Below are 144,179 nucleotides of genomic sequence, written 5' to 3'. Positions count from 1 at the left end.
TTTATACCCAACAGTTTAACCTTCTTAACCAACCTTCCATGAGGAACCTTGTCAAAGGCCTTACTAAAGTCCATATAGACAACATCCACTGCTTTACCCTCGTCAATTTCCCTAGTAACCTCTTCAAAAAATTCAAGAAGATTAGTCAAACATGACCTTCCAGGCACAAATCCATGTTGACTGTTCCTAATCAGACCCTGTTTATCCAGATGCTTAAATATATTATCTCTAAGTATCTTTTCCATTAATTTGCCCACCACTGAAGTCAAACTAACAGGTCTATAATTGCTAGGTTTACTCTTAGAACCCTTTTTAAACAATGGAACAACATGCGCAGTACGCCAATCCTCGGGGACTATTCCCGTTTCTAATGACATTTGAAATATTTCTGTCATAGCCCCGGCTATTTCTACACTAACTTCCCTCAATGTCCTAGGGAATATCCTGTCAGGACTTGGAGACTTATCCACTTTGATATTTTTCAAAAGTGTCAGTACTTCTTTTACTTTGAAACTCATAGTATCCATAACTACTCTACTCGTTTCCCTTACCTCACATAATTCAATATCCTTCTCCTTGGTGAATACCGAAGAAAAGAAATTGTTCAATATCTCCCCCATCTCTTTTGGCTCTGTAGATAGTTGCCCACTCTGTTTCTCCAATGGACCAATTTTATCCCTCGTTATCCTTTTGCTATTAATATAGCTGTAGAAACCCTTTGGATTTACTTTCACCTTACTTGCCAAAGCAACCTCATATCTGCCCCCTCTCTCTCTCCCTCGCTGTTACACCCCGCTGTCCCGCGACCTGGTACCCCCTGGTACACATAAATTATGACTAAAGTTAAGAATTTATAGTTAAAACAGCCAGCACTTCATTCACTTTTTCTTGATCGCGAATGACCTTTGACAAATCCAATGATTCTTTGCAATTTTCAGAATACCGAAGTAGTCGCTTGCCCTGTAACCTGATACTCTGACCTCATGCGAGCCAGGAATGCGACCTCTCATTCTACACTCCCCAGCCAGGGAAAAGATGCTCGCCACATTCCACCTGTGGATTGCTGTCAGAGTTTTGGAAGGTTCATTCATCCAGCACTGAAACAGGCCCTTTGGCCCAATTTTGCCCATGCCGAGCAAGATGCCCCATCTACACTAGTTCCCCACCCTTAACGAATGCCGGTAGAAGACCACTCGGCAAGGCCAGCAGCATAACCAAGGACCAGTCGCACCCCAGCCATTCCCTCGTCTCCCCCTTGGGCAAATGGTGTAGAAGTGTGTAAACGCACACCCCGTAGATTCGGGGACAGTTTCTTCCCAGCTGTTGTCAGGCCACTGAATCATCCTACCACAACTTGAGAGCAGACCCATCTACCTCATTGGTGACCCTTGGACTATTCTTGATCAGACTTTACTGGCTTTACCTTGCACAAATCATTATTCCCTTATCACGTGTCCACACAATGCAAGTGGCTCGACTGTAATCGTGTATTGTCTTTCCGCTGACTGGATAGCACGCAACAAAAATCTTTCACTGTAGCTGTGAAACAAGTGACAATAAACTAAACTAAAAGGTCTTCGAGCAATTGGCCTAAGTGTACACCCCCTAATTAGCTTCCCATCCAAAGGAGGGGGGAAGTCCTTCCCGCTCATCCAATCTAGGCTTCATTTAAATTCCTTCCCCATCTCCTGTTTCGAAGAAAACATCTCCTGTTATCCTCCGCTCCATAACTATAACTCAACAGGCCTGACAACCAGCCGTCAATCTCTTCTATCTGCTGTTTAGTCCGGATAATGTACATAGCAGAGAGTAATGCATGCTTGCTTGTGAGTTAGCTTTTGCCCACCATTAATTATTTCTCTTTCCTGCCTTAGAACTCTAAAGATTAAAAGGAAAAATGCTTACTGTTCTGTTTTCTCCCTCATTCTCCCCCCCCCCCCCTCCCCCCTCCCCCCTCCCCAGACCACGGTGTACAAACTGAAGCGTTTCATTCCTTTCCCATTGCCTCAGACAATAACACAGTCTATGCTCACACACAGTCACAGCTGAATATCACTCAGGCTTGGGATGATATGTAGCAGATGTGTCAGAGTTGAGACAGAAGCATAGAAGCAGAGAAAATAGGTGCAGGAGTAGGCCATTCAGCCCTTCGAGTCAGCACCACCATTCAATATGATCATGGCTGATCATCCAAAATCAGTACCCCGTTCCTGCTTTCTCCCCATATCCCTTAATTCCATTAGCCCCAAGAGCTCTATCTAACTCTCTCTTTAAAAACATCCAGTGAATCGGCCTCCACTGCCTTCTGTGGCAGAGAATTCCACAGATTCACAACTCTCTGGGTGAAAATGTTTTTCCTCATCTCAGTCCAAAATGGCCTACCCCTTATTCTTAAACTGTGACTCCTATTTCAGGACTCCCGCCAACATTGGGAACATTTTTCCTGCATCTAACCTACCCAATCCATTAAGATTTATTTTTTTTGCGAAACATTTTTGAGAAATGTCGAAAGCTTCAAGTTCTTAGAGATAGATATCACCAGCAATTTGCCCTGGACCAGCCACATTGAAGCTATGGCCAAGCAAGCAAGCAAGTTTATTTACATAGCACATTCATCAACAAGGCAATTCAAAGTGCTTTACAAAACATTAAAGAGCAATCAAAAGCAATTAAAAATGGTCATTAAAAATAGAAGATAAAAGCAAGCTAAAATAGAATAAGACAGGTATAAAATACAAGAATAAAAGTTACAGTGCAGTGTAGGAAATGAATAATTATTTAATTTAATTGAAGGCAGTGTCAAACAGGAAAGTCTTCAGCCCCGATTTAAAAGAAACATAGAAACATAGAAATTAGGTGCAGGAGTAGGCCATTCGGCCCTTCGAGCCTGCACCACCATTCAATATGATCATGGCTGATCATCCAACTCAGTATCCCGTACCTGCCTTCTCTCCATACCCTCTGATCCCCTTAGCCACAAGGGCCACATCTAACTCCCTCTTAAATATAGCCAATGAACTGGCCTCGACTACCCTCTGTGGCAGAGAGTTCCAGAGATTCACCACTCTCTGTGTGAAAAAAGTTTTTCTCATCTCGGTTTTAAAGGATTTCCCCCTTATCCTTAAGCTGTGACCCCTTGTCCTGGACTTCCCCAACATCGGGAGCAATCTTCCTGCATCTAGCCTGTCCAACCCCTTAAGAATTTTGTAAGTTTCTATAAGATCCCCTCTCAATCTCCTAAATTCTAGAGAGTATAAACCAAGTCTATCCAGTCTTTCTTCGTAAGACAGTCCTGACATCCCAGGAATCAGTCTGGTGAACCTTCTCTGCACTCCCTCTATGGCAATAATGTCCTTCCTCAGATTTGGAGACCAAAACTGTACGCAATACTCCAGGTGTGGTCTCACCAAGACCCTGTACAACTGCAGTAGAACCTCCCTGCTCCTATACTCAAATCCTTTTGCTATGAAAGCTAACATACCAACAGAGAGTTGGAGCGAACCTGCATTTTTCTGGAAGTTTGTTCCATATATGTAGTGCCTAAAAATTAATAACACACCATTGCCTCTGTGTGTAGGAAGGAACTGCAGATGCTGGTATATACCGAAGATAGACACAAAATACTTGAGGAACTCAGTGAGTCAGGCAGCATCTCCGGAGAATAAGAATAGACATTTCAGGTCATAATCCTTCTTCAGACATGAAGGGAGGCTAAAGAAGGGTTCCAACCCAAAACGTCACCTGTTCTTTTTCACCGGAAATGCTGGCTGACCTGCTGAGTTACTCGGGCATTTTGTGTCTAACAGCAATGCCTCGACTTCCTTGGCATGTCCCCTATAGCCCTCACCAACTTCTACAGATGGGCCATAGAAAGCATTTTATGGGGATACATCACAGCATCAAGAATGAAAGAAATTGCAGCAAATTGTGGACGCAGCCCAGACAATCACTCAAACCAACCTCCCCTCCCATTGACTCCATTTAGAAACATAGAAAACAGGTGCAGGAGGAGGCCATTCGGCCCTTCAAGCCAGCACCGCCATTCATTGTGATCATGGTTGATCGTCCCCAATCGATACCCCGTGCCTGCCTTCTCCCCATATCCCTTGACTCCACTAGCCCCTAGAGCTCTATCTAACTCTCTCTTAAATCCATCCAGTGACTTGGCCTCCACTGCCCTCTGTGGCAGGGAATTCCATAAATTCACAACTCTCTGGGTGAAACTTTTTTTTTCTCACCTCAGTCTTAAATGACCTCCCCTTTATTCTAAGACTGTGGCCCCTGGTTCTGGACTAGCCCAACATTGGGAACATTTTTCCTGCATCTAGCTTGTCCAGTCCTTTTATAATTTTATATGTTTCTATAAGATCCCCCCTCACCCTTCTAAACTCCAGTGAATACAAGCATAGTCTTTTCAATCTTTCCTCATATGACAGTCCCGCCATCCCAGGGATCAATATCGTGAACCTACGCTGCACTGCCTCAATCACAAGGATGTCCCTTGTCAAATTAGGAGGCCAAAACTGTACACAATACTCCAGATGTGGTCTCACCAGAGCCCTATACAACTGCAGAAGAAAGGCCACCAGCATATTCAAGGACCAGTCTCACCCTCTTCTCCTCTCACCCTTCAGGTAAGATGTACATAAGTTTGAAAACGCACGCCCCCAGATTCAGGGCCAGTTTCTTCCCAGCTGTTATCGGGCAACTGAACCATCCTCTCACCAGCTGGAGTGCTGTCCCGATCTCCCATCTACATTATTTGTTATACCCGTTGCCCTTTATCTGTACACTGTGGATGTCTTGATTGTAATCATGTATAGTCCTTGCTTTGACTGGATAGCAAGCAACAAGAGCTTTTCACTGTACTTTGGTACACGTGACAATAGTAAACTAAACAAATACAAACTAATATCTACACTCACCTCATCAAAGTTCAGTTATTTCCCCCAAATTGTCCACTAAAGCCCCTGTTCCATTCAGGAGACCTAAACAGCAACCTTTGGTGACCTTGCCCACCACCCAAGGTTTCCATGAGGTCACCGGAGGTCCCTAATGGTCGAAAGTAGTTTCCACGTGGTCGAGGCTTCATCTAAGTTGCTGCTATTTTTTCATCATGATTAAAACCGGCCTCGACTAAAAATAGGTTGCCGTTTTAAAAATCGACAATTTTTTTTGGTCGCAGGTCTAGTCGAAGCCGGGTTTCCTCATAGTCGAGAAAGGTTTTCAACATGTGCGTGGGAGGTGGTAGGAGGTTGCAGGTCACCTCGACCTTGAGGTTTTTTTGGGTGGCAGGCATGGTCACCAGAGGTTGCTGTTTAGGTCTCCTAAGTGGGGCAAGGGGCTTAATACTATACATGCCAAATCTCCTACCATCTTAGAACATAGAACAGTACATCACAGGAACAGGCCCTTCGGCCCACAATGTCCATGCTGAACAAAACGCCAAGTTCAACTGATCACAAATATGATCTATTCCCGAGATATCCATTGCCTATCCAAAATCTTATTATATGACATACATATCAGTTGGTTAATTGTGACTTGATCGGTTTCATGATGTAAATTTAAAAACATATTGATAAAGGAAGGATAAGATGATTATAAAGTTAGGAGAGAAAAGGCAATCGGACTGTCTAAAACGAGGGGAAATCACCCATTGTTTTAAGCTTCCTCCATCATCTCACCTGTACGCCCAGCACTCAGCCCGTGGTTCGGTTTAGTTTATTGCCACGTGTACAGAGGTATAATGCAAAGCTTTTGTTGCCTGCTAACCAGTCAGCGGAAGGACAACACATGACTTCAGTTGAGCCATCCACGGAGTGCAGATGATACATGGTAAGGGAATAACGTTTTGTGCAAGGTAAAGCCAGCAAAGTCCGATCAAAGACCGTCCAAGGGCCTCCAATGGTGTAGATAGTAGTTCAGCACTGCTCTCCAGTTGCAGTAGGATGATTCAGTTGCCTGATAACAGCTGGGAAGAAAATATCCCTTAACATTCAAGGGACACCCTCAATCTATGTCTACTATATCCTCTAGCCTGACATCTCTAATCCTTGCATCTCCATTTCCCTGCAAGTTCTTATTCAACTACCGTCATTGGAAAGTGTATATTCAACTTAGGGCGTCTTTAGTTTAGCTTAGAGATACAGCGTGGAAACAGGCCCTCCAGCCCACCGAGTCTGCACCGACCAATGGTCACCGGCAACACTAGTTCAATGCACTTGGGGAAAACCCAAACGGTCAACTTTGAAACACTGCAAAAAACAGTAAACATAGAAACATAGACAATAGGTGCAGGAGTAGGCCATTCGGCCCTTCGAGCCTGCAACGCCATTCAATATGATCATGGCTGATCATCCAACTCAGTATCCTGTACCTGCCTTCTCTCCATCCCCCCTGATCCCTTTAGCCACAAGGGCCACATCTAACTCCCTCTTAAATATAGCCAATGAACTGGCCTCAACTACTTTCTGTGGCAGAGAATTCCACAGATTCAAAATGTTTTTCTCATCTCAGTCCAAAAAGATTTCCCCCTTATCCTTAAACTGTGTGACCCCTTGTTCTGGACTTCCCCAACAACGGGAACAAGCTTCCTGCATCTAGCCTGTCCAACTCCGTAAGTACCCGTAGTCGGGATTGAACTGGTGTCTCTAGTGCTGTGAGGTAGCTGCGCCACAGTGCCGCTCCCAACTAGATACTAAGCTCGAGCAATTCCTCCCTAAGCATCTCACCCACTCCATGCCTGTGCAAACACAATGCTAGCGTCTATTTCAGAAGGCCAAGAATACTAAAACAGGGAGGAAATGCCGAGGCTCGAAAGGGCGCTGGTCAGGTTGCGTTTGGAGTATCGTGAGCCATTTTACACCCCATATCCCAGGAAGGATGTGCTGGCTCTGGATAGGGTCCAGGCGAGATCTACGAGAATGATCCCAGGAATGAGTGGGTTAACATATGATGAGCGTTTGTCTGCACTGGGCCTGTACTCGCTGGCGTTTAGAAAAATGAGGGGAGGGGGGAGGTCCTCATTGAAACATACAAAATAGTGAAAGGCCTGGATAGAGTGGATGTGGAGATGATGTTTCCACCAGTGGGAGAGTCTCAGAATAGTGGTCACAGCCTCAGAGTTAGAGGATGTTAGGAAGGAGATGAGGAGGAATTTCTTTATTCAGAGGGTGGTGAATGTGTGGAATTCTTTGCCACGGAAGGCTGTGGAGGCCAAGTCAGTGGATATTTTGAAGGTGGACATAGCTGTTCGCAGTCTCTCCCTCAGGTAGACGTTCCCAACTTTCACTGCGGTTCCACTCAGATGGCGGAGAGATGATGCGAAAGTCTTCATAAGTGATAAAGCAGAATTAGGCCATTCGGCCCATCGACTTTTCCACCATTTAATCATTGCTGATCTATCTTTCCTTCCTAACCACATTCCCCTGCCTTCTCCCCATAATCCCCGACACCCGTAAGAATCAAGGATCTATCCATCGCTGCCTATCAAATCTGTCTAACTCTGCCTTAAAAAAAATCCATTGACTTGGCATCCACAGCCATCTGTGGCAAAGAATTCCACAGATTCGCCACACTCCGATTAAAGAAAGTGGTGTCAGGGGGTAACGTTGCGGGCTTTCAAGAGCAACATGGCTTCAGAGCTACTTCCTGCCAGCGCCAGAGACATGGGTTCGATCCTGACTACGGGTGCTGTCTGAACGGAGTTTGTATGTTCTTGTCGTGACCTGCGTGGGTTTTCTCCGAGATGTTCGGTTTCCTCCCACACTCCAAAGATGTACAGGTTTGTCAGTATATTGGTTTGGTACAAAAACGTAAAATTGTCCCTCGTGTCTTTGTGTGTGCAGGAGTAGGCCATTCGGCCCTTCGAGCCTGCACCGCCATTCAATATGATCATGGCTGATCATCCAACTCAGTATCCTGTACCTGCCTTCTCTCCATACCCACTGATCCCTTTGGCCACAGGGGCCACATCTAACTCCCTCTTAAATATAGCCAATGAACTGGCCTCAACTACCTTCTGTGGCAGAGAATTCCAGAGATTCACCACTCTCTGTGTGAAAAATGTTTTTCTCATCTTTGTCCTAAAAGATTTCCCCTTTATCCTTAAACTGTGACCCCTTGTCCTGGACTTCCCCAACATCGGGAACAATCTTCCTGCATCTAGCCTGTCCAACCCCTTAAGAATTTTGAAAGTTTCTATAAGATCCCCCCTCAATCTTCTAAATCACTGGTCGGTGCAGACCAAAGGGCCTGTTTCCACGCTGCATCTCCAAGTTAAACCAAGAGAACCCACAAAGAGATTTGTGCCTTCTATGTCTGAACATGGCTGCCCGCCATTTAAGTGCGATGTGGTGCCAACGATACTCTATCAAACAGACGTCAAACCAAAATAGTACGGAAGCTTCAAATTTGGAATTTAAAATATGTTGAAAGTTCTTAGGAGGTCAGGCTGCATCTATGACAGGTGCAAACCAGTTAACATGACTGAAACCTGGTTGAGGGGGGGGCAGGACTGGCAGCTCAATGTTCCGAGGTACAGGAGCTTCAGGAGAGACAGGGGTGAGGGGAAAAAGAGGAGGGGGGGTTGCATTGTTGGTTAATGAGGATGTGTTCAGAGGTGGCATTACATACGGTTCATCTAGTGAGGCTCTATGGGTGGAGCTGAGGAACAAGAAAGGAATGATCACCTTGTTGGGGGTATACTACAGACCCCCGAATAGTCAACGGGAATTAGAAGACCAAATGTGCCGGGAGATTGCAGACAGCTACAGGTCAAACAAGATTGTTGTTGGAGGGGGTTTCAACTTTCCCAATGTAGACTGGGGAAATCATAGGGTGAAGGGTTTAGATGGGGTGCAATCCCTCAAGAGTGTTCAGGAGAGTTTTCCTAAACAGTGTGTGGAGGCCTCCACATGCGATAGGGCAACGCTGCATCTAGTATTGGGTCTCGATTACATGGAGCATAGGAGGATGAAGAGAGATCTTATAGAGGTGTACAAAATCATGAGAGGAATAGATCGGGTAGATGCACATAGACCAGAAGACATAGGTTCAAGGTGAAGGGGAAAAGATTTAATAGGAATCCGAGGGGTAATATTTCCACACAGTGGGTTTATGGAACAAGCTGCCAGAGGAGGTAGTTGAGGCTGGGACTATCCCATTGTTTAAGAGACAGTTGGACAGGTACATGGATAGGACATGTTTGGAGGGTTTGGGGCCAAGCGCAGGCTAGTGGGACTAGGGTAGCTGGGACATTGTTGGCTGGTGTGGGCGAGTTTGGTCAAAGAGCCCGTTCCCACACTGTATCACTCTATGACAACTGAATGACAGCTCATGATAGCACTGCTGATCTGTAGTGTAATCAAGGATGATTCGCAACCTGGCCACTCCCTCCTCCTCTCCTCCCCTCTGGCAAAATGTATAAAAGTGTGAAAATGGACACTGCAGATTCAGGTAGACAAAAATGCTGGAGAAACTCAATGGGTGAGGCAGCATCTATGGAGCGAAGGAAATGGTCAACGTTTCGGGCCAAAACCCTTCTTCAGTCTGATGTGAGGGATTCAGGAAGTTTCTTCCCAGCTATCAACAGGCAACTGAACCATCCTACCACAACCCGAGAGCAGCGTTGAACTACTATCTACCTCATTGGTGACCCTCGGACTATCTTTGATCGGACTTTGCTGGCTTTACCTTACGCTAAACGTTATTCCCTTATCATGAATCTGCAGGCGGTAAATGGCTCGATTGTAATCATGTATTGTCTTTCTGCTGACTGGATAGTGCACAACAAAAGCTTTTCACTAGAACCTCAGTACACGTGACAATAAACCAAACTAGTAAGGTCCTTCACCTGAAACAATAACTCAGTCCCCATCCCTGGCCTGACTAATTGAGTATTTCCAGTTGACCATTTACTGGTGGCAGTGCAGAAGTGCAAGGAGGAGGGGGGCGAGAAATGTAAATACTATATTTCCTCCCCTCTCCCCCCCCCCTCAAAACAAAAATAGCCCAAATCTAGAAAGCACCAAAGATTGACGGAAAATGCTGGAGCAACTCAGCGGGACAGGCAGCATCTCTGGATAGAAGGAATGGGTGATGTTTTGGGTCGAGACCCTTCTTCAGTCCGAGAGTCAGGGAGGGGAGAGGGAGACAGACATATGGAAGGGAAATAGCAGTATCACATTCTAACACCAATGTTTCCGCGCTGTATCTCTAAGCTAAAAGGTCGCACAAGTGTTGGAGTAACTCAGAATCTCTGGAGAACACGGATAGAATCTTAGAGTGATACAACATGGAGAAATGCTCATCAGTCCACACCAACCAACATGCCCCATCTACTCTAGTCCCACCTGTCTGTTTTTGGCCCATATCCCTCCAAACCTATCCTATCCATGTACCTGTCTAAATGTTTCCTCAATAGGTGACGACTCGGATTGTGACCTTTCTTCAGACTAAGGGCCAAACCATTACAACCTGAAACGACCCCGTTTGGTTGGGTAACTATAGTTGGGTGGAGATTATTCCATGCTTTAATTGTGCGGGGGAAGAACGAATTTCTGTAACACATCTGTCTTTGTAGCTGGGATCACAAATTGGATCGAATGCCCTCGTCTGCTCCTAATTGCTTTGGGTTTGGTGTAGGTCTTGTAATCTATGTCGACTTGTAAAAACAAGTCAAACGGTTGCTACTCGTTCCAACACCAGACAGAGCAAATAATTCAGGGGAGCTGGACATAAAAGTGTCCCAGCGGACAGTAGAACGTGTGGTGGTGGTTTGTCCAGAACAGGGGGAGGCTTTTTCGGTGCAGTCACCCCGTTCTTGGAGAGGGGTTGGGAGAGGAGTGGGAGTGGGAGAGGGGGTGGGAGAGGGGGGTGGGAGAGGAGTTGGATGGCCAGACCCTCTCTGACTCTGGGTGCCACCCCGCTAGGTGGGTGGGTGGGGGGAAGAGGGTCAGCTAGCGTTGGAAAGAGCCCACCAGCCAAGGAGCGAAATAGTCAGAGGTTCGGAGCTCGCTCAGTGCTCAGCGCTCGGGGGTTATTATCTATTGCCCTGCAAGCTTCAAGCTAGTTGCTTTAAAACATAAACCCCATTGTAGATAAATACTCACCCGACATGCTGGATAATCGCTCCCGCGTAGAAAGTTTCTTAGAGAGCGAGAGAAAGAGAGTGCAGGGACACACTGTGTGTCTGTTGTGCTCCAGACGAGGTGTCGCTATCTGCTGGGGCTTTAACCTGGGCATGAAACCTCCCCTCCTGCTTCACACAGCGACGCCCAATCAATGTACCGGGGCGGGACCGGCATCGGCGCCCTAACTCCCCGTCAAGGTGATTAAAGGGCAATGTCCAATCTCTGACCAAAACCCCAGCCTCTCCTCCCTCTCCCCCCCTCCCTCTACCTCTACCCCCCTCCCTCTACCCCTACCCCCCCCCCCTCTACCCCTACCCCCTCTCTCCCCCTCTATCCTCTCTCCCCCTCTATCCTCTCTCCCCCTCTATCCTCTCTCCCCCTCTATCCCTCCTCTCCCCCCGAACCTCTCCCACCCCCCCTCTCCCAAGAGGGAGAAAAAATGGAAAAGAGAGATAGAGAAAAAGATAGAGGAAAGGAGAGAGAGGGAGAGAGAGTCTTGCAAGATAAATGGGATGTAATCATTTCCATTGCAATTTTGCGCCACATTTCCGAAGGGCAAGGCTGATGGGTCAACTAAAGAGTTTCTGACCTGACATTAAAGAGGCATTTGTCCTTTCTGTAATTCTCCCCAAAAGTCACCTCCACTAAATAGCCCCCCCCCCCCCTCTCCCCCCCACTTTAACAGGGAGCTTTTATTACAGAATCACATTCACAAAGTAAGTTCATAAGTTCTAGGAGCAGAATTAGTCCATTCGGCCCATCAAGTCTACTCCGCCCATTCAATCATGGCTGATCTATCTTTCCCTCTTAACCCCATTCACCTGCCTGCTCCCTTCTCCCTGACACCCGTACTAATCAAGAATCTATCTTTAGCTGTCTTAAAAATATCCGTCGACTTGGCCTCCCCAGAGGTCATAGAAACATAGAAAATAGGTGCAGGAGTAGGCCATTCGGCCCTTCGAGCCTGCACCGCCATTCAATATGATCATGGCTGATCATCCAACTCAGTATCTGGTTTACTAAATAAATACACAAAGTGCTGGAGTAACTTACTGGGTCAGGCAGCATCTTTGTAGAACATAGAGAGGTGATGTTTCGGCATGGACTTGAAGGGCCGAGATGGCCTGTTTCCATGCTGTAATTGTTATATGGTTATATGGTTATAGTATCCTGTACCTGCCTTCTCTCCATACCCCCTGATCCCTTTAGCCACAAGGGCCACATCTAACTCCCTCTTAAATATAGTCAATGAATTGGCCTCAACTACCTCATAGCCTCAGAATTAAAGGATGTTCTTTTCAGAAAGAGATGAGGAGAAATGTATTTAATCAGAGGGTGGTGAATCTGTGGAATTCATTGCCACAGAAGGCTGTGGAGGCCACGTCAATGGTTTATTTTTAAGGCAGAGATAGATCGATTCTTGAGTAGTACGGATGTCAGAGGTTATGGGGAGAAGACAGTAAACTGGGGTGAGGAGGGAGAGACAGAACAGCTCCTGCAGTTACTCTCCGTCCATTCACTCATGGCTGATCTATCTCTCCCTCCAAACTCTATTCTCCTGCCTTCTCCCCATAACCTCTGACACCCGTCCTATTCACGAAACTATCTATCTCTGCCTTAATATCTATCTCTCCATTATAGGACGTTAGCCGACAGCTAACAATGGCCTGTTTCCTTTATCGTAGTTACTTTTATACATATCTCCCCATATCACCATCAATATCTCTCGTTTCCCTTTCCCCCCAACTCTCAATCTGAAGAAGGGTCTCGACCCGAAACGTCACCTATTGCTTTTCTCCAGCAATGCTGTCTAACCCGCTGAGTTACTCCAGTTTTTTGAGTCAGTCCAAGATTGAGTTTTAGTTTAGAGATACAGCACGGAAACAGGCTCTTGGGCCCACTCCGTCCGCACCGGCCAGCGATCCCCGCACATCAACACTATCCCGCACACGCAAGGGACAATTTACACCAGCACCAGGCCAATTAACCTACAAACCTGCACGGAGTGTGGGAGGAAACCCGAAGATCTCGGAGAAAACCCACGCAGGTCACGGGGAGAACGTACAAACTCCGTACAGACAGCGCCCGTAGTCGGGATCGAACCCGGGTCTCCGGCGCTGCATTCGCTGTAAGGCAGCAACTCTACCGCTGCGCCACCGCACAAGATGTCCTCTTTGGGTAACAGAGTTTGCCCACGGTTGCCGGAGATGGAACACTCGCCCATGTCTCCGCTGCGTCCCGTGGTTCTGCGCTTGTCCCCCTGAGCAAGGATTGAGATCTTAACTCTCACCCCCCCTCCCCACCCAACACACCTTTCACCAATAGCTCCACCACTTTCAACGTGATCCCACCACCGGTCCCATTTTCCCATCCCCAATGAGGCCTTGCTGAACATAAAGCAATAAAAACAATAAGCAGAAATTAATTAGGACAGCACAGTGGCGGTGTAGCTGTTAGAGCCGTTCCCTCACTGCACCAGAGACCCGGGTTCGATCCTGCCCTCGGTTGCTGTATGTGTGGATTTGCAAGTTCTCCCCGTGACCGCGTGGGTTTCTTTTGGGTGCTCCGGGTTCCTCCCACACCTCAAAGATACGGGCTTGCAGGTTAATTGACAATAGGCAACAGGTGCAGGAGCAGGCCATTTGTCCCTTCGAGCCAGCACCGCCATTCAATGTGATCATGGCTGATCATCCCCAATCAGTACCCCGTTCCTGCCTTCTCCCCGTATCCCCTGACTCCGCTATTTTTAAGAGCCCTATCTAGCTCTCTCTTGAAAGCATCCAGAGAACCTGCCTCCACCGCCCTCTGAGGCAGAGAATTCCACAGACTCACCACTCTCTGTGAGAAAAAGTGTTTCCTCGTCTCCGTTCTAAATGGCTTACTCCTTATTCTTAAACTGTGGCCCCTGGTTCTGGACTCCTCCAACATCGGGAACATGTTTCCTGCCTCTATTGTGTCCAAGCCCTTAACAATCTTATATGTTTCAATGAGATCTCCCCTCATCCTTTTAAACTCCAGAGTGTACAAGCCCAGCTGCTCCATTCTCTCAGCAATTGGTCCTCGGTAAATTGCCCCCAGCGTGTAAGGAGTGGACGAGGAAGTGGGATAGCGGGCGACTAGCGTGGAATGGGCGAACGCTGGTCGGCGTGGACTCGGCGGGCCATTTCCACGCCGTATCTCCAAACCAAACTAAAAGTGAAGGAGAGATTAAAATCAACTGAAGACAGACACAAAGTGCTGGAGTAACTCAGCGGGTCAGGCAGCATCTCTGGAGAAAAAGGATGGGTGATGTTTTGGGTCAGAACCCTTCTTCAGACTCTTCCGTCTGAAGAAGGGTCTCTACCCAAATCGTCACCTAGTCATAGAGTCATAGAGTGATACAGCATGGAAAAAGGCCCTTCGGCCCAACTTGCCCACACCGGCCAACAAATGTCCCAGCTACACTAGTCCCACCTGCCCACGTTTGCTCCATATCCCTCCAAACCTGTCCTATCCATGTACCTGTCTAAATGGTTCTTAAATGTTGGGATAGTCCCTGCCTCAACTACCTCCTCTGGCAGATTGTTCCATACACCCACCACCATTTGTGTGATTCATATTAAACCTTTTCCCCTTCACATTAAACCAATGCCTGGTCCTCAATTCGCTTACTCTGGGCAAAAGACTACCCAACCCATTCCTCTCCTGATTTTATACACCTCTATAAGTTCACCCCTCATCCTCTTGCGCTCCAAGGAATAGACTCCCAGCCTACTCAACCTCTCCCTATAGCTCAGACCCTCGAGTCCTGGCAACATAGAAACATAGAAAATAGGTGCAGGAGTAGGCCATTCGGCCCTTCGAGCCTGCACCGCCATTCAATATGATCATGGCTGATCATCCAACTCAGTATCCTGTACCTGCCTTCTCTCCATACCCCCTGATCCCTTTAGCCAACTCCCTCTTAAATATAGCCAATGAACTGGCCTCAACTACCTTCTGTGGCAGAGAGTTCCAGAGATTCACCACTCTCTGTGTGAAAAATGTTTTTCTCATCTCGGTCCTAAAGGATTTCCCCTTTATCCTTAAACTGTGACCCCTTGTCCTGGACTTCCCCAACATCGGGAACAATCTTCCTGCATCTAGCCTGTCCAACCCCTTAAGAATTTTGTAAGTTTCTATAAGATCCCCCCTCAATCTTCTAAATTCTAGCGAGTACAAGCCGAGTCTAACCAGTCTTTCTTCATATGAAAGTCCTGACATCCCAGGAATCAGTCTGGTGAACCTTCTCTGTACTCCCTCTATGGCAAGAACGTCTTTCCTCAGATTTGGCATCTCAGAACATAAATCCTCTCTGTACCTTTCCAGCTTGACCATATCTTTCCTGCAACACGGTGCCCAGAACTGGACACAATATTCTAAATGTGGCCTCACCAACGTCTCGTACAGCTGCAACGTGCCCTCCCAACTTTTATACTGCACCTATTCCTTTTCTCCAGAGATGCTGTCTGGCCCGTTGAGTTACTCCAGCTTTTGGTGTCTATTTTTGAAATAAGCAAAATTGTTCAAAAGAACAGTGGTGAATTTTTTTTAATGAATGTGTAATCTAGGAGCAATGATGGCCTTTGGATCAAGGCAGTGAAACAAAGAGTTGATTCCATACAAAGACTCAACGTAAAGGGTAAACATTTACCCCAGTCGTCTGTCAATAGAAGGCTGCTATTTGAAAGTCCTAACAGAGTAGTGAGGAAATACTTGCCAAATCTTCCCTGGAAGCAAAAAGATAAAATCTACCGCAAACACGGAGAAGCTCTTTGTGAAGATAAACTCGGAACTAGACATGAAATATAGACTGAGCCTTGAGGTAGTAACAGCATATAAGCAAGTGCGTTTAGTTTGGAGATAGTTTAGCGATACAGCATGGAAACAGGCCATTCGGCCCACCGGGTCGGCACCGATGCCCGCACATTGACACTCACTAGGGACTGTTTGCAATTCATACCAAGCCAATTAACCCACCAACCTGCACGTCTTTGGAGAGCGGGAGGAAACAGGAGATCCCGGGGGGGCAGCCCACGCAGGTCACGTGAAGAACGTATAAACTCCGTACAGACAAGCGCCCGACGTCAGGATCGAACTCGGGTCTGTGGCACAGTCCCGTTTATATCAACGGGTCAATGGTGGAGAGGGTCAAGAGCTTCAAATTCCTGGGCGTGCAAATCTCTGAAGATCTCTCCTGGTCCGAGAACACTGATGCAATTATAAAGAAAGCACATCAGCCCCTCTACTTCCTGAGAAGATTACGGAGAGTCGGTTTGTCAAGGAGGACTCTCTCTAACTTCAACAGGTGCACAGTAGAGAGCATGCTGACCGGTTGCATCGTGGCTTGGTTCGGCAATTTGAGCGCCCTGGAGAGGAAAAGACTACAAAAAGTAGTAAACACTGCCCAGTCCATCATCGGCTCTGACCTCCCTTCCATCGAGGAGATCTATCGCAGTCGCTGCCTCAAAAAGGCTGGCAGCATCATCAAGGACCCACACCATCCTGGCCACACACTCATCTCCCTGCTACCTTCAGGTAGAAGGTACAGGAGCCTGAAGACTGCAACATCCAGGTTCAGAAATAGCTACTTCCCCACAGCCATCAGGCTATTAAACTCAACTGAAACAAATCTCAACATTAATAGACCATTATATGTTTATTTGCACTTTATCTGTTTATTTATTGATGTGTGTATATATTTATATAATGGTATATGGCCACACTGATCTGTTCTGTATTCATGCCTTCTATATTCGGTTGTGCTGAAGCAAAGCAAGAATTTCATTGTCCTATCTGGGACACATGACAATAAAGTCTCTTGACATGACTTGACTTGTGAGGCAACAACTCTAAAGCTGCGTCACCTTGTTCATCAAAGGAAGATTACCTTACGGTATTGAGCGGTGGAGGATTCATAGTGTCAGGTTTACTGAAATGAACACTACAGTCTACCCTGTGGAGTGAGTTTCTCAATCCCCTGACTCTCAGTCTGAAGAAGGGCCTCAACCCGAAATGTCACCCATTCCTTTTCTCCAGGGATGCTGCCTGTCCCGCTGAGTTACTCCAGCATTTTGTGTCTACCTTCGATGTAAACCAGCATCTGCAGTCCCTTCTTAAACAGTCATGATAGATATTAAGTATGTTCTCACTAGGGCCGACTCTTTGTGTGCAGTCTCAGTGAAGTCAACTATTAAGGGCCTGTCCCACTTAGGAGACCTAAACAGCAACCTCTGGTGACCTTGCCCGCCACCCAGAAAACAATCAAGGTCGAGGTGACCTGCAACCTCCTACCACCTCCCACGCACACGTTGAAAACCTTCCTCGACTATGAAGAAAACCGGCTTCGACTAGACCTGCGACTAGAAAATGATCGATTTTTAAAACGGCAACCTATTTTTAGTCGAGGCCAGTTTTAATCACGATGAAAAAATAGCAGCAACCTCGATGAAGCCTCGACCACGCGGAAACCACTTTCGACCATTAGGGAGAGTGACCAAAACCTCCGGTGACCTCATGGAAACCTTGGGTGGCGGGCAAGGTCACCAGAGTTTGCTGTTTAGGTCTCCTGAGTGGGACAGGGGCTTAACACTACAAATCGTATGGGAAGAAGTCAGGCACGGGTTATTGATTGGGGACGATCAGCCATGATCACAATGAATGGTGGTGCTGGCTCGAGGGGCCGAATGGCCTCCTCCTGCACCTATTTCCTATGTTTCTATGGCTTGCCCTCCACAGCCACCCGTGGCAATAAATTCCACAGATTTGCCATCCTCTGAGTAAAGAAATTCCTATAACACTATATTTTGCATTCTCTTTTTGCAGCACTACCTGTTTAGAGTTACAGTGTGGAAACAGTCCCTTCGGCCCACCGAGTCCGTGCCGACCAGTGATCCCCGCATATTAACACTACCCTACACACACTAGGGGGCAGTTGTACATTCATACCCAAGCCGATTAACCTCCAAACCCGTACGCCTTTGGAGTGTGGGAGGAAATTCCTGGGCGTGCACATCTCTGAAGATCTTTCCTGGTCCGAGAACACTAACGCAATTATCAAAAAAGCTCATCAGCGCCTCTACTTCCTGAGAAGATTACGGAGAGTCGGTTTGTCAAGGAGGACTCTCTCTAACTTCTACAGGTGCACAGTCGAGAGCATGCTGACCGGTTGCATCGTGGCTTGGTTCGGAAATTTGAGCGCCCTGGAGAGGAAAAGACTACAAAAAGTAGTAAACACTGCCCAGTTCATCATCGGCTCTGACCTTCCTTCCATCGAGGGGATTTATCGCAGTCGCTGCCTCAAAAAGGCTGGCAGTATCATCAAAGTCCCACACCATCCTGGCCACACACTCATCTCCCCGCTACCTTCAGGTGGAAGGTACAGGAGCCTGAAGACTGCAACAACCAGGTTCAGGAATAGCTACTTCCCCTCAGCCATCAGGCTATTAAACCTGGCTCGGACAAAACTCTGATTATTAGCAACCACTTTCTGTTATTTGCACTACCAGTTTATTTATTCATGTGTGTATATATTTATATCATGGTATATGGACACATTTATCTGTTTTGTAGTAAATGCCTACTATTTTCTGTGTGCTTAAGCAAAGCAAGAATTTCATTGTCCTATACAGGGACACATGACAATAAACTCACTTGAACTTGAACCCGAAGATCTCGGAGAAAACCCACGCAGGTCACGGGGAGAACGTACAAACTCCGTGTAGACAAGCGCCCGTAGCCAAGATCGAACCCGGGTCTCCGGCGCTGTAAGGCAGTTGCTCTACCACTACACCACCCTGCCCGCTTGCTTGTTCTCAAGTATGTTTCGATTGTACTCAGGGATGCCATGAATTGCTTGGATACCATGCAAAGATTTCCATTGTATCTCAGTTCACATGACAACAATAGACTAATACCAATGCTACTTCATGCGTGGTCAATGTGATAGCTGTTTTATTTTGTGTGTTCCCCCATGTGAATTCTTTCCGATTACCACCAATTTGCCCTTCTTTAGTCGGCACGGACTAATTTCCCATCAAACAAGTTCTTTTAGCTCTCAGAGGAAAAAAAATCAATAAACATTTAGACCATCGTTGGTTTGATAAAGTGATTAAAAATGCCGACCAAGACGTCCCATCAACATTGGTCCCACCTCATAAGATCATAAGGCCATAAGGGATAGGAGTAGAATTCGGCTATTTGGCCCATCAAGTCTTCTCCGCCATTCATTCATGGCTGTTAAACTTGGCTTGGACAAATCTCTGAACATTAATAGCCCATTATCTGTTATTTGCACTTGATCAGTTTATTTATTCATGTGTGTATATATTTATATAATGGTATATGGACACACTGATCTGTTCTGTAGTCAATGCCTACTATGTTCTGTGTGCTGAAGCAAAGCAAGAATTTCATTGTCCTATCAGGGACACATGACAATAAACTCATTTGGACTTGAGCTTGATCAATCCCCCCACACTCCTGCCTTCTCCCCATAACCTCCAACACCTGTACTAATCAAGAATCTATCTATGTGTATGAAAGAACTGCAGATGCTGCTTTACATCGAAGGTAGACACCAAATGCTGGAGTAACTCAGCGGGACAGGCAGCATATCTGGAGAGAGGGAATTTATGACATTTTGGGTTGAGACCCTTCTTCATCTAGCTGTCTCTGCCTTAAAAATATCCACTGACGTGGCCTCCACAACCTTCTGTGGCAAAGTATTCCACAGATTCACCACCCTCTGACTAAAGAAATACCTGCTCAGCTCCTTCATAAAATAATGTCCTTTAATTCTGAGGCTGTGACCTCTCGACCTAAACTCTCCCACTAGTGGAAACAACCTCCCCACATCCAAGCATTTCACTATTCTGTACGTTTCAATGAGGCCCCCCCTCATTCTTCTAAACTCCAGCGAGTACAGGCCCAGTGTCGCCAAACGCTCATCATAGGCTAACCCACTCATTCCTGGGATTATTATTGTAAACCTCCTCTGGACCTTTCTCCAGAACCAGCACATCCTTCCTCCGATATGGTGCCCAAAATTGCTCACAATATTCCAAATGTGGCCTTATAGAGCCTCAGCATTACATCCCTGTTTTTGTATACAAGCCCTCTTGAAATAAATGCCAGCATTGAGTTTGCTTTCTTTACTACTGATTCGACCTGCAGATTAAAGGGCCTGTCCCGCTTTCCCGAGTTACTCACGAATTCTCCCGAGTTTTCCCCTTGATTCAAACTCGGAGATTCCAGCTGTAGGTACTCGGGGCTATATTTTTTACTCGTGGACATATTTCAACATGCTGAAGAAACGCCCCGACTTACCTGATGCCCCGAGTACCTACGGCTGGCATTACGAGCCGCTACGAAATATCTACGGACTCCTATGAACTTTCCCAGCTGCGCCACCGTGCCCGCCCACGACTGTAACTCCCCCACTAAACATCAACAACCCTGCCACTGTCCGCAGGGCGGTACTTACGCATCACGCAATCCTTTCAATTCGAAATGAAGTCCCCTCGGTCGCAGCCTTGCATCCCTTCAGCGCCCCTGGCCGACTGCTTGACATCATCGACAATTGTCCCGCCAGCCTTTGTTAAAATGGAAGCGTTCCCAGTCTCATGTGGATCTCATGGGACGCGTTAATGGGGCCCCCTCGAAGGCCCGAAAATAACGCGAGGCCTTTTTTGTTACCAAGCCGCCCGCAACAAACCTAGACTCATCTGGCCCACGATTACTGGGCTGGATTTTTCAAGTCCAATGTGTTTGTGAGTGGCACTGGGATTCCTGGCTACATCAAGCCCAGTGTGTGAGAATGCCACGTGTAGTTACTGTTTAAATCCAAGCAGCTGATGTCAGAGCATTCCATCACTATGGCAATCAGAGAAGAATTACATTCCAGGCAAGGGTTAAGGTCTTTAGCGTGAAGTTGGTATCATTGGCGGCTTTATAGGTTTGGAAGCAAAATGCTGAGGCAACGTGTCAACATTTTGATCTTCCCTGGTCCACGCCCTTGCTAAAAGGCACCCTCCCGCACATTCCATGCATGGCGGAGGACTATCGGTTGGATGGGATTTAAAATTAAACATGGCCATTGAACATGAGGTGAAGGAGATGATTGTGATGTCAGCTAACTCTTTCAGAATTATGATGTCACATAATTGACCAAGCAAGAAGACACACCTACTCCTCCGAAGGCTGCAATGGTGGCACAGCAGGTACAGTTGCCGATCTCAGAGAAAAAAAATCAACAGACCCGGGTTCGATCTTGACTACGGGTGCCATCTGTGCAGAGTTTGTGGCGCCGTTGAATATGGCAGCCTCGCCTGCAGCTGTTCATCCTTTCATCTTTTCTAATATAGTCATATAACAATTACAGCACGGAAACAGGCCAAACACTAACTCTCACCTAGTCCCATCTACCTGCACTCAGACCATAACCCTCCATTCCTTTCCCGTCCATATACCTATCCAATTTATTTTCAAATGATAAAATCGAACCTGCCTCCACCACTTCCACTGGAAGCTCATTCCACACAGCCACCACTCTCTGAGTAAAGAAGTTCCCCCTCATGTTACCCCTAAACTTTTGTCCCTTACTTCGCAAGTCATGTCCCCTTGTTTGAATCTTCCCTACTCTCAGTGGGAAAAGCTTATCCACATGAACTCTGTCTATCCCTCTCATCATTTTAAAGACCTCTATCAAGTCCCCACTTAACCTTCTGCGCTCCAAAGAATAAAGACCTAACTTATTCAACCTTTCTCTGTAACTTAGTTGCTGAAACCCAGGCAACATTCTAGTAAATCTCCTCTGTACTCTCTCAATTTTGTTGACATCTTTCCTGTAAATTGGCGACCAAAATTGTACACCATACTCCAGAATTGGCCTCACCAATTCCTTGTACAATTTTAACATTACATTCCAACTTCCATACTCAATGCTCTGATTTATAAAGGCCAGCATACCAAAAACTTTCTTTACCACCCTATCTACATGAGATTCCACATTCAGGGAACTATGCACAGTTATTCCTAGATCCCTCTGTTCAACTGCATTCCTCAATACGCTACCATTTACCATGTATTCTTTTAATTTTTAATCTGTCAAAGAGTTTTGTTTTGGAGGTCTTTTAGTCTTTTTATGTGGGGGGTGGGGAAGGGTGAAACTGTTTTACTTAGTCACTACCTGGTCGAGGGTGCGTCCTTCCTCCGAGCCGTATCTTCGCCCCCCCCTCCTCGCAGCCAACATCGGGATTGGCGCGGCCTTTCCTGCCGTAGACCGGCCAGAGCTTCAGCTTCAGCAGCGGCACAGAACTGAGGTACCATCGCGGAGCGGGCGATGCCTTACTGGGGTTGCCGTGTGGAGCTCCGGATGTGCTGGGACTGCCGATTTTAACACCATGCAGCTTTGGCCTGCGGGGCGTCCAGCCGCGGGCGGCACTGACTTTAACATCGCGGAGCCTGGGATCCCTTCGCCGAGGATCGCCATTGTTGAATCTCCGCCCAGCTCGGCCTGTGGACTTCGGGAACCGCGGCCTCCGATAAGAAGTGGCTGATTCGGAAACTCCAAGCCGCTGAGAATGTTCTTCCGTTCCGACGCCGGAATGTTCTTCCGTTTCGATCATCCCGGCGAGATGACCTGAACACCGGGCCGCCCGTAGCGGCGACTGCGGGGGGGTTCGAGGCCCCGACCACGGGTCAACAACGAGGAAGCTGACTGAACTTTGTTGCCTTCCCTTACAGTGGGAAACGTTGATTCCGCTGTGTGGGGATGTTCATGTGAAATGATATTGTGTGTTGTGTTCTTTTTATTCGTGTGGCTGTATGGTCACTCAAATCTCGCTGTACCAATTGGTGCATGTGACAATAAATGTGACTTGAACATTAACTTTATACGTTCTCCCCGTGACCTGCGTGGGGTTTTCTCCGGCTGCTCCGGTTTCCTCCCATATTCCAAAGACGTGCAGGTTTGTAGGTTAATTGGCTTCTGTAAATATTCCCTGGTGTGTCGGATAGTATGGGGGTGATCGCTGGCCCTAGCATAACCCTAACTCTAGCCCTATCCGGGCGTCACCTGCAGGACAGCATAGGTCAGTGTGTGACAGGGCGCACGACATGATGAGACACCCAGATGTCGCCCGAAGATTTAGGACATCCCAAAATCCTTGTCTCAACAGAGGCCCGGGAGCCGTGACAGAGGGAGGAGCGACCTTCGTGTGGTGAGATAAAAACCCATCGTGGGGCTTGTCTCAACAGAGGCCCGGGAGCCGTGACAGAGGGAGGAGCGACCTTCGTGTGGTGAGATAAAAACCCATCGTGGGGCTTGTCTCAACAGAGGCCCGGGAGCCGTGACAGAGGGAGGAGCGACCTTCGTGTGGTGAGATAAAAACCCATCACGGGGCTTGTCTCAACAGAGGCCCGGGAGCCGTTACAGAGGGAGGAGCGACCTCCGTGTGGTGAGTTAAAAACCCATCGCGGGGCTTGTCTCAACAGAGGCCCGGGAGCCGTTACAGAGGGAGGAGCGACCTCCGTGTGGTGAGTTAAAAACCCATCGCGGGGCTTGTCTCAACAGAGGCCCGGGAGCCGTGACAGAGGGAGGAGCGACCAAAATCTGCAACGTTCCATTCGCAGATCACACTTCCAGAGAAGGAGTCTGGTGGAAGCCTCTGATTGGTCAAACGGACTAGAGGAAGCAGCTGATTGGCTTGTATCCCGGGTAAGGCTTTATTGTATTGGGATAAGGGGTAGAATGAGGGCCAGGGCAGTTTACTGTTCTGGATGTCAGATGTGGGAGGTCATGGAGTCTGAGTGCCCTCCAGACGTCCACATCAGCGCCAGGTGCGTCGAGATGGGGCTCCTAAGGGACCGTGTTAGGAACCTGGAACAGCAACTTGATGACCTCTGTCTGCTCAGGGAGAGCGAGGAGGTCATAGAAAGGAGTTACAGGGAGGTGGTCACTCCAAGACCACGGGAGACAGAAAACTGGGTCACCGTTAGGAAGGGCAACGGGCAGAGGCAGGGACTGGTGAGTACCCCGGTGGCTGTACACCTTGAAAATAAGTACTCATGTTTGAGTAAAGGTGGGGGAGACAGCCTACCTGGGGGCAGCGACAGCGGCCGGACCTCTGGCACAAAGACCGGTCCTGTTGCTCAGAAGGGTAAGGAAAAGAAGAGGAGGGCAATTGTAATAGGGGACTCTATAGTCAGGGGGTCGGATAGGCGATTCGGTGGACGCAGACAGGAGACCCGGATGGTAGTTTGCCTCCCTGGTGCCAGGGTCAGGGATGTGTCTGAACGTGTCCAAGAAATCCTGAAATGGGAGGGAGAGGAGCCTGAGGTTGTGGTACATATAGGTACCAATGACATAGGTAAAAAAAGAGAAGAGGTCCTGAAAGAAGAATTTAGGGAGTTAGGTAGAGAGTTAAGGAGAAGGACTGCAAAGGTAACAATCTCAGGATTACTGCCTGTGCCACGCGACAGTGAGAGTAGGAATGGAGCGAGGTGGAGGATAAATGAGTGGATGAGGGACTGGTGCAGTGGGTATGGATTCAAGTTTCTGGATCATTGGGACCTCTTTTGGGGAAGGTGTGACCTGTACAGAAAGGACGGGTTGCACTTGAACTCGAGGGGGACCAATATCCTGGCGGGGAGATTTGCAAAGGCTACTGGGGAGACTTTAAACTAGTATGGTTGGGGGGAGGGACTCAAATTGGGAAAGCTAGCAGTCAGTGTGTGAGGCAGGAGGCAGAGAATGGTAGCACTCTGACCCAAAATGTAGGGGAGAGAGAAGAAAAAGACAATAAACAGAGAATAAGAGACGGGGGGTTTCTTAAATGTGTATATTTTAATGCTAGGAGCATTGTAAGAAAGGTGGATGAACTTAGAGTCTGGATAGACACCTGGAAGTATGATGTTGTGGCGATCAGTGAAACATGGTTGCAGGAGGGCTGTGACTGGAAACTAAATATTCCAGGATTTCGTTGCTTCAGGTGTGATAGAATTGGAGGGGCAAGAGGTGGAGCTGTTGCATTGCTTATCAGGGAAGATATTACAGCAGTGCTTTGGCAGGATAGATTAGAGGGCTCGTCTAGGGAGGCTATTTGGGTGGAACTGAGAAATGGGAAAGGGGTAGCAACACTTATAGGGGTGTATTATAGACCGCCAAATGGGGAGCGAGAATTGGAAGAGCAAATATGTAAGGAAATTGCAGATATTAGTAGTAAGCACAAGGTAGTGATTGTGGGAGATTTCAATTTTCCACACATAGACTGGGAAACACATTCTGTAAATGGGCTGGATGGTTTGGAGTTTGTAAAATGTGTGCAGGATAGTTTTTTGCAGCAATACATAGAAGTACCTACTAGAGAAGGAGCGGTGCTGGACCTCCTGTTAGGAAATGAGACGGGTCAGGTGGCAGAGGTATGCGTTGGGGAACAGTTCGGGACCAGTGATCACAATACCATTAGTTTCAATATAATTATGGAGAGGGTCAGAACTGGACCTAGGGTTGAGATTTTTGATTGGAGAAAGGCTAACTTTGAGGAGATGCGAAAGGATTTAAAAGGAGTAAATTGGGACATTTTGTTTTATGGGAAAGATGTGGAAGAGAAATGGAGGACATTTAAAGGAGAAATTTTAAGAGTACAGAATCTTTATGTCCCTGTTCGGTTGAAAGGAAATAGTAAAAATCGGAAAGAGCCATGGTTTTCAAGGGAAATTGGACACTTGGTTCGGAAAAAGAGGGAGATCTACAATAATTATAGGCAGCATGGAGTAAATGAGGTGCTTGAGGAGTATAAAGAATGTAAAAAGAATCTTAAGAAAGAAATTAGAAAAGCTAAAAGAAGATATGAGGTTGCTTTGGCAAGTAAGGTGAAAGTAAACCCAAAGGGTTTCTACAGCTATATTAATAGCAAAAGGATAACGAGGGATAAAATTGGTCCATTAGAGAGTCAGAGTGGACAGCTATCTGCAGAGCCAAAAGAGATGGGGGAGATATTGAACAATTTCTTTTCTTCGGTATTCACCAAGGAGAAGGATATTGAATTATGTGAGGTAAGGGAAACAAGCAGAGTAGCTATGGAAACTATGAGATTCAAAGAAGAGGAAGTACTGACACTTTTGAGAAATATAAAAGTGGATAAGTCGCCAGGTCCGGACAGGATATTCCCTAGGACATTGAGGGAAGTTAGTGTAGAAATAGCAGGGGCTATGACAGAAATATTTCAAATGTCATTAGAAACGGGAATAGTGCCGGAGGATTGGCGTGCTGCGCATGTTGTTCCATTGTTTAAAAAGGGGTCTAAGAGTAAACCTAGTAATTATAGACCTGTTAGTTTGACGTCAGTGGTGGGCAAATTAATGGAAAGGATACTTAGAGATAATATATATAAGCATCTGGATAAACAGGGTCTGATTAGGAACAGTCAACATGGATTTGTGCCTGGAAGGTCATGTTTGACTAATCTTCTTGAATTTTTTGAAGAGGTTACTCGGGAAATTGATGAGGGTAAAGCAGTGGATGTTGTATATAAGGACTTCAGTAAGGCCTTTGACAAGGTTCCTCATGGAAGGTTGGTTAAGAAGGTTCAATGGTTGGGTATTAATGGTGGAGTAGCAAGATGGATTCAACAGTGGCTGAATGGGAGATGCCAGAGAGTAATGGTGGATGATTGTTTGTCAGGTTGGAGGCCAGTGACTAGTGGGGTGCCACAGGGATCTGTGTTGGGTCCACTGTTGTTTGTCATGTACATCAATGATCTGGATGATGGTGTGGTAAATTGGATTAGTAAGTATGCAGATGATACTAAGATGGGTGGGGTTGTGGATAATGAAGTAGAGTTTCAAAGTCTACAGAGAGATTTATGCCAGTTGGAAGAGTGGACTGAAAGATGGCAGATGGAGTTTAATGCTGATAAGTGTGAGGTGCTACATCTTGGCAGGACAAATCAAAATAGGACGTACATGGTAAATGGTAGGGAATTGAAGAATGCAGGTGAACAGAGGGATCTGGGAATAACTGTGCACAGTTCCATGAAAGTGGAATCTCATGTAGATAGGGTGGTAAAGAAAGCTTTTGGTGTGCTGGCCTTTATAAATCAGAGCATTGAGTATAGAAGTTGGGATGTAATGTTAAAATGGTACAAGGCATTGGTGAGGCCAATTCTGGAGTATGGGGTACAATTTTGGTCGCCTAATTATAGGAAGGATGTCAACAAAATAGAGAGAGTACAGAGGAGATTTACTAGAATGTTGCCTGAGTTTCAGCAACTAAGTTACAGAGAAAGGTTGAACAAGTTAGGGCTTTATTCTTTGGAGCGCAGAAAGTTAAGGGGGGACTTGATAGAGGTCTTTAAAATGATGAGAGGGATAGACAGAGTTGACGTGGATAAGCTTTTCCCACTGAGAGTAGGGAAGATTCAAACAAGGGGACATGACTTGAGAATTAAGGGACTGAAGTTTAGGGGTAACATGAGGGGGAACTTCTTTACTCAGAGAGTGGTAGCTGTGTGGAATGAGCTTCCAGTGAAGGTGGTGGAGGCAGGTTCGTTTTTATCATTTAAAAATAAATTGGATAGTTATATGGACGGGAAAGGAATGGAGGGTTATGGTCTGAGCGCAGGTAGATGGGACTAGGGGAGAATACGTGTTCGGCGCGGACTAGAAGGGTCGAGATGGCCTGTTTCCGTGCTGTAATTGTTATATGGTTATAAAATCCAGGGGCGGCAGGGAGACACCGCGCGTCACGCCCGACCACGCCACGACAACCTCTTTTCAGGCTGTTACCGAAAATGTCGCCCAAGTGGGACAGGCCCTTCAGTTTCCACATTATAACCATATAACAATTACAGCACGGAAACAGGCCAACCCGGCTCTTCTAGTCCGTGTCGAACACGTATTCTCCCCTAGTCCCATCTACCTGCACTCAGACCATAACCCTCCATTCCTTTCCCATCCATATACCTATCAAATTTATTTTTAAATGATAAAATCGAACCTGCCTCCACCACTTCCACTGAAAGCACATTCCACACAGCTACCACTCTCTGAGTAAAGAAGTTCCCCCTCATGTTACCCCTAAACTTCTGTCCCTTAATTCTCAAATCATGTCCTCTTGTTTGAATCTTCCCTACTCTCAATGGAAAAAGCTTATCCACGTCAACTCTGTCTATCCCTCTCACACTGTATCTCTAAAGTCTAAAGCTTCAACTTTTTCCTGAAGAGACTGAGGAAATTCGGCAAGTGTCCAAAGACTCTTCACACAAACCTCCACGGATGCACCAAGAGAAAGCTTACTGTCAGCTTCCATGCAGCTTGGTTCAGGAACAGCTCTGCTCCAGACGGCCAGATGTTGCAGAGTTGTAGGTATAGCCCCAATCCATCACACAGCCAAGACTTCCCAATATTGACTCAATCTACACTTGACGCTGACTTGGAAAAGCAGCCAACATAATCAAAGATGTCCCACCCAGGTCATTCCTCCTTCTCCCTGCTCCCATGCGGTGGAAGGTAGAGAAGCTTGAAAGCACGCACTGCCAGACTCAGGAATAGTTTTTACCCCTCTGTTAACAGGATTCTGAATGCTATTCACATAGAAAATAGGTGCAGGAGGCCATTCGGCCCTTCGAGCCAGCACTGCCATTCATTGTGATCATGGCTGATCGTCCCCTATCAATAACCCATGCCTGCCTTCTCCCCATATCCCTTGACTCCACTAGCCCCTAGAGCTCTATCTGTCTCTTAAATCCATCCAGTGACTTGGCCTCCACTGCCCTCTGTGGCAGGGAATTCCACAAATTCACAACTCCCTGGGTGAAAACGTTTTTCCTCAACTGTCTTAAATGGCTTCTCCTTTATTCTAAGACTGTGGCCCCTGGTTCTGGACTCGCCCAACATTGGGAACATTTTTCCTGCATCTAGCTTGTCCAGTCCTTTTATAATTTTATATGTTTCTATAAGACCCACCCCTCATCCTTCTAAACTCCAGTGAATACAAGCCTAGTCTTTTCAATCTTTCCTCATATGACAGTCCCGCCATTCCAGGGATCAATCTCGTGAACCTACGCTGCACTGCCTCAATCACAAGGATGTCCTTCCTCAAATTAGGAGACCAAAACTGTAGACAATACTCCAGATGTGGTCTCACCAGAGCCCTATACAACTGCAGAAGAACTTCTGTTTGCTTTGTTGTTACCTTCTCCTAAATAACGATGTCTATTCTACATTTTTCCTTGATCCCCATCCTCTCTGGTCTTGTTTTCACACCTCACCCTTCCTTATCTCTCTGTGTGTCTCCCTCTCCCCTGACTCTCAGTCTGAAGAAGGATATCGACCCGAAACGTCACCCATTCCTTCTCTCCAGAGATGCTGCCTCTCCCGGCTGAGTTACTCCAGCGTTTTGTGTTTGACTTTGTGCTTGATGCCCCCGGCCATCCCCATTATTCTCCCACCACCACCTTCTCCCACCCTCACATTAAAAACAAAACAATCCACAGGAAGACCAAAATTATTCTGTTTATGAATAAACCAACGATTACCAAACACAAAAACAGCAAATGCCCAGCACTCCATGTCTTGAGCAGAACAGAAGGTAGTCCTGCTGTACAGTGTGTAGAACACATGGACACAGCTTCCGAAATTCACTACCACTGATGCTAATGGAATCGCTCAGAGCTCAAGCTTGTTGAGCAAGTTTGACGGCACGGAAGCAGATCCTACAGCCCAACTTGTCCGCGCCAACCAAGGTGCCCAATGTGCGGGACGGAACTGCAGATTTAAACTCAAAAAGTCGGAGTAAAACTCAGCAGGTCAGACAGCATCTCTGGAGAAAAGGAATAGGTGACGTTCCGGGTCGCTAGAATTTAGGAGATTGAGGGGGGGATCTTATAGAAACGTACAAAATTCTTAAGGGGTTGGACAGGCTAGATGCAGGAAGATTGTTCCCGATGTTGGGGAAGTCCAGGACAAGGGGCCACAGTTTAAGGATAAGGGGGAAATCTTTTAGGACTGAGATGAGAAAAACATTTTTCACACAGAGAGTGGTGAATCTGTGGAACTCTCTGCCACAGAATGTAGTTGAGGCCAGTTCATTGGCTATATTTAAGAGTGAGTTAGATGTGACCCTTGTGGCTAAAGGGATCAGGGGGTATGGAGAGAAGGCAGGTACGGGATACTGAGTTGGATGATCAGCCATGATCATATTGAATGGCGGTGCAGGCTCGAAGGGCCGAATGGCATCTACTCCTGCACCTATTTTCCATGTTTCTCTTGAGACTCTTTTTCAGACATCTACCTGAAAAACGTCACCTATTCCTTTTTCTCCAGAGATGCTGGCTGACCTGTTGAGTTTCTCCAGCTTTTTTGTGTCCAGCCAAGGTGTCTACCCGAGTTAGCCTCATAGAATTCCAAACCTTCCCTGCCTGTGTATGTGTCTAAATGTAATGTTTTAATTGTACCTGCCTCTACCACTTCTTCTGGGAGTTCATTCCACACACCCACCACCCTCTGTGTGTGAAGAAATTGTTGCACAAACCCTCTTTAAATCTTTCCCCTCTCACCTCAAACCCATGTTCCCTAGTATTTATCTACCCTACTGTAAAGACATTCATGTTATCCATGCCCCCCCCCCCCCACCACATTGTTTCATATATCTCTTACAATGACCCCCTCCTTTGCTCTGGAGAAAACAATCTCAGCTGGAGGGAGAGAGTGTGGAGGGGGGAAGAGAAGTGGAAGAGTGGGTAGGGAGGGAGGGGTAGAGGGTTAGGGGGCGAGAGGGGAGGGAGGGGGAAAGAGAGGGGTGGGGGAGGGAGAGGGGTAGGGTAAGTGGAAGAGTGGGGAGGGAGGGGTAGGAGGAGTGGTGGAAGAGGGACAGAAGGGTAGGGGGAAGGGGGGCGAGAGGAAGGGGGTGGGGTAGAGAGGGGAGAGGGATGGGGTGGGAGGAGATGGGGAATAGAGGGAGAGGGAGATGGAGAGGGAGGAGGAGAGAGGGGTGGGGGAGGGGAGGAGAGAGTGGAGGGGGGAGAGAGGGGTGGGGGAGGGGAGAGATAGGGTACCACTCAGTTTAAATTCCATTTGGAATATTTTGGGGGATCAAGAAACAAGAACCAAGCTGATCCAGTTTCTCTTCTATAACTCAGGCCTTCCAATCCCAACAATATCCTTGTGAACCTTTTCTTACCCCCCCCCCCCTCCCCCTCCTCTAGTGTTATCCCATCCTTCCTGCTGTAATGGCGTTCATGTTCCAGTAGAATTGGGCCATTCCGCCCATCAAGTCTACACCGCCATCCAATCACGGCTGATCTATCTTTACCATAAAGGTGTCAAAGGTCGGGGGAGAGGGCAGGAGACTGGGGTTGAGAGGGAAGGATAGATTATTGGATGGCGAAGTAGACTTGATGGGCCGAATGGCCTAATGGTGTCCACTCATCGTGGAGCCCATGCCCACGGGTCCATCACTGTCGGGGAAACGTGGGATGGCTGCCCACGAACCACTCACCGCGCAGTAAAAGATGTCACGCTCAAGCTCATTGGGAGGGAGAATGCCCGCGGCTCTAAGACCGGCCTTTTCAACCCCCCTCAAGACCCACAGAGAGGACCTACCAGGAGAACGATCAAACTCGACCACGAGTAATCCCTGATGGCCACAACTACTCCAGGGTTGTGTATTGGGCGCAGCGGTAGAGTTACAGAGGACCCGGGTTCGATCCCGACTACGGGTGGCGTCTGTACAGAAATTGCAAGTTCTCCCCGAGACCTGCGTGGGTTTTCTCCAGGTGCTCTGGTTTCCACCCACATTCCAGCGGTACTACAGGTCTGTAAGTTAATTGGCTGGGTAAAATTGTAAATTGTCCCTAGTGTGTGTGTGTGGGGCAGTGTTAGTGTGCGGGGATCGCTGGTCGGCGCGGACTCGGTGGGCCAAAGGGCCTGTTTCCACGCTGTATCTCTAAACTTAGGGGCCTGTCCCACTGTACGAGGTAATTCAAGAGTTCTCCCGAGTTTTCCCCTGATCCAAACTCGGAGAATGTCCGTAGCGGGTCCGTAGGAGTTCGTGGATGTCCCGTAGCGGCCCGTACGAGTAACGGTAGGCACTCGGGAAATCCGGTAAACTCGTGACGTTTTTTCAACACTGAAAAATGTCCACGAGTTAAAAAATGCTCGTGATGAAAAATATGGTTACTTTGTACTCGTACGAGCCGCTACGACACATCCACGAACTCCTACCGACATTCTCCGAGTTCGAACCAGGGGGAAACTCGGGAGAACTCTTGAATTACCTCGTACAGTGGGACAGGCCCTGAAACAAAACACTTCCACTGTGCACACTCTTAACTCGCTCCACAATACTCCTCACATATATAAAGCCCAAAGTTCAACATTTTAACACGAGGCAGCTCAAATACATCAATTAATTTACAGAAAATAAATGGGCATCACAAAATTGTATTACTGTATAAAAAGTAGCGGCTCGGAGGGACATTAGCATTTCTTTTGCAAACCTATTTTAAAAAAGTCGAGGTGAAAATAAATCCACGCCTCAATAAAAACAAAACTCAAAGTCATTAACAATATCGGAAGCAGAGAGATAAGTCAAGTGTACAGGGGATAAGTATGAAGGAGAACATCAAGTGCCTCGATGAACCACGGCCATTTGCTTCGAGATTATTTTCCCCTCTTGCCTGGTCATCTCCTAGTTGCTAGCCACAGGCTGTGATTGCAGAAGTGTACTATAGGCTGAAAAACAGAAAAAAAAGGAACAGTTTAAGGGATTTCATAAGTTGTAGGAGCAGAATTAGGCCATTCGGCCCATCGAGTCTATTCCGCCATTCAATCATGCCTAGAGACATAGACAATAGGTGCAGGAGTAGGCCATTCAGCCCTTCGAGCCAGCACCGCCATTCAATATGTTCATGGCTGATCATCCAAAATTAGTACCCCTGTTCCTGCTTTTTCAGCATATCGTTTGATTCCTTTAGCCCTAAGAGCTAAATCTAACTCTCGCTTGAAAACATCCAATGAATCGGCCTCCACTGCCTCCTGTGGTAGAGAATTCCACAGATTTACAACTCTCTGGGTGAAAAAGTTTTTCCTCATCTCAGTCCTAAATGGTCGGCCCCTTATTCTTAAATATCTTCTGTTTGGACGCACTAGAGGCAGGAAACATGTTCCCAATGTTGGGGGTGTCCAGAACCAGTGGTCACATTTTAAGAATAAGGAGTAAGCCATTTAGAACGGAGACGAGGAAACACTTTTTCTCACAGAGAGTGGTGAGTCTGTGGAATTCTCTGCCTCAGAGGGCGGTGGAGGCAGGTTCTATGGATGCATTCAAAAGAGAACTAGATAGGGCTCTAAAAGATAACGGAGTCAGGGGATATGGGGAGAAGGCAGGAACGGGGAACTGATTGGGGATGATCACATTGAATGGCTTGAAGGGCTGAATGGCCTACTCCTGCACCTATTGTCTAAGGGGGGTGGGGGTGAAGAGCTGAAGGCAAGAAAAGACCAGCGTCAATCAGGGGTGGTCAGAAATGACCTCGAGCAGGGTGATGCCCCTAGTGAGTCCATTGATGGCCAGGGACTTTCAGTTCCAGTTTGTTGTCATGTACATCGAGGTACAGTGAAAAGCTCTTGGTGTGGGCTAACCCGACAGCGGAACAAATATAAATGGTTTCAATCGAACGACTCAAAGAGATGATCTCAAGAGGGAAGCAGTGTGAGGGACTGTTAAAATGATTCGGGTGGAGAAACATAGAAAATAGGTGCAGGAGTAGGCCATTCGGCCCTTCGAGCCTGCACCACCATTCAATATGATCATGGCTGATCATCCAACTCAGTATCCTGTACCTGCCTTCTCTCCATACTCCCTGATCCCTTTAGCCACAAGGGCCACATCTAACTCCCTCTTAAATACAGCCAATGAACTGGCCTCAACTACATTCTGTGGCAGAAAATTCCACAGATTCACTACTCTGTGTGAATTTTTTTTTTCTCATCTCAGCCCTAATGGGGGCAAGGATGGAGGTACAGTGCTAAGCTTTTGTTGCGTGCTAACCAGTCTGCGGAAAGACAATACATGATTACAATCGAGCCGTCCACAATGTACAGTTACATGATAAGGGAATAACCTATAGTGCAAGGTAAAGCCAGCGGATTCCGATCAAAATGTATAGGAAATAACTGCAGATGCTGGTTTAAATCGAAGGTACTTAAGTCTGAAGAAAGGTCTCGACCCAAAACCTCACCCATTCCTTCTCTCCAGAGATGCTGCCTGTCCCGCTGAGTTACCCCAGCATTTTGTGCCTACCAGAGTCTGATCAAAGATAGTCTGAATGGTCACCAAATGAGGTAGATAGTAGCTCAGGACTGCTCTCTAGTGGTAGAGCCAGTATCTGCCACAGATAGTAGCTCAGCACTGCTCTCTAGTGGTAGAGCCAGTATCGGCCACAGATAGTAGCTCAGGACTGCTCTCTAGTGGTAGAGCCAGTATCGGCAACCTCAACCATGAACTCCTAAGGCCAATGTAGAAGGAACTGCAGATGCTGGTTTAAACCAAGGATGGACACAAAACGCTGGAGTAACTCAGAGGGATCAGGCAGCACCGCTAGAGAAAAGGAATAGGTGACGTTTCGGGACGAAACCCTTCTTCAGACAGAGAGTCAGGGGAAAGGGAAACAAGAGATACTGGCGGTGATATGAAGAGATATCGAACAAATGAATGAAAGATATGCAAAAAATAACTTCTAAGGACTGTCTGGTTGCAGTGTGGACTTTAGGAGGGGTTTCTATACTAGTATTGGGCACTTTATTGAAGTACTGCTTATTTTATAAAGTAGTAAACACTGCCCAGTCCATCATCGGCTCTGACCTCCCTACCATCGAGGGGATCTATCGCAGTCGCTGCCTCAAAAAGGCTGGCAGCATCATCAAGGACCCACACCATCCTGGCCACACACTCAACTCCCCGCTACCTTCAGGTAGAAGGTACAGGAGCCTGAAGACTGCAACGACCAGGTTCAGGAATAGCTACTTCCCCACAGCCATCAACTCGAACAACATTTTGAACATTAAAAGCCCATTGCACCTTATCTGCTTATTTATATGTGCATATATATATATATATATTCAATGATATATGGACACACTGATCTGTTCTGTATTCATGCCTACTATATTCTGTTGTGCTGAAGCAAAGCAAGAATTTCATTGTCCTATCTGGGACACATGACAATAAACTCTCTTGAATCTTGATCTACAAGCATTATGGTTGCAGGCCTGTTGTTCTGCTGCAGGTAAGAAGTAAAGTGTCCCGACCGAAACATGACCCGTCCTTTTTCTCCAGAGAGGCTGCCTGACCCGCTGAGTTACTCCAGCACTAGGTGCCTATCTTTGGTGTAAACCAGCATCTTCTTTGTTTCAAAGAATGTCATCGATCAGTTGCTGATGCGTGTGAAAATTAAACACCTTCCACTTGAAAATCTCGTTTCAGGCTTCACGTTCCTTGAAACTTTCTTTGGGCAGTCAGGAAATGATAAACAAGTGGTAAATACAAGATTTCCCCCCCCCCCCCCCCCCCCACCACCCTTTCCTTAGCATCTCTGGGAGTCAGGGGTTAGGAGGGAATGATAGATCAGCCATGATTGAATGGCGGAGTAGACTTGATGGGCCGAATGGCCTAATTCTGCTCCTATGAACCTATATGTGCAGCATGCCAACTCTTCGAAGTTTATTCTATCAGTATTATGGAGGGAACAATCATGTTTGACTAATTTGCTGAGCATACGACTAGTAGAATAGACAAGAGGAAGTCGACTAGTTGACGTTTTGGAAGACTTTCAATAATGTCCAGCACAGGAAGTTGGTTAACTATGTTAGTGCACTAGAATCAGAGGTACACAAAAAATGCTGGAGAAACTCAGCAGGTGCAGTAGCATCTATGGAGCGAAGGAAATAGGCGACGTTTCGGGCCGAAACCCTTCTTCAGACTGATGGGGGGTGGGGGGGGAGAAGGAAGGAAAAAGGGAGGAGGAGGAGCCCGAGGGCTGAGGGAGAGTTAGGAAGAGGAGAAGACACCCCCCATCAGTCACTTGCTGTCTCCACCCCTTCCTATCTCTCCCTCAGCACAGTGTAGGGAATGGATGAGAAAATGGCCAAAGTGTTTTACATTTGTACAAGAATAATATAACAAACAATCTACATACATGTAGCCCTCGCTCAGAGGACGTCAAGAAAGACTTGGGAGTATAGATAAGATTTTAGTCTTGACTTAAAGGAGTCGATGGAGGGGGCAGTTCTGATGGGAAGGGGGATGCTGTTCCACAGTCTAGGAGCTGCAACCGCAAAGGCGCGGTCACCCCTGAGCTTATGCCTAGACCGCGGGATATTCAGCAGCCCCAAGTCGGCCGATCTGTGTGACCTGGAGGTGGAGTGGTGGGTGAGATGACTTTTAATGTAGGTGGGGACTACGATTGTACAACTGAATACTTACATTGAGGGTCCTCTCTCTGGCCTTGAGCATTATCTTGCTTCACGTTCTGTTCGCCCGAATTTCCTAAGTAACAGAAACAGAATAATATTGAGATGAAGCAGTGGATTTACATTTCTTCAAGCTTGCTGGAGAAGGTAGGTGTCACAAAGCGGGTTTGCATTGATAACTTAACATCCCCGTTCCTGCGATCATGCGCACGATAGGAGCAGAATTAGGCCATTCGGCCCATCAAGTCTACTCCGCCATTCAATCATGGCTGATCTATCTCTCCCTCCGAACGCCATTCTCCTGCCTTCTCCCCATAACCCCTGATACCCGTACTAATCAATAATCTATCTATCTCTGCCTTAAAAATATCCATTGATGGCCTCCACAGCCTTCCGTGGCAAAGAATTCCACAGATTCACCACCTTCTTTAGGTAGATAAAAATGCTGGAGAAACTCAACGGGTGAGGCAGCATCTATGGAGGGAAGGAAGAAAGGTGAAGAAGGGTCTCGATCCGAAACGCCACCTTTTCCTTCGCTCCACAGATGCTGCCTCACCCGCTGAGTTTCCCCAGCATTTTTATCTACCTTCGATTTTTCCAGCATCTGCAGTTCCTTCTTAAACACCACCTTCTTTAGCACATCAACACTATCCTATCCCAAGATACCAAGCCAATTAACCTGCATACCCTCTGACTAAAGAAATTCCGCCTCATCTCCTTTATAAAGGAACATCCTTTAAATCTGAGGCTATGACCTCTAGTCCTTGACTCTCCCACTAGTGGAAACATCCTCTCCACATCCACTCTATCCAGGCCTTTCATGATTCAGTAAAGGGCCTGTCCCACGAGCATGCCACTGCATGCGGCAAGCGTGACCAAACCGGAAGCGGGGGCCGTGCGATCTCGTACGAGTTGACGTGAAGTTCAAGCGAAGTCCGCGGGAAGTTCGCACTAGGCGTACGCCGTCGAGGCGCTGCGTACGCCCGTCGAGGCGGTGCGTACGGCCTCAATGCGGCTGCGGGCCGGAAGCCGTTGCCGCGCAGAGTTTTTGAACACGGTCAGTTTTTCGGAGCCCCGCGCGATGTCGGGACCAACTTTGTACAACTCCATACGGCTCCGGCGATCGAAGTGGGACCGGCCCCGCGAGACCGTACGGCTCAAGCAACCACGTTAGGTCGCGCTTGCCGCATGGAGTCGCATGCTGGTTGGGACAGGCCCTTAAGTTTCAATGAGGCCCACCTTCATTCTTCCAAACTCCAGCGAGGGCAGGCCCAGTGCCGTTAAACGCTCATCAATGCAAAATGATCCTACCTGTCACCTTAAAACACAGCTTCTTCTTTTGATAGAGAACGTAGCTGGTCACCCCGCCTGCCAAGGACAGCAAGACGCCGCTGATAATGCCGGCTAAGGTACCGTTCCCACCTTCTAAAAATAAAGCGGAGATAAAGAAATTAGTCCTTCTTTAGACTTTCGAGATACAGCGTGGAAAACAGGCGCTTCAGCCCACCGAGCCCACGCAGACCAGCGATCACCCCGCACGCGAACACTATCCTCCGCACTATGGATGATTTAGAAATGTACCCGAGCCAATTAACCTCAATGTGCCCCAGCGGTAGAGTTGCTGCCTAACAGTGCTGCCAGAGACCCGGGTTTGATCGTGACTATGGGTGCCGCCTGTACGGCGTTTGTATGTTCGTCGAAGGAAACCGGAGCACCCGGAGAAAACCCACGCAGGTCACAGGGAGAATGAACAGACAGCACCCGTAGTCGGGATCGAACCTGCGTCTCTGGCACTGTATGGCAGTAACTACTGCCTCGCCACTGTGCCGTCCCAATCTTGTGAACAGGCACTTGCCATTCTACGCAGTGGTTACAGTCCTGAGAAAGCAGCGTATAATTTAAAAATACGCAAATTAAACGTAAAGTTTTAAAATTTAAACGGGCGTAAATTTGAGAACTTTATTTCAAAACTACAGCTAGAAAATCAGATTTTTGTATTAATAAAACAAGTGCTTTATTTAATAAACTCATAAATCAAACACACACACATCACAAGGTGCCCATATTTCCCTGCTGGTGAAGAACGATTTCCTGTACGACAGTTCACAAGTCCAACACAAGATGGCAGCAAATGCCAACTTTACACAGCTCAACACGACTCTCGACACTAAACGGGGCAAAAAACTGGAATGCTGGAAATGTTCCTCCAGTTTGCTGGTGGCCTCACACTGGCAGTGGAGGAAGCGCAGGGCAGAAAGGTCAGTGTGGGCAGGCACGGAAATCGCTATCAAAATATGGAGGGGACGGGGGGACACAATTTTTTGGCGGCCGCGCGCGCATGCACACACTCAGACACACACGTGCGAGGCTTCGGAGTCTCAATCCAGCGCTAAATGCAGCTCAACTCTGCCTGTCTCGCCGGGTTAACCTACAGCCCTGCCTGGACTGATTGGACACCAACGCTGCTTCTCCGCGCTGGCTGTAAACCTGGGCCATGTTTCCCGCAAGTCCAGGCAGGGCTGTAGGTTCACCTGGCGGGACAGGCAGAGTTGAGCTAGGTTTAGCGCTGCTTCTCTGCGCTGGCTGTGGGCCTGGGGGCACCGCGCCCGTCTGACTCCTGACGTCTCTGGCCACCCGTGGGGGGGGGGGGGCACTCGGGACAGCGTCGGAGTGCCGGCCGGGATCGATCCTGGCTGCGGATGAAGCGCAGGTCTGTGCCACGTCTCCCTCCTCCAATCACCGCGCTCTATCCTCAGTCCCAACCCCCCAACTCCTCCAATCATCGCGCTGAATCATGTCCCGCCCCCATTGCCTGCTGACCGACGTCTCTCTCGTCCAATCGGCGCCCTCGACCTGCAGTCCCACCTCCATTGTCTCACGGAAAGCGGGGATTTCACTGGGTTTTAAAATCCGGATTACAAAAATTTTGGGGGGGACGTCCCCCGCCTCTCAAAACATGGGGGGGACGTGTGTCCCCTGGCCCCCCCGGGTTTTCTGCCCATGAGTGTTGGGAATGGGAAGGGATTTTAAATGCTTAGCAACTGAGAGATCAGCTACACTTGGTCTTCCCGCTGTGCAGGAGGCCACAATCGGGAACAACAGATGCAACACACGAGGTTAGAGGAGGTGCACGTGGACCTGTGTCACACCTGGAAGGAGAGCTGGGGTCCCTGGATGGAGGTGAGGGAGGACGGGGGGGAGTATAGGGACAGGTGCAGGGGAAAGTACCTGGGGAGGCAGTGGTTTGGGTGGGAAGGAGGGACTGGACTACGGAGTTATGGAGGAAGTGGTCTCGGATTAGAACGGGTGCCAGAGGTTATGGGGAAAAGGCAGGAGAATGGGGTTAGGTGGGAGAGATAGAACAGCCATGATTGAATGGCGGAGTAGACATTGGGCTGAATGGCCTAATCCTGATCCTATCATCGAGTCATAGAGTGATAGTGTGGAAAGGCCCTTCGGCCAAACTTGTCCACACCGGCCAACAATGTCCCAGCTACCCTAGCCCCACTTGCCTGCGCTTGGACCATATCCCTCCAAACCTGTCCTATCCATGCACCTGTCTAACTATTTCTTAAATGATGAGATAGCCCGACTCAACTACCTCCTCTGGCAGCTTGTTCCATACACCCACCACCCTTTGTGTGAAAAAGTTACCCCTCGGATTCCTATTAAATCTTTTCCCCTTCGCCTTGAACCTATGTTCCCAACACTGGGCAAGAGACTCTGCGTATCTACCTGATCTATTCCTCTCATGATTTTGTACACCTCTATCAGATCACCCCTCATCCTCCTGCGCTCCAGGGAATAGAGACCCAGCCTACTCAACCTCTCCCTGTAGCTCACACCCTCTAGTCCTGGCAACATCCTCGTAAATATTTTCTGGACCATTTCAAGCTTGGCAATATCTTTCCTATAACAAGGTGCCCAGAACTGAACACAATATTCTAAATGCGGTCTCATCAACGTCTTACACAACTGCAACATGACCTCCCAACTTCTATACTCAATACTCGGACTGATGAAGGCCAATGTGCCAAATGCCTTTTTGACCACCTTATCTACCTGCGACTCCACCTTCATGGAACCAAGCACTTGTACTCCTAGATCCCTCTGCTCTACAACACTATAGACAATAGGTGCAGGAGTAGGCCATTCAGCTCTTCGAGCCAGCACCACCATTCAATGTGATCATCCCCAATCAGTACCCCGTTCCTGCCTTCTCCCCATATCTCCGTTATCTTTAAGCCCCTATCTAGCTCTCTCTTGAGAGTATCCAGAGAACCGGCCTCCACCGCCCTCTGAAGCAGAGAATTCCACAGACTCACCACTCTCTGTGTGAAAAAGTGTTTCCTCGTCTCCGTTCTATATGGCTTACACCTTATTCTTAAACAGTGGCATCTGGTTCTGGACTCCCCCAACATCGGGAACATGTTTCCTGCCTTTAGTGTGTCCAAACCCTTAATAATCTTATATGTTTCAATAAGGTGCCCTCTCATCCTAAACTCCAGAGTATACAAGCCCAGTCGCTCCATTCTCTCAGCATCTGACAGTACCGCCATCCCAGGAATTAACCTGGTGAACCTACGCTGCACTCTCTCAATAGCAATCTTCTTCTTCTTGCGAATGAAACAAAAATAAACCAAAGGAATAGTTCGATCTCAAGCCGGTTGTTGAGCAGCCAGGTTGTTGTCTCTGTTGGAGTCAATGTCTGCCAGGCCCCGACACAACTCCATGTGGTGGGTGGTAGAGCGGGCACCCAGAGATGACATGGTTGGCTGTCTGTTGTTCTGCTCCACATTCACAGGCTGGTTGCTGGCATTGAAACGCCCAACTCCAGCACGAGCAATAGCAATAATGTCCTTCCTCAAATTGTCACCCATTCCTTCGATCCAGAGATGCTGCCTGTCATGCTGAGTTACTCCGGCACTTTGTTTGTCTATCCAGCATCTGCAGTTCCTTCCCTCACACTGTGCATCTACTCTATCTATCCCCTGAAGATTTTATCTGCCTCTTTGAGATCAGCTCATCCACCTCATCCTCGTATGGTCCAAGAAATAAGTCCTAGCCCACTCAGGCCATCGAGGGATTCTTAGTCAGATCAGACTTTCACTAAAAAGGACATTGGTCAAGTAAGTTGATGGGCTGTGTGATAGATGGTATGTGTCAATGGACGTTCCCTGGAGTCAAGCCGACTCACATCATGGATAGACTCGGCTTGTACTCGCTAGAATTTAGAAGATTGAGGGGGGATCTTATATAAACGTACAAAATTCTTAAGGGGTTGGACAGGCTAGATGCAGGAAGATTATTCCCGATCTTGGGGAAGTCCAGAACAAGGGGTCACAGTTTGAGGATAAGAGGGAAGTCTTTTAGGACCGAGATGAGAAAATCATTTTTCACACAGAGAGTGGTGAATCTGTGGAATTCTCTGCCACAGAAGATAGTTGAGGCCAGTTCATTGGCTATATTTAAGAGGGAGTTAGATGTGGCCCTTGTGGCTAAAGGGATCAGGGGGTATGGAGAGAAGGCAGGGATGGGATACTGAGTTGGATGATCAGCCATGATCATATTGAATGGCGGTGCAGGCTCGAAGGGCCGAATGGCCTACTCCTGCACCTATTTTCTATGTTTCTATCATGCCTGGCCCATTAGACCTTCCCCTCAGCCAACAATGAACCATTCTACATTTCCTTGATCATCGTATACTTTGATGTGTCCTTTTCACACCTTGTACCCCTTCTTTGTGCCTTTCCATATCTCTGTGCCTCCCTCTACCCCTGATTCACAGTCGGAGGAAGGGTCTCGACCTGAAACGTCACCCATTCCTTCTCACCCCCAAAGCTCCACCTACATCAACCGACTCCAACTGGTCCAGAACGCAGCCGCCCGACTCATCACCCACACCAAATCCTGGCATCACATCACTCCAGTCCTCAAACAACTTCACTGGCTTCCCATCTCCCACCGGATCACCTACAAAATCCTGGTCCTCACCTACAAAGCCCTCCACCATCTGGCCCCCCCATATCTCACTGACCTCCTCTCCCCCTACCGACCCTCACGGTCCCTCAGATCCACATCAGCCGGTCTCCTCTCCATCCACAAGTCCAACCTCCGCAGTTTTGGGGACAGAGCCTTCTCCAGGGCAGCTCCCAGGCTCTGGAACTCCCTCCCCCAACTGATCCGCAATTCCGTGTCCCTCACCATCTTCCAGTCCCGCCTCAAGACCCATCTCTTCACCTCTGCCTATCCTTAGCCCCACGTCCCCCTCCCTTTTCATCTGTGCATTAATTGCCTCATATTGTGTTTTGTATTGAATTCTCTTTACTTTGTGTACTAGTCATGTTTCTACTATTTATTTCATTCCGCTTACATGTTTTTCCTCTACCTGCTAAATTTTTGTAAGGTGTCCTTGAGACTCTTGAAAGGCGCCCATAAATAAAATGTATTATTATTATTATTATTAATGTTTATACCTTTTTGGAAACAAAATTAGGATTGTAGCCGTACCTTTTGTGGCTCCCTCCTGCGTGCTATCTGGAAACCAAAAATAAAAATGAAAGTTAGATTAACAGGGAGAACGTGAAAACTCCATACAGACAGCGCCGGAGGTCAGGATGGAACCCGGGTCTCTGGAGTTGTGAAGCATGCATATTGAAGTTCATTATTTGCTCGATAGAATTAGTGGAATAGTTCACCTACACACTTAGAACAATGCCCAAATGATAAAATGGAAAGGGGTGGGAAGAAAATGCTTACAATTCCACTAATCAAAAACATGCAGGAGGAAAATAGTTTCCACAGTCAATTGTAAGCAGTTAATCAAAGGAGGAACATACCTCCAGAAGGGCCCCCAGCTGAACGCCCTATATAATAAAAAGAAATAAAATCCAGTCCAACAAGATACAAGTTTACTTATTCAAGTCAGGCATAGAGTCATAGAGTGATACAGTGTGGAAACTGACCGTTCGGCCCAACTTGCCCACATCGCCCAACATTACTAGTCCCACCTGCCTGCATTTGGTCCATATCCCTCCAAACCTGTCCTATCCATGTATCTGTCTAAATGTTTCTTAAACATTGGGATAGTCCCTGCCTCAACTACCTCCTCTGGCAGCTTGTTCCATTAACCCACCACTCTGTGTCAAAAAGTTACCCCTCTGATTCCTATTAAATATTTTCCGCTTCACCTTAAACCTAGGTCCTCGATTCACCTACACTGGGGCAAGAGAATGTGCACCCCCCCCCCCCCCCCCCCTCCATGACAATGTCTGAAGAAGGGTCCCAAACTCTCGGTGTTTAGATTAGTTTAGAGATGCTGCGCGGAAACAGGCCCTTCGGCCCACCGAGTCCGCACCGACTGACGATCCCGGAACGCTACCACTATCCTACACACACACACTAGGGACAATTTACAATTTTCACCAATCCAATTAACCTATGTCTTTGGAGTGTGGGAGGAAACCGGAGTACCCGGAGAAAACCCATGCAGGTCACGGGGAGAACGTACAAACTCCGTTCAGACAGCGGCCGCAGTCTGGATCGAACCCGGGTCTCTGGCGCTGCAAGGCAGCAACCCTACTGCCCTGCAGCGGTTCTCCAGACTCGCTGCCTGATCCGCTGAGTTAGGCCACCACTCTGTCTTTTTTTGGTAGGCCAGCATCTGAAGTCCATTGTATTTTCAATTTGCATAGTTCTTTTTAGTTCTATGCTCAGTGTAAAATTCTACTTGCAGTGTTAACTAAAATGCCCACAACAACTCCCAGCCTTCTGTTTATGACCCAAACGTAGACGGGGCGATCGATCGTTGAACACCTATACAATACAATACAATACAATACAATACAATACAATTCAATTTATTGTCATTTGGACCCCGTGAGGTCCAAACGAAATGCCGTTTCTGCAGCCATACATTACAACAAATAGACCCAAGACACAACATATTTTACATAAACATCCATCACATTGCTGTGATGGAAGGCCAAAAAAACTTCTCTCTCCACTGCACTCTCCCCCCCATGTCAGAGTCAAAGTCAAAGCCCCCGGCGGGCGATGGCGAATTGTCCCGTGGCCATTAAACCACGCCGGGTAATGCAAGTTCGCGCACCGGGTCTTGGTGTTAGAGCCCCCGGCGCGCGCTCGCAGAGACCCGCCGCCATTCCAAGCCGCGCGGGGCGATGGTGTAAGGCCCCGCTCCAGGAGCTCTTCAACCCCGCAACTCGGGCGGGAGAAGTCGCCGTTGCGGAAGCCCCGAAAAGCGGTCACCCAGCAGGGACCCGCGGGCTCCCGGTGCCGTCCGCCAAACCCGCAGTTGCAGCCACCGAATCTCCGGGGGTCGGGTCGCAGCAGCGTCCACCACAGCTCCACCCGCTCTGGACTCGGCCAGCTCCGCGACGGTGAGGTGAGTTCGGCACTGGAGTCCCCGGTTTTCCTGTTGGAGGCCGCTCCTCGTTGCAGCCCCAACGACAACGGAGACCCGACAAAGAAAAGGTCGGGTCTCCCGTGCAGGGAGAGATTTAAAAGTTTCCCCCTCCCCCCCACACCACCCCCACCCCCCCACACACATACCCCAACAAAAATAACAAAAACTACATTAAAACATAGACATAAAATAATAAAAACGCAGACGGACTGCAGAGGCCGCTGCTGGCGAGAGCCGCGCTGCCTACCGGGAGCCTCCGCTCAGTCCGCCTGAACCTACCTGATCTCCCGGTTGCTAAACACTTTAATTCTACTTCCCATTCCCACACAGACCTTTCTGTCCAAGGCCTCCTCCATTGTCAGAGTGAGGCCTAGCGCAAATTGGAGGAACAGCATCTCACATTTCGCTTGGGCAGCTTACAGCCCAGTGGTATGAATATTGATTTCTCTCACTTCAGGTAGCCCCGGCATTCCCTCTCTCTCCATCCCTCCCCCACACAAGTCACGCCAGCTTTTCGTTTTCACCCTACAAATAGCTAACAATGGCCTGTCTCCTTAATCATCATTACTTTTTTGCATATCTTTCATTCATTGTTCTTTATCTCTCCACATCAACGTCTATATCTTTTGTTTCCCTTATCCCTAGCCAGTCTGAAGAAGGCCCCAAAACATCATCCATCCCTTCCCTCCAGAGATGCTGCCTGTCCCGCTGAGTTACTCCAGCATTTTGTGTCTATCTTCCATTTATGATCAGCGGGAACATCTCCCTTTCACAGATCAAGGAATGTCAGGACATATTGTTAACCGTGACATCCCGACACTGCCTGCTTATCTCCATCGGAATATTTTCAGCTCACACATCAGCTACTAGTAGCAATGTTACAAAATTTTGAGATTTTTAAAATCAAGTCTGCAATTTATCCCATCAGATAAAGCATAAAAATAAGTTTAATTTGACACCTAATTCACTTTCATATCTCAAGTAATTAAAAAGTTATGGCCATTTTCATACTGGGAAATGAGCATCTTGTTCCCTATTGATTTTCTATGGACATAACAAAAAAGCTGTGATCGTGAACAGTCAAAAGCCCATAACTTTCTTAAAAATTAAGAGAACTGAATGAAATTTTCAGTTATCATAGATTGAAGCATTCTGAAACAAATATAAAATAATCTTACTTGGATGACCTGAAATTAAAGCATATAATTAGTTAGTTACCTAATTGTAGCTAATTTCAGACTTCAATTACTAGATCTAAACATCTATCCATTTCTTAATAAATGATTAACATTTTTAAATAGCCTAAATGTCCAAATAATATTCACAAATAATTCACAATAAAACATGATTTTTAAATCTCATTTACATTAATTTATAGGCCAAATGGAAGGAATTTAGTGTTCAATTGCTGTAAATAAATGCCCATTTAAAATCAGCTTTCCAGTGGGTTCCTGTGAACGTGCTGGTTTAGAACGTTCACATTGCGGTAGATTTGTGCCCCAAATGCCGAGAAAAATACTGCGGGATATAATGGGCCCAAAATGAGCTCCTCGCAATATTAAACTTTGTATAAAGGGATCTTTAGAAGCCCATTTTAATGTAAAAATATACAGCTTACCTTCAGATATTTGCTCTATGAGGCCCTGCGGTTGCTGGTGGTCGCGGGTTTAGAGATTGATTTTTAAACTACTATAACTATTATACGAGGCCTTTAAAACTAATAATAGCTTTTGCGACGGGGTCTTTCAGCGATTTTTCGTTAATAATTAACTAGGCTGAACATCTTCGATTTGAACAGCCTAGAGAAAATCGCGTTTTAAACCCGCCCCCCTCTAAACGGCGCCAAAATCGCTCACACCCACAGCGACAGATTTTCAGCGACGCTTCAGGTAGGCTTTGCAACATACCTACTACTAGGTTATAAAATGGAAACCTCGCTGCCACCCAGCCACCGCAAGCGAGAGACGGACGTAGTTACCTTTGGAATTGGTATTGTCTGGTTTGTAGTCACCGCCAGCTATATCCTTGAGATCGTCGTCTCCAAAATCTCCCCCTGCAAAATTAAACAGGCCGAAGGTGAAGAGCGCTCGAGAATTCGACTGAGGAAGAAAGTACTTCTCCTGAAGAATAATACCGCAGGGCCGCTCAGCGGTAGAGTCGCAGCCTCACAGCGCCAGAGGCCCGGGTTCGATCCTCACTACGGGCGCTGTCTGTGCGGAGTTTGCACGTTCTCCACGTGACCTGCGTGGGTTTTCTCCGGCTGCTCCGGTTTCCTCCCACACTCCAAAGGCGTACAGGTTTGTAGGCCAAGTTCCTTGGTAAAATTGTAAATTGTCCCTAGTGTGTGTCGGGTGGCTTTTCACTGTGCACGTGACAATAAACTAAACTAAATGTGGAGAGGATGGAGAGGAGAAAGAAAAGGAGTTGTCCATTTTTGCATTGGGGCAGGACTATTTTTCTCTCAAGAGGATCACAAGTCTTTGGAACATTGATCGCCAAAATGGCGGTGGTAGCAAAGGATTTAAAAAGAGTGGATGTATTCTTGAACCGAGGGTGTGCGTTAAATTACCTGAGGAGAAGCAAGGAAGGGAACTTGACGAATGCAATGTTGATGTAAAAAAACTAATGATTTTATTGAATTGCACAGAAATCTTAAGCAGTGTTTTAAACTTGTGTTATTTGAATTGGTAGTCTAATTTGTCCATTTTTCGGTCATAGTCACAGAGTGATACAGTGTGGAAACAGGGTCTTCAGACCAACTTGCCCACACCGGCCATCATGTCCCAGCTACACTCGTCCCACCTGCCCGCGTTTGGCCCATATCCCTCCAAACCTGTCCAATCCATCTACCTAACTGTTTCTTAAATGTTGGGATAGTCCCAACATCAACTACCTCCTCTGGCAGCTCGTTCCATACACCCACCACCCTCTGTGTGAAAAGGTACCCCTCAGATTCCCATTAAATCTTTTTTTCCCCCTTCACCTTAAACCTATGTCCTCTGGTCCTCGATTCCCCTACTGTGGGCAAGAGACTCTGTGCATCTGCCCGATCTATTCCTCTCATGATTTTATACACTTCTATAAGATCACCCCTCATCCTCCTGTGCTCCAAGGAATAGAGTCCCAGCCTGCTCAACCTCTCCCTGTAGCTCAGACCCTCTAGTCCTGGCAACATCCTCGTAAATCTTTTACGTTTTGGTAATTTTCAGGTTTGATTTAGAGATACAGCGTGGAAACAGGTCCTTTGGCATACCGCATCCACCCTGACCATCGATCACCCATTCACACTAGTTCTATGTTATCCCACTTTCTTGTCCACTCCCTACGGACTAGCGGCCAATCAACCTACAAGCCGTTATTTTCATTTACTACTCATGCACTCAATGGGTAAATGGGCTGGTGCATTTTCTCGTTTCGCCAACTCATTTCCCTGTCATTCCCTTTCTCCGACTCTCCTGTCATGCGATTACATTCTGCACGGTTATTTACAAAGAACTGCAAAAATGTGTTTTGTGGAACCCAAGAAACGATGTTATTCATCAGCGGAAAATGAATTTTTAAAAAGGGCACAAAAATGCTGTTCGGCACGGTGGCGCAGCAGTAGAGTTGCTGCCTTATGGGACTGTCCCACCTGCGCGATTCTTTCAGCGGACTGTCGGCGACTGTCAAGAGTTGCCGGCAGTCGCCTGAAAAACCAGGAACTGGAACGGCGACTGTCAGAGTGGAACACACACAACACACACACACACATCGCAAAGGCTGGGGCCAGGGCAAGCAGTGGGAGCGCTGTCTGAAATTCACACGGTGCAAAGCCATGGTGATACAGACACACACCGCGATGAACAGGAAGGTTGGCGCTGTAATTAAGACGGCTAGCACAGTGTACGGTAAGTCCGTTAAAAGAGGGGAGGAGGGGGGGGGGGGGGGAAGAAGGAGTGGAGACAACTTTAAAGATGCCAGACAACTTTTAATAAGCCAGAGATACACAGTTGCGAAGTTCGGCGGACATTTAACATTACCGGTCGGTTATCCTTGGTTCTGAAAACTCCCGTTTTCACGTTTTTTTCCCCCAATGAGCCAATGAAAATGACCGGTAATGTTGAAGGCGATGAACTAAAACTACCTACGACTACCTCCACTACTCATAACTACATGGCGACCCCACTACAACTGCACCTACGACTACAGGATTATCGATTTTCTCCATGCCGACCAATTTCTGGTCGCAGAAATTTTTTCAACATGTTGAAAAATTTGCGGCGACCACACTGAGGCCGCGACTAGTTCCCCGAATGCGGGAACTCCTCGCGACCATGAAGGAGACTCACCAGAGACCACCAGCGAACATGTGGGACAGGCCCATTTCAGCGCCAGAGACCCGGGCTCGATCCTGACTATGGGTGCTGTATGTAGGGAGTTTGTACATTCTCCCCTGACGGCATGGGTTTTCTCCTGGTGCTCCGCTTTATAGGTTAATAGGCTTGGTGTAAATGTAAAATTGTCCCTGGTGTGTGTATGGTAGCTGCAGTGTGCGGGAATCAATGGTCGGCACGGACTCGGTGGACCGGGGGCCCTGTTTCCGCGGATGTATCTCCAAACTAAACTAAAGATTCGGCAAATATTCAACTCAGTAAAAGATGAACAGAGTAAAATAAAAACCATGGTCCTTTACCTGAATTGCCCCCCTTTCCTGGTTTAGCGGGTGCCTTTGTTGGAGTGTATTTGTCTGTTGGAGAAATAAGACTGGAGTTTAATGATTTGAAATCCATTCAGATGCAGATTAATTTGTGCCCTTGCAGCGTCCGGGTGTGTTGGCCGTCCCGGACAGCTGGCGGCCGGGGGTGGGGTGGGAGGCGAGGATCAGTTGAGTCGGCGGTAGCGGCCCACGTGTGGCCAGAGTGCAGGCAAGGGTTGGCGGTGGTGCCAGTAGGTCTGGGCTGGAAGCGGGCCAGGGGCGGCGATGTGGGCTAGGGGTGGTGTGGGCAATCGGGGCAGGGAGGTTGTACGGGCAAGGTGTGGCATGGACAATTAGGGCAGTAAGGGGCAGGGAGGTTGTACGGGGAAGGGGTGGCGTGGGCAGCTGTAAGCGGCAAGGAGAGGCAGACTGAGCTGGGGGTGACATCAGTAGGTCTGATCACTATATCCAATATCCATTGTGTAATAATAGAAGAAAGAAAAAAAATGCTGGAGTAACACCAGCGGGACAGGCAGCATCTCTGGAGAGAAGGAACGGGTGACGATTCGGGTCGAGACCCATCTTCAGACTGATGTTAGGGGAGAGGGAGATACACAGATAAGGAAGTGTAAGGTGTGAAAGCAGGACATAGGGAATGGCGATCAGGGAAAATGTGGAGTAGCTCATTGTTAGCTGGGAGGAGGTAACAACGAAGAACTTGCACCGCCGCTATAAAGAAGATAGACACAAAATGCTCGAGTAACTCAGCGGGACAGGCAGCATCTCTGGAGGTTCTCCTCCTCTCTCCGATTCTTCTCCGTTATAAAGAGGTCCGTTAAGACGAGGGTTCACTGTATCTACTATGAAAGGTAAAAAAAACAATTTGCACAAGTCCATTTGAAACAGTTGCACCTACCTTCACCATCGAGGGCATCACCCAAATCAAACTCATCGGCTGAAAAAGAGAGGGAGAGTGAGTGAATAGACATTAGACAATAGGTGCAGGAGGAGGCCATTCGGCCCTTCAAGCCAGCACCGCCATTCAATGTGATCATGGCTGATCATCCACAATTAGTACCCCGTTCCTGTCATCTCCCCATATAGGAAACATAGGAAACATAGGAAATAGGTGCAGGAGTTGGCCATTCGGCCCTTCGAGTCTGCACCGCCATTCGATCATGGCTGATCATCCAACTCAGTATCCCATCCCTGCCTTCTCTCCATACCCCCTGATCCTTTTAGCCACAAGGGCCACATCTAACTCCCTCTTAAATATAGCCAATGAACTGGCCTCAGCTACCTTCTGTGGCAGAGAATCCCACAGATTCACCACTCTCTGTCATGGCTGATCGTCCCCTATCAATAACCCGTGCCTGCCTTCTCCCCATATCCATTGACTCCACTAGCCCTTAGAGCTCTATCTAACTCTCTCTTAAATCCATCCAGTGACTTGGCCTCCACTGCCCTTTGTGGCAGGGAATTCCATAAATTGACAACTCTCTGGGTGAAAAAGTTTTTCTTAAATGACCTCCCCTTTATTCTAAGACTGTGGCCCCTGGTTCTGGACTCCCCCAACATTGGGAACATTTTTCCTGTATCTAGCTTGTCCAGTCCTTTTATAATTTTATAAGTTTCTATATGAAACCCCCTCATCCTTCTAAACTCCAGTAAATACAAGCCTAGTCTTTTCAATCTTTCCTCATATGGCAGTCCCGCCATCCCAGGGATCAATCTCGTGAACCTACGCTGCACTGCCTCAATCACAAGGATGTCCTTCCTCAAATTAGGAGACCAAAACTGTACACAATACTCCAGATGTAGTCTCACCAGAGCCCTATACAACTGCAGAAGAATATCCCCTGACTCCACTATCTTCAAGAGCCTTATCTACAGTATCTCTCTCTTGAAAGTATCCAGAGAACCGACCTCCACCTGAGGCAGAGAATTCCACAGACTCACAACTCTCTGTGTGAAAAAGTGTTTCCTCAACTCCAACCCCTTATTCTTAAACTGTGGCCCCTGGTTCTGGACTCCCCCAACATCGGGAACATGTTTCCTGCCTCCAGTGTGCCCAAACCCTTAATAATCTTATATGTTTCAATAAGATCCCCTCTCATCCTTCTAAATTCCAGACTATACTAGCCCAGCTGCTCCATTCTCTCAGCATATGACAGTGGTCATGGTGAGTGGAATTATGTGATCAGCAACATTTTGATGGCAATCCTCACCAACTCCCAACTACTCTCACCAACTCCTAAGGATGTGCCACAGCAAGCATTATTCGTGGTACCTCACAACGTGTTATGGGGGACAGCTCCACGCAAGACATTGCAGAGAATTGTGGACGCAGCCCAGACCACTTCACAAAACCAACTTCCCTCCCCTCGACTCCATCCGCACCTCACGCTGCCTCGGCAAGGCCAGCAACATAATCTAGGACCAGTCTCACCCCGGTCACTCCCTCTACTCCCCTCTCCCCTCAGGGAAAAAGGTACAGAAGTGTGAAAACGCACACCTCCAGATTCAGGGACAGTTTCTTCCCAGCTGTTATCAGGCAACTGCACCATCCTATCAATACCTAGAGGGCGGACCTGACATGTCATCTGCAACCTGGGGAACTCGCAGTCTATCTTTAATCGGACTTTACCTTGCGCCAAGCATTGATCCCTTCATCAGGTATCTGTACACGATGAATGGATCGATTATGGGCAACGTTTCGGACCGAAACCCTTCTTCAGACAGACCGAAACGTTGCCCACAATCGAGCCATTCATAGTGTACAGATACCTGATGAAGGGATCAATGCTTGGCGCAAGGTAAAGTCCGATTATCAAGAAAGCTCATCAGCGCCTCTACTTCCTGAGAAGATTATGGAGAGTCGGTTTGTCAAGGAGGACTCTCTCTAACTTCTACAGGTGCACAGTAGAGAGCATGCTGACCGGTTGCATCATGGCTTGGTTCGGCAATTTGAGCGCCCTGGAGAGGAAAAGACTACAAAAAGTAGTAAACACTGCCCAGTCCATCATCGGCTCTGACCTCCCTTCATCAAGGGGATCTATCGCAGTTGCTGCCTCAAAAAGGCTGGCAGTATCATCAAAGACCCACACCATCCTGGCCACACACTCATCTCCCTGCTACCTTCAGGTAGAAGGTACAGGAGCCTGAAGACTGCAACAACCAGGTTCAGGAATAGCTACTTCCCCACAGCCATCAGGCTATTAAACCTGGCTTGGACAAAACTCTGATTATTAATAACCCACTTTCTGTTATTTGCACTTTATCAGTTTATTTATTCATGTGTGTATATATTTATACAATGGTATATGGACACATTGATCTGTTTTGTAGTCAATGCCTACTATGTTCTGTGTGCTGAAGCAAAGCAAGAATTTCATTGTCCTATACAGGGACACATGACAATAAACTCACTTGAACTTGAACTTGCAGGGCGGGAAGAAGAAAGGAAGAGGAGGAGGCAGAGGGCTGAGGGAGAGCTGGGAAGGGGAGGAGACAGCATCGCAAAATGTGGTGGTGCTCCTTGCCCTCCGGACCCTGGCTACAAGGGACCCTCTACACCAGCGCCGTAGCTTTGCGCCAGCCCGGAGCATGCGCCCTTTGTAGGGCGGGCACCTACGGATGTCGAACCGGATGGCATCACCCTGCTGCAGACTTCTGCTGCCTCATGCATAGTCCTTCCGCTGACTGGTTAACACGACAAACTAAACCAGAACTATAACATTTGGGAATGCCACACGACCGGTCAGGAGGATGTGCCAGGATCTTCACTGGCACTCCAACGTCTCCCCCCCCCCCCCCCCCCCCACCCACCAACACTGAGCTTACAGCCCAGTGGTATGAATATTGATTTCGCTCACTTCAGGTAGCCCCGGCATTCCCTCCCTCTCTCTCTCTCTATCCCTCCCCCACCCAAGTCGCACCAGCTTCTTGTTTTCACCCAACAAACAGCGAACAATGGCCTGTTTCTTTTATCATCCACCGTTACTTTTTTGCATATCTTTCATTCATTGTTCTTGACCCGAAACGTCACCTATTCCTTCGCTCCATAGGTGTTGCCTCACCCGCTGAGTTTCTCCAGCAGTTTTATCTACCTTCATTGTTCTTTATCTCACCACATCATCGTCTACATCTCGTTTCCCTTATCCCTATCCAGTCTGAAGAAGGGTCTCGACACGAAACGTCACCCATTCCTTCTCTCCGGAGATGCTGCCTGTCCCGCTGAGTTACTCCAGCATTCTGTGTCTATCTCTCAATAAGACCACGCCTGGATACTCCCTAGCAACCGCCCCACAGCCGGTTTTAGCAATGTCCACCTCGGGTAAACAGAACTGGTCACGGCATCGATAGCACACTGGAGTAGAGCGTGGTAAACAGGAATTCCTTTATCTTCACTGCTCACTGACCATGTAAGGCAGAGATAAGGGGTAGTATGAAACGCAAAGTCTGCTTGGCGTCAGGCAGCGACTGTCCCAGGACATGAGTCTCCGGTGTTGCTCAATTTGTCTTAAGAGTTCGTTCTGAAAGTTAAGGGCCACTTGGGCGTCAATTGCGCCCAAGTGGGAATCCCAAAATCCTGGTGCTTCGCACGTGACCTCGCATCACTGCCTACGTCACCATGCACCATGCCCGCGTAATGCATGCCATGTGCGCGTAACGACGAGCGTGTCGTGCGTCGTGGCGCGTAAATGATGTTGCGTAAATGACGCCTAAGTGGGGCAGGCCCCTTTAACAAACAAAAGGACATGGCTTCAAAACGAGAGGTGGAAAGTTTAAAGGAGATGTGTGTGGGGGCAAGTTTGTCTTTATATAATCAGCTGCTATCAGGGATGGTGGCGGAGGCAGATACCAGAGTAGAATTTAAGAGACTTTTGGATAGGGACATGGATATGTAAGGAATGGAGGGATATGGATCAGGTGCAGGCGGACAAGAGTTAGTCTTGGCATCAGGTGTGGCAGAGATGTTGTGGGCCGAATGGCCTGTTCTTGTGCTGTACTGTTCACAGATTTTCGGAAGTTTTCAGAAGATCATAAAGGCGATATTTTCGGCGACTGCCGGTGCCATTGACAGACGTATCAGGGCCGCTGAAAGATTTTGAACATTTCAAAATCCAGCGGCGACAAAAAAAATGTCGCGACACTTGAGGAAACGCCGCACGTCAATACTTCGTCACGCCGCGTCACGCTGCGACTTTTTCGGTTACCTGATACGTCAGTCAATGATGCCGACAGTCGCTGGAAAAAAAAAAATCGGCAAGTGGGACAGGCCCCTTAGTGGTAGGAACAGAATTAGGCCATTCGGCCCATCAAGTCTACTCCGCCATTCAATCATGGCTCATCTATCTCTCCCTCCTAACCCCATTCTCCTGCCTTCTCCCCATAAACTCTGACACACGTACTAATCAAGAACCTATCTATCTCTGCCTTAAAAATATTCACTGATTTGGCCTCCACAGCCTTCTGTGGCAAAGAATTCCACAGATTCACCACCCTGACTGAAGAAATTCCTTCTCATCTTCCTAAAAGAACGTCCTTTAATTCAGGCTACGACCTCTAGTCCTAGACTCTCCCACTAGTGGAAACATCCTCTCCACATCCACTCTATCCAGGCCTTTCACTATTCTGTACATTTCAATGAGGCCCGCCCTCATTCTTCTAAACTCCAGCGAGTACAGGCCCAGTGCCGGCAATCGCTCATCGTAGGTTATAGGGGCAGAATTAGGCCATTCGACCCATCAAGTCTACTCCGCCATTCAATCGTGGCTGATCTATCATTCCCTGGTTAACCCCATTCTCCTGCCTTCTCCCCGAATCCCTGACACCCGTACTAATCCGGTTATGGGTACGAAAGATCTTTAACAAGTAAGTAAGTAAGTTTATTGGCCAAGCATTCACATACAAGGAATTTGCCTTGGTGCTCCGCCCACAAGTAACAACATGACATACAGTGACAGTTACGAATGACTCAGAAAACACTAAACATTAATAATAATAAAACATTAATGATAAAACACCATTGATCAAGCATGTGAACCAACAAAATACCAGATCAAAGGGAGGCTACAGATTTTTGGCTGTTGAGTAGAGCAACTACTCGTGGATAAAAACTGTTTTTATGTCTGGCTGTGGCAGCTTTGACAGTCCGGAGTCGCCTTCCAGAGGGAAGTGATTCAAAGAGTTTGTGGCCAGGGTGAGAGGGGTCAGAGATGATCTTGCCTGGCCCTTGCAGTGTACAGTTCATCAATGGAGGGAAGATTGCAGCCAATAATCTTCTCTGCTGATCGGATGATTCGCTGCAGCCTCCAGGTGTCGTGCTTGGTGTCTGAGCCAAACCAGGCCATGATGGAGAAGGTGAGGACAGACTCTACGATGGCCGTGTAGGATTGGACCATTATTGCCTGTGGGAGATTGTGCTTCCTCAGCTGCCGCAGGAAGTACATCCTCTGTTGTGCCTTTATAGAGTATAACGGGATAAAAGTATAGAGGGATATGGGCCAAGCGCGGGCAGGGTGGACTGGTGTTGATGGGGCATCTTGGCTGACATGGACAAGTTGGGCCTGTTTCCCTGCCGTATGAATCTAGGCGTAGATGTAAGATCACTTACCATGTATCTATACACTGTTAAAGGGCTCGATTGTAATCATGCATTGTCTTTCGCTGACTGGTCAGCACGCAGCAACAGCTGTTCACTGTACCTCGGGCAGCCCACTTGACTATAAACTAAGCTGCACTAAGCTGCACTATTATCTAAATGGTGGCCGACTAGGAAAAGGGGAGATGCAGCGAGACCTGGGTGTCATGGTACACCAGTCATTGAAAGTGGGCATGCAGGTGCAGCAGGCAGTGAAGAAAGCGAATGGTATGTTAGCTTTCATAGCAAAAGGATTTGAGTATAGGAGCAGGGAGGTTCTACTGCAGTTGTACAGGGTCTTGGTGAGATCACACCTGGAGTATTGCGTACAGTTTTGGTCTCCAAATCTGAGGAAGGACATTATTGCCATAGAGGGAGTGCAGAGAAGGTTCACCAGACTGATTCCTGGGATGTCAGGACTGTCTTATGAAGAAAGACTGGATAGACTTGGTTTATACTCTCTAGAATTTAGGAGATTGAGAGGGGATCTTATAGAAACATACAAAATTCTTAAGGGGTTGGACAGGCTAGATGCAGGAAGATTGCTCCCGATGTTGGGGAAGTCCAGGACAAGGGGTCACAGCTTAAGGATAAGGGGGAAATCCTTTAAAACCGAGATGAGAAGAACTTTTTTCACAGAGAGAGTGGTGAATCTCTGGAACTCTCTGCCACAGAGGGTAGTCGAGGCCAGTTCATTGGCTATATTTAAGAGGGAGTTAGATGTGGCCCTTGTGGCTAAGGGGATCAGAGGGTATGGAGAGAAGGCAGGTACGGGATACTGAGTTGGATGATCAGCCATGATCATATTGAATGGCGGTGCAGGCTCGAAGGGCCGAATGGCCTACTCCTGCACCTAATTTCTATGTTTCTATGTTTCTATATGAGGATACAAATTGTTAACAAAATGCAGGAGAGAGGTGCAACGTACCATCATCCTCTGTGTTCTTTGGTTTTGCGGGCATGTCGGCATCATTGAAATCTAAAGCTGCACATAGAAGAAGAGAAGGACAACACATGAAGATCACCTTGCATGCTGAAAGGGCCATCTAACCAACGCTGTCAATAAACACAGGAGCCAGCATGGTGGCGCAGCGGTAGAGTTGCTGCCTTACAGCACCAGAGACCCAGGTTCGATCCAAACTACGGGTGCTTGTCAGTGCGTTCAGGGCCGGTGCTAGGAATTGCGGGGCCCAATTTGAAAACTGATGGCGGGGCCCCTACTCTAGAAAAGTAAAAATTTATGTATGTTTATATTTCGTGTAGTTTCGGGAATTTTAAGGCAAGCTGGTTGGTGATTGGATGCAACCCCCTTAGAGACAGCGTTTGATTGGCCGCCAAATAAATTTGTCAAATCTGTAACAAAAATCGCTGGTCGGTGCGAACTCAGTGGACTATCTGGTTGTATCTCCAAACTAATCTGGTTGTATCTCCAAACTAATCTGGTTGTATCTCCAAACTAATCTGGTTGTATCAACCAGACTATCTGGTGGTATCTCCAAACTAAACAGTATAACATGCAGGTACATTCATTTAAAATTAAATTCAGTGATTATTTCACATGATTTCTCACTGTGTAAAGCTCAATATCTGACCAATTTCTGTTTAACACGTTTGGTCTGCCGTGAGCATTTTTCGTTGCATCTCGTTGCATCTCCCCTTTTTCTAATCGGCCACAATTCAGATAATAGTCTACTTTCCTGTTTTTGCCACCAAAGTGGATAACCTCACATTTATCCACATTATACTGCATCTCCCATGCATTTGCCCACTCACCCAGCCTATCCAAGTCACCTTGCAGCCTCCTAGTTTAGAGGGGTTTAAACGGTTTAGAGATGTTTAGAGGGCTTCAGATGGGTTCAGGTATGTTTACAATTGTTTAGAGGGGAATAGAGGGAAATAGGGGGGCTAGAGGAGTTTTAGAGGTGTTCAGAGGGTCCCAGAGGGGTTTAGAGACGTTATAAGCCCCCCGTGAGAAATTGTATTTCTCTGAAATTGAAGATAGACATAAAGCTGGAGTAACTCTGCAGGACAGGCAGCGCAGCGACTTTAGAGAGAAGATCCTTCTTCAGACTAAACTGAACTCTCGTCGGTGAGATTAGTTGTGATTGTCTGAAGAAAGGTCTCGACCAGAAACGCAACCCTCTCCCCAGAGCCCTTGTGCGTCCCGTTGAGCCACCTTCAACTTCAGAGCCAAACAAAAAACACAGAGTGCTGGAGGAACTCAGCGGGCCAGGCGACTGCCTCACCCGCTGGGTTTCTCCAGCATTTTTGTCTACCGCAAAACGTCAATGATTCCGGGAATGCCGAGGCGACAGTGTGAGAGAGCTAGAGAGAGACGAGATGGGGAGCGGGAGAGGGAGAGAGGGAGGGAGAGAGCAAAACACAAAGAGACACAACGTGGGTCGGTAGGTGAATGACTAACCTGCACACCAGGAAGAAGCCCCTTCTCGCGCTCCGGGGCCCTCACTCATGATGGTGAGTTTAAAGAAATTCTCAACGTGTCATCGAACTACATTACATCTACATGTAATTGTGTTTTAAACAAGTATTAATGACGCCGCGTGAATTTTATTCAAAGGAACACAACGTTATTAATACTTGTTCAAAACACAATAACATTTACTGAGGAAGGCGGATGGATGCATTGATGACATGATTGTATAACAACGAGTTAAGTACTTGCTGATAAGAAGTGCTAACAGTACTAGTTAACACATCGTTTGTGTCTGATGGCCGTGCAGCGGTTGTTATACACAAAGATCCTATAGTGGAGCTCTGCTAGAAGATCTTTGGTTATACATGTTCGTTTAAAAAAAAAATCCAGATGGCGAATTAAAAAAAACTTTAGTTAACAAAGAGAATTCGTATTTCCATACGAAGTACGGAACATTAGTGCGGGGCCCCCCTAGGCGCGGGGCCCAATTGGGAGCAATCGGTCAAATCGGCTTAAAACCGGCCCTGAGTGCGTTCTCCACCTGACCCGCGTGGGTTTTCTCCGAGATCTTCGGTTTCCTCCCATGCTCCAAAAGGCGTACAGGTTTGTAAGTTAATTGGCTTGGCAAATGTAAAAATTGGCCCTCGTTTGTGTAGGATCGTGTTGATGTGCGGGGATCGCTGGTCGGCGCGGACACGGTGGGTTGAAGGCGCTGTATCTCTAAATTAAACTAAGCAAAGGCTGAAGACGGTGAGGGTCAAAGGTTCGCAGGACGACAGGATGGAGGTGACCATATTGGCCAAAGGTGGGCAAATGGGACTAGCTTAGATGGGACATCATGATCGGTGTGGGCCGAAGGGCCTGTTGACGTGCGACCAATAACAAATGTGACTTTTCTAACTTTACACAAAAGATTCTTTCAAAACTTGGAATCCTATCTGAACCAAAACCAAAGGGAAAGCTTTTCCAATTAACTAGGTGGCATTTTACAAGGTTTACAAGGTTAATTTCCAGGATGGCGGGACTGTCATATGCTGAGAGAATGGAGCAGCTGGGCTTGTACACTCTGGAGTTTAGAAGGATGAGAGGGCATCTCATTGAAACATATAAGATTGTTAAGGGCTTGGACACGCTAGAGGCAGGAAACATGTTCCCGATGTTGGGGGAGTCCAGAAGCAGGGGCCACAGTTTAAGAATAAGGAGTAAGCCATTTAGAACGGAGACGAGGAAACACTTTTTCTCACAGCGAGTTGTGAGTCTGTGGAATTCTCTGCCTCAGAGGGCGGTGGAGGCAGGTTCTCTGGATGCTTTCAAGAGAGAGCTAGATAGGGCTCTTAAAATTAGCGGAGTCAGGGGATATGGGGAGAAGGCAGGAACGGGGTACTGATTGTGGATGATCAGCCATGATCACATTAAATGGCGGTGCTGGCTCGAAAGGCCAAATGGCCTACTCCTGCACCTATTGTCTATTGTCTGTTGTCTATTTCTTAATTTTTACCATGCAAAAGACACAAGTACTTACATGTTTCAGGTATTGCAGGGGGTTTTGCGGCTGTAAGAGAAAGTAAACTGTAATTAAAATGGGAATGTAACCATGTCGAACACGGTATTTGTGCTATTGCCTTTATCATGTCTAGGTATCTGCACACTGTGGACGGCTCGATTGTAATCATGTATTGTCTTTCCGCAGACTGGTTAGCACGCAACAAAAGCTTTTCACTGTACCTCGGTCCACGTGACAATAAACTAAACACAAATAAATATGTTCGCAAGTTAATCAATAGCATGCACACATATAAACGCACAGGTTTGTACAAGTACTTCCATCACACACACTCTGGAAGTCAGGCTAAATGAAGAGTATGGCAGGAATTTAGCTCCGTCTAGTTTAGGCTCAGGCTGGTGGCTTAGCGGTAGAGTTGCTAGCTCACAGCGCCAAAGACCCAGCTTCGATCCTGATGGCGGGTGCTCTCTGTACGGAGTTTGTACGCTCTCCCCGTGACCATGTGGGTTTTCCCCGGGTGCTCTGGTTTCCTCCCATGTCACAAAGCCTGAGAGGCTGGTTGGTTAGATTAGATTAGATTAGATTAGATAGCCTTTATTGTCATTCAGACCGAAGTCTGAACGAAATTGAAGCAGTCATATATACAATACAATACAATAAAAAACAACAATAAACACATATTAACATCCACCACAGTGAGTCCACCCAACATCTCCTCACTGTGATGGAGGCAAAAGTCTTAGGTCTCCAGTCTCTTCCCTTCTCTTCTCCCTCTGCGCTGAGGCGATACCCCCCGGGCGATGTTACAACTGTCCCGCGGCTCAAACACCGCGGCCAGGGGTGGTCGAAGCTGCCGCCCACCAGTCCTGCTGACGCAGCCGCTGGGCCGCGGCCGAACCCCGGACTCAGGCCACCGCCGCCAGAACACCGTCCCAGCCACCGGAGCACCGTTCCAGCCCCGAGCCGGATCGCCCTCACGTGAGTGCCGTTACCGTCTCAGCCTCGCGCCAGGCCGCCCCGACTGGGCGCCGCTACTCCCTCGGGCTGGGCCGCCCCAACATGGGCACCGCTCCTCCCTCGGGCTGGGCCACCCCGACTGGGCGCCGCTCCTCCCTCGGGCTGGGAACGCCGTACCTCCACGAGCTCGTCCACTCCGACGGGAGCACCGTTCCTTCCTCGGGCCAGGCCGCCCTCCCGGGAGCGTCACAGCCCCTCACGGAAGCCCTGTTCCAGCCCCGAGCCGGGCCGTCCTCACGGGAGCGAGCTCAGGGCGAGTCCTGGTGGGCTCTGCCTCCTGAGCCTCGAGGTCGCCAGCTCCGCCATTAGGCCTCAGCGCAGACGGAGGCAGAGAAGGGGAATACGACAAAAAAGTCGCATTCCCCCGCAGGGAGAGACAGCAAGCCCCGTTTCAACCCCCCCCCCCCCCCCAAAACACAAACTAAAAACCAAAACTAGACTAACCAAAACGAAAATAAACAACACAAAAAACACAAAACAAACAGGACTGCCGGAGAGCCGCTGCAGCCAGAGCCGCGCCGCCAATTAGCTTTGGTAAAATTGTAAATTGGCCCTGGTGCGTGGCTCGTGTACGATGTGATCGGCTGGTCGGCACGGACTCGGTGGGCCGAAGGGCCTATTTCCATGCTGTATTTTTTTTAGAAATCCAGCATGGAACCAGGCCCTTCATCCCACCGAGTCTGTGCTGACCAGCGGCCACCTGCACACTTGTTCTACCAGACGCGCCAGGAACAATTTCACTGAAGCCAATTAGCCGAATCCGGAACTCCCGTACAAACAGCGGCTGTAGTCGGGATTGAACCCGGATCCCTGGCACTAACGAGGCAGCACGGCACTGAAGGCCCCAGACCAAGTGTTGGTAAATATGACACAAAATGCTGGAGTAACTCAGCGGGACAGGCAGCATCTCTGGAGAGAAGGAATGGGCGACTGAAGATCCAGTCTGAAGAAGGGTCTCGACCTGAAACGTCGCCCGTTCCTTCTCCCCGGAGATGCTGCCTGTCCCGCTGAGATACTCCAGCATTTTGTGCCTATATTCGGTGTGAACAAGCATCTGCAATTTTGTTCAGCTTGGGGATACAGCGCGGAAACAGGCCCTTCAACCCACCAGGTCCGTGCCGACCAGCGGTCCCGCACACTATCACTACCCTACACACACTAGAGATATTACATTATACCAAGCCGATTAACCTACAAACCTGCATGTCTTTGGAGTGTGGGAGGAAACCAAAGATAATAGACAACAGACAATAGCTGCAGGAGTAGGCCATTCGGCCCTTCGAGCCAGCACCGCCATTCAATGTGATCATGGCTGATCATCCACAATCAGTACCCCGTTCCTGCCTTCTCCCCATATCACCTGACTCCGCTATTTTTAAGAGCCCTATCTAGCTCTCTCTTGAAAGCATCCAGAGAACCTGCCTCCACCGCCCTCAGAAGCAGAGAATTCCACAGACTCACCACTCACTGTGAGAAAAAGTGTTTCCTCGTCTCCGTTCTAAATGGCTTACTCATTATTCTTAAACTGTGGCCCCTGGTTCTGGACTCCCCCAACATCATGAACATGTTACACAAAATTGCTGGGGAAACTCAGCGGGTGCAGCAGCAACTATGGAGCAAAGGAAATAGGCGACGTTTCGGGCCGTTTCGGCCCGAAACGTCGCCTATTTCCTTCGCTCCATAGATGCTGCTGCACCCGCTGAGTTTCCCCAGCAATTTTGTGTACCTTCGATATTCCAGCATCTGCAGTTCCCTTTTGAACACCAAACATCATGAACATGTTCCCTGCCTCTAGCGTGTCCAAACCCTTAACAATCTTATATGTAAGGCAGCAACTCTACTGCTGCGCCATCATGCCAATATTAATAGAGTGACTACTTACGTGGTTTTAGAGTTGGTAGATCATCTCTGGTCGCGTCTTCAAGGTTGAAACCACCATCCTCTCCTGGATGGTAAAATAGGACGATTTAAATCAATTTCCACAAACCATATGTTCATATAAAACACTCAATAAACCCAACACAACAGCCATCTTTTCGCAGAACATCTGCGCTAAGACCGCCTAGGCCTACACAAGCTCCCGGTTGCTACCCACTTTTACTCCCCCTCCCATTCCCACACTGACCTTTCTGTCCTGGGCCTGCTCCATTGTCAGAGTGAGGCCCAGCGCAAATTGGAGGAAGAGCACCTCATATTTCGCTTGGGCAGTTTACAACCCAATGGTATGAACATTGACTTCTCTAACTTCAAGTAGCCCTCCCTTTCCCTCCCTCTCTCCGTCCCTCCCCAACCCTAGTTCTCCGACTAGTTTCACTGTCCCCCCCCCCCCCTGATTAATTGCACTATTTCTATGCCTCCCTTTCACCTTTCCCATAGTCAACAATGATCCATTCTACATTACCATCATCGTCTGCTTCGATTTGTCATTTTCACACCTTGCCCTTCCATATCTCTAGTTTCCCTCACCGCTAACACTCAGGCTAAGTAGGGTCCCGACCCGAAACGTCACCCATTCCTTCTCTCCGGAGATGAGAAAGTGGGAGAATACAGAATGAGTGTGAATGGATGATTGGTGCGGAATCGGTGGGCCAAAGGGCCTGTTTCCTTGTATTTTCTGTCTAAACTGAAAGTAAGCATGCAGGTACAGCAGGCAGTGATGAAAGCGAATGGCATGTTGCCCTTCATAACACGAGGAGTTGGGGCAATTTACCGATGCCATTTAACCACCAACCCTGCACATCTTTGGGATGTGGGAAGAAACTGGAGCACCCAGAGAAAACCCACGCGGTCACGGGGAGAACATGCAAACTCCACACAGACAGCACTCCAGCTCAGGATTGAACCCGGATCTCTGGCGCAATGGGACAGCATCTCCAGCAGCTGCACGACTGCGATGGCCTGAAATGTCACTGCACAAGAAGGATCTCGACCCAGAACGGCACCCATTCCTTCTCTCCGGAGATGCTACATGTCCCGCTGAGGTACTCCAGCATTTGTTGTCTATCTGCGGTGTAAACCAGCATCTGCAGTTCATTCCTACATATTTATTATTTTATTTTTATTTTTTTAATAATCATTTTGTTAGCGGCAGATACATGTCATATTATAAACGTTTCATGTATATCATTCCTACATTACTAATATTATCAATTGATATTAACTCTGCTTCTAGTATTTCTTTTTTACATAGATAGAAAATAAGAAAGACAAATTAAAAAAGAAAAAAGCATAATGAAGAAGAATGGAATAATTTACTAAAAATACAACTTTGGAGATAAGTTCGTAAATTATAAAGTATAACTTTTCATCTGATCCTTAATTCGAGTTTCAGTCAGGTTCACGTGCCGAGCCAGTCTGCCCCTTCAAGTAGTCAATGAATGGAGACCATATTCTGATATAAAGTTCTTGTTTGTATTCCTACATATACTTGTAGATACCACAGATGCGGGTTTGCACAAAAAGACACAGAATGCTGGAGTAACTCAGCGGGTCAGGCAGCATCTCTGTGTAACATGCATAGGTGACATGTAGAAAACAAACTGCAGATGCTGGTTTTGCACCAAATTGTCACTCCTGAAGGGTCTCAACGCGAAAAGTCACCCATTCCTTCTCTCCAGAGATGCTGCTCCAGTTACTCCAGCATTTGGGAGCCTATCTTGTGGTAGGATGATTCAGTTGTTGTTATCGGACAACTGAACCATCCCACCACAACCAGAGAGCAGTGCTACCCTACAAGCTACCTCTTTGGTGACCCTCGGACTAATTCTCTGGATGCTTTCAAGAGAGAGCTAGATAGGGCTCTTAAAGATAGCGGAGTCAGTGGATATGGGGAGAAGGCAGGAACGGGGTACTGATTGTGGATGATCAGCCGTGATCACAGTGAATGGCGGTGCTGGCTCGAAGGGCCGAATGGCCTACTCCTGCACCTATTGTCTCGACCTGAAACAATAGAGCTGAGGAAAGACATTCTTGCCATAGAGGGAGTACAGAGAAGGTTCACCAGACTTATTCCTGGGATGTCAGCACTTTCATATGAAGAAAGACTGGATAGACTTGGTTTGTACTCGCTAGAATTTAGAAGATTGAGGGGGGATCTTATAGAAACGTACAAAATTCTTAAGGGGTTGGACAGGCTAGATGCAGGAAGATTGTTCCCGATGTTGGGGAAGTCCAGAACAAGGGGTCACAGTTTAAGGATAAGGGGGAAGTCTTTTAGGACTGAGATGAGAAAAACATTTTTCACACAGAGAGTGGTGAATCTCTGGAATTCTCTGCCACAGAAGGTAGTTGACGCCAGTTCATTGGCTATATTTAAGAGGGAGTTAGATGTGGCCCTTGTGGCTAAAGGGATCAGGGGGTATGGAGAGAAGGCAGGTACAGGATACTGAGTTGGATGATCAGCCATGATCATATTGAATGGCGGTGCAGGCTCGAAGGGCCGAATGGCCTACTCCTGCACCTATTTTCCATGTTTCTATGAAACGTCACCCATTCCTTCTATCCAGAGATGCTGCCTGTCCCACTGAGTTACTCCGGCATTTTGTATCTATCTTCAGTGCTGTCTGAGTCCACGACTCTATGGCTCAAAGTCGACAGATCATTTCTCTCTTGCATTTGTTCCCTATCCATCAGGCAGGGAAAGGGATACATCAAGGACATCGCAACCGACAAAGCTGTTTACAATCGCATTTTTCAAGGTGATCCGTCATTGTGTTCCTCGTTTAGATCTCGGATCCAGTTGAAAGGGAGGACATTCATGTGGCATTCCTAAGATAGGAGCAATCTCTGGATGACAATTGTGAGCCAATTTTGATAAGCACCGCAAAGCACACAAGCAATTTAGTTTACTTTAGTTTCCAGATACAGCGTGGAAGCAGGCCATTCGGCCCACCAAGTCCACGCCGACAATCGATCCCCGCACGCTACCACTATGTAGGGGGCGCTCCTCTGTGTGCAGCCATGTCAGCAGCGCGTCCGTTTTTTCAACTTTTTTTTATTTTTTAGTATATTTTAAAGTGTGTATTTTGTGTTCCTTCGTGTGTTTTGTGTGGGGGTGGTGTGGGGGGGGTGAGGGGGCAACCGCTTCGGTCGCCTCCTCCACGGAGAGGCGACTTTTTCCAGGTCGCCTCCCCCGTGGCCTAACATCAAGGATCGACGCGGCCTTTCCCGGAGACGCGCCCGGGGCTTCAGCGGCGGGCGCAGCGTGGACTCTCGGCGTGGAGCGGGTGAGCCCTCGCTGGAGGGGAGCGCTCCGTTTCGCTGGCCCGGGGCAGCCGGCAGCCTGAAGTCGCAGCCTGAAGTCTGCAGAGCTCTAGCTGGTGCGGCGTCTACAGCCTGGGATCTCACGTTGGGGACCCGGGGGAAGAAGAAGCCATCACTGCCGGCCCGCGGCCAACTTCTACCGCGGGGCCGGCATGGACTTACCATCGCCCCTGGAGGGGAGCTTCGACCGCTGGCCCTGCAGTCTACGGTGCTTCTGGCTGCGGCGGGGACTTTAAATCTCGACCGCCGGCCTGCGGCCTACACCATCTTAAAGCCGTGGTCTCCGGTGAGGAAGAGCCGATCCTAGACTGACTGGACTCGGGTCCTGTACACGGGGGGGAAATGGAGGAGGACTGGCCAAATTTTTGTGCCTTCCACCACAGTGATGAATGCTGTGGTGGATGTTTATGTTACAGTTTTATTGTGTGTTCTTTATTATTGTACTGCTGCTGACAACCCAAATTTCCACCAACCCTGGTTGTGTGGCAATAAATTATATCTATCTATCTATCTATCTATCTATCCTACACACTAGGGACAATTTACAATTTTTACCGATGCCAAATGGACTAACCTACAAACCTGTGTCTTTGGAGTGTGGGGCCAAACCGGAGCACCCGCGGAAAGCCCACTCGGTCACAGGGAGGACGTGCAAACTCCGTACAGACAGCGCCAGAGTTAGGATTGAACCAGTGTCTCTGGTGCTGTAGAGCAGCAACTCTACCGTTATGCCACCGTGCTGACCCAACGAGAACCTAGTGTCATGAAATACAATTGGAGGTTAAATGCCTTCGGTAAAATTGTAATTTGTCCTTGGTGTGGAGGATAGTGCTAGTATATGGGGGTGATCAATGGTCGCCATGGACTCGATGGACTAAAGGGCCTGTTTCCGTGCCTTATATGCAAAGTCTAAAGTCTAAGGTGCAATAGACATAGAAACATAGAAAATAGGTGCAGGAGTAGGCCATTCGGCCCTTCGAGCCTGCACCGCCATTCAATATGATCATGGCTGATCATCCAACTCAGTATCCTGTACCTGCCTTCTCTCCATACCCCCTGATCCCTTTAGCCACAAGGGCCACATCTAACTCCCTCTTAAATATAGCCAATGAACTGGCCTCAACTACCTTCTGTGGCAGAGAATTCCAGAGATTCACCACTCTCTGCGTGAAAAATGTTTTTCTCATCTCGGTCCTAAAAGATTTTCCCCTTATCCTTAAACTGTGACCCCTTGTTCTGGACTTCCCCAACATCGGGAACAATCTTCCTGCATCTAGCTTGTCCAACCCCTTAAGAATTTTGTAAGTTTCTATAAGATCCCCCCTCAATCTTCTAAATTCTAGTGAGTACAAACCGAGTCTATCCAGTCTTTCTTCATATGCATTTCACCCGATCTTTCAATGTACAAAACATCGTCAAAGCAAACTTCTCTCTTTGATTAAACAAAATGTTGGTAGAGCTACTGCCTCACAGCGCCAGAGACCCGGGTTCGATCCTGACCACGGGTGCTGTCTGTACGGAGTTTGTTCGTTCTCCCCGTGACCTGCGTGGGTTTTCTCCGAGATCTTCGGTTTCCTCCCACACTCCAAAGATGTACAGGTTTGTCGGTTAATTGGCTTGGTGTAAATGTAAAATTGTCCCTAGTGTGTGTAGGATAGTTTTAGTGTGCGGGGATTGTTGGTCGGTGTGGACTCGGTGGGCCGGAAGGCCTGTTTCCGCGCCTTATCTCTAAACTAAACTAAACTCAACTGCCACAAAAGGCTGTGGATGCCAAGTCAGTGGTTATATATAAAGGTAGAGATACATAGATTCCTCATTAGTACGGGTGTCAGGCGTTATGAGGAGAAGGCAGGAGAATGTGGTTAAGAGGGAGAGATAGTTAAGAGGGAGAGATAGATCAGCCATGATTGAATGGCGGAGTAGACTTGATGGGCCAAAAGGCCTAATTCTGCTCCTATCGCCTATGGTCTTATGATAACATGAACAGTACAGCAGAAGAACAGGCCATTCGTCCCACAACATCTCTGCCAGACCTGATGCCAAGGCCACCTCTTGTCTGCCTGCACCTAAAGGGCCCGTCTCACGATGTGAGTTCACCTAAGTAAAAAAAAAAAATCAAACTCTTGTTACCTCATCACGAGTATTTATTCACTCTTGGAAATTTTTCACACGTTTGAAAAATCTTCACGAGTTTCCGCATTTCCCGAGTACCTGCCGTTAGCGTTACGAGCCGCTACGAGACATCCACGAGCTCTGACGTACCCGCTAAGTACATTCTATGTACTTACCACGAGTTTGATTTTTTTTTTTAAACTTGGGAGAGCTCTTGGGTGAGCTGACATCATGGGACCGGCCCTTAATGCACATCGAGAGAGTACAGAGAAGACTGATTCCTGGGATGTCAGGACTTTCATATGAAGAAAGATTGGATAGACTCGGCTTGTACTCGCTAGAATTTAGAAAATTGAGGGGGAATCTTATAGAAACTTACAAAATTCTTAAGGGGTTGGACAGGCTAGATGCAGGAAGATAGTTCCCGATGTTGGGGAAGTCCAGAACAAGGGGTCACAGTTTAAGGATAAGGGGGCAGTCTTTTAGGACTGAGATGAGAAAATCATTTTTTACACAGAGAGTGGTGAATCTGTGGAATTCTCTGCCACAGAAGGTAGTTGAGGCCAGTTCATTGGCTATATTTAAGAGGGAGTTAGATGTGGCCCTTGTGGCTAAAGGGATCAGGGGGTATGGAGAGAAGGCAGGTACAGGATACTGAGTTGGATGATCAGCCATGATCATATTGAATGGCGGTGCAGTCTCGAAGGGTCGAATGGCCTACTCCTGCACCTATTTTCTATGTTTCTATGTTTCTATCCCTCCATACCTTGCATATCCATATGCCTATCCAAATTATGTTCTTACATTCGACTATTGTATCTGCCTCCACCACCATCCCTGGTGGCAGCTGAGTGGCAAATGATTCTATCACTTATGATCTTATGAAATTTTTAAAAAGCCCCAACGATTGACAAAACTATAAGGCTCCTAACGCACTTTCCGTGCATTTCCAATCAGGCATTCGAGAGCAGCATGCACAAAGCCCATTGTAGCCAGTTCCTGAGCTTTCGAACGACGTGCAAATTTAATCTGGAATATCTAATCAGACATGGCAAAAAAGTGTAGCAAATGATTTACATGGCAGGAGAAGTCATGAGGAAAAGTGTATCAATTGCAAGACTTGCTGATTTTGAAAAGTCATGTTGAAAATGTGTGGAGATTAAAACCTTCTTTACGTGTGGGTGCAGATGCGAAACATTCACAAACGAGAAATTAATGTGCACATCTGCACACTCTTAGCTTATTCATGTCAGAACATGCTTGGTTGTTTATCTCTTCGCTAAAGCATAAAGGGTGACCAGACTTTAAATGTACATCGATAATTGTAGCGTTTATTGTTGCGAATACAGCTCCCATTGCTTTGTTCAGTCTACTTACTGTAGGAGTTAACATTGCCCTTCAAATACATTATAACACCTTTAGACTTTACTTTAGACTAATGGCCCTGTCCCACGGTACCAGTTCATTCCAAGAGCTCTCCCGGGTTTGCCCCGATTCGAACTCGGAGATTTACGGTAATGGCCGCTCGTCGGTACTCGGGGCTCTCGTGGACATTTTTCAACATGTTGAAAAATCTTCACGAGTCTTCCCGTGCTTACCTGCCGTTAGCGAGTCTTCCCGAGTACCTGCCGTTAGCGTTACGAGCCGTTAAGAGACGTCCCCGAGCTCCGACGTACCCGCTACGTTCATTCTCCGTGCTTACCATTTTTTTTTAAACTCGGGAGAGCTCTTGGAATGAACTCGTACCGTGGGACAGGGCCATTAGAGTCATAGAGTGATACAGTGTGGAAACAGGCCCTTCGGCCCAACTTGCCCACACCGGCCAACATGTCCCAGCTACATTAGTCCCACCTGCCCACATTTGGTCCATATCCCTCCAAACCTGTCCTATCCATGTACCTGTCTAACTGTTTCTTAAATGTTGGGATAGTCCCTGCCTCAACTACCTCCTCTGGCAGCTTGTTCCATACACCCACCACCCTTTGTGTGAAAAAGTTACCCCTCCGGTTCCTATTAAATCTTTTCCCCTTCAGAAATACAGCGTGGAAACCGGTCCTTGGGCCTTGCGAGTCCGTGCCGACCAGTGATCACACTCGCACTATCCTACAAACTAGGGACAATTGACATGTTACAGAAGCCAATTGACGTACAAACTTGTACGTTTTCGGAGTGTGGGAGTAAACCTGGAGACCGTGACCTCTAACAATTCCCCCAGAGAGAACGTTAGCATTATTTACCCACTAGGAACATCAAAAAAGCTATGACGATGATGATGGTGGTGATTCAATATCCCTCAATGCCCCCCAGAACACTCCATGTTGAAGCCGCTGTACGTTTAACTACTCCAGCACTGTGGCCTTGTGTATTAACCGGCATGTGCAGCTCCTTGCTTTGACATAGGTACACAGATGCACTGGGAATGGAGAGATATGGATCAGGTGCAGACAGATGAGTTCAGTTTAACTTGACTCTCACGTTTGGCACAGATATTGTGGGTTTAAGGGCCTGGTCCTCCGCTGTTCATATGAATGGTGGTGCTGGCTCGAAGGGCTGATTGGCCTACTCCTGCACCTATTTTTCTATGTTTTAAAAATGGCACTGGCCACCACCGATTGGTAGAAAACTTGCAGCATCTTGAAAGAGCACAGCCTCCTCAGAAAGCTCGGTCCCTTCTTAAACAGTGCCTCAGCGTTCCTGGACCAGTCCAGTTTACTGTCCAGGTAAACTCCAAGGTATTGTAGAAAATGCAGATGCTGGTTTAAACCAAAGATAGACACAAAATGCTGGAGCAACTCAGCGGAACAGGCAGCATCCCTGGATAGAAGCAATGGGTGACTTTTCGGGTCGAGATCCTTCTTAGAAGGGAATCAACCCGAAACGATGCCCATTCCTTAAACTCCAAGGAACTTGTATCCTTGGTAAACTGCACATCCACACTCTTGATGAAGTCAGGGGTGTGCCTCTCTTCCTAAAGTCCACCATTAACTGCTTATTGTTGTCGATGTTGGGCTGCAGGTGATTCAGCCCACACCACTCAACAAAGCACTGATATTATACACAGGACATATTTACAGACATGCCCACACAATGAAATAATTTGCATGTACATCAGTTGCCAAACTCATAGGTCAGCAAAGTTAGGCACAGGATGAGATGCATAAAGACACAGAGGAACCTCCCTTTACTGGGAAGTTCAACAGAGTTCTGCTCACATTAAAACTCAAGGCCAATAGTCCACACAATATCACCATCTGGTGTGCCAAAGAAAACCGTAATCGAGTCAGAGTCATCCAGCGCGGAAACAAGCCCTTTAGTTCAACTTGCCTACACCGGTCAACATGTCTCATCTACACTGGGCAGCACGGTGGTGCAGCGGTAGAGATGCTGGCTTATTGGCCTGTCCCAATTAGGCGATTTTTTCGGTGACTGTCACAGTCATAGTAGGTCGTCGAAAAAACTACCCAAGCAAAATATAAGATGCTGTTCCTCCAATTTGCGCTGGGCCTCACTCTGACAGTGGAGGAGGCTCAGGACAGAAAGGTCAGTGTGGGAATGGGAGAGGGTTTAGCAACCAGGGAGATCAGGTAGGTTTAGGCGGACTGAGCGGAGTAGTTCAGCGAAACGATCGCCAAGCCTGCGCTTGTCCCCTCCCATTCCCATAATAACCTTTCCACCCAGGGCCTGTTCTATTGTCAGAGTCAGGCCTCATGCAAATTGGAGGAACACCACCTCATATTTTGCTTGGGCAGCTTACACCCCAGCGATATGATTCTTGATTTCTCTAACTTCAAGTAACCCTTGCATCCCCTCTCTCTCCATCACTCCCCCACCCAGGTCGTACTAGCTTCAAAGTCATCTTGGTGAGTCTCTGCGAAGACCCTGTCCCACTTTCACGACCTCTGCCGAGTTTGCCCTTGACTCATACTCGCAGCATGGTCGTCACGAGGTCGTAGGTAGGTCGTAGCAGGCCGTGATGCTAGTCGTAGGTACTCGTGGCATCAAGTGGGTTGGGGCGTTTTTCTAGCCTGATGAAAAATGTCCACGAGTAAAAAAAGGTCATGAATTCGGTCGTGAAAGTGGGACAGGCCCTTAACTTGTTTTCACCGAGACCCGAGCTAAAAATGACATGTTTCCTTCATCATTTTTTTTGTTGCATATCTTTCCTGCATTTGTTCTTATATCAAGTTCAAGTGAGTTTATTGCCATGTGTCCCTGCATAGGACAATGAAATTCTTGCTTTGCTTCAGCACAACAGAACATAGTAGGCATTGACTACAAAACAGATCAGTGTGTCCATATACCATGATATAAATATATACACACATGAATAAATAAACTGATAAAGTGCAAATAACAGATAATGGGTTATTAATAATCAGAGTTTTGTCCGAGCCAGGTTTAATAGCCTGATGGCTGTGGGGAAGCAGCTATTCCTGAACCTGGTTGTTGCAGTCTTCAGGCTCCTGTACCTTCTACCTGAAGGTAGCAGGGAGATGAGTGTGTGGCCAGGATGGTGTGGGTCCTTGATGATACTGCCAGCCTTTTTGAGGCAGCGACTACGATAAATCCCCTCGATGGAAGGAAAGTCAGAGCCGATGATGGACTGGGCAGTGTTTACTACTTTTTGTAGTCTTTTACTCTCCAGGACGCTCACCGTCAATATCTCTAGTTTCCCTTTCTCCTGACTGTCGGTCTGAAGAAGGGTCTCGACCCGCAACGTCACCTATTAGTTTTCTCCACAGATGCTGTCTGACCTGCTGGGTTATTCCAGCTATTTGTGTCCATAATCCAGAAAGGCTCTGGAACAAAGAGCACTGTAAAAAAACAGCGGTGACCTGGATTCTGGTCCGGTGACCTAGTATTGCTAATAATTTATCGTATTATTAATATGTACTTTTATTTATTGTGCTGTTTCATTAATGTGGCTGTAAAGGTCCAGCAAGCAGGAATTCATTGTTCACTTCTCGATGCATGTGACAATTAGCTTGCCTCACGAGTTCAGTCATCCAGTTACTGTTACACATTGAACAATAGTGGGTCTTCATACGCAGACGGGCTGCGGGACGGAGTGCGCGGCTTCGATGGGGGGAGTGGGCCGCTGGAGGCTCTGCTGCAGCCTGGTGCATGGCTGGACCGAACGCCACTCCAAGACGCCGAGTACGTTGACCGCACGTGGCCTACAGCGGTGGAACAGCGGCAGAGGACACCACGGCCACGCTTGGCCAGGCTGACCCGGCAACACTGCCAGGGCAACAGACCTTCATGGTCAGATCAAGATCCCTGCACTTATAACTAGTGGGACTTGGAACTTGGCACCAAACTGGCGAAGATGTATACTGACTCAGTTGTGCGTCTGTGGAATTATTTGCCTCAGAGGGCGGTGGAGGCCGGTTCTCTGGCTGCTTTCAAGAGAGAGCTAGATAGGGCTCTTAAAGATAGCGGAGTCAGGGGATATGGGGAGAAGGCAGGAACAGGGTACTGATTGGGGATGATCAGACTTGATCACATTGAATGGCGGTGCTGGCTCGAAGGGCCGAATGGCCTACTCCTGCACCTATTGTCTATTGTACTACTGCTACACACTTGATGAGTATCTGAGATGGATCAAATTATGAGGATAAAATCATAGATCAGACTAGGTGAATCGAGGACCAGAGGACAAAGGATTAAGGTGAAGGGGAAAAGATTTAATAGGAATCTGAGGGGTAACTTTTCCACACAAACGGTGGTGGGTGTATGAACAATCCTAATGTTTAAGAAACAGTTTGACAGGTACATAGATAGGGCAGGTTTGTAGGGATATGGACCAAACGTGGGCAGGTGGGACTCGTGTAGAAGTGACATGTTGGCCGGTGTGGGCAATTTGGGCCGAAGGGCCTGTTTCCACACTATATCACTCTCTTTTCCTCTTGCTCTTGCTATGACTCTAAGTGCTTCTGTATATTGATACTTGTACTGAGCCCCGGTATACAAAAATGAAATTTACTGTACCACGGTACATGTGACAAATAAATAAAGTAGCATAATGGGTTGGAGATGTGTGGGAGTCTCAGAATACCAAGAAAACCTTGCGTGACTGAAGTTACTTGGTTCGAGAGGAAATAAGGTGACGAGTGCAATGTGGTTAGATACAAAATGCTGTAATAACTCGAGTCTGAAGAAGCTTGTCGGCCCGAAATGTCACGCATCCCTTCTCCCCAGAGATGCTGCCAGTCCCGCTGAGTTACTCCAGCAGTGTGTCTATCTTCAGTTTAAACCAGCATCTGCAGTTCCTCCCTACACAAGTGCAATGTGGTGATGTTTGCAGCCTCCCTGCACTTCAACCAAGCAGACACCGACGGCCTGCCATCTTCATATATCTCACAACACCAGAGAGCCATTTGGCCCATCAAGTCCATGCTGGATCCCAAAAGTATATTCAATCCCACTACCCAACTTAGAAACATAGAAAATAGGTGCAGGAGTAAGCCATTTGGCCCTTCGAGCCTGCACCGCCATTCAATATAATCATGGCTGATCATCCAACTCAGTATCCTGTACCTGCCTTCTCTCCATACCCCCTGATCCCCTTAGCCACAAGGGCCACATCTAACTCCCTCTTAAATATAGCCAACGAACTGGCCTCAACTACCTTCTGTGGCAGAGAATTCCGCAGATTCACCACTCTCTGTGTGAAAAATGTTTTTCTCATCTCGGTCCTAAAAGACTTCCCCTTTATCCTTAAACTGTGACCCCTTGTTCTGGACTTCCCCAACATCGGGAACAATCTTCCTGCATCTAGCCTGTCCAACCGCTTACTTATTTCCCTGCAGCTGAAGAAGGATCTCGAGCTGAAACGTCACCTATCACTTTTCTCCAGAAAATGCTGCTTGACCCGCTAGGTTTCTCCAGCTTTTTGTCTTAATTCGCTACAACCTGTTCTTTCGCTTGCTCATCAACCCCCCCCCAACTCACCCCCACACCCTCCCCCCCCCCCCCACCCCATAATTGCAACGCAGGTGGGTGGCAAATTACAGGTAAGGACACAGTGTTGGAGTAACTCAACTGGTCAGGCAGCATCTGTGGAGAACAAGGGTAGGTGACGTTTCGGGTTCAGGATCCTTCTTCAGAAGAAAGTATGCCTACACTGCAAAATCTCCTCAAGGTATACCTACCTTGAAGATAGGCACAAAGTGCTGGAGTAACTCAGTGGGTCAGGCAGCATCTCTGGAGAAAATGGATAGATGATGGTTCACCTTGGGTCCCCTCCTCAGACGTTGAGCCTAAAGAAGGGTCTCAACCCAAAATTTCACCTATCCATGTTCTAGAGATCCAGAGATGCTATCTGAGCCATTGAGTTACTCCAGCACTTTGTGTCCTTTTTGTGTAAACCTGCACCCACAGTTCCTTGTTTCTATATACCGGCAATTTGCAGTGGCTGATTGACCCAGCAACCTGTGTAAATACTCTCTTCTCAAGATTACCCCCCAGTCTAGTTCAGTAAAAAACACTGAGTCAAGCAGTGGAACAACTAAACTTTATTTTTAGATTGAACAGCAAATTCCCCATACTCTAAACCCCTAAACCATCGCAGGTTCGATCCTTGTCTCTGCCTGGCCGAGCCCTTCAGCCTCGTGCAAGCAGACACACTCCAAAAGGTCAGGCAGTCCCAAGCGCCCTTCCAGAAGATCGACACCGATTTAAGATGGAGCCACCTTTTATAGGTCCACGAAACTTGAGGGGCCGAACTACATAGGGGTGGTCTCTTTACAGTCCATTCAAACATATTAATTACATCAATACATTATTGACTGTTCCCCAAACCAATTAGATTCTCCCTTACATTGTTTCTAGGAGAAGCTTCTGGATGGAAGCTAACTTAACTGAATAATGCAACATTTACCCTGGAACTCAAACAAACCTGCCAAGGGCTCAACACTTTGGTCAATAAACAAACAGCAAGGTAACTATCTCGCAACATTATTTACAATTCGTTTGCAGTAATCCAATCAAATTCATGCATTTATACTACTTTGGAGGTCCTCTGCAAAAGCTCATTCAACTGACAATTGAAGTGATATTCATGCATTTCTTATCTGGGACCTAGACTTACTGGCAACCATTCAGTGGCTTGTCTAATATATACAGAAACACAGACTTTACCTAAATGGCCTAGCAATGCATGAATCCTTTATTCAATTTTGGTTCTATTCCTGCTCCTTTTTGGCCAGGATTTGCTTATGCACAGGATACTGGCATGCCTAGAGGACACCCACCCAGAGTCACTGGTAGATGGTACAAGCTCCACACAGACAGCACCGGAGCTCAGAACTGAACCCAGGTTATGGAAGCTATGCAGCAACAGAGCTACTGGTTAGCACGCAACAAAAGATTTTCTCTGCACTTGGTACATGTGACAATAGACTAAACTTAGCTGGTTGTACCACTGTGTCAAGAGTGTTTTATTCTCATAAGTCTCAAAACAGAACAATTAAATTCTTACTTGCAGCAGCACAACAGATATTTAAACATAGTTCGTAGCAGACACCATGATATACAACAACAAAAAAACAATTAAAAAAAACATCGTGTAAAAAAAACCAAAATCAAAGCCTGAAGTCCCTGGCGCAATTAATTAATATAAATATTTCTTTTTTTTTCATTCACGTTTAAATTATAATGTTTCATGTTTTATGTGTCATTCTTAATTGTTACTGTATGTCGTGATGTTACTTGCGAGCGGAGCACCAAGGCAAATTCCTTGTATGTGAACACACCTGGTCAATAAACGTATTCATTCATTCAGTTTTTTAGTTTAGAGATACAGCGCGGGATACAGCGTCGGATCGCGGGTCCGCACCGACCAGTGATCTCCACTCATTAACACAATCCTACACACACTGGGGCCAATTTTACATTCATACCAAGCCAATTCACCTACAAACGTACAATTAGCCTGAAAAAGGAGCATACCGGAGGACTGGGAGAAATTCAGAGACCAGCAGAGGAGGACAAAGGGCTTAATTAAGAAAGGAAAAATGGATTATGAAAGAAAACTGGCAGGGAACATAAAAACTGACTGCAAAAGTTTTTATAGATATGTGAAAAGAAAGAGATTAGTTAAAACAAATGTAGGTCCCTTGCAGTCTGAAACAGGTGAGTTGATCATGGGGAACAAGGATATGGCGGACCAATTGAATAACTACTTTGGTTCCGTCTTCACTAAGGAAGACATAAATAATCTGCCGGAAATAGCAGGGGACCGCGGGTCAAAGGAGTTGGAGGAATTGAGTGAAATCCAGGTTAGCCGGGAAGTGGTGTTGGGTAAATTGAATGGATTAAAGGCCGATAAATCCTCAGGGCCAGATAGGCTGCATCCCAGAGTACTTAAGGAAGTAGCTCCAGAAATAGTGGATGCATTAGTAATAATCTTTCAAAACTCTTTAGATTCTGGAGTAGTTCCTGAGGATTGGCGGGTAGCAAACGTAACCCCACTTTTTAAGAAGGGAGGGAGAGAGAAAACGGGGAATTACAGACCAGTTAGTCTAACATCGGTAGTGGGGAAACTGCTAGAGTCAGTTATTAAAGATGGGATAGCAGCACATTTGGAAAGTGGTGAAATCATTGGACAAAGTCAGCATGGATTTACAAAAGGTAAATCATGTCTGACGAATCTTGTAGAATTTTTCGAGGATGTAACTAGTAGCATGGATAGGGGAGAACCAGTGGATGTAGTGTATCTGGACTTCCAGAAGGCTTTCGACAAGGTCCCACATAAGAGATTAGTATACAAACTTAAAGCACACGGCATTGGGGGTTCAGTATTGATGTGGATAGAGAACTGGCTAGCAAACAGGAAGCAAAGAGTAGGAGTAAACGGGTCCTTTTCACAATGGCAGGCAGTGACTAGTGGGGTACCGCAAAGCTCACTGCTGGGACCCCAGCTATTTACAATATATATTAATGATCTGGATGAGGGAATTGAAGGCAATATCTCCAAGTTTGCGGATGACACTAAGCTGGGGGGCAGTGTTAGCTGTGAGGAGGATGCTAGGAGACTGCAAGGTGACTTGGATAGGCTGGGTGAGTGGGCAAATGTTTGGCAGATGCAGTATAATGTGGATAAATGTGAGGTTATCTATTTTGGTGGCAAAAACAGGAAAGCAGACTATTATTTAAATGGTGGCCGACTAGGAAAAGGGGAGATGCAGCGAGACCTGGGTGTCATGGTACACCAGTCATTGAAAGTAGGCATGCAGGTGCAGCAGGCAGTGAAGAAAGCGAATGGTATGTTAGCTTTCATAGCAAAAGGATTTGAGTATAGGAGCAGGGAGGTTCTACTGCAGTTGTACAGGGTCTTGGTGAGACCACACCTGGAGTATTGCGTACAGTTTTGGTCTCCAAATCTGAGGAAGGACATTATTGCCATAGAGGGAGTGCAGAGAAGGTTCACCAGACTGATTCCTGGGATGTCAGGACTGTCTTATGAAGAAAGACTGGATAACTTGGTTTATACTCTCTAGAATTTAGGAGATTGAGAGGGGATCTTATAGAAACTTATAAAATTCTTAAGGGGTTGGACAGGCTAGATGCAGGAAGATTGCTCCCGATGTTGGGGAAGTCCAGGACAAGGGGTCATAGCTTAAGGATAAGGGGGAAATCCTTTAAAACCGAGATGAGAAGAACCTTTTTCACACAGAGAGTGGTGAATCTCTGGAACTCTCTGCCACAGAGGGTAGTCGAGGCCAGTTCATTGGCTATATTTAAGAGGGAGTTAGATGTGGCCCTTGTGGCTAAGGGGATCAGAGGGTATGGAGAGAAGGCAGGTACGGGATACTGAGTTGGATGATCAGCCATGATCATATTGAATGGCGGTGCAGGCTCGAAGGGCCGAATGGCCCACTCCTGCACCTAATTTCTATGTTTCTATGTTTCTAAACCTGTACGCCTTTGGAGTGTGGGAGGAAAGCGAAGATCTCAGAGAAAACCCACGCAGGTCACGGGGAGAATGTACAAACTCCGTACAAACAGCACCCGTGGTCAGGATCGAACCCGGGTCTCTGGCGCTGTAAGGCAGTAGCTCTACCACCGTGTCGCCCTGTGCTGTATTGGTGAAATACACAAATTTGCCAAAAAGCTACCAAGCTCCCACACTGCATCCAAACCAAACCAAAATTAATGCAACTAAATGAATAGCCCTCTTCTCCAGCTCAGCTCAAGTGGAGTCTGGGAAGGTCCCAAAGGCGACCTCACCAGCGCCGTGCCAACTTATCAACCGATCGCTTCATGAACAAGGTAACCCAAAGGTCACACAAAGTGCTCTCAGGACACGGATGTCTCATGTATAACAACAGCTGCACTAATGAGCTCTAATAATTATTGGAGGGTTTTTTTGTGTCCACTTTGACGGACATTTATGTACACCCAGGAAGTTGTGAATTTGTGGAATTCACAAATTCCACAGGGCAGGGAGGCCAAGTCACTGGATGGATTTAAGAGAGAGTTAGCTAGAGCTCTAGGGGCTAGTGGAGTCAAGGGATATGGGGAGAAGGCAGGCATGGGTTATTGATAGGGGACGATCAGCCATGATCACATTGAATGGTGGTGTTGGCTCGAAGGGCCGAATGGCCTCCTCCTGCACCTAGTTTCTATGTTTCTATGTAACATACGAGGAATTTGATTTGCCACACAGTCATAGCATTAAAAAGCACCAAAACACACAAAATACATGTTAACATCCACCACAGTGACTCCTCCACATTCCTCACTGTGATGGAAGGCGAAAAAAAAGTGCAATCTCTTTTCTTTGTTCTCCCGCGGTCATGGGCCTTGAGCCTTCCATTGACGGGACGATCTTGACTCCCGTAGCCGGAGGTCGGGAAGACCAAATTAAAATGTTGTTCATCAGCCTGAAGTCTGATGTTAAACAATGAAGGAGGGGTTGCTGCATGCCAAGGGCAAAAACCATCTTCTGATTCACATCCTTTCACACGACCCATGACTAAGAAACAAATACAGGACAAACTAGGAGATCCACCCTACACAAGAAATGGCGTTGTTTCAGATGATAGACACAAAATGCTGGAATAACTCAGCTGGAATAACTAAGCTTTTTCCATTGAGAGTAGGGAAGATTCAAACAAGAGGACATGATTTGAGAATTAAGGGACAGAAGTTTAGGGGCAACATGAGGGGGAACTTCTTTACTCAGAGAGTGGTAGCTGTGTGGAATGAGCTTCCAGTGGAGGCAGGTTCGTTTTTATCATTTAAAAATAAATTGGATAGGTATATGGACGGGAAAGGAATGGAGGGTTATGGTCTGAGTGCAGGTAGATGGGACTAGGTGAGAATACGTGTTCGGCACGGACTAGAAGGACCGAGATGGCCTGTTTCCGTGCTGTAAATGTTATATGGTTATATGGGTCAGGGAGCATCGGTGGAGAAAAATGAGGGGTGACATTTCAGGTCAGAATCCTACCCGAAACGTCACCTATTGGCCTCCACTGCCTTCTGAGGCAGAGAATTCCACAGATTCACCACTCTCTGGGTGAAAAAGTTATTTCCTCATCTCCGTTCTGAATGGCTTACCCCTTATTCTTAAACTGTGGCCCCTGGTTCTGGACTCCCCCAACATCAGGAACATGCTTCCCGCCTCTAGAGCAGGGGTTGGCAACCTTGTTCTACATAGGGGCCAGGACACGTGTCTGTGAGCGGATGGCGGGCCACAACTATCACATGGATCCCGCCCCCAATGGCAGGCATCAAATCACGTGTTCACATAGATCCCGCCCCTTCGAGGACGCTACCCTGATCACTGGCCCCTTGTTACGGGCACTCGTGAACACGGCTTACCTACGGATCATCGCCTTGGCTCTGTCCTGAAGGCGGAGGCTCAAATACTCACACTCACTCGACCCCGGCCTATTGACAACCCCGATCCCGACAGTGAAGCCCAGACACAGATGGTGCGCGTGTGGCCGTGCCGGTGAATTTGCGCAGGATGCGGTACAGCCAGAGCTCGGCGTTCGGCGCTGCTGTACGGCTCCGCCATTGCGTCCCCCAGCGCAGTCCTCCTTGCGTCACCACCTGGGCGCCACGGCCTTGGGCGTACCGGAGATGACGGAAGTCTGCGGGCCGGATAATTACGGGGGGGAAAAAACGCTTGCGGGCCGGATGATTTCTGGTTACGGGTCGCATTCGGCTCAGGGACTGTAGGTTGCCAACTCCTGCTCTAGCGTGTCCAATCCCTTAATAATCTTATATGTTTCAATAAGATCCCATCTCATCCTTCTAGATTCCAGTGTATACAAGCCGACTCACTCCATTCTTTCAACATATGACAGTCCTGCCATCCCGGGAATTAACCTGGTGAACCTAATCTGAAGAAGCGCCTCGACCCGAAACGTCACCTATTGCCCCTCTCCAAGGAACGTTGCCGACTGGCCCGCTCCAGACTGCAGGAGTACGTGTGACAAGGATACTGTATAAAATTTGTAAACACTACGTTACAACAAATTGAAAAGCCTCCGAGAATGCAGGAAGACCTGTTTTGTATATATTTTTTTACTTTGAATTATAAAATTATTAAGGGATTGGACAGGCTAGATGCAGGAAATATGGTCCTGATGTTGGGGGAGTCCAGAACCAGGGGCCACAGTTTAAGAATAAGGGGTAGGCTATTAAGAACTGAGATGAGGAAAAACCTTTTCACCCAGAGAGTTGTGAATTTGTGGAATTCTCTGCCACAGAAGGCAGTGGAGGCCAATTCACTGGATGCATTCAAAAGAGAGTTAGATGGAACTCATAGGGCTAGCGGAATCAAGGGATATGGCGATAAGGCAGGAACGGGGTACTGATTGGGGATGATCAGCCATGATCACATTGAATGGCGGTGCTGGCTCGAAGAGCCGAATAGCCTAATCCTACACCTATTTTCTATGTATCTATGAATACAATTTTAAAAAATTAAATTTGCTCTCTACAAAGATGTTGTCTGTCCCGCTGAGTTACTCCAGCATTTATCTGCAGTTCCTTCCTACACACTGGGTTATTTAGTCGCCACAGATGGAGGCCACAGGGGCAATCATGTTCGATAATTGAGCAACAGATACAGGGCTGCACGGTGGCACAGTGGTAGAGTTGCTGCCTTACAGCACCAGAGACCCGGGTTCAATCCCGACTACAGGTGCTGTCAGTGTGGAGTTTGCACGTTCTCCATGTGACCTCGTGGGGTTTTCTCCAAGATCTTCGGTTTCCGCCCACACTCCAAAGACGTACATGTTTGTAGGCTAGTTGGCTTGGTATGAATGTAAATATTGTCCCTAGTGTGTGTAGGATAGTGTTAATGTGCGGGGATCGCAAGTCGGAGTGGACTCGGGGAGCTGAAGGGCCTGTTTCCGTGCTGTATCTCTAAACTAAAGATACACAAAAAGACAAAAAAAACGGCAGGATTTAGTGTTAATTTCAGTCAAAAGTACAGATCAGGACTTGTTGCAGATGACTCTGCTGCCAAACATTCTCGCTCATAAAACACCCTAGATTGTTAATGTAAGATTGTGGTTCTTCCAACACCATTTACCGACAAGCCAATAACCCCACCTAAAGAGTGGCTTGAATGGAATTCACACTCACTCTTCAAGATTGTAGATTGATTAAAGTCATGGAGCGATACAGTGTGAAAACAGGCCCTACGGCCCAACTTGCCCACAACGGCCAACAATGTCCCAGCTACACTAGTCCCACATGCCTGCACTTGGTCCATATCCCTCCAAACCTGTCCTATCCATCTTCTTCTTCTGCCGTGTGTCTTTTAGACCTGCAGCTCCGTTGAGGCGAGCCAGGCCAACGTGTCATCGTCCAGGTCAATCAGACCTCGTTCACCATTGGGTGGCCGGTGTTTGGGGCAACTGGTGACTATGTGTCTCCACTGTCTGTATTGGGTCCCCACACTCGCAGGAGGCGCTGTCCACGAGGCCCCACCATGTATCTGTCTAACTGTTTCTTAAATGTTGGGATAGTCCCAGCCTCAACTACCTCATCTGGCAGCTCGCTCCATACACGAACCGCCCTCTGTGTGAAAAAGCCACCCTTCAGATTCCTATTAAATCTTTTCCTCTTCTCCTTGAGCCTATGTTCGCTGGTCCACGATTCTCCTACTCTGGGCAAGAGACTGTGCATCCACCCTCTCATTGAATGTATCCTTCTCACCTTCCCCTTATGTAACCATGAACCATTCAATATCTCCTTATCAGCATCTGCTTTGATCTGCTGTTTTCACTCCTCACCCTGCCATATCTCTGGACTCCCTCTTCCCTGACTCTCAGTCTGAAGAAGGGTCTCAACCCGGAACGTCAGCCATTCCTTCTCTCCAGGGATGCTGCCTGTCCCGCTGAGTTACTCTGGCACATTGTGTCTTTCTTTGGTATAAACCAGCATCTACAGTCCCTTCATACACTACAAGTTTACATATTTAGTTTAGTTTTAGTCAGTGGGTGTGGGCGTGGTGCTGTGTTACAGCTGCGGCTCGCCTGCAGTCCGCCTGTCTTTTTATCTTTTTTGTCTTATTGTTAATGTTAGATGTATGTTATAGCCTATTTTTAGTTGAGTCCTAGACTAAGTGGGACCCGTTGGGTCCCTGTCACACAGGAGGCTTTGTCCCCCAACGCAATATTCCACCACACCCATAGCCCCCAACTGCACAGGAACGGCTCATTTCCCCTCATCCCTAGCACTCTCTCCCCCCTCCCTCTTCTTTCCACTCTCCTCCTCCACCAATCCCTCCCTCTCCTCTCGCTCTCTCTCCTTCCCCCTACCCTCAGTCAAGCTCCCTCCCTCCATAACTCCTCTCCCCTCCCGACCCCCATCCTATCCCCCCCACTCCTCACCTCTCCCTTTCCCCCCCACTATCCCACCTCCATCTCCCTCTATTCCCCACTCCCCCCCTCCTCTCCCGCTCCCCCTCATCACCTCCTCCCTCTTCTTTTCCCTCGCGACCTACACTCCCCCAATTCCTCCCTCACCTCTCCTTTCCTCAGTCAATCCCTCTCCCTCCTTCCACAACTCCTCTCCCCTTCCTCTACCCCCTCTCCTCCCCACTCTCCCTGCCCAGGATTTCGAGGTTGCCGCTCCTCTCCGATCTTGCGTGCCGCAGAGGAACATCAGCCGTCGGTGCCCTCAAAGCCAGGCCTCGGATCAGCCCGGAAGCAGCAGCAGCGACGGTTTGTGGGTGGGGGGAGTGTGGTGTGGGTGGAGAGCTCGGAGAAAAGACGGGGGAAGAGCCATGGGGGAGAGGGGGGCTATCACGGGGGAGGGGGTCAGGAGCCAGCGAGGGGGAGCAGAGGAAAGGGGCTGGTGCCGCGGCGTGTTGCGATGGTGGTGCATTCGGGACTCACAGCGGGCGCTGGACGCTCTCCCCGCCGGGATCAGATTCACCGCTTTCTGTTTGGCGACATCTCTGCGCCGCTTCCGGTCCCTTCGGAAATTGCGTCCGGTTGGAGACCTCTGCCAGCCATCCTCAGCTCTAGTAAAGACGCGATGGCGCAGGAAGGGGCGGACCGTCCCGGGGAGTGACAGGAGAAGAGACTAATCCGCGCGCTGCTGACATGCAGGAGAGGAGATCGATCTGCGCACGCGTGGTATTTACGATTTCTAAACCTTACTAACTTTTGCAATATACCACTGATCGGAGCGAAACTTGGTGCACTCGCAGCACAAGAGAACGGCGAGTGAGCTAGCAAAAAAATCGTAGTACAATCGCGTACCGTTTTTGCACAAATATAAAAACCGCGCAAACCGGAAGAGCACAAGATCAGAGCTTTAGTTATGTATAGATTATGTGAGGGGTGGGGGAAACTTTTTAACCTCTTTCTTCAACGGAGACGCGACTTTTTCCGAGTGCGGCCTAACATCGAGGAGCTGGCGGCCTTGAGGGCTCCAGTCGCAGAACCAGTGGACTTACCATCACGGAGCTGGCTGACTTCGGAGGCTGTAGTGGCGCTGCTGCTGCGACCCGACTTCGGCCGCGGGCCCTGTGGATGGTAACATCGGGAGCTCGCAGGTCCCTTGTTTGTGACTGATTTTAGGGAGCTCCAGCAACAGTACCTTCGTCCGCCCCGATTGGCGGGACTTGAATCGGCCCGTTCGCAGGGCCTTTCATCGCCCGGCGCGGCTTAAAATCGGCTGCGGGATCTTCCATCTCCTGGCGAGGGGCTTCAACATCGGGAGCCTCGATCACCAGTTTGACTGCTTGACCACGGGAGAAGAAGCAAGGAAGAGATAAAACTTCTTACCTTCCATCACAGTGAGGAGGGGCCAGGAGGAGATTCACTTTGATGGATGTTTGTGTTAAAGTGTGTTTAATCGTGTGTTTTGTTGCTTTCTTACTGTTAGTCAGGTCAGGTCGGGGGGAGATCCCCCACCACCACCAGTACCATGCAATCCCGCGCTACCTGGTCCACGGTCGGATAGTTGGCGACTAAACCGTCTCCCCCACCTGGTTTGCCAGGTGAGGAGGGGGCTTTGGACCCCCAGCAGGAAGAAAGACAAGACCTGTCAAAGGGCAGATGAGCTCCTAGCGAGCCAACGGCCATCTACACTTCAGTAGAAGTTGCGATCACCGTCGTACACAGCATTGTAAGGAATGATGATAAAGCACACACACACCAACATCCTATACTTCCAGCTGTGGAAGTCGGCAGGAACTGGAGGACAGAGACGTGTGGTGCGTCCGCCACCGTTCCCGTTGGAAACCGACAACAACTGCGTCGCTAATGTTTTGAACGATGATAATAATAAAAATAATTAGAGAGTCAGCGTGGAAACTGGCCCTTCGGCCCACCGAGTCCGTGTCGACCAGCGATCCCTGCACACTAACGCTACCCAACACACATTAGGGCCAATTTACAATTATACCAAGCCAATTAACCTACAAACCCATACGTCTCTGGAGTGTGGGAGGAAACCGATGATCTCAGAGAAAACCCTCACAGGGCATGGGGAGAACGTACAAAGTCCTTACAGACAGCCCCCATTGTTAGGGTCGGACCCGGGTCTCAGGCGCTGTAAGGCCCGGCGCGGGGCTGAGACGGCGCTCCGGTGGCGGCGACCTGAATCCGGGGCTCGGCCACGGGCCAGTGGACGACATCGTCGGGAGCTCGCAGGTCACAGGTTGGTGCCTGTTTTCCGGAGCTCCCGCGGCAACAGCTGCGTCTGCTGGACTGGGAGGGCGACATCTCCGACCACCCCCGGGCCGCGGAGCTTGAACCGGCCCGTTCGTGGAGTTCGGATGAGCCGCGGGACTGACTACCATCGCCCGGTGGGGTGGCAACATGTCGCCTCGGTGCAGAGGGAGAACGAGGAGGGAAGAGACAGTAACTTTAAGACTTTTGCCTCCATCACCGTGAGGAGGTGCCTGGTGAACTCACTGTGGTGAATGTTAATTTGTGTTTATTGTGTGTTTTGTTGTTTATTATTATATGTACGGCTGTAGGCAACGACATTTCGTTCAGACCAAAAGGTCTGAATGACCAATAAAGGATCTAATCTAATCAACACTACCGCTGCGCCACCGTGCTGTCGAGATGTTGACTTTGTTGACGATATTGTTGACCCTGTTGCTGCAAGTAATGCCAGAGACAAAGGATTAAATGCCTTGACTACCGTGGAAAATGGAGGTGAGTCGGTAAGTCAGTGAATACTCTCTCGACTTCCACAGAAGATATTGACTAGTTGCATCACTAGCTTGGTTCGGCAGCTCGAACGCCCAGGAGCAAAGAAGACTGCAAAAAGTGGTGAACACTGCCCAGTCCCTCACGGGTACTGACCTCCCCACCATCGAAGGGATCTACAGGAGTCGCTGCCTCAAAAGGGCTGCCAGCATCATCAGAGACCCACACCACCCTGGCCACACACACGCACACATTTCACCCCTGCCATCGGGAAGAAGGTACAGGAGCCTGAAAACTGTAACATCCAGGTTCAGGAACAGCTTCTTCCCTACAGCCATCAAGCTATTGAACACAACAACCTCTAAATAGACTCTGACCTATATAGATTGGGGACTTTATTTTTTACTTTGCACCACTATTGTCTATTTATTGAGGTTTTTAAAAAATATATAGAAACATAGAAAATAGGTGCAGGAGTGGGCCATTCAGCCCTTCGAGCCTGCACCGCCATTCAATATGATCATGGCTGATCATCCAACTCAGTATCCTGTACATGCCTTCTCTCCATACCACCTGATCCCTTTAGCCACAAGGGCCACATCTAACTTCCACTTAAATATAGCCAATGAACTGGCCTCAACTACCTTCTGTGGCAGAGAATTCCACAGATTCACTACTCTCTGTGTGAAAAATGTTTTTCACATCTCAGTCCTAAAAGACTTCCCCCTTATCCTTAAACTGTGACCCTTTGTTCTGGACTTCCCCAACATCGGGAACAATCTTCCTGCATCTAGCCTGTCCAACCCCTTAAGAATTTTGTAAGTTTCTATAAGATCCCCCCTCAATCTTCTAAATTCTAGCGAGTACAAGCCGAGTCTATCCAGTCTTTCTTCATATGAAAGTCCCCCATCCCAGGAATCAGTCTGGTGAACCTTCTCTGTACTCCCTCGATGGCAAGAATGTCCTTCCTCAGATTAGGAGACCAAAACTGTATGCAATACTCCAGGTGTGGTCTCACCAAGACCCTGTACAACTGCAGTAGAATCTCCCTGCTCCTATACTTAACTTTTGTTGTTTATCATGCGTTTTACAGAATAATATGTTTATCTAATTTGTGTGAAGGAACTGCAGATGCTGTTTTAAACTGAAGGTAGACACAAGAAGCTGGAGTAACTCAGTGGGTCAGGCAGCATCTCTGGAGAAAAGGAATAGGTGACGTTTCAGGTCAATGGACAATAGGTGCAGGAGTAGGCCATTCGGCCCTTTGAGCCAGCACCGACATTCAATGTGATCATGGCTGATCATCCCAAACCAGTACCCCGTTCCTGCCTTCTCCCCATATCCCCTGACTCCGAAAGGTCAAGACCCTTCTTTAGACTGATGCTGAAGAAGGATCTCAACCCAAAATGACACCTATTCCTTTTCTCCAGAGGTGCTGTCTGACCCGCTGAGTTACTCCAGCTTTTTGTGCCTAATATTTTTATATATCAGTAGTGCTGCTGCAAGTAAGAATGTAATTGTTCTGTTTTGGGACAGATGACAGTGAAACTCTCTTGAATCCCTTGAACTAACACAAATAGTGTGGTTGCAAATGATGCATAGGTTTCAATGTAGATGAAGTTCTGAATCAGACTGAAACTGTGACTAAAATAACAGATGATAACATATGTAATAAAATAACATAACACAACCATTAGTGAGCAGATAAATTTCAGCAAAGATTTACCAGAGTAATACCTGGAATAGCACAAGACGCAACTTTTACGTATGGCGCCCGTAATGGCCGCCTCGCAACCAGTCTGTCTCGTCCCTTCTCTGTTTTTATTATTTTAATAAATACTCGCTAGAATTTAGAAGATTGAGGGGGGATCATAGAAACTTACAAAATTCTTAAGGGGTTGGACAGGCTAGATGCAAGAGAAAAAACGTTTTCACCCAGAGAGTTGTGAATTTATGGAATTCCCTGCCACAGCGGGCAGTGGAGGCCAAGTCACTAGATGGATTTAAGAGAGAGTTAGATAGAGCTCTAGGGGCTAAACAGGGAATATTGGGAGAAGGCAGGCACGGGTTGTTGATAGGGGACGATCAGCCATGATCACAATGAATGGCAGTGCTGGCTCAAAGGGCCGAATGGCCTCCACCTGCACCTATTTTCTATGTTTCTATGTAGAGGCCCTTCGGACCACCGAGTCCGTGCCGACCAACGACACTATCCTACACACACTAGGAACAATTTACAATTTCACCAAAGCCAATAGACCTACAGACCTGCACGTCTTGAGTGTGGGAGGAAACCGGAGATCTGGGAGGAAACCCACGCAGGTCACGGGGAGAACGGACAAACAAGCACCTGTGGATAGGATAAATCCCAGATCTCTGGCGCTGTCAGGCAGCAACTCAATCGCTGCAGCCTTTAGTGTTTAGTTATTGCACAGGTCGTTATTTTTGGCACGAGGAGGAAAGGATTACAGCGTTGAGTCACACCCTTCACCCCAACTCCGCTGCTCCAACCAAGTTTAGTTTAGGTAGGACACAAAGTGCTGGAGTAACTCAGTGGGTCAGGCAGCATCTCTGAAGAAAAAGGATGGCTTAATTATGTCATAAGGGTCATATGTCTTCTTCAGTTTAGTTTAGAGACACAGCGTGGAATTAGGCCCTTCGGCCCACCGGGTCCACACCAACCAGTGATTCCCGCACATTAACACTGCCCTACACACACTAGGGACAATTTGCGATTTCATCGAAGCCAATGGACCTACAAACCTGTATGTCTTTGGAGTGTGGGAGGAAACCGGAGCATCCGGAGAAAACCCATGCAGGTGATAGGGAGAACGTACAAACTCCGTACAGACAGCACCTGTGGTCTGTATTGAACCCAGGTCTAAGGGGCTGAGAACCCAAGGTCCAGCAACACTGGGCTGCACGGTGGCGCAGCGGTAGAGTTGCTGCCTTACAGCACCAGAGACACTGGTTCGATCCTACCCATGGATGCTGTCTCCCCCTAACCGCATGGGTTTTCTCCGGGTGCTCCGGTTTCCTCCCACACTCCAAAGACGTACAGGTTTGTCGGTTAATTTGACTTTGGTAAAAATTGTAAATTGTCCCTAGTGTGTAGGATATGTGATAGTGTTCGGGGATCTCTGGTCGATGCAGGCTCGGTGGGCCGAAGGGCCTGTTTCCACGCTGTACCTCAAAACAAAACTAAACTAAACTAATATGCTGAAGATAGACACAAAATGGTGGAGTAACTCAGCGGGAGAGGCAACATCTCTGAAGGAACAAGACCCTTCTTCAGACCAGAAACATCGCCCATTCCCTCTCTCCAGAGATGCTGCCTGTCCCGCTGCGTTACTCCACCATTTTGTGTAAACCAGCATCCGCAGTTCCTTCCTACACTACAAGATTGTATTGGCTTTGTTGCTACAATCAATGGCAAAGACAAAGGATTAAACACAGTGACTATCTTAGATAATTGATGTGATTCGGTGAATGCTCTCTTGAATTTCCATAGATGTTCAGTAGAGAGCCTATCGACTCATGGCCTGATTCGCCAACTCAAACAAAAAAGTCTTCAAAAAGTGGTGAACACTGCCCAGTCCATCACAGGTACTAACCTCCCCATCATCAAAGGGATCTTACAGGAGTCACTGCCTCAAAAAGGCAGCCAGCATCATCAGAAACCCACACCACCCTGGCCACACTCTCATTACACTCCTGCCATCGGGAAGAAGGTACAGGAGCCTGAAAAGTCTAACGTCCAGGTTCAGGAACAGCTTCGTCCCTACAGCCATCAGGCTATTACTACAACCTCCAAATAGGCTCCATACTACATAGACTTGGGGAAGATTATTTTTGACTTTGCACCACTATTGTCCATTTATTGGGAGTTTTTTAATATAAACTTCACGTTTTTTCTTTGCTGTTTATCATGAGTGTTTACAGAATAATATGTTTACATAGGTAGGCAAAATTGCTGGAGAAACTCAGCGGGTGAGGCAGCATCTACGGAGCGAAGGAAATAGGCAACGTTTGGGGTCGAAACCCTTCTTCAAACATATCTGTGTTGATGCCGCAAGTAAGAATTTCATTGTTCTGTTTCGGGACATATGACAATAAAACACTCATGACTCTTGAACTAAAGAAACCAGCCTGGTTGCAAATGATACATCGGTTTCAATGTTGATGATGTTCTGAATCAGACCAAAACTGTGGCTAAAATTACATGTGTTGTTCGAGTCTCCCCACCCAAGGGGTAGTCAGCACTTTGAGTGCAGCAAAGGTTTACCACAGCGATGTGTGCAGGAAGGAAGTGCAGATGCTGGTTTAAACCAAAGCATGGACACAAAATGCTGGAGTAACTCAGCGGGACAGCCAGCATCTCAGGAGAGATGGAATTGGTGATGTTTCGGGTCGAGACCCTTCTTCAGACTGTGTAAGGTTCCCGGCGCAGAACGTCACCCATTCCCTTCTCTCCGGAGACGCTGCCTGTCCCGCTGAGTTACTCCAGCATATTGTGTTTGCCAGAGTGATACATGGGAAAGAACACGGGGCAACTTTTTAAGTCGGTTAAGCAATCACGAAACGACACCCTCACCAATGTAGAAGAATTAAGGAGCGATCTCAGTAGAACAAAGAATACGGTGCTGTATCTCTAAACTAAACTAAACTAAAACAGTGTTGAGGCACGCCCTTCAGCCCAACGCATCTTTTCCAACCAAGTTTACTTGAGATACACACAAAAGTGCTGGAGTAACTCAATGGGTCAGGCAGCATCTCTGGAGAAAAAGGATGGGAGAAGTATTGGGTCAGAACTCTTCTTCGGTTGAGTTTAGAGATACAGTGTGGAATGGGGCCATTTGGCCCACCGAGTCCGCACCGACCAGCGACCCCCGCACACTAACACTATCCTACACACACTCGGGACAATTTACAATTTCACCAAGCCAATTAGTCTACAGCCCTGTACGTCTTAGAAGTGTGGGAGGAAACCGGAGCACCCTGAGAAAACCCACGCAGGTCACGGGGAGAACGTGCAAACTCCATTTTGGAGTTTGTACGTGGGGGATCTTATAGAAACATATAAAATTATAAAAGGACTGGACAAGCTAGATGCAGGGAAAATGGTCCCAATGTTGGGCGAGTCCAGAACCAGGGGCCACTGTCTTAGAATAAAGGGGAGGTCATTTAAGACTGAGGTGTGAAAAAACTTTTTCACCCAGAGAGTTGTGAATTTATGGAATTCCCTGCCACAGAGGACAGTGGAGGCCAAGTCACTGGATAGATTTAAGAGAGAGTTAGATAGAGATCTAGGGGCTAGTGGAGTCAAGGGATATGGGGAGAAGGCAGGCACGGGTTATTGATTGGGGACGATCAGCCATGATCACAATGAATGGCGGTGCTGGCTCGAAGGGCCGAATGGCCTCCTCCTGCACCTGTTTTCTATGTTTCCATACAAACAAGCACCCATAATCAGGATCGAACGCTGTCAGGCAGCAACCGCTGCACCACCATTTTGTTTAGTTATTGTAGAGATTTTTTTGGCACGGGGATAGGAAGCAAGCAATCGTTGAGTCACTTCCTTAATAACAAGTCATATACTCTGGATCTCTCTGGGATATCCGGTTTCCTCCCACACTCCAAAGACGTACATATTTGTAGGTCAAGTGGCTTGGTATAAATGTAAAACTGGCCTTAGTGTGTGTAGGATAGCGTTAGTGTGTGGTTGGCGCAAACTCGGTGGGCCGAAGGGCCTGTTTCTATGCTGTATCCCTAAACTAAACAAGAGAATTCTGACCCAGTACGTCACTCATCCTTTTTCTCCTGAGATGCTGTCTGACTCATTGAGTTCCTCCAGCACTTTGTGTCTCTCTAAACTAAACTTGTTTGTAGTCGAGGAGTTGGCATGAAGGATGTGACTCAACGATGTATTCCTTCCTCCCCCATGCCAACAAAAATGATCTGTGGAACAACTAAACAAAATGGGTGACACGGTGGCACAGCGGTAGAGTTCCTGCCTGGGAGCGCCAGAGTCCCGGGTTCGATCCTGACCTCGGGTGCTGTCTGTATGGAGTTTGTACGTTCTCCCAGTGACCCACGTGGGGTTTCTCTAGGATCTCCAGTCTCCTCCCACACCAAAGACGTTGGGTTTGTAGGCTAATCGGCTGGGTAAAATTGTAAATTGTCCCTCGTGTGTATGTGTGGGATAGTGTTCGTGGGCCGTCTCTAATGGATCTAGATGCGCTATAGAAAGTATTCTGATGGGATGCATCTCAGCCTGGCATGACAACTGCTCTGCTTCAGACCTCCTGGTGGTGAACACATCATAGTCCATCACAGCCTCATTATTTCCTTCCATCCAGTCCATCTTCGTATGTGGGAAGCATTTTATCTGCTGCTTTTTATTGGTATGACTGTTTGGCAAATGAAATTCCTCGTATGTTGCAAAACATACTTGGCTAATAAAGTATGATTATGATCAGGATGTATCACAGCACGGTTTGGGAATGGCTCCTTCCAAGACCACAAGAAAAAATGCAGAGAGTTGTGGAAACAGCCCAGACCGTCACACCAACCAACCTCCCTTCCATTGACTCCGTCAACAATTTACACTGCCTCAGAAAGGCCAGCAGCATCATGAAGGACCAGTCTCACCCCGGTCACTCCCTCTTCTCCCCTCTCCCATCAGGCAAACATAGAAACATAGAAAATAGGTGCAGGAGTAGGCCATTTGGCCCTTCGAGCCTGCACCGCCATTCAATATGATCATGGCTGATCACCCAACTCAGTATCCTGTACCTGCCTTCTCTCCATACCCCCTGATCCCTTTAGCCACAAGGGCCACAACGAACACCCTCTTAAATATAGCCAATGAACTGGCCTCAACTACCTTCTGTGGCAGAGAATTCCACAGATTCACCACTCTCTGTGTAAAAAATGTTTTTCTCATCTCGGTCCTAAAAGATTTCCCCCTTATCCTTAAAACTGTGACCCCTTGTTCAGGCAAGAGGTACAGACGTGTGAAAACCCACACCTCCAGATTCAGGGACAGTTTCTGAGCCACCCTATCACCCACTAGGGTCTCTACCTGATTGGAGACCCTTGGATTATCTTTAACCGGGCTTTACTGAAATTCATCTTGCACTAAGCATTATACCCTTTTTCATGTTTCTGTGCACTCCGGACAGCTCGGTAGTAACCATGTAGGCTTTCCGCTGACTGGATAGCACGCAACAAAAATGCTTTTCATTCTGCCTTGGTACACGTGAGTGAGTGAGTCTAAACTGGATGGCATAGGTTTAGGATGGGAAGGAAAAGGCTTAAAAGGAATGTGAGGAGCAGCTTTTGTCGCTTTTAGGATAGTGTGCGCGTGGAACAAGCTGCAAGAATAAGTGGTAGAGGCAGGCACAATTATAGCGTTTAAAACTCACATGGATGGGGAAGGTTTGATCACATTGAATGGCGGTGCTGGTTCGAATGGCCTACTCCAGCATCTATTGTCTATTGTTTGGAGGGATATGGGCCAGTCCAAGTGGGACCTGGAAAGTTAGGAAACTTGGTGGTGCAGCGGTAGAGTTGCTGCCTTACAGCACCAGTGGCCTGGGTTCGATCCTGACTACGGGTGCTGTCTGTACGGAGTTTGTACCTCACCCCCCCCCCCCCCCCCCACCGACCATGTGAGTTACCTCCAGGAGCTCCAGGTTACTTCCACACTCCAAAAACATGCATGTTTATTGGCTACACCAAAATGGCCCCTCGTGTGTAAGTTACAACTTGTGTATGGGTGATCGCTGGTCGGCGTGGACTCATCGGGCCGCGGGGCTTAAACCGTTGATGTATCTCTAAACTAAACTAAAGAAGGGTTCCGACCTGATTCATCGCCCATCCTTTTTCCGCGGAGATGTCCCCTGACCCGCTGAGTTACTCCAGCACCTTGTGTCTATCTAAACTACACTTGGGCGGAGAAGAGGAGTTAGGATGAAGGATGTGACTCAACGTTGTATTCCTTCCCCCGTGCCAAAAAAAATCACTACAATAACTAAACAAAATGGACGCCACGGTGGCCTGACAGGGCCAGAGACCTAGGTTTGATCCTGATTATGGGTGCTGTCTATATGGAGTTTGTACGTTCTCCCCGTGACCTGCGTGGGGTTTCTCCGGGATCTCCGGTTTATTCCCACACTCCAAAGACGCTCAAATTTTGTCGGCCAATTGGCCTGGTAAAATTGTAAGTTGCCCCATAGTGTGTGCAGGATTGTGTTAGTCTGCGGTGATCGCCGGTCGGCACGGACTCGGTGGGCCGAAGGGTCTAATTCCACGCTGTATCTCTAAAGTGAAGGAGGGTTCTGACCCAATACGTCTGCCACCCTTTTTCTCCAGGCACGCTGCCTGACCCGCTGAGTGACTCCAGCGCTTTGTGTCTATCTCAACTAAACTTGGATGGAGTAGAGAAGTTGGGGTGAAGAGCGTGCCTCAACACTGTGCTCCTTCCTTTCCCCGTGCCACTGAAACTAAGAGAGAAGCTGGAAAACATGGAAGCCACTGGCACTGGGGTTTCTGAGAAGAGAGAGCAACAAAACGAGACGAATGGCTTTTATATTGCATAAGTAGCAAGATAAATGCCCGTAATGTGCATTTTAAAGAAGGTTTTTATTTGCAGTTTTTAATAAAACGTTTAACTGCTCCAGTAAGATTTGAACCAATGATCGCTGGATTGCAGTAACACAACCACAATGTAAACCACTGCTGCAGAGCCAGCAAACTGCTGATTCAACAAACCCACGTCAACTCAAAACGAAATGGTTAGTTCGTACTAACCAAGCTGATCTCCTGGTTGCTCAGAACTTCAACTCCCCCTCCTATTCCCAATCTGGCCTGGGCCTCCTCCATTGCCAGAGTGAGGCCCAGCGCAAATTGGAGGATCAGCACCTCATATTTCGCTTAGGTAGTTTACACCAAAGATCTTTGGTTTACACCCCAGCGGTATGAACATTGACTTCTCCAATTTCCGATAGTCCTTGCTTTCTCCCTCCTTCCCCTCCCCCCTTCCCAGCTCTCCCACAAAGCCTACTGTCTCCGCCTCTTCCTTTCTTTTTCCCGCCTCCCCCCGACATCAGTCTGAAGAAGGGTCTCGACCTGAAACATTGCCTATTCCTTCTCTCCAGATGCTGCCTCACCCGCTGAGTTTTCCAGCTCTACCTTCGATTTTTTCCAGCATCTGCAGTTCTTTCGTAAACATCAACTCTAAATGAGCTCTGCTCAGGCTCAGCCACAAGCAGTATTCAAATAACCGAGTTGTACAAAGCTTAGCTTCAGGCATTTAATGGTGGGAATGCCAGTCATATGTTGAAGGTTGGGTCTACACTCAGTGAACTTGAAATTAAATAGCATTCAAAACGTTGATAAAATTAGAACATGGAACAGCACAGAAGATAGACACAACATGCTGGGGGTCAGGCAGCATCTCTGGAGATAAGGAACAGGTGACAGTGTTGGGTCACAACCCTTCTTCAGACCTTGAAGAATACTTCAAGTCCTGAAGAAGGGTTCCGATCCGAAACGTCGCCCATTCCTTTTCACGCAGAGATGCTGCCTGGGCCGCTGAGTTCCTCCCGCATTTTGTGTCCATCTTCGGTATAAGCCAGCATCAGCTGTTCCCACCAACACATGGAAATTAACAGCACAGAAACAGTCCCTTCGGCCCACAAAATCTGTGTTGATGCCAATCTCTAAAAACAAAGAATTGCAGATGCTGGTGAAAACACAACAAGATGTAAATTGCTGGAGTAACTCAGCCGGGAATGACCCACTGAGTTACTCCAACACTTTGTGTCCTTTTGACACAAAGCCAATCTCCTCTGCCTGCACATGTTCCACCCCCCCTGCCATTCCCTGCATATCCATGTGCCAATCTAAAGCCTCTTAAATGTCACTATTAATCATCATCATAATTATTATAATAATACTTTATTAGCCAAGTATGTTTTGCAACATAGGAGGAATTTGATTTGCCATTAGCTCCTTGTTAGTCTGCAGGCCGTGGTTGGAGCGTTGACCCCAGGCAAGGGATCGGCTGCGATGGTAAGTCCACGCCCCGCGGTGGGGCTCAAAGTCAGTCCCAAGCCAGGCCTCCAGCTCCATGATGTTAGGCCGCAGAGCGACCGGAGATACGACACGGAAAACAATCGCATCTCTGGCAAGGTACGAGATTGAAAAGAAAATTCCACCAACCCCCACTCTCCCCCCACATAGAACAAACCAGAGAACATTAACACATACTTTTTAAACACACTAAAAATAACACAAAAAAAAGATGAAAAGGACAGACAGACTGTAGGCGAGGCTGACATCAAAGCGCTAGCCGGTGGAATGCCACTATTGTGAATGCTTCCACCACCACCCTTGGCACCAAAGATCCTATAGCGCATTCCAGGCACCCACTGGTTTCGTTTAGTTTATTATGACGTGTACCAAGGTACTGAACTAAATTAGAACTACTCTCTTTGTAAAATAACTTGCCCTACACATCTCCTTTCAACATTGCCCCTCTTAACTTACCTAGACTTCTCGGACATCATGGAAGGATATATATATTTTGTAGTTTTAGTTTTAGAGATACAGCACGGAAACAGGCCCTTCGGCCCACCTAGTCCGCACCACCCAGCGATCCCCGCATATTAATACTATGCTACGCACACGAGGTAAGCTTTTACATTCACACCAAGCCAATTAACTCCCAAACATGTATGTCTTTGGAGTGTGGGAGGAAACCGAAGATCTCGGGAGAGATCACGGGGAGAACGTACAAACTCAGTACAGACAGCGCCCGTAGTCAGGATCGAACCCGGATCTCTGGCACTGTAAGGCATCAACTCCTCCCCTGCGCCTCTTCCCCCACCCTCGTATGTAACGGGAGCACAACGTCAACACAAGGTGAGAAAAGGAGGATTGATTGAAACGGGTTATGGGAAGGAGGCAGGAGAATGGAGGTTAGATAGATCAGCCATGATTGGATGGCGGAGTAGACTTGGTGGGCCGAATTTCCTAATTCTGCTCCTAATCACCTATGATCTTATGATGAATGGAACACACAGGACTTTCCCCTTGCAACCGCAGGATATGCAACACCAGACCCTGTACCTCCTCCCTCGTCTCCATCCAGGTGATACAGTGATACCATCGCACCTCCTCTAACCTCATCTACTGCATCCGGTGTTCCCGATGTGGCCTCCTGTACATCAGGGAAACCAAACATTGATTCGGCGACCATTTCGTCGGACACTTGTGCTCGGTCCGGCAAGACCTGCTGGGTCTCCCGGTCGCTAACCACTCCCCTTCCCCATGCTGACCTTCCCGACCTGGGCCTCCTCCATTGTCACAATTAGCGATGGGGTCTGCATCTTTTATAAACGTTCAAAAAAATAAACTTTATGTTTCATGTCTATGTGTGTAGGATAGAGTTAATGTGCGGGGATCGCTAGCCAGTACAGACTCGGTGTTACTAAGCTGTACCTCTCAAACTCAAAAATATATATATATATCCTGCCGTGAATAAAAATACATACAAAACAAAACTCGTAAAAAGATTTTCAATAATCTTAAGTGTCTGTACATTCAATATTGATAGTGTTATACCCAAAAGGTCAAAGTGCTGGAGTTACTCAGCAGGTCAGGCAGCATCTCTGGAGAACATGACTAGGTGACATTCTGAGTCTATACCCTTTCTATGTTTCTATGAAATGGCACCAGATCATCGGTTCATGAGTTGGACGGGGCGCCGGACTTTGCGCGTGGCCCGGGCCAAAACTCCTCAGCTGGCCCGCCGGCTGGGCTTTGTGTGCAGTCCAGCACCCGGGGCCAACTCATCATTCACCCAGCCACGGCCGAGTCGGTCCACGAATTGCCGTCGGGAATTTGTCCCGTATTTTGACCTTTTTGTCCCTTATTTGGGAGTGAGAAAGTTGCCGGACCTACCCCGGGGTGATATCCCTTCCCTAGTTTAAAGGGTGTCCCCCAATGCTCTCAGCCCCTCAATATCCAGCAGCAGAGGAACCTTGGACTGAGGGTCCTTGTCTGCCACTTTGCAGCCAGTACTTCATATACCTGGGTGTGCGTATCTCTGAAGATCTATCCTGGACCCATCACTCTGATGCAATCATAAAGAAATCCCATCAATATCTCTACTGCCTTAGAAGATTGAAGAGATTTGGTCCGTCAACGAAGATACGTTAGAGATACAGCGCAGAAACAGGCCTTTAGGCCCACCGAGTCTGCACCAGCCAGCGAGCGCCACACACACTAGCACTATCCTACACACTAGGGACAATTTAAAATCTCACCAGAGTCAATTAACCTACAAATCTGTGCAACTTTGTGGAGTGTGGGAGGAAACGCAAGCGGTCACGGGGAGAACTTGCAAACTCCCTACAGACAGCACCTGTCATCAGGATCGAACCTGGGTCTCCGGCAGCAACTCTACCGCTGCGCCACTGTACTTTCTTGAACATAGAAACATAGAAAATAGGTGCAGGAGGCCATTCGGCCCTTCGAGCCAGCGCTGCCATTCATTGTGATCATGGCTGAACGTCCCCTATCAATAACCCATGCCTGCCTTCTCCCCATATCCCTTGACTCCACTAGCCCCTAGAGCTCTATCTAACTCTCTCTTAAATCCATCCAGTGTCTTGGCCTCCACTGCCCTCTGTGGCAGGGAATTCCATAAATTCACAACTCTCTGGGAGAAAAAGTTTTTTCTCACCTCAGTCTTAAATGACCTCCCCTTTATTCTAAGACTGTGGCCCCTGGTTCTGGACTCGCCCACCATTGGGAACATTTTTCCTGCATCTAGCTTGTCCAGTCCTTTTATAATTGTATATGTTTCAATAAGATTCCCCCTCATCTTTCTAAACTTCTACAGTGTACAGTAAAGAGTATATTGGCCGGTTGAATCACTGGCCTGGTTCGGCAACTCGAACGCCCAGGAGGTGAAGACCGCAAAAAATGGTGAACAATGCCCAGTCCATCACGGGTACTAACCTCCCCACCATCAAAGTGATTTACAGGGGTCACTGCCTCAAAGTGGCAGCCAGCATCATCAGAGACCCACACCACCCTGGCCACACACTCATTTCACTCCTGCCATCGAGAAGAAGGTACAGGAGCCTGAAAACTGTAACATCCAGCTTCAAGAACAGCTTCTTAATAACCATATAACCATATAACAATTACAGCACGGAAACAGGCCATCTCGACCCTTCTAGTCCGTGCCGAACACATAATCTCCCCTAGTCCCATATACCTGCGCTCAGACCATAACCCTCCATTCCTTTCCCATCCATATAACTATCCAATTTATTTTTAAATGATAAAAACGAACCTGCCTCCACCACCTTCACTGGAAGCTCATCCCACACAGCTACCACTCTCTGAGTAAAGAAGTTCCCCCTCATGTTACCCCTAAACTTCAGTCCCTTAATTCTCAAGTCATGTCCCCTTGTTTGAATCTTCCCTACTCTCAGTGGGAAAAGCTTTTCCACGTCAACTCTGTCTATCCCTCTCATCATTTTAAAAACCTCTATCAAGTCCCCCCTTAACCTTCTGCGCTCCAAAGAATAAAGGCCTAACTTATTCAACCTTTCTCTGTAACTTAGTTGCTGAAACCCAGGCAACATTCTAGTAAATCTCCTCTGTACTCTCTCTATTTTGTTGACATCCTTCCTATAATTAGGCGACCAAAATTGTACACCATACTCCAGAATTGGCCTCACCAATGCCTTGTACAATTTTAACATTACATCCCAACTTCTATACTCAATGTTCTGATTTATAAAGGCCAGCACACCAAAAGCTTTCTTTACCACCCTATCTACATGAGATTCCACTTTCAGGGAACTGTGCAGTTATTCCCAGATCCCTCTGTTCACCTACATTCTTCAATTCCCTACCATTTACCATGTACGTCCTATTTTGATTTGTCCTGCCAAGATGTAGCACCTCACACTTATCAGCATTAAACTCCATCTGCCATCTTTCAGCCCACTCTTCCAACTGGCATAAATCTCTCTGTAGACTTTGAAACTCTACTTCATTACCCGCAACCCCACCTATCTTTGTATCATCTGCATACTTACTAATCCAATTTACCACACCATCGTCCAGATCATTGATGTACATGACAAACAACATTGGACCCAACACAGATCCCTGTGGCACCCCACTCGTCACTGGCCTCCAACCTGACAAACAACCATCCACCATTACTCTCTGGCATCTCCCATTCAGCCACTGTTGAATCCATCTTGCTACTCCACCATTAATACCCAACCATTGAACCTTCTTAACCAATCCATCCAGTGACTTGGCCTCCACTGCCCTCTGTGGCAGGGAATTCCCTACAGCCATCAGGCTATTAAACACTGCAACCTCCAAAAAAGCTCCAAACTACATAGATTTTGTCTTTACCGTGTTTTTGTTTCTGTTGATTGATTCTTGTTTAGTAAGGTTATCAAAGGTTATGGGGAGAAGGCAGGAGAATGAGATTGAGAGGGAAAGGATAGGGGTGGACTCGATGAGCCGAATGGCCTAATTCTGCTCCTATGACTTGTGAAACATGGTTTATTTTAATAAGTCAAGTCAAGTCCAGTTGGGGAAGTCCAGAACAAGGAGTCAAAGTTTAAGGTACACAAAAATGCTGGAGAAACTCAGCGGGTGCAGCAGCATCTATGGAGCGAAGGAAATAGGCAACGTTTCGGCCCGAAACGTTGCCTATTTCCTTCGCTCCATAGATGCTGCTGCACCCATTGAGTTTCTCCAGCATTTTTGTGTAGCTTCGATTTTCCAGCATCTGCAGTTCCTTCTTAAGCTCTTAGTCACAGTTTAAGGATAAGGGGGAAGTATTTTAGGACCGAGATGAGAAAAACATTTTTCACACAGAGAGTGGTGAATCTGTGGAATTCTCTGCCACAGAAGGTAGTTGAGGCCAGTTCATTGGCTATATTTAAGAGGGAGTTAGATGTGGCCCTTGTGGCTAAAGGGATCAGGGGGTATGGAGAGAAGGCAGGTACAGGATACTGAGTTGGATGATCAGCCATGATCATATTGAATGGCGGTGCAGGCTCGAAGTGCCGAATGGCCTACTCCTGCACCTATTTTCTATGTTTCTATGTAGTTGAGGCCAGTTCATTGGCTATATTTAAGAGGGAGTTAGATGTGGCCCTTGTGGCTAAAGAGATCAGGGGGTATGGAGAGAAGGCAGGTACAGGATACCGAGTTGGATGATCAGCCATGATCATATGGAATGGCAGTGCAGGCTCGAAGGGCCGAATGGCCCACTCCTGCACCTATTTTCTATGTTTCTATGTTTATTGGGGGTTTTTACAGTGTACTATGTTTACAGTATCTGTGGAGCTTCTGGAAGCAAACATTTCATGGTTCAGTTTCGGGATATACATGACAAATAAAATCTCGACTCTCGAAGTAATGCTTGCTGTAATACAACTTAATGAGGCATTTCTGTAGTGTAATAAATAAGGGAGGGGGTTAAAAAATGTTCAGAGATGCCCCTGCACACCACCCCGCCTGTAAATCCTTCACTAACTAGTGCTCCAAGCCGTTGCTTTTATTAGAGGAGATCCACTCACACACACATGCTCCACAAAAGGCATGTCACAAACCATCACAAAGAGATCTAAGACAACTCTTGGAAGTCGCTGCTGGTGCGGTTCACAAAACCAACTACTCCGCCACCGCCCTTAGTTGCAACCGGCGCAAGTAATTCAAAAAACACGTTTCAGATGAAGGTATTTAGAAAATCACGTCCACCCAGTCACGGCCGCTCAGGAGTTTTAGTTGAGAGGCCCTTTTTTAAAAGAACAACAAAAAAAACACTTGGAAAGTGCTTGAAAAAAAAGTTTTAACGCCCATGGAAATACGCTCCAAGATTTTTTTTAAAAACCTCATTAACACTCACAAACTAACACTATATATATATATATTTTTTTTTTTAAACTAACAATTCTTACCTTTGGTCCTAACGAAGACAATCGCCAGCCCGAGGAATAAGATACATCTTACACGCGACATCGTTTACTGAAAAAGTTTGCTCCGAGTTTACAAAAGAAAGTTTTCGCTCTTTCGGCTTCAGCGACTTTAAAAGTGTTCCCTTCAATCAAAAGGTACGAATGCAGCCAAGCGAGGCAGGAAAAACTTTTTTTTTCTTCCCTCGAACAAAAACAGCTAAATATAGAGCGATTTTGGTCTTGCCCGCCGACTGCAGACTGTATAGACTTGTAACACAGACTGGCTGCCTCGCTGAAAGTGAGTGAGGGTGTGCAAAGATCCTATAGCGGAGCTAGGATCTTTGAGGGTGTGTGTGAGTGAGTGAGTCATCGTCTCGTGTCATTCTCTTTCACTGACAGCTCTGTTTTCCAATAGTTGTCTCTGGCCTGGCCAATCGCCCTGTGTTCTCCGGGGCGCTGGCTGGCATAAGAGGCAGGGTTTTACTACAGGAGGTTTCTGCAGTCCCCGCAAACCGACCACACCCTCTCTCCACCCATCATCACACAAGCCAACCTCTCCCCCCCCCCCTCCTCACTTGACACAAAAATGCTGCAGTAACTCAGTGGGACAGGCAGCAGCGTCTCTGGAGGGAAGAAATTGGGCAACGTTTCGGTTTGAGACCCATTCCCTCTCTCCGTCAATGCTGCCTCTCCCGCTGAGTTATTCCAGCATTTTTTGTCTATCTTCAGCATATTAGACAATAGGTGCAGGAGTAGGCCATTCGGCCCTTCAATCAATCAATCAAAACTTTATTGTCAATCAGAATTACATCAATAAATGAAATTCTGAATGAAATTTCGTTGCATCTGGCTCCTCGTGCAACACAAAAAACAGAAGGTTAAAATGGATAAAAAGATAAAATAGATAATGGTGGCAGCACATTACATGGCATTCAAGAGTCTGATGGCTCGGGGGGAAGAAGCTGTTGCAAAACCTGGCCGTTCTGCTCCTTATACTACGATACCTTTTGCCCGAGGCAGCACCGCCATTCAATGTGATCATTGCTGATCATCCCCAATCAGTACCCCGTTCCTGCCTTCTCCCCATATCCCCTGACTCCGCTATTTTTAAGAGCCCTATCTAGCTCTCTCTTGAAAGCGTTGAAATATTCGTTTATTTTAATTTAGTTCAGAGATTCAGCGTGGAAACAGGCCCTTCGGTCCACCGAGTCTACGTCAACCAGAGACCCCCGAACACTATCACTATCCTACACACACTAGGGACAATTTACAATTTGTACCTAAGCCAAACCTGTACATCTTTGGAGTGTGGGAGGAAACCGGAGCACCCGGAGAAAGCCCACGCGGTTAGGGGGAGACAGCATCCATGGGTAGGATCGAACCAGTGTCTCTGGCGCTGTAAGGCAGCAACTCTACCGCTGCGCCACTGTGCAGCCCAGTATTGCTGGACCTTAGCTCCTCAGCCCCTTAGACCCGGGTTCAATACAGACTACGGGTGCTGTCTGTACGGAGTTTGTACGTTCTCCCCGTGACGTGCGTGGGTTTTCTCCAGATGCTCCGGTTTCCTCCCACACTCCAAAGCCGTACAGGTTTGTAGGTTAATTTGACTTCGGTAAAAATTGTAAATTGTCCCTAGTGTGTATAGGATAGTGATAGTGTTCGGGGATCTCTGGTCGATGCGGATTCAGTTGGCTGAGGGGCCGGTTTCCACGCTGAATCTCTAAACTAAACTAAAAATAACTAAACAGCAGGGGAGAGGGAGGTATACATAGATAAGGAAGTGTAAGGTGGGAAAACAGGACAAAGGGAATGGAGTCCAAGGAAAATGTAGAGTAGATCTTGGTTCGCTGGGAGAAGATCACAACAAAGCAAATAGAGATAGAATGTAGTCGGAGACAGTAAGACTGGTGGGAGAACTGGGACTGGGGAGGGGACGGAGAGAGAGGGAAAGCAAGGGCTACTTGAAATGAGATAAGTCAATGTTCATACCGCTGCGGTGTGAGCTGCCCAAGAAAACCTCCCTTCTACTGACTCCATCAACACTTCACACTGCCTTGGCACGGCCAGCAGCAGAATCACGGGCAAGTCGCACCCTGCCCACTCCCTCTTCTCCCCTCCACCATCAGCGAAGAGGTACAGAAGTGTGAGAACACACACCTCCAGATTCAGGGACAGTTTCTTCCCAGCTGTTTTCAGGCAACTGAATCATCCTACCACAACCAGAGAGCAGTCCTGAACTACTATCTACCGCATTGCAGAACCTTGGACTATCGTTGATCGGACTTTGCTGGCTTTACCTTGCACTAAATGTTATTCCTTTATCATGTATAAATGGGGGGCCACCATCGATTCCACAGCCAAAAAGGCACAACAGAGGATGTACTTCCTGCGGCAGCTGAGGAAGCACAATCTGCCACAGGCAATGATGGTCCAATTCTACACGGCCATCGTAGAGTCTGTTCTCACCTTCTCCATCATGGTCTGGTTTGGCTCAGCCACCGAGCACGACTCCTGGAGGCTGCAGCGAATCGTCCGATCAGCAGAGAAGGTTATTGGCTGCAACCTTCCCTCCATTGACGAACTGTACACTGCAAGGGCCAGGAAGCGAGCGGGCAAGATCATCCCTGACCCCTCTCACCCTGGCCACAAACGCTTTGAATCACTTCCCTCTGGAAGGCGACTCCGGACTGTCAAAGCTGCCACAGCCAGACATAAAAACAGTTTTTTTTCCACGAGTAGTAGCTCTACTCAATAACCTAAATTCTGTAGCCTCCTTTTGCTCTGATATTTTATTTAATGCACTTGTTTAATCAATAATGTTTTATTATTAATGATTAATGTTTTATGTATCATTCCTAACTGTCACTGTATGTCATGTTGTCGGTCGGAGCGCCAAGGCAAATTCCTTGTATGTGAATACTTGGCCAATAAACTTATTCATTCATTCAATCATTCATTCATTCACGTATATATACACTGTAAATGGAGAGATTAGAATCATGTATTGTCTTTCTGCGGACTGGATAGCACGCAACAAAAGCTTTTCACTGTACCTCGATACATGTGACAATAAACTTAACTGAACTGAAGTGAATGTGTTTCCCGTGCTTGCTGCTTTGATGAGGAACTGCATGAAACTGGGACATGTGTGGGTGCGAATGAGCAATCTACACTGTGAAGGTTGTGCCCTCTGGTCCGAGACTCTCCCACTGGTGGAAACAGCCTCTCCACTTCCACGCTATCTCGGGCTTTCACTATTCGGTGATTTTCAATGAGCAGGAAGAAACTGTAGATGACGTTTTATACCGAAGATAGACACGGAATGCTGGAGTAACTCCGTGGGACAGGCAGCATCTCTGGAGAGGAGGAATGAGTGATGTTTCAGGTCAAGAAGGGTCTCGACACCCATTCCTTCTGGGGGGCCGCTGAATTACTCTAGCTTTTTGGGCCTATCTTAAGTTTCAATGAGTCCTCCCCTCTCCCCTCTCATCCTTCTAAACTCAGCCACACTTAGCCTCTACTCGCTACAGTTTAGAAGAATGATGGGGGTGAGCCTCATTGAAACGCACCGAATAGTGAAAGTCCTAGATAGAGTGAATGTGGAGATGATGTTTCCACGAGTGGGAGAGTCTGGGATCAGGGGGCAGAGCCACAGAATACAAGGACGTACCTTTAGGAAGGGGACAAGGAGGGATTTCCATAGTTAGAGGGTGGTGAATCTGTGGATTTCATTGCCACAGACAGTGTGGGGGCCAAGTCGTTGGATGGTTTTAAGGTGGAGATGGATAGATTCCTGATTAATACGGGTGTGAGGAGTTATGGGGAGAGGACTGGAGAATGGGGTTAAGAGGGAAAAATAGGCCAGCCATGATTGAATGGCGTAGTAGACTTGGTGGGCCTCATTCTCCACCTATCATTTTATAAATTCCCATCCAATCCAAACTGTAAAATAGGAATGAGAGAAACAAAGAACTGCAGATGCCTGTTCACAGGAGCATAATTAGGCTATTTGGCCCATCAAGTCTTCTCTGCCATTCAATCATGGCTGATCTATCTTTTCCTAGGCCAGAACAAAGTAGGGCCAGCAGCAGATGACCAAGGAAGGGTGGAGCCCATAATGGCTCATTGTTGGCTGGGGACGAAGAGAAACCAGTCGCTAAACTTGTCCCACGCATCTCCTTTACGTTTCGCCCCGCTCACCTTAAAGCAAGCCCCTCCCCGATTAGTACACGACAAAAGCTTTTAGAGGAAAGACATTCTTGCCATAGAGGGAGTACAGAGAAGGTTCACCAGACTGATTCCTGGGATGTCAGGACTTTCATATGAAGAAAGACTGGATAGACTCGGCTTGTACTCGCTAGAATTTAGAAGATTAAGGGGGGATCTTATAGACACTTACAAAATCCTTAAGCGGTTGGACAGGCTAGATGCAGGAAGATTATTCCCGATGTTGGGGAAGTCCAGAACAAGGGGTCACAGTTTAAGGATAAGGGGGAAGTCTTTTAGGACCGAGATGAGAAAAACATTTTTTCACACAGAGAGTGGTGAATCTGTGGAATTCTCTGCCACAGAAGGTAGTTGAGGCCAGTTCATTGGCTATATTTAAGAGGGAGTTAGATGTGGCCCTTGTGGCTAAAGGGATCAGGGGGTATGGAGAGAAGGCAGGTACAGGATACTGAGTTGGATGATCAGCCATGATCATATTGAAGGGCCGAATGGCCTACTCCTGCACCTATTTACTATGTTTCTATGTTTCTATGTTTCAATGTACCTCGGTGCATGTGACAATAAACTAAACCAAACTGAACTCCTCCCCCGTTCTAGTCCATCCTTCTAATTCTACAGTTTGCTTGCACTATTTCTGTGAGCTGTTAAGTTACTGAGCATAAGTTTAATTTAGTTTAGTTTAGAGATACAGTGCGGAAACAGGCCCTTCGGCCCACCGAGTCCGCACCGACCAGCGATCCCCGCACATTAACACCACACAGCACACACTGGGGATGATTTTACATTTACACCAAGCCAATTAACCTACAAACCTGAGGTACACAAAAATGCTGGAGAAACTCAGCAGGTACAGCAGCATCTATAGATCTATAGAAGCTGCTGCACCCGCTGAGTTTCTCCAGCATTTTTGTGTACCTTCAATTTTACAGCATCTGCAGTTCCTTCTTAAACAACCTACGAACCTGTACGTCTTTGGAGTGTGGGAGGGAAACGAAGATCTTGGAGATCTCGGAGGAAGTCCAGAGAGAACGTGCAAACTCCAAACAAACAAGTACCCGTAGTCAGGATTGAACCCGGGCCTCTGGCGCTGTAAGGCAGTAGCTCCACCGCTGCACCACCGTGCCGCTCCAACTGATAATTTTTTTGTATTATGGATTATTTTGGATTATTGCCCATTTATTTGTTTTATTGATGCCTCAATACGCCCATAAAACTACAGCCAGTAGGAATTTCTTTGTTCCAGCCCCAATATATTTGATAATGAAACAGTCTTGAGTCCTGTCCTTTGCACCATAACATTAATAATGATCAAAGATCCATCAACAGACATAAATTTGGAATTGACCACGATGGGACTGAAAGGAACCCTTGGATACCTTCAGGTAGAATGTACAGGAGCCTGAAGACTGCAACGTCCAGGTTCAGAAACAGCCTCTTCCCCACAGCCATCAGGCTATTGAACTCAACTCAAACTAAACTCTGAACATTAATAGCCCATTATCAGTTTATTTGCACTTTATTTGTTTTATTTATTCATGTGTGTATATATTTATACAATGGTATATGGACACACTGATCTGTTCTTTATTCATGCCTTCTATATTCTGTTGTGCTGAAGCAAAGCAAGAATTTCATTGTCCTATCTGGGACACATGACAATAAACTCTCTTGAATCTTGAATCTTGAATCTCTTAATACAGATTAATACAGGATAGTATTAATACAGGAGATAGTAATCTCTTGTATTAAGAGATTCACCGACCATTCACCTACGTTCCGTGGACAATCCACAGTGGCCTCTGTGCAAGAATAGAACCCTAGAGACGACCAAATTGGTGGAGCCAAAAAGTGCAGTAATAGAAATAAGAAAAACGTAAAGAAATAAATAGACAAAAACAGAAAGATAAACAATAGGTGATGATATACCTGCTTCGTATCTCTTCTCACCCATCACCCAACCCGTAATTCGATTTAATTCCAAAGTTGTGTTGCACCATACTATCCTTGTAATGAATCAATGAATAGTATCCATGTCTTCGAAAACTGCTCTGGTTTTTCTGCTAAGACTACTCATATTTTCAAGATGTAGCATCTAAGATGGCAGGATTTTAATTTGAATATTTTTGTCTTTGTTTGTAAACTGCTGAAACAGGCAGTTTTTTTGATATGAACGATATACTACATTGTATGTTGATTTGGTTTTCTGAATAAAGTATTTGTAAAGAGAAGAAGGAAAGAAAAAGACAAACAGGTTTGTAGGTTAATGGGCTTCAGTAAAAATTGTGAAATTGTCCCAAGTGTGTCAGATAGTGCTAGCGTACGGGGAGTCGGAGTGGACTCGATGGGCCGAAGGGCCTGTTTCAGCGCTGTATCTCAACTAAACCAGAAACACACTCATAGCACTCTTAATGACTGCCCTCATGTCAGAGATATTAATAATTACCTCATTCATTGTGTCTATGACCTTGACTGTATCTGTGCTTTATCAACGTTTTCCAGGCGATTTATCAACCTACTGTTTGATTTTCCCGGTTCATTCTAATACTTTACCAAACTATATACTACCAATTGGACTCAATGAGATCAATCAATAACTCAATGCTCGCCATTCCCCATTTGTTTTGCATTTAGTTTAGTTTAGTTTAGCCTTAGAGATACGATGCAGAAACAAGCCCTTCGGCCCACCGAGTCTGCACCAACCATCGATCCCCACACATGGTCACAGTCACAGTGGCACAGCGGTAGAGTTGCTGCCTTACAGCGAATGCAGCGCCGGAGACCCGGGTTCGATCCCGACTACGGCCGCTGTCAGTACAGAGTTTGTACATTCTCCCCGTGACCTGCATGGGTTTTCTCCGAGATCTTCGGTTTCCTCCCACATTCCAAAGACGTGCAGGTTTGTAGATTAATTGGCCTGATAAATGTAAAACAATTGTCCAGTATAAAATTGTCCAACTTCCAGTATAGTCCCTGGTGAACACTTCGGAAGGTACATGGTACAAGGTACAAGGTTATCGCTGTCCTACACACACCAGGGTCAAGTTACATTTACAACCGTCCAAGTAGCCTACAAACCTGCACGTTGCCTACAAACCTACAATACAAATAAATGTAATGTATTGTATTGTATTGTATTGTAAACCTGTACGTCTTTGGAGCGTGGGAGGAAACCGGAGATCCCGGAGAAAACCCACGCAGGTCACCAGGTGAACGTACAAACTCCGTACAGACAGCACCCGTAGTCAGGATCGAACCCGGGTCACTGGCGCTGTGAGGCAGCAGCTCAGTGCCTCTGTGCTTACATGTTGTTATAGTAACTACCTCAACTACTACCTCTGGCAGCTCGTTCCATGCACCCACCACCTTCTGTGTGAAGGTCCCCAAACATTGAAAGGAAAAGCTGTAACCTGACAAATCACAGTAACTCTACCGCTCCGCCACCGTGACGCCCTAAGTCTCTCATATTGTAAACGCATCATTGTCGTCGTCATCACTAGCGATTGCCGACCGCTATTGCCGATGGTTGCCGCCCGGCCAGTGGTGTTACCTACACCGGAATGCTCAGAAAAGTTCAAAATGTCAGTTGCAGGGACCAGATCACCAGCGCCCAGCTCTACGGGGGGGGGATTCCACCTCTGACCGAGAAGGTCAAGTGGAGAAGGGTGAGGCTCGCTGGTCACTGCCACCGCCCCCCAGAAATGACCAGCAAACAAGGTCGTGCGGTGGGAACCCACCCATGGAAGCCGTGCGGGCTCGGTGGGCCTGTTTCTGCGCTGTATCTCTAAACCAAACTAAAGACGAGAGTTGACACAAAATGCTGGAGTAACTCAGCGGGACAGGCCGCGTCTCTGGACAGAAGGAATGGGTGACGTTTCGGGTCGAGACCCTTCTTCAGACTTGAGGGCTATTTATGGACTACAGCAATCTCTGTGTCTTCTGCAGGAAACAGCTGATTGCACCCACATCAAACATTAAAACCAAGCTAAGATTTCCAACAATGACACCATTCAGGTCAACATCTTATGAACACATCCTTTCATTCTCTCGATAAAACACCCACAGCTGGAAGCTTTTAAAACATCACTGTTGTTTCTCTGACACCATTTCATTCTACCGTCAAGCCTACTGTTGAAGATGCGTTAGAATGTTACATGTTCAAGTACTGTTCATTGTCTTGCTGAAAGGACATTTAGTCAGGATCGAACCCGGGTCTCTGGCGCTGTAAGGCAGCAACTCTACCACTGCGCCACAATTCCGCCCCTTCTCCCTCTTAGTCTTTAGAGATACAGCATCGAGTTTACAGAGATACAGTAGGAAAACAGGCCCTTCAGCCCATCGAGTTCACACCAACCAGCGATCATTCCCGTACAATAATACTATCCAACACACTAGGTACAATGTACAATTTTTACCAAAGCCAATTAACCCATAAACCTGTACATCTTGTGGATGAGGAGAGGATTTTACTACGCGGATCAGAGCCCATAGCCTCAGAATAAAAATAAATACCTTTATGCCCCTGTCCCACTTAAAAGCCTAAACGGAAACCTCTGGAGACTTTGCGCCCCACACACGGTTTCCGTGCGGTTCCCGGAGGCTGCAGGTGGTTGCCGGAAGTTGCAGGTAGTGGAAGCAGGTAGGGAGACTGACAAAAACCTCCGGGAACCGCACGGAAACCTTGGGTGGGGCTCAAAGTCTCCAGAGGTTTCGGTTCAGGTTTCCTAAGTGGGACAGGGGCATTAGAAAGCAAACGAGGAGGAATTCCTTTATTCAGAGGGTTTCAGTTTTTTTAGTTTAGTTTAGAGATACAGCATGGAAACAGGCCCTTCGGCCCATCGATCCGCTCCAACCAGCGATCCCCCGCACATTAGCACTATCCTACACACACACTAGAGACAATTGTACGCATACACCAAGCCAATTTACCTACAAACATGTACGTCTTTGGAGTGTGGGAGGAAACTGAAGATCTCAGAGATAACCCACGCGGTCACGGGGAGAACGTACAAACTCCGTAAAGACAGCACCCGTAGTCGGGATCGAACCTGGGTCTCCGGCGCTGCAGGCGCTGTAAGGCAGCAACTCTACCCCTGCGCCACCATGACCACCCGTAGGAGGGTGGTGAATCTGTGGGATTCATTGCCACTGGAGACTGTGGAGGCCAAGTTATTGGTTGTTTTTAAAGCAGAGATTGACAGATTCTTGATTCGTAAGGGTGTCAAAGGTTGTAGGGAGAGGGCAGGAGATTGGGGTTGAGAGGGGAAGATACATCAGCCACGATTGAATGGTGGAGTAGACTCGATGGGCCGAATGTCTTCATTCTGCTCTTATGACATTTGAAGTTGGTCGCCATGGACAAGGTGGGCCGAAGGGCCTGTTTCCGTGCTGTCGAGTTCTATGACTCTCTGACATCAGTGACACTCACTCACTTGAAAGTCTGTACATTGATATCTGATGTTCAACGCCACCTTTAGCTTGAAGCATCTTCTCTGTTGCTCTGTTGACATACGCCGCCTACTCTGCTGAGCACTTCCAGTTTTTTATTTCAGATTTCAGCAGCTGTGTTTATTTTTGTTTTCATTCACCGGCAGGCAGATAATTATTTGGTCTTCAAACAAAGGATTTCCAACTTCACGGGAAATACCGCAAAGGGAAATATTCACAACTGCAGCGGGCATAGTGGCACACGGTGGCACAGCAACACAGCTGGTAGAGATGCAGCCTTCACAACGCCAGAGACCCTACTTCGATCCTCATCCCGCAGTTCTGCAGTTGTACAGAGCCTTAGTGAGACCACACCTGGAGTATTGTGTGCAGTTTTGGTCCCCTAATTTGAGGAAGGACGTTCTTGCTATTGAGGGAGTGCAGCGTAGGTTTACAAGGTTAATTCCCGGGATGGCGGGACTGTCATATGCTGAGAGAATGGAGCAGCTGGGCTTGTACACTCTGGAGTTTAGAAGGATGAGAGGGGATCTTATTGAAACATATAAGATTGTTAAGGGCTTGGACACGCTAGAGGCAGGAAACATGTTCCCAATGTTGGGGGAGTCCAGAACCAGGGGCCACAGTTTAAGAATAAGGGGTAAGCCATTTAGAACGGAGACGAGGAAACACTTTTTCTCACAGAGAGTGGTGAGTCTGTGGAATTCTCTGCCTCAGAGGGCGGTGGAGGCAGGTTCTCTGGATGCTTTCACGAGAGAGCTAGATAGGGCTCTTAAACATAGTGGAGTCAGGGGACATGGGGAGAAGGCAGGAACGGTACTGATTGGGGATGATCAGCCATGATCACATTGAATGGCGGTGCCGGCTCGAAGGGCCGGATGGCCTACTCCTGCATCTATTGTCTATTGGGATTCCTGGGACAGTGTGGACTTGTGAAGGAAGGAACTGTAGATGCTGGTTTAAATCGAAGATAGACGCAGAGTGCTGGAGTAACTCAGAGGGACATGCAGCATTTCTGGAGAGAAGGAATGGGTGATGTTTCGGGTAGAAGGGTCTCGACCCGAAACGTTACCCATTCCTTCTCTCCAGAGATGCTGCCTGTCAGGCTGAGTTACTCCAGCAGTTTGTGTCTATCTTCGACAGTGTGGACTTGATGGGCCAAAGGGGCTGTTTTCAAGCTGTTTCTCTTAACTCTAAACAACCCAGCCTCGTTACGGAGATATGAGGTCTAAAGAAGTGACCACAGCAATTATTTCCAGTCTCTGACATTAATATCATTATGGATTAGAGAGCAACAAGAGACTGCAGATGTGGAGATATGGAGCAAAACATAAACTAAATGAGGAACTGGGAGGACCAGCTCACGGATAAGAAAGGTTTCGAGGGATACGGGCCACATGCAGGCACTGGCTTAAATTAGTTTAGTTTAGTTCAGAGATACAGCGCGGAAACAGGCCCTTCGGCCCACCGGGTCCGTGCCGACCAGCGATCCCCGCATATTAACACCATCCCACACCCACTAGGGACAATTTTTACATTGACCAAGCCAATTAACCTACAAACCTGGACGTCTTTGGAATGTGGGAGGAAACTGAAGATCTCGGATAAAACCCACGCAGGTCACGGGGAGAACGTACAAACTCCGTACAGACAGCGCCCGTAATCGTGATGGGACCCGGATCTCCGGCGCTGCATTCGCAGCGGTAGTAACTCTACCGCTGCGCCACCGTGACTGTCATCTTGGTTGGTGTGGACGAGTTGACAAGTTCATATTGCAAGTCATAGGAGTGGAATTAGGCCATTCAGCCCGTTAGTCCACTCCGCCATTCAAGCATGGCTGTTCTCATCCTCCTAATCCCATTTTCCTGCCTTCTCCCCGTAACCCTTCTAATCAAGAATTTGACAAGTTCACAAGAGTTGGGCCGAAGGGCCTGTTTCTGTGCTACATGACTCTATGACTCTATGGCTATGAGTGGGGATAGTCAGTATCTGCGCAGGCAGAGGGTTAGTCAACGTTTCGAGTCGAGACCCCACATCAGGACTGAGAGAAGAGCCAGTGTACAGAGTTGAGGGAGAGGGGTAAGGCAGGAGTTGGCGAGTGATAGGTGGATCCAGGAGAGGGGTCAAAGGGCAGATGGTGCCGGTGCAGGGAGGAGGGGTGGAAATAGCAACCGTTTAGTTCAGTTTATTGTCGCGTGTACCGAGGTGCAGAGAAAAGATTTTGTTGCTGGCTATCCAGTCAATGGGAAGACAATACATGATTACAATCGGGCCATTCACAGTGAACAGATACATGATAAAGGGAACAACATTTAGTCCAAGAAATAACATTTAGCGCAAGAGAATAACATCTAGTGCAAGAATAATGTTTAGTGCAAGAATAACAAAAAAAAGCTGGAGTAACTCAGCGGGTCAGGCAGCATCTCTGGAGAGAAGGAATAGGTGACGTTTCGGGTCGAGACCCTTCTTCAGACTAAGAGTGAGGGGAGAGGGAAAGGTGAGATGTGGGTGGGGATATGGAGAGTTTTTTTTTAAATGAATGAAAGAAATGCACAAAAGGAAACGATGATAAAGGAAACGGGTCATTGTTGGCAAGGTGAAACCAAGTTACAGACAATAAGACGCACCAGGTCGGCAGTGACACTAGTGCGATGACTAGGGTGGGGGAGGGGACGGAGAGAGAGGGATGCAAGGGTGACTTGAAGTTAGCAAAATCAATATTGATACCACTGGGTTGTAGCCTGGGTTGTAAAAAGGCATAGACAGACATAAAAAGGCATGCTGTGTACAATCAGAGAGAGCATGTGAAGACTAGTGAACAAGCCTCTCCCCCGAAGGTAAAAGATCGATAAAATAGCACGCGTCTGTCTCACCTGAGAACTGTCTGTGTCAGAGTAGGTTCCCTACTCCACAACTGCCTCTTAATAATAATAATAATGGATGGGATTTATATAGCGCCTTTCTAATACTCAAGGCGCTTTACATCGCATTATTCATTCACTCCTCAGTCACACTCGGTGGTGGTAAGCTACTTCTGTAGCCACAGCTGCCCTGGGGCAGACTGACGGAAGCGTGGCTGCCATTCTGCGCCTACGGCCCCTCCGACCACCACCAATCACTCACACACATTCACACACATTCACACACGAGTGTGACTGAGGAGTGAATGAATAATGCGATGTAAAGCGCCAAGTGTCTTGCCCAAGGACACAACGACAGTATGCACTCCAAGCGGGATTCGAACCGGCTACCTTCCGGTTGCCAGCCGAACACTTAGCCCATTGTGCCATCTGTCGTCCCTCTTGAATTAACCACTGTTAAAACTTTAAAATTGTATTTGTTTGTGGGTCCAAGAAAAGCTTCAACCTTTATGAAGACAAGGAGGCAGTCGATAGATGGTCCGTGACGCAACATGCTGAATAATTTGGGGCCCTTTGCTAAAATCCTGTTGGAGCATTGAGATACATTGTTCAAAAAGGAGACAATAGAATTTAAGGGCCACAACTTGCATTGTACAGTGTAGCTTCTGACAAATTTGTTTCAGTTTAGTTTATAGTTTTAGAGATGCAGAATGGAAGCCATCACTTCACTCCATGCCGATGAGCGATCACCTGGACACCACTTCTATCCTGCTCACTTGGGGATCCTTCCCCGTGGATTGTCACCTTGTCGTGGTGGAGAAGCTTGTGTGGTCCTGAGATCCTGAGAGCGATGCCGTCTGGAGCGATGCTCCTGGTAGGGCCACCCATGGCGGTAAGGTCGAGGGGGAGGACTCTGACAAAGAGCAATCCAACCAAGACCTCAACGGTGGAACAGGTGGAGGACGATGGCTGACCTTAGTGGAGCGTCACAACGGCTGGGAAGGCGGATGAAGGCTGCAGCAGAAAAGGGTCTCCGGTCGTCTTGGACTCCATGCCACTGGATCCTGACCCAGATCTGTCAAGGACCCCACGTGGGGTGGCTGTCTGTGCACCAGTGTCCCCACGTTAAACAAAGTCACGCACTGCGTCCTCCATGAGAGGACAGTCATACTCATTTCGAGTGACTGCGAATGATGATGAATCACTTGGGGCAATTGGCAGTGGCCGATTATCCTACTCACCTGCACCTCACCTTTTGGGTTGTCTGAGGGAGTGACCGGGGTGAGACTTGTCCTTGATTATGCCAATGGCTTCTCTTCTATTCCTTCATGTGCTTTAAGTGGGGCGGCATGGTGGCGCAGCGGTAGAGCTGCTGCCTCACAGCGCCAGAGACGCGGGTTCGATCCTGACCACGGGTGCTGTCTGTGCGGAGTTTGTACGTTCTCCCCGTGACCTGCGTGGGTTTTTCCCGATTGTTCCGGTTTCATCCCACACACCAATGACATTCAGGTTCGCAGGTTAATTGGCTTCGGTCATGATTGTAAATCGTTATTAGTGGTGTGGGATAGCGTTCGTGTACGGGGATCGGTGATCGGCGCGTTCTCGGTGGGCCGTAGGGCTTGTTCCACGTTATATCTCTACACAATAGTAAACTAAACTAAATTTGGAAGATGCTGGAGTATCTCCGTGGGACAGGCAGCGTCTCTGGTGATAAGGAACGGTTGACGTTTCGGGTCGAGACCTTTCTTCAGACTGAAACCTCAACTCGAAAAGTCACCCATGCCTTCTCTCCAGAGATGTTGCTTGTCCTGCTGAAATACTCCAGTATTTTGTGTCCATCGTCGGTTTAAACCAGCATCTGCAGTTCCTTCCTAATCTAAACTTGGCATGTAATGAATGGATCATCATGGGAGTGGTCCATCATGAAAAGCAGGAGGTTTTGTAAGTGGTGATTTAATTAATTAATGAGAGCCAAACAAAAGCGGCTCCATCTGCATTAAACATCAAGGCTATTGTTGAATTGACACCGGCAGCTGTCTCCCAGATATATTTTACAAGTCTTTGGTATATGAACCGTTGCAAAATACCAAATGCTCAACACAAAATAGAGACAGCTGCGCAGGCTAGTGCAAGTCATCTTGTGACATGCTTTTAATACCAGAAGGCACATTTGCACATCATAGAATCATAGACAAAGGCTGCACAGTGTGAGACTATCTGGCCTGTTGTGCTTTTGCTGGCTACTTAGGTATAGTCAAGGGCCTGTAGGGCCTGTCCCACCAGCATGCGCCTGCATGCGGCGAGCGCGACCAAACCGGAAGCGGGGGCCACGCGGAGGTTTCGAGTGACCCCCGTACAGGGCCGGTCCCACCAGCATACGCCTGCATGCGGCGAGCGCGACCAAACTGGAAGCGGGGGCCGCGCGGAGTTCGAGTGAGTGTCGTGAAGTTCGATCGAAGTCCGCGGGAAGTTCGCGCGTGACGTACGGTGTCAAGACGCTGCGTCCGGCGTTGAGACGCTGCGTATGCCCGTCGAGGCGGTGCGTACGGCGTCGAGGTGGCTGTGGGCCGGCAGGCCGTTGCCGCGCGGAATTTTTGAACACGGTCAGTTTTTTGCAGCCCCGCGCGATGTCGGGACCAGCTCCGCTCAACTCCATACGGCTCCGGCGATCGAAGTGGGACCGGCCCCGCGAGGCCGTACGGCTCAAGCGACCACGTTAGGTCGCGCTTGCCGCATGGAGTCGCATGCTCGTGGGACAGGCCCTTGACCCACAGGCGATTTTTTCAGCGACGACAGGCAACTGGGCTGTTTTCACACGGTCATGCGTAGTCTCCTCAAATCGCCTAAAGAGCCGTAACGTTTTTCTGGTCGCCGCTGGATTTTTAAAAGTTCGAAACGTTTCGGCGACTGTGGGCTTGACGTAGCTTGTCTTCTCCTGTCGTGGGCGACTCTTACCAGCTTCCACCGATCGGAACGAAACCTGTTGCAATCGTGATGGGTGACGTTTCGGGTGGAGACTGTCAGAAAAAGGGTCTCGAACCGACAGATTGGACGATACAACGAAAAAGCTTGGCGGGATTGGAGCACAAATGCGAGGTCTCTATTGAGGACTGACCACTCAGCTGGGGGTTTAGTTTAAGTATACATCGTGGAAACAGGCCCGCCTATGTATCTACTTCTTTGGCAAGGAATCTCCCCCCACTACCGATGACCCTTCTCCCAACCCCATCACTCTTCCTCCTCGACACCCTTTCTCCACCTGCTGGAAGATAGATCCCGAAACATCGTCAGGCCATCTCCTCACACAGTTGCTGCCTGACCCGTTGTATTCTTCCACTTTGTGTTTTCCCTCAGGTTTCTGGCATCTGCGACATCTTATCATAAGATCACGTGAAAGGTGCAGAATTAGGCCATTCGGCCCATCAAATCTATTCCGCCATTCGATCACGGCTGATCTATCTTTCCCCCCTGACCCCATTCTCCTGTCTTCTCCCCATAACCTCTGACACACGATCTATCTATCTCTGCATTAAATATATCCACTGACTTGGCCTCCACAACCTTCTGTGGCAAAGAATTCCATAGATTCACCACCCTCTGCCTGAAGAGATTCCTCCTCATCTCCTTCCTCAAAGAACGTCCTTTAATTCTGAGGCTATGATCTCCAGTCCTAGACTCTCTCACTAGTGGAAACATCCTCTCCACATCCGCTCTATCCAGGACTTTCATTATTCTGTACGTTTCAACAAGGTCCCCCCTCATTCTTCTAAACTCCAGCGAGTACAGGCCCAACGCTCATCATAGGTTAACCTACTCATTTCCTGGGATGTGTCTCTGCTTTTGCACTGTTAGGAGCAGCTCCATAGGTGTTGCTTTCAATCAGACTTTGCCTGTTCAAATCCCAGTCAGCAATCTTTCAGGTTAGGCAGAGGTTCACATGCACCTCCTCCAACCTTATCCGTTTTTTCAAGATGTGGACTCTTATACATCGGCGAGACCAAACGTAGACTGGGCGATCATTTCGTGGAACACCTTCACTCAGTCCACCTGAACCAACCTGATCTCCCGGTTGCTGGACACTTTAATTCTTCTTCCCATTCCTACTCAGATCTTCGGTCTCCTCCATTGTCAGAGTGAGGCTAAATGCAAATTGGAGGAACAGCATCTCATATTTCGCTTGGGCAGTTTACACCCCAGTGGTATGAATATTGATTTCTCTCACTTCAGGTAGCCCCGGCATTCCCTCTCTCTCTATCCCTCCCCCACCGAAGTCGCACCAGCTTCTTACTTTCACCCTACAAACAGCTTACAATGGCCTGTCTCCTTTCTCATCGTTACGTTTTTGCGTATCTTTCATTCATTGTTCTTTATCTCTCTACATCAACGTCTGTATCTCTCGCTTCCCGTCAGGTCAAGTCAAGTTTATTCGTCACATACACATACGAGATGTGCAGTGAAATGAAAAGTGGCAATGCTCGCAGATTGTGCAAAAAAAAACAAACAAACAAACTACAAACAGAATGTTCACATACTACATATTTGTGGGAGGGAAGAAAAAGGTAAAAAACAGCAATTTAAAAAAGACACCACACTACAGTAGAGTGGTTCAGTAAAGTTAGTCCCTGGAGAGATAGGAGTTTACAGTCCTAATGGCCTCTGGGAAGAAACTCCTTCTCATCCTCTCCGTTCTCACAGCATGGCAACGGAGGTGTTTGCCTGACCGTAGCAGCTGGAACAGTCCGTTGCTGGGGTGGAAGGGGTCTCCCATGATCTTGTTGGCTCTGGAGTTGCACCTTCTGATGTATATATCCTGCAGGGGGGTGAGTGAAGTTCCAATCTGAAGAAGGACATTATTGCCATAGAGGGAGTGCAGAGAAGGTTCACCAGACTGATTCCTGGGATGTCAGGACTGTCTTATGAAGAAAGACTGGATAGACTTGGTTTATACTCTCTAGAATTTAGGAGATTGAGAGGGGATCTTATAGAAACTTATAAAATTCTTAAGGGGTTGGACAGGCTAGATGCAGGAAGATTGTTCCCGATGTTGGGGAAGTCCAGGACAAGGGGTCACAGCTTAAGGATAAGGGGGAAATCCTTTAAAACCGAGATGAGAAGAACTTTTTTCACACAGAGAGTGGTGAATCTATGGAATTCTCTGCCACAGAAGGTAGTTGAGGCCAGTTCATTGGCTATATTTAAGAGGGTTAGATGTGGCCCTTGTGGCTAAGGGGATCAGAGGGTATGGAGAGAAGGCAGGTACGGGATACTGAGTTGGATGATCAGCCATGATCATATTGAATGGCGGTGCAGGCTCGAAGGGCCGAATGGCCTACTCCTGCACCTAATTTCTATGTTTCTATGTTTCTAATAGTGCGTTCGGCCAAACGCACTACTCTCTGCAGAGCCTTCTTGTCCTGGGCAGAGCAGTTCCCAAACCAAATCGTGATATTTCCAGACAAGATGCTTTCCACAGCCGCTGAGTAGAAGAACTGGAGGATCCTCAGAGATCCATTATCCATAACCAGTCTGAAGAAGGGGCTCGATCCAAAACATCACCCATTCTTCTCCCCAGAGATGCTGCCTGTCCTGCTGAGTTGCTCCAGCATTTTGTGTCTGTCTTGGATGAAACCAGCACCTGCAGTTCTGTTCTACACATTGAGCGTGAAGAGCTAGGCAGTGACATCTAAGTGTTGAGTTGAGTTAATTGTCATTTACTCATGCGCAGGGGTTCAATGAAAGTCTTGCCTGCAGCAGCACTTCTGCCACATAGACTCAGAGAGACACAAATAAATAAATTGTTCATAAAGTACACATAAATTGCACATAAAATCTCTTCATGACTTGAATGAGACCAGGAAGTAAGGGCCTGAGCTATAGGGAGAGAGCTGGACAGGCTGGGATTTTCTTCCTCAGCGCAGGAAGATGAGACAAGACTGTTTTATTGTCATATGTCCCAGATAGAACAATGCAATTCTTACTTGCTGCAGCACAGCAGAGTATATCATATAATAAATAATAAATAATATAACAAAACTCCAAAAAACAAACAATAACTGCAATAATAATAATAATAATAGTCTATTGTAGTCCAGTGTCGTGACCTTATGGGAGGTATGAGGATCTGGGGGAAAGTTTAGATCCGAAAAGTCACCTGTTCAAGTGTTCAAGTTCAAGTGAGTTTAGTGTCATGTGTCCCTGAATGAAATTCTTGCTTTGCTTCAGCACAACAGAACATAGTATTGACTACAAAACAGATCAGTGTGTCCATATACCATTATATAAATATATACACACATGAATAAATAAACTGATAAAATGCAAATAACAGCTATTAATGTTCAGAGTTTTGTCCGAGCCAAGTTTAATAGCCTGATGGCTGTGGGGAAGTAGCTATTCCTGAACCTGGTCGTTGCAGTCTTCAGGTTTCTGTTTCTCCTGTTTTTCTCCAGAGAGATACCGCCTGACCCCCTTTGATGTCTCCTATTCACACCTTACCCTTCCTCATCTCAGTCCCCTGACTCTGTCTGAAGAAGGGTCTCTATCCGAAACGTCACCCATTCTTCTATCAAGAGATGCTGCCTGTCCCGCTGAGTCACTCCACCAGTTTGTATCTAACATCGGTGTAAACCAGCATCTGCCGTTCCTTCCGACACATCTTATGGAGGCGTTTAAGATCCGGAAGGGATAAGCTCGGGTAGATGCACAGTATTTAACCCAAAGTAGGGGAATCAAGAACTAGAGGACATAGGTTCAAGGTGAGAGAGGAAAGATTTAACAGGAACGTGAGGAGCAACTTTTCCCACAGATGCTGGTGGGTGTATGGAACAAGCTGCCAGAGGAGGTAGTTGACGCAGGGACTGTAACACCATTTCAAAGACGTCTGGACAGATGCATGGATAGGATAGTTTTAGTGGGATATGGGTCAAAGGCGGGCAGGTGGGATTGTGTAGATGGGTCATCTTGGTCAGCAAGGGCTAGTTGGGCCAAAGGGCCTGTTTCTGTGTTGTATGACTGTGAAATTAACCTTCCAAAACTCGGACAGGAATTTACAGGTGGGATGCTGAGAGCATATTTTCTCTGGCTGGGTAGTGCGGAATGAGAGGTCGCATTCCTGGGTAGCACGAGGTCCGAACGTCAGGTGACAGGGCAAGAGAATTCATAGTCAACCAGAAGGTAGACACAAAACGCTGGAGTAACTCAGCGGGACAGGCAGTATCTCTGGATACTGATGGAATGGGTGATGTTTTTTCGAGACCTTTCTTCAGACTGATAGTCAGGGGAGAGAGAGAGACATAGAGATGTGCTAGGGTAAGGTGTGAAAACGACAGATCCAAAGGGAATCTGAAGAAGGGTCTCGACCTGAAACATCACCCATTCCTTCTCTCCAGAGACGCTGCCTGTCCCGCTAAGTTACTCCAGCATTTTTTGTCTATCTTGGTGTAAAACAGCATCTGCAGTTCCTTCCCGCACACGGCCAGTCACAGAGCACAGAAACAGGCCCTTTGGCCCCCATGTCTACGTTGACGGTTGTACCAAGGAGTTGTCTCCTTTCAGGTAGATGGTAGGTCAGGACTGCTCTCGAGTTGCTGATAGGATGATGGTTCAGTTGCCTGATAACAGCTAGGAAGAAATTCTTCCAGAATCTGGAGGTGTGCGTTTTCACATTCAGTGCCTTTGTTCACAGGCCAGCGAGAACCCCTGTGTTCCTTCCTCACTGATTGGATCAACTCTGGACTTTGCAATCTGCCCGGGCCTACGGGATCTCCCGGTTGCCAAACACTTTGACTCCCTCTTACCTCCAGGTGGCTCAGCACTTCAACTCCCCCTCCCATTCCCAATCCGACCTCTCTGTCCTGGGCCTCCTCCATGGCCAGAGTGAGTCCCACCGGAAATTGGAGGAGCAGCACCTCATATTCCGCTTGGGCAGTCTGCACCCTAACGGCATAAACATTTAATTCTCCAATTTCTGGTAGCCCTTGCTGTCTCCTCCCCTTCTCAGTTCTCCCTCAGCCCTCGGGCTCCTCCTCTTCCTTTTTCCTTTCTTCGCCCCGACACCCCCCCCCCCCCCCCACCACCCTCCATCAGTCTGAAGAAGGGTTTTGGCCCGAAATGTTGCCTATCACCTTCGCTCCATAGATGCTGCTGCACCCGCAGAGTTTCTCCAGCATTTTTGTCTACCTTTGATTTTCCAGCATCTGCAGTTCCTTCTTAAAAACTCAGAGTCCAGTGGTATGAGAAATCCTCACGGCTGGAGACTTCTTGGCCTCAGTGGATGGCTGCGTCGTCTTTAGTGCTCTGACTAGCCCTTCACACGCCACAGTGCATCGCTGCGTTGCCTTTCCAGCCGTTGGTTCATAAAGATCTTGTCCGTCTAGTCCGCCAAAGCAGACTTTCCATGAAGGACGAGCATGTCCCACAGGTTGAACTGGACTACATGGTACCAGTTGCAAGGCCACGCCTTGACTGACAATCAATGTTTAGTGCAAGATAAAGCCAGCAAAGTCCGATCAGAGATAGTCCGAGGGTCTCTCATGAGGTAGATAGTAGCTCAGATAGTAGTGGGAGATCAGATAGCGATTCTTCACTCCAATAAAGATGACATTATCAAGTCCTCCTAATAGTTAAGGGCCTGTCCCACTTGCATGCGACTGCATGCGTTTGGCGCGACCAAAACGGAAGCGGAGTTCGCAGTAAGTACGCGCTAAGTTCGCACGTGACGTAACTCGGGCAGGAGGCGGGCCGACTGAATTTGGGCGTCGCAGGGCGTCGGGCGTTGACGTCATCACGCAACGGCACGCGCATGGCGTACGCCATCAAGAAGCTGCATACGCCGTCAAGACGCTGCATACGCCCTCAATGTGCCTGCGTCCGTACGCGGGCCGACAGGCCGTTGGCGCACGGAATTTTCGGACAACACAGGACTTTCGGAGCCCTGCGCGATGTCGGGACCAGTCCCGCACAACTCCATACGCCTCCGCGCTTCGAAGTGGGACCGGCCCCGCCTCAAGCGACCACGTTTGGTCGCGCCAGACGCATGCAAGTGGGACAGGTCCTTTAGTTATCAGGAAACAGACAAGATAATTCATAATTAGGGCGGCACAGTGGCGCAATGGTAGAGCTACTGCCTTACAGCGCCAGAGACCCGGGTTCGATCCTGACTACGGGTGCTGTCTGTACGGAGTCTGTACGTTCTCCCCGTGACCTGCGCGGGTTTTCACCGGGTGCTTCGGTTTCCTCCCACACTCCAAAGACGTGCAGGTTTGTAGGTCAATTGCCTTGGTGTATGTGTAAATTGTCCCGAGCGTGCGTAGGATAGTGTTAGTGTGCGGGGATCGCTGGTTGGTGCGGACTCGGTGGGCCGAAGGGCCTGTTTCCGCGCTGTATCCCGAACACTAAAATAAACTTCCAGTTCAACCCAGACCTCAGTTGTTGTTCGGTGACAGCTGGCTGGTGGAAGATCAGATAGCGATTCCTCACTGCAGTTCTCCACTGGAAAGGAGATGACATTTTCAAATACTCCCAACAATTAGTCACTAGGGAAACCGACAAGACTCCTTCACAATTAAAAATAGTGTCTAATAGCATGAGCTGTGTCTAATAGCATGACCTAATAGCATTCACTTGATTATCTTCACATAGGCTTAATAAAAGTTAAAATAGATACTCTACTTCTTGAGGAGGCTGAGGACATCTGGCAAGTTTAGTTTAGTTCATTTTAGTTTAGAGATACAGCGTGGAAACAGGCCCTTCGGCCCACCGAGTCTGGGCCGACCGGCGATCCCCGCACATTAACACAATGTGCCTACACACACACACAAGGGAAATTTACACTTATACCAAGCCCAATCAACCTACAAACCTGCACGTCTTTGGATTGTGGGTGGAAACAGAAGATCTCGGGGAAAACCCACGTGGCCACGGGGAGAACGTACAAACTCGGACCGGACAGCGCCCGTGGTCGGGGTCGAACCCGGGTCTCTGGCTCTGCATTGGCTGTAAGGCAGCAACTCTACCGCTACACCACCGTGCCGCTCTATTAGTAGTTTAGTTTAGTTTAGAGTTGGTGGTGATGGCTCGTCGTAGACGATGATGGAATGGATGTGCAGCCTCATGTCTTGTGGGGTGGAGTGTGGCTCATGGGTGTGTGAGCCACACACGGGGGTACAGTGGGGTGCACATGAAGGCTGCTATGGGGGGGTTCAGGGTTGCAGCCTAAGTTTAGAGATACAGTGCGAAACCAGGCCGTTCGACCCACCGAGTCCGCACCGACCAGCGATCTCTGCTCGCTTACACTACCCTACACACACTGGGGACAATTTACATTTATACCAAGCTAATTAACCTACGAACCTGTACGTCCTTGGAGTATCTCCAATTAATTTAACAAAGCTTCTGCAGATGCAACTCAGCAACTATACTACAAACATAGAAACATAGAAAATAGGTGCAGGAGGAGGCCATTCGGCCCTTCGAGCCAGCACCGCCATTCATTGTGATCATGGCTGATCGTCCCCTATCACTAACCCGTGCCTGCCTTCTCCCCTTATCCCTTGACTCCACTAGCCCCTAGAGCTCTATCTAACTCTCACGTTAGTTTGGTAATAGATCTAGGCGGCACGGTGGCGCAGCAGTAGAGTTGCTGCCTCACAGCACCAGAGGCCCGGGTTCGATCCTGGCCACGGGTACTGCCTGTACAGAATTTGGACGTTCTCCCTGTGGCCACTTGAGCTTTCTCCGGTTACCTCCCACATCCCGAAGAACTTCGCAAAAATAATGACTCTTTAAGGACTTTGGATTTCCAGTTCCCTGTCCCTCATCTTTACCATGGACATTCAGTCGCTCCACACCTCCATCCCCCACCAGGAAGGCCTTAATGCCTTGGGACGACAGATGGCACAATGGGCTAAGTGTTCGGCTGGCGACCGGAAGGTAGCCGGTTCGAATCCCGCTTGGAGTGCATACTGTCGTTGTGTCCTTGGGCAAGACACTTCACCAACGTTTGCCTGTGTGTGAATGTGTGTGAGTGATTGGTGGTGGTCGGAGGGGCCATAGGCGCAGATTGGCAGCCACGCTTCCGTCAGTCTGCCCCAGGGCAGCTGTGGCTACAGAAGTAGCTTACCACCACCGAGTGTGACTGAGGAGTGAATGAATAATGCGATGTAAAGCACCTTGAGTATTAGAAAGGCGCTATATAAATCCCATCCAGTATTATTATTATTAATGCCCGCCGTTCCTTCCACAACCGCAAAAATAGTCTGAAGACGGGTTCCGACCCGAAAGACGGCACCCATCCTTTTATTCCAGTGATGTTGCCTGACCCACTGAGTTACTCCAGTGCTCTGTGCCATTTGTTCATAAGTTTGTGTGATAGGGGAAGAATTAGGCCATATTGCCCATCTATCTGTCTCTGCCTTAAAAATATCCATTGACTTGGCCTCCACAGCCTTCTGTGGCAATGGTTTCCACAGATTCACCACCCTCTGACTAAAAAAAATCCTCCTCATCTCCTTCCTGAAGGAACGTCCTTTAATTCTGAGGCGGTGACCTCTGAATTTACCTCTATCTTCGGTATAAACCATGCACCTGCAGTTCCTTTGTACACGTCACCTATCCATGTTCTCCAGAAATGCTGCCTGACCCGCTGAGTTACTCCAGCACTTTGTGTCAGTTTTAGAACAATAGGGTGGAGACCGAGGTTGCCAAGGTAATATCATTGTTTTCCATGTCAGTTGGTTGCGGAAGAGATTCTTTCACATAGGACCTCTGTAAAATAGACAGCAAAAACAAGTTGAAACAAACGCTGTAGATGCTGGAAATCCAAAATCTGTGAGAAAAAGTGTCTCCTCATCTCGTTCTAAATGGCTTACTCCTTATTCTTAAACTGTGACCCCTGGTTCTGGACTCCCCCAACATAGAGAACATGTTTCCTGCCTCCAGTGTGTCCAAGCCCTTAACAATCTTATATGCTTCAATGAGATGCCCTCTCATCCTGCCTCTAGAGTGTACAAACCCAGCTGCTCCATTCTCTGTATGGCAAATTAAATTCCTCGAATGATTTACATACTTGTTTTGTTTTCATACTTGGCTAATAATATCATTTACAATTACAATGCCACTAAACGTTATTCCATTATCATGTTTCTATTTACTCGTAAATGACTCGATTGTAATCATGTATTGTCTTTCATTGCCTTGACTGGTTGGCACGGAACAAAAGCTTTTCACTGTACATGTGAGAAAAACTAGACTGAACTGACATGCACAGTGAAATTCTTTTTCCGTATTTACGCATGCGGGCGCCGCCATGTTTTGGCGGCATTTACACAAATCTAAATTCCGGTCCGCCCGCGCGCTGGGTCTACTTGAGGGGTTCCCGATCCAGGCAAGTCCCAGGCTCTTGCAGGGGCCTACCTCCGGCGCCATCGACCAGATCGGCCCACAAACCGATGTCCCTCGCCTCTCCTCGCCAGCCCATCTTTATCATAATGTCATTAAGGCCATAAGGAGTAGGAGTAGAATTAGGCCATTCAGCCCATCGTCTACTCCGCCATTCAATCATGGCTGATCTATCTCTCTCCTAACCCCATTCCCCTGCCTTCTCCCCATAGCCTCTGACACCGGTACTAATCAAGTATATATGTACAAAAAGTACAGGCCCAGTGCCAACAAACGCTCATCATAGGTTAACCTACTCATTCCTGGGATAATCCTTGTAAACCTACTCTGGACCCTCTCTAGAGCCAGCACATCCTTCCACAGATATGGTGCCAAAAATTGCAACTTACAAAATTCTTAAGGGGTTGGACAGGCTAGATGCAGGAAGATTATTCCCGATGTTGGGGAAGTCCAGAACTAGGGGTCACAGTTTAAGGATAAGGGGGAAGTCTTTTAGGACCGAGATGAGAAAATCATTTTTTACTCAGAGAGTAGTGAATCTGTGGAATTCTCTGCCACAGAAGGTAGTTGAGGCCAGTTCATTGGCTATATGTTGTATATATGGACTTCAGTAAGGCCTTTGACAAGGTTCCTCATGGAAGGTTGGTTAAGAAGGTTCAATGGTTGGGTATTAATGGTGGAGTAGCAAGATGGATTCAACAGTGGCTGAATGGGAGATGCCAGAGAGTAATGGTGGATGGATGTTTGTCAGGTTGGAGGCCAGTGACTAGTGGGGTGCCACAGGGATCTGTGTTGGGTCCACTGTTGTTTGTCATGTACATCAATGATCTGGATGATGGTGTGGTAAATTGGATTAGTAAGTATGCAGATGATACTAAAATAGGTGGGGTTGTGGATAATGAAGTAGATTTTCAAAGTCTACAGAGAGATTTATGCCAGTTGGAAGAGTGGGCTGAAAGATGGCAGATGGAGTTTAATGCTGATAAGTGTGAGGTGCTACATCTTGGCAGGACAAATCAAAATAGGACGTACATGGTAAATGGTAGGGAATTGAAGAATGCAGGTGAACAGAGGGATCTGGGAATAACTGTGCACAGTTCCCTGAAAGTGGAATCTCATGTAGATAGGGTGGTAAAGAAAGCTTTTGGTGTGCTGGCCTTTATAAATCAGAGCATTGAGTATAGAAGTTGGGATGTAATGTTAAAATTGTACAATGCATTGGTGAGGCCAATTCTGGAGTATGGGGTACAATTTTGGTCGCCTAATTATAGGAAGGATGTCAACAAAATAGAGAGAGTACAGAGGAGATTTACTAGAATGTTGCCTGGGTTTCAGCAACTAAGTTACAGAGAAAGGTTGAACAAGTTAGGGCTTTATTCTTTGGAGTGCAGAAGGTTAAGGGGGGACGATAGAGGTCTTTAAAATGATGAGAGGGATAGACAGAGTTGACGTGGATAAGCTTTTCCCACTGAGAGTAGGGAAGATTCAAACAAGGGGACATGACTTGAGAATTAAGGGACAGAAGTTTAGGGGTAACATGAGGGAGAACTTCTTTACTCAGAGAGTGGTGGCTGTGTGGAATGAGCTTCCAGTGAAGGTGGTGGAGGCAGGTTCGTTTTTATCATTTAAAAATAAATTGGATAGTTATATGGACGGGAAAGGAATGGAGGGTTATGGTCTGAGCGCAGGTATATGGGACTAGGGGAGAATACGTGTTCGGCACGGACTAGAAGGGTCGAGATGGCCTGTTTCCGTGCTGTAATTGTTATATGGTTATTATATGGTTATATTTAAGAGGGAGTTAGATGTGGCCCTTGTGGCTAAAGGCATCAGGGGGTATGGAGAGAAGGCAGGGATGGGATACTGAGTTGGATGATCAGCCTTGATCATATCGAATGGCGGTGCAGGCTCGAAGGGCCGAATGCCTACTCCTGCACCTATTTTCTATGTTTCTATGTTTCTATGTTTCTATATCGATCTCTGCCTTTAGAATATCCACTGACTTGGCCTCCGCAGCCTTCTGTGGCAAAGAATTCCACATTCACCACCCTCTGGCTGAAGAAATTCCTGCTCAACTCCTTCCTGAAAGAACGGCCTTTGATTCTGAGGCTATGACCTCTAGTCCTAGGCTCTCCCACTAGTGGAAACATCCTCTCCACATCCACTCTATCTAAGCCATTCACTATTCTACATGTTTCAATGAGGTTTCACCCCCCCCTCATTCTTCTAAACTCCAGCGAGTACAGGCCCAGTGCCAACAAACGCTCATCATAGGTTAACCTACTCATTCCTGGGATAATCCTTGTAAACCTCCTCTGGACCCTCTCCAGAGCCAGCACATCCTTCCACAGATATGGTGCCAAAAATTGCTCACAATGCTCCAACAGCGGCCTTATAGAGCCTCAGCATTACGTCCCTGTTTTTGTACACAAGCTCTCGTGAAATAAATGCTAGCATTGAGTTTGCTTTGTGTCCCGGATCACCTCCTGCAGCTGGCCCTGAAGGCGCTACCTGGAGGCACTACTCTGGTTCACCCTCCTAACGGCCCTTGCTCCTCGCATCCGACGTCTGCAGCGGCCCCCTCCCGGTGAAGCCGAGCGACCGACGAGCATTCGGGTGCTCCAGCTGGCCCCCCGTTCCACAGCCGCGGAATACCTCCGCCTGAACTTAAAATGAAAATTCTGGGAAAACCCAGTAGGTCGGGCAGACTCTGTGGAAAGTGGAAAGGTCGAGATTCAGGCTGAGGACAAAACTGGCCAAAACTGAGGAAAAAGTCCACCGAGGATAATTTTTTGCTTTTTCTTTTAAATTTCCAGCAATTATATATATAGTAACGTAAAGTAAAGCAAGTAAAGTAAGGTAGATATTATTTATATAGCACGTTTAAATCAACTCACGTTGAAACCAAAGTGTTTTACATAAAATAAATAATAAAGTTTCCGTACATCCATAGAAAAAAAATTATTGTAATATATATTGTAATAAAGATATATATTGTATATATCTTGTAATAAAACATATTTATTTTTTTAGCTCATTAGAACTCAGAACAATTAGAACAAGGGTGGGACAGTGGTGGAGAGAAACATAGAAACATAGACAATAGGTGCAGGCCATTCGGCCCTTCGAGCCTGCACCGCCATTCAATGTGATCATGGCTGATCATCCAACTCAGTATCCTGTACCTGCCTTCTCTCCATACCCCCTGATCCCTTTAGCCACAAGGGCCACATCTAACTCCCTCTTAAATATAGCCAATGAACTGTGGCCTCGACTACCTTCTGCGGCAGAGAATTCCAGAGTTTCACCACTCTCTGTGTGAAAAAAGTTTTCCTCATCTCGGTCCTAAAAGACTTCCCCCTTATCCTTAAACTGTGACCCCTTGTTCAGAAGACTGTGTAGCTGGGAACCATACAACTATTTAATTCCAATCCTTACTCCACACTGCAATACACACAGACATGCATGTAACATGAGGTTGCCTCATATGCTAATGTATTGTCTCTCAGATACACACAGGCACATAATCATAATCATAATAATCATATTACTATTTCATTAGCCAAGTCTATTTTGCAACATACAAGGAATTTGATTTGCCGTACAATCATACCAATAAAAAGCAACAGAACACACAAAATACATTTTAACATAAACATCCACCACAGTGACTCCTCCACATTCCCCACTGTGGTGGAAGGTGAAAAAAAGTTCAATCTCTTCGCTTCTTTGTTCTCCCGCGGTCGGGGGCCTCGAGGCTTCCGTTGACGGGACGATCTTGGCTCCCGTAGCCCGCGAAGTTTGGGCCCTTGCGTCGGGACGATCAAGCTCCTGCATCGGGGGGGGGGGGGAATCTCAGCTCCCCGCGCCGGGCGATCGGACCCCGGGTCGGGGCTGGTCGAAACCTTCTGCGTCGTTTGGAGCTTCCCGACATCGGCCTCTACCCGAGACTGCGAGCTCCTCGATGGTGAAATCCGCGCAGGCTGTGGTTGGAGCGTTGACCCCAGGCAATGAATCGGCTACGATGGTAAGTCCACGTCCCCGCGGTGGGGCTCAAAGTCAGTCCCGAGCGAGGCCGCCAGCTCCATGATGTTAGGCCGCAGAGCGACCGGAGATACGACCCGGAAAACAATGGCATCTCCGGCAAGGTGAGAGATTGAAAAAAAATTTCCCCCGACCCCCTCCCCCAGATAAAACAAAGCGGAGAACTTTAACACAAACTTTTAAAACACACTAAAAATAACAAAAAATAGGCGAGAAGACAGACAGACTGTTGGCGAGGCTGCCACCGAAGCGCCACCTGGTGGTTATTACCATACACGCACACACGCACAAAATTGCATCCTCAATCTGCATGCATGCACGCGCCTGCACCCAAAAACACACACATGCAGCCACATGCAACTCCAACAGTTTTTCATGCAGTTCTCCTTTCCTGTGGAGATGAATAATCAACTGTTATACCATCAGTAAAAGAGTCAAGAGTGTTTTAATGTCATATGTCACAGATGGAGCAATGAAATTCTTACTTGCTGCAGCACAACAGAAAATGTAAACATAGTACACTGTAAACAATATAATAACGGAGAAAAAAATGTATACACACACATGTATACATACACACACATGTATACATACACACACATAGTGCAATAATAACAATAATAGTCTATGTAGTTCAGAGCTTATTTGAGGTTGTCGTGTTTAAGAGCCTGATGGCTGTAGGGAAGAAGCTGTTCCTGTACCTGGACGTTACAGTTTTCAGCCTCCTGTACCTTCTTCCTGATGGCAGGGGTGAAATGAGAGTGTGGCCAGGGTGGTGTGGGTCTCTGACGATGTTGGCTGCCTTTTTGAGGCAGCGACACTGGTAACAACGTTCATAGCAAAAGGATTTGAGTATAGGAGCAGGGAAGTTTCTCCTGCAGTTGTACAGGGTATTGGTGAGACCACACCTGGAGTATTGTGTACAGTTTTGGTCTCCTAATCTGAAGAAAGACATTCTTGCCTTAGAGGGAGTACAGAAAAGGTTCACCAGACTGATTCATAGAAACATAGAAACATAGAAAATAGGTGCAGGAGTAGGCCATTCGGCCCCTCGAGCCTGCACCGCCATTCGATATGATCATGGCTGATCATCCAACTCAGTATCCCATCCCTGCCTTCTCTCCATACCCCCTGATCCCTTTAGCCACAAGGGCCACATCTAACTCCCTCTTAAATATAGCCAATGAACTGGCCTCAACTACCTTCTGTGGCAGAGAATTCCACAGATTCACCACTCTCTGTGTAAAAAATGATTTTCTCATTCCTGGGATGTCAGGACTTTCATATGAAGAAAGACTGGATAGACTCGGCTTGCACTCGCTAGAATTTAGAAGATTGAGGGGGGATCTTATAGAAACTTACAAAATTCTTAGGGGGTTGGAGAGGCTAGATGCAGGAAGATTGTTCCCGATGTTGGGGAAGTCCAGAACAAAGGGTCACAGTTTAAGGATAAAGGGGGAAATCCTTTAGGACTGAGATGAGAAAAACATTTTTCACACAGAGAGTGGTGAATCTCTGGAATTCTCTGCCACAGAAGGTAGTTGAGGCCAGTTCATTGGCTATATTTAAGAGGGAGTTAGATGTGGCCCTTGTGGCTAAAGGGATCATGGGGTATGGAGAGACGGCAGGTACAGGATACCGAGTTGGATGATCAGCCATGATCATATTGAATGGCGGTGCAGGCTCGAAGGGCCGAATGGCCTACTCCTGCACATATTTTCTACGTTTCTATGTAAGAAAAGGCAGATTACAACATGCTGATACAAAGAACAGCAGATGCCGGTGCACAAAAAACACACAAAGTGCAGGAGTAGTGCTTAAGGGCAGCAGAGTGGTGCAACAGTAGAGGTGCAGCCGTACAGCACCAGGGACCCGGGTTCGATCCTGAGTTTGGGTGCTGTCCGTATGGAGCTTCTACATTCCCAAAGTGACCATGTGGGTTTTCGTCCTGGGCGCTTCAGTTTCCTCCCGCACTCCAGAGACGTACAGGTTTGTTGGTTAATTGGCTTCTGTGAAATTTGCAAATTGACCCAAGTGTGTGGGATAGTGCTAGTATACGGGGCGATCGTTGGTCGGCACGGACACGGTGGGCCGAAGGGCCTGTTTTCACGCTGTATCTCCAAAGTGTAAAGTTATGGACCTCATAATCTGAGGAAACTTCAACGAGGTCTGTTTCCATGCTATATCTCAAGGTCAGGCAGCTTCTCTGGAGAAAATGGAGAGGTGATGTTTTGGGTTGGGACCTTTCTTCAGTTGTTGACAATCCACATTCTCCAGAGATGCTGCCTGACTCACTGAGTTTCTCCAGCACTTTGGGTCCTTTTTTTATTACAAGCTGCCTGGAAAGAAATACAATGGGTGTTGATGTGGAACACACTCGCCACTGTGTTCATCCTGATCTATCTGTCCTCTGCAGCGGAAACATCCAGTGACGCAGCACGGAATCTCCGCTTCCCCTCCCATTGTAAAGCACAACAACACACAGCAGGGCAGGGCTGGGGAATGGTTCAGCACTGGCGTTTCACCAAGACCTCTTGGCAAGTTATTGTCCAAGATGCAGGACAGAACGCCACAGGAGACCCAGGGCGGTCACGGTGGCGCAGCGGTAGAGTTGCTGCCTTATTGTGAATACAGCGCCGGAGACCCGGGTTCGATCCCGACTACGGGTGCTGTCTGTACGGAGTTTGTACGTTCTCCCCGTGACCTGCGTGGGTTTTCTCCGAGATCTTCGGTTTCCTCCCACATTCCAAAGACGTACAGGTTTGTAGGTTAATAGGCTTGGTAAATGTAAAAATTGTCCCTAGTGGGTGTAGGATGGTGTTAATGTGCGGGGACCGCTGGTCGGCACAGAACCGGTGGGCCGAAGGGCCTGTTTCCGTGCTGTATCTCTAAACTAAACGAAAAGGAGAACCTTCTTCCCTGTGGCTATCAAACTGTACTACTCCTCCCCCTTCTGTCATGGGGCAGACTGAGACTGACCCCCCAACTACCCAATCTATGCACATCCCCGTTATTCCCTTTACCATGTATCTGTACACAGTAAATGTTCCGATTGTAATCATATATTGTCTTTCCGCTGACTGGTTAGCGCGCAACAAAAGCTTTTCACTGTACCTCGGTACACGTGACAATAAACAAAACAAAAAATTCAACTCAACCTCCACATAGGCTCTGAGCTGCATAGACTTGGGGGCATTATTTTTGACTTTGCACTATTATAGTTTGTTTATTTATCAGTTTAAAAAAAAATACATGCACTTCTTATCGAGTCCACACGCAAGATTAGAAGTTGTTCAGCCAGAACAGAACACACATCTCGGCATCTGCATACAATGGTGTCTGTCTTGTCGCTTCTTGTGCTTCTTGTGCGTGGTGGTGGAAAGATTGGTGGAAACATGGCTGCGATCGACGTGAATGCTCTTTCCTTGACCCCGATATATGCACTGAACCTTTCTAATTTTATGATGCTTTTTACAAGGTACTATGTTTACTTATATCTGTGTAGGAAGGAACTGCTGTTGCTGGTTTAAACTGGAGAAAGACACAAAAAGTAGGAGATAAGGGCCTGTCCCACTTGCATGCGATTGCATGCGTTTGGCGCGACCAAATGGATGCGGAGTTTGTGCTATGTTCGCACGAAGTACACGCTAAGTTCGCGCTAAGTTCGCGGGTGACGTAATTTGCATCATACTCACCAATCAGCTGGGCAGGAGGCGGTCCGACTGAATTTGGGCGTCGCATGGCGTCGGGGCGGTGACGTCATTACGCAATGCCACGCGGGGCGGTGATGTCATCGCGCAACGCCACGCACTAGGCGTACGCCGTCAAGACACTGCGTACGCCCTCAATGCGCCTGTTGGTGCGTGAAATTTTCAGACAGTGTAGGATTTTCGGAGCCCCGCCCGATGTCGGGACCAGCCCCGCACAACTCCATACGCCTCCCCGCTTCGAGTTGGACTGGCCCCGCGCGGCCGTACGCCTCAAGCGACCACGTTTGGAAGCGCCAAACGCCTGCAATCGCATGCAAGTGGGACAGGCCCTTAACTCAGCGGGACAGGCAGCATCTGTCTGGCCCGGCCCTGCTGAGTGCCCCCCATCCCCCCTGGACTGTCTCCCTCGGATGGTCACGTCACACAGCTTATTTATTTATTTTACTCTTCTTTTACATCGGTTGGAAGCTGCATACTAAATCTCGTTGCACTGACGTGCAATGACAATAAAATATATTATTATTATTATTATAATAATAATAATAATAATAATAATTATTATTATTATTATTATTATTATTATTATTATTATTATTATTATCTAAGGAGAGAAGGAATGGGTGATTTTTTGGGTCGAGACCCTTCCAATGTGCCGCTGCATTACTGCAGCTTGACTCTTGAGAACGAGTGTTGGCTCTTCAATGAAGTCTTACATTCTGAATCCACTCCAAGAAGATGTTCCCAATTGTACTCAGCAGCATGTGTAAACATAGAAACATAAAAATTAGGTGCAGGAGTAGGCCATTCGGCCCTTCGAGCCTGCACCGCCATTCAATATGATCATGGCTGATCATCCAACTCAGTATCCCGTACCTGCCTTCTCTCCATACCCCCTGATCCCTTTAACCACAAGGGCCACATCTAACTCCCTCTTAAATATAGCCAATGAACTGGCCTCGACTACCCTCTGTGGCAGAGAGTTCCAGAGATTCACCACTCTCTGTGTGAAAAAAGTTCTTCTCATCTCGGTTTTAAAGGATTTCCCCCTTATCCTTAAGCTGTGACCCCTTGTCCTGGAAGCAGTTAAGGGTCCTTATATTTGAGCAGTAGAGCCCAGAGCCAAAACTACTTGGTGTTGTACCAATAAGTTCAACTATACTGAAGGGGTTTATCTCACATGCCAGCTATTTCCTACTCTTCTTCATCAAATCCTATTTTTCAGTTTTAAGGGGCTGTCCCACTTGGGCGACCTAATTGGCAAGTTTAGAAGAGTTTGAAAAAATGACATGTTGAAGACCTCCTTCAACTGTTGAAGACTAGCTACGACTAACTTCGGGAAAATTGGACACCGAATAGTGGAGAGTGAAGACAACCTCCTTTGACCTACCTTCAACTACGATGAAGACTATCTACAACTACCTTCGACCACCTTCGACAACCTTTGATTACCTACGACTAACATGCCGACCTACTACAACTAAACCTACGAGTAAAAAAAGTATCGATTTTTTTCCATGGCGACCTATTTTTAACTCGCAGGCATTTTTTAACATGACCTAGTTGAGGCCTCGAGTACGCGGAGACCACTCTCGAGCATGAAAGAGAGTTATGAAGACCTCCTACGACCTCGTGTCGACCATGCTGCGAGTATGAGTCAAGGGCAAGCTCGCAGAACTCGCGGATTAGGTCGCCCAAGTGGGACAGCCCCTTTAGTTTAGTTTCTTGTCAACGAGGTACAATGAAAAGCGTTGCGTGCTAACCAGTCAGCGGAAAGACAATCCATGATTGCAATTGAGCTGTCCACAGTGTACAGATACATGATGACGGGAATAAAGTGAATAAGGTTTCGTGCAAGATAAAGTCCGATAAATTCCGATTATAGATAGTCTGGGGGTCTCCAATGAGGTAGATGTAGCTCACGACAGCTCTATTGGTGTTGGTAGGATGGTACAGTTGTCTGATAACAGCTGGGAACAAACCGTCCCTGAATCCGGAGTTGTACGCTTTCACACTTCTGTGCCTCTAGCTTGATCGGGGGGAAAACATTCCTAAGCCTATCCACCTCTCACTTTTAACACCCGTTCAAACAAGGTTCTTGTGACTCTCTTCTGCATCGTCTCTGTGGGTTAAATCACATCCTTCCTGTGGCGAGACATCCAGAACTGCACACAATAGTCCAGCTGCATCCTATCCTAACCAACAACTTGTACATAGCTGGAACGTAACACCTCCCGCAACTGGGGAAGCGCAGCCAAGAACACAGATGGGACCCGGCATGGGGGGGAGGGGGGAATTGGGGGGAGGGGAGCCTGTGTCACCACTGTCAGGGTACCGTGGATTTACCCCAGTCTGCTCAATAACACTCCCAATTCCCTGTCCTCTCTCTCTCACACACTTCTATTTCCCTCTCTCACACCTCTCTCTCTTCCTCTTTCAACTCTCCCACATCTCCCTCTCGCTCCTCTCTCTCAATTCAATTTAAAAACTTTATTGGCATGATAAAACAACATTGTTATATTTCCAAAGTGTAAAACATGACATACATATTTAAAATGCATAAGTATAAATACAAGTATACAGTGCATGGATAGATATGTCCCTGTACATAAACTCACAATAGGCCGATAGCCCTTTATTGATTGCTACACGTTCTTACAGCTGTAAGCAGTACAACACAATAGCAAGTTTAGCAATTCAATATTAATTTCTTAGTGTTAGTTAATGTCGATTAGTGTGTGCGTACATATGTGCATGTTGGTCATTCACCGTCACTCAGGTTATGGCATGCTGTTACGTATTGTGCACCAAGATGTGCCGTATTTCCTTCGCCAAGGATTATTCTTAGTTTTGATGTATCATCTAGTTCTTTAAAATCAGGGGTTGCCAGACTGAGTTTGTCAAAGTATGCTTTCCTTGTTTTGTCAAATTTATTGCATTTTAGGAGGAAGTGCACCTCTGTTTCAACCTCATCTGTCAAACAGTGGCCGCATATTCTGTTTTCTCTTGGTTGCCAGAATCTCCTCTGCCTTCCTTTTTCAACTGCCAAATAGTGGTCACTTAACCTGTATTTGGTGAGGGTCTGTCTCTGCTTTATGTCTCTAACAGTTGAGAGATAGTCTGCCAATTTATAATCTCTTTTTAGGGAACGGTAACATTCTAATCTGCTTTGGCTTTTGGTTTCTTTATCCCAATGCTCCAAGTACGTTTCTTTACATTATTTGATAATTTAGTTCACTCTAATTGGTGATTGGGGATCAGTATTGATCTGGGGCCAGTCAGGGTTTAACTGGATAGGGTTTAACTGAATAGGGGTAGTTAGTCTCAGTACCAACTGACACAGGGAACTCTTTTCTGGGTTCCCCTCTTGTGTTTGAAGGGCTTTAAACTGGAGGGTATCTGGGGGGCTAGATTTAAGGTGATTCCAAAAATTTAGTGCTCTTTCCTGGATATTTATTATCAGTGGGTATCTGCCTAGTTCCGCCCTACATGCGTTTGTTGGTGTTTTCCTTTGGATACGGAGGGTGTTCGGACAAAATTCCGCATGCAGGGCCTCCGTTGTATGTTTTTCCCATTTACTATAACTATGGTGACTGAGCGGACCACATACTTCACTACCATAAAGCGCAATAGGCTGGATTACACTGTCAAATATTTTAAGCCAGATTTTAATTGGGATTTGGATGTTGTAGAATCTTCTTTTTATTGCATACAGAGCTCTTCGAGCTTTCTCTTTTAGTGCATTCACTGCCATATTGAAGTTCCCTGATGCTGAAATAGTTAGACCAAGGTAAGTATAGCTCATAGTGTGTTCGATAACAGTACCATTGAGAGTAAATTTGTATTTATCTTCCTGGCATCTGGGTCTTTTCTGAAAAATCATGATGTTGGTTTTCTTTAGATTTACTGCCAGGGCCCAATTTTGGCAGTCTCTCTCTCCACAAAGCAAATAGGTCTCTACACTTTACACTCACCATGGCAACCTGGGCCCCACCCTGTCAGACATAATCCCCGAGGCCTCATCACCGTGCCCCACCCTCTCGACAATAAACAGCCAGCTTGTGGTTCACTTTCCCAGCACAAAGAGTTCTGCAGCTGAAATGCAAATGTTTTCTCTTCCCTGAGCTGCTGCCTGCCTTGCTGAGCCTTTTCAGCATGTTTACACTGTAATTTCAGACACTGTTATTTTTAAATGTTCAATTGATTTTCCATGTCAGTTCTGCCATGCCAAAGTCCAGACTTCCCCTTTAAAAGCTGAGTGATGGAATTTGAATGTTTAACTTTTGAGTTGCTATTCATTACTGCATGACTCACGAGAGGAATTCCTGCTGGCAATGGTATTTTGACAATTTCAGTCCATAACAGAGTAAAATGACTCAATCTTGACTCATTCCCGGTGTACATTAAACAGACAAAGGCATAGAATGCTGAACTGACTCAGCGGGTGAGGCAGCATCTCTGGAAGACATGGATAGGTGACGTTTCTGGTCGGGAGTCTTTCTCATTGTGGGGTGGAGGTGAGAAAACTGGAAGAGATGCGAGCCAGTGTGGAGAAGGGTCTCGACCGAAGCGTCACCCATTCCTTCTCTCCTGACCCGCTGGCCCTGCTATGACTAGCATTCATAGCAAAAGGATTTGAGTATAGGAGCAGGGAGGTTCTACTGCAGTTGTACAGGGTCTTGGTGAAACCACACCTGGAGTATTGCGTACAGTTTTGGTCTCCTAATCTGAGGAAGGACATTCTTGCCATAGAGGGAGTACAGAGAAGGTTCACCAGACTGATTCCTGGGATGTCAGGACTTTCATAGGAAGAAAGACTGGATAGACTCGGCTTGTACTCGCTAGAATTTAGAAAATTGAGGGGGGGATCTTGTAGAAACTTACAAAATTCTTAAGGGGTTGGACAGGCTAGATGCAGGAAGATTGTTCCCGATGTTGGGGAAGTCCAGAACAAGGGGTCACAGTTTAAGGATAAGAGGGAAGTCTTTTGAGATGAGAAAAACATTTTTCACACAGAGAGTGGTGAATCTGTGGAATTCTCTGCCACAGAAGGTAGTTGAGGCCAGTTCATTGGCTATATTTAAGAGGGAGTTAGATGTGGCCCTTGTGGCTAAAGGGATGAGTGGGTATGGAGAGAAGGCAGGTACGGGATACTGAGTTGGATGATCAACCATGATTATATTGAATGGCGGTGCTTGCTCGATGGGCCGAATGGCCTACTCCTGCACCTATTTTCTATGTTTCTATGAACCGCTGATTTTCTGCAGCCTTTTCTGTGTCCAGAGTCTCTCGTTTTTTTTTTTGTAAACCAGCATCTGCTGTTCCTTGTTTGTAAATGATGGGCCGAAGGGCCTGTCTCTCTGGTCCTTAGCTCTGGATGTGTTAGTACTTTCTTACTTGCAGCGATCCGGATTGTTTTCACCTCACTCTATTCCAAGTTCTCCGATGACTCACCTCTATAATTTGCTTGCTTGCTTGCTTGGCACGGCTGTTTTAACCAATAAAGCAAACTGAAAACACACCCTCTGCAAGCAACCTTGCAGCGTTTCCAAAATGGAAGCTTTTGCACAATGTTCGAATTACTCAATTTTACAGGCATTTAACCAACTGTTTCTAAAACATTCTCACAGTGGGAAGTCATTCTCCCTGCAGCATAGTGGTGCAGCGGGTAGAGCCACTGCCTCACAGCGCGAGGGTCCCAGGTTCGATCCTGACCCCAGGTTCTTGGTTCTTGGTTTCTTGGTCCTCCAAAATATTCCAAATGGAATTTAAACTGGAGGTGGTGGAGGGAGGACTTAAGCCAGGAAGGGTTATTGGGAAGAAATAGCTACTTTAAATTTAGTTGCATCTGGATGGGTGTCTGTCTGTGTGGAGTTTGCACATTTTCCCTTTGACCGCACAGATTTTCTTCGGGTGCTCCGGTTTCCTCCCACATCCCAAAAGACGAACGGCTTTTGTAGGTTAATCGACCCTCGTACAACAGGGAGTGGATGGGAAATGGGACAACATGGAACTAGTGTGAAAGGGTGATCGATGGCCAAGATGGGCTCGGTGGGCCGAAGATCCTGTTTCTATTGCTGTTTCTTTAAAGTAAACTTTTGGCAGCATGGTGGCACAGTGGTAGAGTTGCTGCCTTAGACCAGAACCAGGGGCCACAGTCTTAGAATAAAGGGGAGGTCATTTAAGACTGAGGTGAGAAAAAAAAATTTCACCCAGAGAGTTGTGAATTTATGGAATTCCCTGCCACAGAGGGCAGTGGAGGCCAAGTCACTGGATGGATTTAAGAGAGAGTTAGATAGAGCTCTAGGGGCTAGTGGAGTCAAGGGATATGGGGAGAAGGCAGGCACGGGTTATTGATCGAGGATGATCAGCCATGATCACAGTGAATGGCGGTGCAGGCTCGAAGGGCCGAATGGCCTCCTCCTGCACCTAGTTTCTATATTTCTATGTTTCTATTACAGTGCAAGTGACCCGGTTGTTGTCATTACGGAATTTGTACCTTTTCCCTGTGACCGTGTGGGTTTTCTCCAGATACTCCAGTTTCCTCCCACTTTCCGAAGACGTGCAGGTTTACAGGTTCATTGGCTTCTGTAAATTGTCCCTAGTGTGTAGGATGGAACTAGTATATTTGGGGATAGTGGCCGGCACCGACTCGATGGGCTGAAGGGCCTGTTTCCACGCTGTATCTCTAAAACTACAAAAACTATAACTAATCACATTGAGGGACGGCACAGAGGTGCAAAGTTAGAGTTGCAGCCTTACAGCCCCTGAGACCTGGGTTCGATCCTGACTACGAGTGCTGTCTGTACGGAGTTTGACAAAAAGAACCAGTGTCTGTGAACAGGTCCACAGGTTATAAGAGTAGAATTAGGCCATTCGGCCCATCAAGTCTACTCTGCCATTCAATCATGGCTGATCACTGCCTCCTAATCCCATTTCCCCTTCCCTCTCCATAACCCTTGACACCCGTTCAAATCAAGGATCGGTCAAGAACGAATTGGCTGTGGGGGGCCGGAATGGATTTGGTGGGCTGAAGGGCCTGTGTCCACACTTCTTGTTCTTACCGAGTCCACACACAAGATTAGAAGTCATTCAGCCAGAGCTGAACACACTTCTCAGCATCTGCATACAATGGTGTCTGTCTTGTCGCTTCTTGTACGTGGTGGTGGAAAGATTGGTGGAAACATGGCCTCGACGTGAACGATCTTTCCTTGCCCCCGTTCCCACACTGAAAAACACCTTCTATTCTCTCTGCACCCATCCATATCTCCATTTCCCCCTCTCCACTGACACTTAGTCTGAAGGGTCTCGACCCAAAACGTCACCTACTCCTTGAGGATATTTGCAATTCTGAAGGAAGGCTATTTCATACCAGAATATTGTTACCTCTTTGTAGTTTGAATATCTACTTAAATACTTCTTACGCATAGAGTTCTTGCTGACCAATTAGAAAAAAAAACATAAACTGAAATTTTAAAAAATCCTTCTCTTATAGTTGCTGCCCGTCCCGCTGAGTTACTCCAGCATTTTGTCCAGATCGTTTGCTCAGTTCAGTTTAGTGTATTGTCACGTGTACCGAGGTACAGTGAAAAACTTTTTGTTGCGTGCTATCCAGTCAGTGGAAAAACAATACATGATTACCATCCAGCCATTTACAGTGATACATGAAAAATACTAACGATTAGCTAAGTCCAATCAACGATAGACAATAGACAATAGGTGCAGGAGTAGGCCATTCGGCCCTTCGAACCAGCACCGCCATTCAATGTGATCATCCCCAATCAGTACCCTGTTCCTGCCTTCTCCCCATATCCCCTGACTCCGCTATTTTTAAGAGCCCTATCTAGCTCTCTCTTGAAAGTATCCAGAGAACCTGCCTCCACCGCCCTCTGAGGCAGGGAATTCCACAGACTCACCACTCTCTGTGAGAAAAAATGTTTCCTTGTCTCCGTTCTAAATGGCTCACTCCTTATTCTTAAACTGTGGCCCCTGCTTCTGGACTCCCCCAACATCGGGAACATGTTTCCTGCCAGCAGCGTGTCCAAGCCCTTAACAATCTTAGTTGGAAGGTCACCAATGAGGTAGATAGTAGTTCAAGAGCTCCGACCGCCGGCCGATAACATCCTGAAGCCGCGGTCTCCGGT

General features: G+C 47.5%; 2 protein-coding genes and 1 long non-coding RNA gene across 4 annotated transcripts in view; all 3 read right to left on the bottom strand.

The window, feature by feature from the left end:
• Positions 1-11,272, bottom strand: part of gyg2 (glycogenin 2) — a 117,194-nt gene extending 105,922 nt beyond the window's left edge. The window contains exon 1 of one of the 2 annotated variants that reach the window (XM_033023352.1): positions 11,115-11,272. In XM_033023352.1, the coding sequence (XP_032879243.1) occupies positions 11,115-11,247 (133 nt within the window). In that variant the 5' untranslated portion in view covers positions 11,248-11,272. The remainder of the gene's footprint in view (positions 1-11,114) is intronic. The other variant, XM_033023353.1, reaches the window with a different exon arrangement.
• Positions 11,273-32,549: 21,277 nt separating this feature from the next.
• cd99 (CD99 molecule (Xg blood group)) lies at positions 32,550-103,675 on the bottom strand. Its single transcript, XM_033023351.1, has 12 exons — positions 103,362-103,675; positions 63,210-63,272; positions 60,329-60,358; positions 57,301-57,357; positions 50,643-50,681; positions 49,724-49,777; positions 47,030-47,104; positions 43,466-43,492; positions 43,137-43,163; positions 37,938-38,051; positions 36,640-36,702; positions 32,550-32,888 (listed from the first exon to the last, which is right to left on the bottom strand). The coding sequence occupies exons 1-12, from the start codon at positions 103,420-103,422 to the stop codon at positions 32,845-32,847; spliced, it is 654 nt and encodes a 217-aa protein (XP_032879242.1). The 5' UTR covers positions 103,423-103,675; the 3' UTR covers positions 32,550-32,844.
• On the bottom strand, positions 87,597-98,837 carry LOC116974649. Its single transcript, XR_004412408.1, has 3 exons — positions 98,622-98,837; positions 92,921-92,923; positions 87,597-87,606 (listed from the first exon to the last, which is right to left on the bottom strand). It is a non-coding gene; the product is annotated as an uncharacterized LOC116974649 (long non-coding RNA).
• Positions 103,676-144,179: the final 40,504 nt, after the last annotated feature.

This window comes from Amblyraja radiata, chromosome 6 (assembly GCF_010909765.2).
Source record: "Amblyraja radiata isolate CabotCenter1 chromosome 6, sAmbRad1.1.pri, whole genome shotgun sequence".
In the NCBI taxonomy this organism is placed as follows: domain Eukaryota; kingdom Metazoa; phylum Chordata; class Chondrichthyes; order Rajiformes; family Rajidae; genus Amblyraja; species Amblyraja radiata.
Note: the sequence above shows the minus strand (reverse complement) of the source record. Positions and strands in the feature narration are given on the sequence as shown.

Coding starts and splice junctions, on each gene's coding strand:
- cd99 (XM_033023351.1), bottom strand. CDS start 103,422: ATGTCGCGTGTAAGATGTATCTTATTCCTCGGGCTGGCGATTGTCTTC. Junction 36,703..37,937: donor GCTGTGTTTTAAGGTGACAG/GTAGGATCATTT, acceptor TCTGTTACTTAG/GAAATTCGGGCGAACAGAAC. Junction 32,889..36,639: donor CCAGAGAGAGGACCCTCAAT/GTAAGTATTCAG, acceptor TCTGTTTTTCAG/CCTATAGTACACTTCTGCAA.